Below are 122,819 nucleotides of genomic sequence, written 5' to 3' on the forward strand. Positions count from 1 at the left end.
CTGACACGTTCATATTTTTTTAAGTTATTTTATTCTTTTTGAGATAGGTAGGGTCACATTATGTTACCTAGGGTGCCCTGGAACTCACTGTATAGCCTAGGGTGGCTTCAAACTCAATACTTTTTTGCCTCTTGCTCGACTGTTATTCCAGACAGCATGGGCAGTCCCGCTAATGTTTGTTTTTTTAATATGACAAAAGATTGTGCATGTTTATAAGATACGCGTGATGTTCTGATGTTTATTCTTCATTAGCTTTACTGAAAATGCGTATGAGCCCCCAACACTGAGGCCCATTCTCAGAAACTTCTCTTGGTTCCTGTCCGCTCTGTTTCTTACAGATTCCTACATAATCAAGATAGTTAGGAATGCACAACTCCTCCCTTCTAGAGCACTCCCTAGTCCCAAGTCACGAGAAAAAGACACACTTGGAAGAGTGTTTGCCAGACGTGCTGAGCACAGCAAACCAGTCACTTTAACCAACGCAGACACTTCGCTTGTTTTTGTCTCCTTTTCTTTCTTTTCCTCTTTTGCTTTTTTTTTTCCTCCCTTGACATGGTTTTATGTAGCTCATGCTAGTCTAAAATCCAGTGTAGCTGAGGATGACCTTGAACTTCTGATCCTTTTGTGTTTACCTCCCAAGTAGGAGGCCTTTAGATCCACACCGTCTACCGCTCTTGCTGACCGCCCTGAGTGTGAGATAGGAGAGCCCACCACATTCCAGAAGGGCTATTTTTGTTTTTAAACATTGCACAGTTGAAGTGACAGCCTGCCTACATACCTTCCCTTGAAAAACCATAGGGGTTGGGGAAGAGCTCCGGGACAGAACGCTTGCCTAGTGTGTACAAGGCCCTGAATTCAATCTCCAGTGTTGGAAAACAGAACAAACAAAACAAAACCGTCCTTTACCCAAGCTTGGAGATGCAGTACGTCTGTAGGCTCAGGGTTTGGGAGTTAGAAGGATCTGGATTATCCTCAAAAGCAGTGAAGTTTGAGGATAACACGGGTTAAAAGAAATGTCTTTAAAAAGAAAAGGAGAAGAACAAAAGCCACGAGACTTCCCCTGGCAGGTTGTCATGTGGATTCACAGGGAGCCTGCCATTTTGCTGCTAGAAGCTCTTTCCTTCTCTATCGCTGGGTATTTCATTCATGGACTCCACATTTCCTACAGAAGCAGTAGTTCCACCAACACACATTACCCAACCCCCACCCCTCATCATCATAACCTGCCCCCCAAAGGGCACAGGTGACAGAGCATCTCCCTGAAGTGTCCTAAATGCCTACCAGTGTCCCTGAAGTGAACTGAACTGGAGATGCTGTGAGGGTGACGGGGAGATGCTGGCGCTCGTGTCTGAGAAGGGAGGCTGCCCTTGGATCAGGTGTCTAGAAAAGTTGTAGTAGTCCTGGCTGGGTCCAGGAGAGGGGCCCAACCTCAGAAACAACCCTGAAAATTCCTGAATGCTTTAGAGCTGGGGGGGGGGGGGAATGAATGAATGAGTGACTGAATGAAGTGGACTTAGACATCTGAGATAACAGGAGAATACATCTTCACTGGAGAACCAAAGGAAGCATGGATATGCAAAGGGATATGCAAAGATCCCAAATATGGGAAAAGTTTGGCTGGCCTAGGAAGTGAGGCCTAGGTGGCTGGCTGATTAGTGGGCAGGGCAGATGGCAGGCCCGTGGGGGCGGAGTCTGGGGCACTTAAACAAGGAGAAGTGGTCAATGCATGGTCAGCCTGCTGTGAGATGAGGCTGCCAGAAGCCTGAAGACTGGTGAGCAGGCGGTGACCCAGGGCAGAAACATCTGCGGAGTCTGGGTGAGAGCTCCTACAGGGCGGCCGAGGTTACTGCTGTCCCCACTCCGGTCACCAAGCCGGCCAGCTCCTACAGCTACCCTTTGTCCGGCCCAGTTGATGACGCCTTGGCGCTCTCTAGCGCCTCCTGTGACGTCAAGAGTCCAACCGTGCATTCTCAGGGTCTGCGAACAAGCCTAAGGAAGCCGCTTGCGGTGCGGGGGGCGCGTCCTGATGAAGAAGGCTAATGACAGGCAGTCCCCGCCCAAGTTGTTCGGTGGGTGCGCGCCCCCCGCCGCGCGGGGCGCTGGTTGCTATGGACGCTACGGCGGCCGCTTGAGGGCGGGATCGCGGGGGGTCTGCCGCGCTGCGCAGTCATCTTGGGGGCGGGGAGCGCAGGGCCAAGCTGGTAACCCGGGGCCGGCACCATGAAGGCCCTCAAGAAGGAATCCCGTGTCAAAATGCCAACCAGCAAGTTAATGGAGGCCGCAGAGAGCGTCAAAGGTTGGCCCTGGAGGCCGTGGGTGCTCAGAAAAAAAAAAAAAAAACGCTACAGGGATGCTTGGGCTGGGATTAGGATGCTACAGATGCCAGGGAGGGTCACTGGAGCCTTGGAGGACAAAACATGGGCAGAAATCTCAGAAGGGGGACACAGTGCCCTGGTATTTGGTGTTGGTAATATGGCAAGTTGGGTACTAACAGAGGAGCTTTCGGCGGGGTCAGTGGTAGGGGACAGCCTTGAACAGGAGGAGTAAGAGACCTCTAACTCAAATCATATATTAGGTTGGTGCAGGTGGCAGACTCCCTGGATGAGATGCCCAAGGACCAGGAAATACCCGATGAGGGTCTTGGGAATTGAAGCAGGGGTCACCTAAAAGCCGAGCGGGGGCGGGGGGGGGTGGTAAATCCACAAGTAAAAATAACACCAAAAACTCTAACTCCATTGTTTTCAGAGTGCTATTTATTTCTTTCCACTTGGCCTTTCTTGCCTCGTGATAGATAACCAGTTTAACATGGACTACCACCGTGATTGTTTCCATTGGTAACCAAAAAGGGAACTTTTTTGAAAATGTCCTGCTGGGGATGGAACCCAGGGGCCCTGTGTATGCTAAGCAAGCATTCTAGTACTGAGCTATCCCCCACTCTGTTTTTATTTACGGAGATCTGTCATGCATGGACACTGGTAGACACAAGGGTATCAGTATTGTGATTCCAATCCTCAAGAAACACAAAGCCCGGAGGAATACCAAAAAACTTAGAAAAGCAAATATGGACACCTATGGAAGTTATGGGCCCTCAGAGCTTCTGAGTTAGGCCTTGGTTGGTTGACTTAGAGGGAAGGAATTTCTGAAGTAGATGGCATTAAAGAAAAAAGATAAATAAAAAAGAAAGGGCTTGCTTCTCTGGGCTCAGGGATCAGTGTGAATTCACAGATGGATGGACATAGGATCCAGAGAACTTGGTGCAGGTAGGCAGGGGCCAGACCATGAAAGGGCTTGGTGTGTGACCTTGCAGGCCCCGAGGGGACCCAGCCTCCTAGGCCTGGTGCAGCACACTTAGAATCCCCTGGGTGGATTCTAAGCCCAGAGACCTAACAAGACTCTAGTGGGGTTTTTTTCCTCTCTTTTATGTCTCTTCATAGTATAAAAAGCTGGTGCTGTTTCATGACATACTTTTAATAGTTAAGAGAGAAGGAGAGAGAGAAAGAAAAAAGATCGGTTCCCTTTGCCAAGGGCAGCCAAGGGCTCTCCTGGCCACTGCCACGTGCTCACCTACTTTCAGGGCGATCTTAATCAGATTTGAACTTTCTGCTGTAAACAGATCAAGGAAGGATTTTTTTGCTGAGTGTTTGCTTTTAATAAGGCAAGGATTCTGTTTGTTAAATAGGCTTTGAGTTAAGAGCTTACACCAGAGTGAGGAGGGGAAAGAAAAATTAACCTGTTTAACATGCTAGGTTCCTTAAACTTTTTAGAAGCTTCTGGTGTAGGGCACCTGCCTCCCCAATGTCACGTGTCCTGTCCACAAGCACGATCTTGTAGCTTTTTGTGCTGTGTGTGTCTCTGAGTCTCTTGATTTGGGAGCTGTTTAAAGGCAAGCAGACATGTCTAGGAACTTGTTTAAGAGGCCCGAGCTCCCCACTGAGTCCTATGGTGCTCCTTGGCCTTGTTGCTAAGCAACAAGAAACATCAGATGCCCCTGGACTCCAGGACTCCAAGACTCCAAGGATGGCTCTGCTCTTCCCACCTTGGTTCCCACAGCTCAGCCCTGAAGTTGGTTTCCCAAAGATTTTCAGCAACACTGAGGAACATTTGTGTAAGAAGTAGAAAAAAAAATCAGATCCCATCTCTACCCTGTGTGTGGATCCCCTCTTCCTGATCCCCTTAACAACACTTACCTTAGCTCTAACAGAAACATTGCCTGACTGTCCCACTCAGAGGGGCTGTGTCTGACCCCTCAGCTGTCAGGACAGAGAAATGCCAGTTCTGTGGCTCACCAACAGCCTGGCTCAGCTTGGGTTTCTAGAACAAAGCACGTGGCCTCAGGTTCAGGGTGGGTCTCTTTTACCCTGTGTGGTCCTCCAGGACACCGGAACGGCCCATGGCCTGAGCCCTGGTCATTTCTGGCTGGTCTGCTTCCAGTCTGTCTATCTCAGTCACTGGATAGGTCATTCTCAAATGCCACTGTGAACACACCACTCTCCTGTACTAGGGGTCAGATGCCTGATCTGGACTTCATTTCATATACCTTGTGAAGATTATACATATATATGGTACTCAGTGAATTATCATCTCTGGCATAAACTTAACAATTATATACATATATACATATATATACTTATTGCTTGAAAATGAAACCTTTTGTATATATTTGTATATTTTATATATATATGTATATATACATACACAAAAATGGTGCTCAGTGAATTATCTCTGGCATAAACTTGATACACACACACACACACACACACACACACACATATATATATATACATTAAGAATACATATACACACACTTTTTGTTCTTGTAGTTTTGTTTGGGACAAAGTCTCAAAGCCACATGCTCTGTTTTTTCTCCTCTGGGTCAGCAGCCCTGCGCCCCCAGCAAGCTTTCCGGGTCATTATCCTACACACCTTCCATATTCAGTCTTGCTCATGCGACAGCTTTTCCTGGAATACCATTGTTTGCAGGTCCAAGTCTGCAGAGCATTTGTCTCCTTCCAACTCCCCCAGGCTGGAAAGCTCTCACTGGCTCTCCTGAGACCTTTCTCTAAGGTCTTCAACTCTGCTGCCTGGCATGGTTGTTCTTTGAACGTCCAATCTGACCTATTGTGATTTTCAGATGGTATTAACATTACCACTGTGTGTGTGTGTGTTTCCTTCAAGAAGAACCATATTGCAACCTTCTGTACTATCTGTCTTTTACAACATTGTAGAAGGTGCTTGGTGAGCTGGGCTTAAGTAGCTCACAGCTGAGAAAAACAGAACTAAAAAACTGAGAAAGCTGAGGCAGGAGACTTGCCGTAAGTATGAGGCAAGCCTGGTCTAGACAGAGTTCCAAGGAAGCCTGGGCTAGAAGGAGACCTTGTCTGAAAATAAAGCAAAACAAAAGAAGGAACTTGGGGGGGTGGGCAGTCTTGATGGACCTCACTTTAAAACCGCATGTGTTCGTTTAAGGGATATTTAGTTAATCAAACACATACCATCCCTGACTGCGCAGAGAGATGACATTTATAGTGATGCACTCAAGGTAGTTCAAACTGGAGGCCAGAGCTATCAAGGGCTCCTTTAGTCTCAACCAATCAGGGTCTGTGTTGCTCCCTGAGCGTGGTGGGAGCTTTGGCCCCAGGAATCTTCAGCAGCGTTGAAAGTGTTTATGTGTATCTTCCAGTAATTCTAAACCCATCAGTGGAAAGCACATCTGGAGATGTTTAGTCCCTAGGGAAGATGTAGACCAACCAAGGGGATTGGGGTAAATGTCCTGGAAAGCATAAACACACACACACTCTCTCTCTGTGTCTGCCCTCCCTCCCTCCCTTCCCCCTTCTTCCCCTTTCATTTTCTTTCTTCCTCCTTCCTTCCTTCCCTCTTTCTCTTTCTCCTTCTCCTTCCTCCCTCTCCTTCTCTCTCCCCCTCTCCCTCTCCCTCCCCCCCTCCCCTCTCTCCTTTCTCTGTGCAGCCAGCCGTCCTGGAACTTGCTCTGTACACTGGGTTGGCTTTAAACTCACAAAGATCTGTCTGGCCCTGTCTCCTGAATGCAGAGATTAAAGGCATGCACCACCACCACTACCCTGCATGAAAACATGTTTAAAAGCAGATCTTCGCCTGGGCTGCCACCTGCTTTGATGTTTGTATAGGAGGGGAGAGAAGTCAAAATCGGAACCCATGCCTGTCTAGATGGGGCCAATAATGGTAGCACTGAAGAGGCTGAGGCAGGAGGATGGCAAATTCCAGGCCAGTCTGGGCTTCAATAGGAAGAAAGAAAGCTAAATCAAAACCCACGGCTGCCAGGTGTGGCAGAAGATCAGACCGAAATGGGGTCAGACTTCTCAGCTCTGTGTGTCTCTCTGTGTGTGTGCACTTTGTGCAGAGACGCCCTGAGCTGCTTCTGTGGAGGAGATGGATTTAGAGTTATGTTTGGAACGATTCTTTTTTTTTTTAAAACCACCTGCAATGTAGACATTTCCTTTAAAAAAAAATAGTTTGATTGTGTAAACCAAAGCCCCTGCCTTGATGTTGCAGTGGTATGTTCTCTTAAAGATTATAGTACTTTGAGAAGCACTAGGTAAAACCAGCACGTTGTTCGAAGCACCTAGCGGCTGTGATTAGGTTCTCCTTTGATTGTTTTGTATAGATGTTTACATCAAACCCTTCTCGACCAGAGGAGGAAAAGATGATATTACTAACCAGAGAAATGAAGTGTACGTCTGAAAGAGTTGGGCCACCTCTCCGGAGGCAGACTGACTGTGCCCTGGTGGAAGGCCTCATGGCTGCTGCTTGCATAGCATAAACTCTCATAAAGAAGTGACTTTTTCTGCAAGGCACTTCTGGCATCCCCGGCTGCAGGAGACCCTTAAATAATTTTGTCCTCAATCTTGGCCCCCTAAGCTGTCCCCCAAGCCCTGATAATGCCCCAGGGATAGGCTGAGACCTCCTGAATGGATCACTAAGCTCTCCCTTGGTGACTTGACTCCTTCCTTCTGCCTTTCTGCTCCCCACCCCCACCTCACTCCACTCCAGTGATTTCACAGTGCATGCTTTGAGTTCCAGAGGCAATCTCTTCTCTGACGACTCCCGGCCTCTCCACGCTGTTCCCTCTGGAAAGTGGGGTTCCTTGTGGGGCCTCTCTCTTCCTCTTCCACTCCCAGGAATATCACCTCTTTAAGGAATCTCCCACCACCACCCCTTAGCCCAACTATTGTCCCAAACTCAGTGGACCTGGCCTTTTGGTCTCCTGTGGCTGTTTTTTTGGGACCTCACTTGGGAAGACCCGGTTGGCCTGATTTCACTGTATAGACCAGGCTGGCCTGAAAGAGAAATTCTCCTGTCTCTGCTTCCCGAGTGTTAGGATTAAAAGTTTATTTTCAAAAAGATTTATATATATATATGAATGTAGAGGGCATCAGATTCCCTGGGATTGGTGTTATAAATGGTTTTGAGCTGACACGAAGGTGTTAGGAATCGAAACCCAGCTCTTCTACAAGACTAACAAGTGCCAAAAATCAGGTTTTGAAGCATTGGTTAAAACTGGCTTAATGGCAGAGGCAAGTGGATTTCTATGAGTTCAAGGCCATCCCGGTCTATACAGCAAGTTTTAGGTGAGCCTGGATGACAAAGTGAGCTCAGAATCTGTCTCAAAAAGATTTATAAAAGCCCAATCCTAAGCCATTGTGTGTAGTGGGAACACCTGTAACCTCAGTACTTGAGAGATGGAGTTAGGAGGGTTGTCAGGGTTATCCTGGGCCACATAGTGAATCTGAGGCCAGCCTGGTCTACATGAAAACCTTATCTCAGGAAAAAAATTAAAATTAGTCAGGTGGTGGTGGCAGCACACAACTTTAAATCCAGCCCTTGGGAGGCAGAGGCAGGAAGATCTCTCAATTTGAGATCTACAGCCTGTTCTACAGAGTGAGCCCCAGGACAGCCTGCGCTACACAGAGAAACCCTATTTTTAGTCAAAAACAAAATAAAGCAGGACTAGATATGGTGGTGCACACCTTTAAGCCTAACATTCAGAGGCAAGTGGATCTCTATGAGTTCATGGGAGCATAGTCTGCATTGTGGGTTCAAGGCCAGCCAGGACGATGTGGGAGGCTTTGTCTCAATTTCCTTGTCTACCTCCAAAACCACAAAAGTAACAATTAGATGAAAGAAATCTTATGTCATCATCAGGAAGGTAAGGAGACATGCCGTGTAGTTGCCCTGATGCATTGGGCACCACAGTCTCAGGTCTTGGGTGTTTTGTTCGTTTTCTACATTTCCTAGTTCAACCCAGTGATAAGGATGCTGGACAGCATTGGCTAGTTGGGAGCAATTCTTTTAGCCCAGCTTCTTTTTGTTAAGTGGAAGGCAGGGCCAGAGACGTGAAGCAATGAATGCAAGGTCATCTGACTTGAAAATACCGCGGCGTGAAATGGAGCCCGTTTCTATTTCAGCTCGGACTATAGACATTCAATCACTATGGAAATCGAGGGGCAGTCAGTAAGAGAGAACTCCCATCACTTTGGACTACTGTGACAGCCTCTGCTGTCCTGTCCTGTCCAGACTCCTCATGTCCTGCTGTCTTGACTCCTCATCCCCCACCCCCACCATGCAGTTTAATCTAGATTTATTTACTTGAACCAAGGTCTCACTATTGTTTGTTGTGTTGCTAGGAATTGCACCCAGGGTATCACTAACCTCATGTGCTTACCAGGCAAACACTCTACCTCTGAGTTGCATCCTGAGCGCTCAACCTATCTTGTTTATGTGTTAAGATATGCAGAGAGCTCTTGGGACACATCTCTCTGCTTCTTTCCAGAAAAAAAGCGGACAAAGGCGCCAGAACAACCCACTCCCCCCATTCAGGAAGAGCCCGAACCTGTCAGCAATGTCTTACAAGGAGATGACATCCTTGCCTTGGCCATTAAAAAGGAAGACTTGAAGAAGGTAAGGCCAAGGGCCAAGGCTCTCAGAGCACCCAGCCATGTTCATGGTATACCCCTCCATTGGCTTCCTGATTCCAAGGAGTCACAAATGCCATGCCTAAAAAAAATCCACCAAATATCAATTCTTTCACTTTAGCATCTGAAGGAATTTTATGGGAAGTTGGGTTTTCACATTTCTGAGATTCTACGAGAGCCACCAAATAGTGAGATACCTTGGGACAAGTGCCCCCAAGCCCATTCCACAGATGGGCAAGTAAGTTCAAGCATCGTGGATAGAAATGAGCACGAGGCTGCTCACCTGTGACCCTTCCTGTTACCTGTCAGTTGCTCTTACTTAATCTGTCTAGACATGCCAGGTGTTATTTTTTCCCCCTCCAGGTTACTCCTAAATCTCAGGCCTGTCACACAGGCATTTCCAGGACAGGATGTATGGATAGATCTGGGGAAGCAGACTAGTCAGCCCTTAGGAATCCTACCAAGAACAGAGATGTGTGTGTATGTGTGCGTGTATGCGTGCGTGCATGCGTGTATGCGTGCGTGTGTGTGTGTGTGTGTGTGTGTGTGTGTCCTTCCTCTTCCCCCAGATAGCATTCTCCTCAGCTTTGTTTCGTTTTAGCAACATGTTGCTCAGTTTGAAGAAAGAGGAGAAAAGCCTGTGGTCACACAGAAATTCATCATCCGTAAGCTCAAACCGAAAGATTCCAGCAAAAGGGTCTACCACTTGGTAGCACATCCCGCCAATGCTGATGCCGCCACAAAGCCTCTGGACTACTCTGGTACGGGTTCTGTTGTGGGCTTTGCCTCCCTGGACGGGTCTTGAAAGAAAGCCCCGTCCATCAAACAGTTGCTCTGTGTGTGTCTCACAGCTTCCGTGTGTCTGTCCTTCTTCCCCCTGCCCCTCAGGTCCTCATGACAGCTTCTTAAGCAGTGGCCAGATCCTCCCTCACCAGATCTTGGGGAGTCTCCAGGACTTTAAAAGAATTGCAGTTGCTCGGGGGAACACCCAGGTTGGTTTGTACAGAGCTACAAGGCTGAGAGAAGTTGCTGAAGCCATTTACTCTCTGTAGACTCAAAGGGGTGTGTGTGTGTGTGTGTGTGTGTGGAGACAGGGGTACAGGGATAGGGTTCTAGACCTAGGTCAGTCTCTGGGCCTAGTTGATGAGACGCCCTTTGGGAGACAGTTGCAAGTCATAGAAGCCAGATGCTAATAGACAGCTCTAGCTGAAGTGGGGATTTACTAGAAGGAGCTCAGAGCCTGCCTTCTGAAAGTCTGGGCAGACTGAGCCCCACAACGAAGCAGAGCTCTGGCCTCAGCTTCTCACTCCTCTTTTTGGGGGGGGGGGACTGGATTGCTGAGGTACAGGCTGGAGGGCGATGTCCCCCGCTGTTACTCAGGAGGAAGTCATCAATTGTGGAGAAGCCAGCTACCCTAAAGGATGCTGCGCTTTCTGGGTGGAGGGGACTGGACTGCCAGCGTTCCTCAGGCCCTGGTTTGTTTTCTGTCACTTGCCACCCTGTGGTCCCTAAGAGGAGGACAGAAACCAGGACCTGGGTCAGCACCTCCTCCTCTCCCTTCTTCTCTCCAGCTGGCTAAGCTGATACAGATCCAGCCCTGCCTGATGACCCTCATCTCAGCTAAAGAAGAGCCCAAGCCGAGGGCCCCAAAGGAGGAGAAGAGACCTCCGTGGGCTCCACCTCCTCAGCACAACTTCCTAAAGAACTGGAAACGGCACATTGCCCTGCGGAAGAAGCAACAGGAAGCTCTCAGCGGTGAGCTGAGCTGGCGAAGGGACCTGCCAGGGTCCCTCCATCGGGGCACAAAAGGTCTTCTGTATCTTCTCTCTTACCCGCCTAGCCTTGGCTCCATGAAAGCTTCTGACTCTCAGGCCAGTTGAGAGTGCTAGCGCCTGTTTTCTTCTGTGTGCTCTGTTTTCAGGGCAGGGATCACACACAGCCTTCCTTCTCTCCCTCTCTAGAGCACCTGAAGAAGCCAGCAAGCGAGCTCTTGATGCACACTGGGGAGAGCTACAGGAAGATCCAGGAGGAGCGGGAGCTCATTGACCGTGCACTTCCTACCCAGCATGACGGAAAAGTGAGGACAAGTTCAGAGAGAGGAAGAGAGGGAGAGAGGAGAGGAGGGTGGGGGGAGCACAGAATGCACGCGGTGGGTGAGCAGTGTCAACTTGTCTCCGCTTACACAGTTGGGGAGAAAATAGCTTGTCCATTACCAAACATTGTTAGGCCCCCGGGATCTTAACTATTATTTCATGTTCCAGGACTGCTCACTTTAATAATTCAGGCCGTTGCAGTCTCTGGTAGTCAGTTTATCATAAGGGTCTTAACGTTTGTCTCCTAAAGACTTACACTCCGATCTTTGTTCTAACCAAGGCCAAAGAACTGCGCTGTCTTTTGGTACATCAGTGAGGGCCTGGGCTGGGACCGGCTTCCCCCATCTCTCTGGCATCTTGAGAATAAACACACTGTCGAATGCCTACTCTTCTGCCAGTGGGTCCCAGTGGATGCCCCAGTGAGCCTCTGACTGTGGTACTGAGAGGGTGACCTCACTGCTCTGTCCTTCCTCGTCTTGGCTTTAAGGCGACCAGTTGGTTCTGGAGTCCACTGGAATACCTGGGTGATGAGATGACAGGTCTTCTCATGACCAAAAGGAAAACTCAGCGTGGTCTGGTGGAGCCCATCACACACATCAGGAAGCCCCTCTCCATCCAAGTGGAGACTGGTGAGAAGCAGGGCCTATAGGCTTATAGTTTTCAAAACCTACTTTAAGAAGTGTACTTAAATGCTTTAACCTCCCCACCACCCACCAGAGGAAGTGGAAAGGAAAGGTTAATAGGGCAAAGGAGGTTGTGGACCTGTTTAGAAATAGTTCTTTGGAGCAAATACAATCGGCCTTGTCAGGATATCAGCAGTTCAGTTCCCACAAATCCGCAGTGGTAGCTTCATTCACTCAAAAACACCATTCACAAAACAGCAATGACAGTTTGATCTAGAGGAAACAGCAAGGCTCTTTGGAAAGAAGCCACTAGAACACCACCAGAAGTTCTTTGGTGGCATGACCAGCAAAGAGTGGTAAAGTGAACCAGTACCACACAGCATCGTCCACTGTCTGCTGGGCTGTATGTATACCCTTTCCAAACACCACCTGTTCTCTCAAGCATCCACTCTAGCAAAATATCACATGTCCTTTTTCCAGGCTGCTTCCAGAAAAAAACCACAATACATGTCTGTTCTCAACAAAACATCCTCACATGTGTCTGCTTCAGCAAAACCATCCTCTCAGAAGACAGTTTCCAGAAAAACATCACACAACACAACTGTCTCCAGAGAAACTAGAAATTTCCTCTTCAAGGGCCCAAATCTATTTGCTTCTTGTGCCTGGTGCTGGAGGCAGGGTAACATGGTGGTCAGCATGACTCTGGCCCAAATCCTGGTTCACTTGACTTTGAACAAGTCTCAGAAACCGTATCTATTCCCCAATCCTTCTCAGAAGTGCCGCTGGGATTGGTGTTCTCAGGACCCTTGGGCAAGCATGGAGGCAGCCTGTGCTGAGGCCCTTCTCACTCCACTCTAGGATTACCAGCCCAGAAGAATGCTTGGTACCGTTACACCTGGGACCGGAGTCTGTTTCTGATCTACCGACGCAAGGAGCTACGGAGTATCATGGCGGAACTGGATTTCAGCCAGCAGGTTGCTGACGCCTTCATACCCTATCCTGAGGTGCCTTGGGTGATACCTGCCAGCCAGCTCATATTCCCTCTCTCTACTCCTCTTAGGATATCGATGGCCTGGAGGTGGTGGGCCATGGGAAGCCCTTCTCATCTGTCACAGTGGAAGAGCATTTGCTACCTGAAAAGGGCCAGAAGAGCTCCTCGGAAGACACGGTATTTCTGTGAGTCTGAGCCCCAGGGGGAGAGGCTGGAGAACAGGCAGCCCTTATTCCCACTGATGTCAGAGGGCGGGCTTTCCTCTCTGAAATCATAAACAGGGTGGTTTCATCCCAGCCTGGCCAGAAGCTGTCCCCCCATCCCCTAGCCCATTCCTATGTCTCTACCAGCTGTCTGCTGTCATATTCTTCGTCCCCACAATTGGATTACCCAGACATTACCATGCTTCTTAATGTCCTCTCCCCCAGAGCCCTCCACAGCTATACCTAGAGAAGAGCCCCGGAGGGAGACTTTGAGGAGACCCAGAAAGTCTGACTGAGTCTGTGTGTCCACCATCCCAAGTGGTGTGGCTGCTCAGCGTCCAGGAAAAATAAATACCCGGCTTTTCTTACAGAGACTCACTGACCAATCTCTCTGACATGGTCCCTATGCCTATTCTCGGCCCTTCGCTGCTGTTCTGTGGGAAGCCAGCTTGCTGGATCAGAGGCAGTAACCCGGAGGACAAGGTAAAGTGCCTTTTCAGCCTTACACACTTGCATGGGTGCGGCCCCAAGGTGACCGAGATTGTCACAAGGAGTCCACAGCTTCTGATTTGTGTTTTTATCTGATTGCACTTTCCGCATGCCAGAAAATAGTAACTGCAGTGCTAACTCAAGCAGAAGTGAGATCACCGCCTGGGGGGGGGGTTGCACATGCCTTTAATTCCAGCACTTGGGAGGCAGAGGCAGGCGGATCTCTGAGTTCGAGGCTAGCCTGGTCTACAGAGTGAGTTCCAGGACAGCCAGGGCTAGACAGAGAAACCCTGTCTCGAAAAAACCAAAAAAAAAAAAAAAAAAGTGAGATCACCAGGCTCAAAAGATCATTGACTGGGCAGTAGTGGTGCACACCTTGAATCCCAACACTAGGGAGGCAGAGGCAGGAGGGTCTCTATGAGTTCGAAGCCAGAGCCAGCCTGATCTACAGAATGAGTTCCAGGATAGCCAGGGCCACACATACAACCCACCCACCCCATCTTGAAAAACCATGTATATGTATGTAATGTTATGTGTACAGTCATATATGGGCATGTCTAAATATGTGTGAGCACGTGAGGGTACCCGTGCACATGCACTCCTGTGAACATGTATGTATAGGCCTAAGGTTGAATGGAGAGTCTTCCTCTTTCATTTTCCACCTGAGTAGAGTCTTTTACTGAACCTAGAGCTAATGTTTGGGCAAGTCTAGGTAGCCAGCTTGCTCCAGGGATGCGATCTCCACCTCCTGTGTACAGGGGTTACAGCAGGCTGTCACACTCAACTGGCTTCTGGAGATCAGCAATCCATCCAGTCTTTGGGCTCAAAAACTAACCTCATTGCTCCAATACCAGTTCTAGAACATTCTTCAGATGCTAAGGAGCAGAAATGCCTACCAGGTCTAAAATATTTCTCTTCTTAGTATTGATGATAACCTCACAGACAGTTATCAGGAGAGTCTGGCACTACTCAAGGTGGCTAAGCTCAGGACTTTCAGAGAGGTCATAGGAAATGGGGGTGAGTTGGTCACCCCAGGGCAAGACCTCTAGCCAAGACACTGCTTAGACCCTCTTCCTTCCACAGAAAAACATTGGAATTGGTGTCCGCCTGACATTTGAAACCGTTGAAGGAGAGAGAACGTCTTCAGAACTGACTGTGGTCAATAATGGCACTGTAGCCATTTGGTATGACTGGCGAAGGCGGCCTCAGCAGGATTTTTTCCAAGACCTAAAGCAGAACAGGACGCAGAGGTTTTACTTTAACAACCGGGAAGGTACCCTGAAGCTATCCTCCTCACAGGCTCAGTGACTGGGCACCCCCATGTTTAGTTAGTACCTTCCGACCTATCCCTCCTCCTCTCATTATGTGTGGTCCACTATGTCTGCTGAACTCTCGAGAGTGCTGGGAGGGAATGACCTTAGGGAGCACAGACCTGGGCTTAGGATGACCAGCCATCCCTTGATTGACCTGAGCTTCTCTAGCTCTACACTCAGAAGTCACACATTCCTGGAAACCTTATGGCCCCAAGAAGCCAGGACTGGTCACCAGATGTGGGCCACTGTGGTGCTTTGTTCCATAATCAGGCCTTCGGCTCAGCTAGCTCCTGCCTCACAGCAGCCTCCGCCTCTGTCTCTCCCAGGTGTGATTCTGCCTGGGGAAACCAAACACTTTACCTTCTTCTTCAAGTCTCTGAGTGCTGGCATCTTCAGGGAATCTTGGGAATTTGGGACCCATCCTACGCTCCTGGGAGGTGCCGTCCTTCAGGTCACCCTCCATGCCATCTCATTGACCCAGGACATTTTTATGGATGAGAGGAAGTTGTTGGAGGTAAGAGACTCAGAACCTCCGCCACATGGACAGAGGAACCCAGTGCATGAGTTCTTCTGGGGTAGATGATGTGTGCTCTGGAGTGGAGTCTTCTATCTTAAGAGGTGACTTTTCTCACCACACAAACAGATAACTACTCTTGCTTAGCAAATACCACCCAGGCCTTTATGATGTAGAAGGTTGGGTGGGCAGAACAGCAAGTGACCATACCTAGTAACTCCCACTTGGAAGGGAAGGGGACAAAGCCCTAGGTGTCCCAAGTGGAGTTTTCACCCCGGGGCTAGGAGTCCCAGGGGAAACCAGACACTTTGCAGTAGGGCTGGGTCTTGTTCCCTGCTGTCTGCTACTGTGCAGTGGTGTAGGACTGACCTACAAGACTTCCAAGCCAGAGACAATGATTTAAATGACTACTCTCACTACCCTTCACCATAGCAGCTTCTGGGAGAGTGTGAGGTGAGACCCGGGGGCTCTTTGTCCCTGTTGAGTCTCAGTGTGGCCTTCTCGAGCCATGCTTTGTGGGACTCTGTGCAAAGCTGCCTGTCTCAGGCTGGGGACTTGACCAATGCCGATTCAGATTGTAACTTTGATTAAGGTGGGGTTCACTGTATTCACCGACCCTAGGAACTGTGTATGGAAGGTCTGGGTTTCTACGACACTCACTATGTGACCTGGCCAGAGAAAATTCTTAACAGTTCCCAAACTACGTACTCTGTCTCCTTCCCTTCTTCCAGTTGGGGGTGTTGGAGGCTCCAAATCCAGCGTAGGAGTGGCTCTTCTCTGGGACTGGCCTCTGCCGGATGCCTTTGCCTTTTTGAGGGGAACACAGAAGTTTGGAGAGACCTGGAGATTTTTGAGTCTTGAACCGTTAGGTGTCTGTGTAAAGCAGAGGAACTAACATCCAGGCAGGAACCCAGACCCTACATGATAGTGTTCTGACTCTCTCCTTGAGAGTCCATGGGCAGTGGAGAGACTAGGCTGCCATCTTGCACCATCTTTCTTTCCCAGAGTAAGCTGGCTGCCCACGAGGCCGTCACCATTGCTCAGAGCGTGCTGCAGGAGTTACTGAGGGGCATTTCCACTCCAGAGCGCGCCCCGTCCCCGGTGGATGCCTATCTCACCGAGGAGGACTTGTTCCACTACAGGAATCCTAAGGTATAGGCTTCCCCACCCCCACCATGCACTCTGGGTACCTGGTAGTAACAAACCCTTAGTCACTGGAGGCTGCGCTAAGCATCTTCCACGAGTGGTTCACCTCCTCGCAGCCACCCTAAGAGATAAAGAGTGTGATTTACATACATATTTATTTCCAAATAAAGGCCCAGAGAAGTTAAGGAACGTGCCCAAGATAGTTTATAAGTGGGTGGTTGCTTAGGGGAGCCAGAGTACCACATATTTCTTCATTTAAACCTAGCCTTTCTTAGAAGGCCCAGACACTCGTGTAAGCACGCTGATGAACACACACACGGCCTCGTGCATGTGCGCACACTCACACACAGAGGGGGCAGAGGCAGGGAGGGAGGGAGGGAAACAGAGACAGAGGGAGCAAGAGAGACAGAGAGACAGAGAGACAGAGCGAGAGAGCTGTATATTGAAGATGCAAGTTGAAGAGGATGTAGGAGCTCCTCTGTCCTCCGCTGGCGCCGGTGACTTCTTCTCTGCCTCTTAGTGTCCTTAAGGCAAATGGAGAAATCACAGCGACTGACATGGGGTTTGGGATGCTCTCTCTCACTTGTGTCCCCCTCACCTTGGCTGCAGTTGCATTACCAGCATCAAATAGTGCAAAACTTGCACCAGCTGTGGCAACAGTATACGGAGGCCAGGGCAGCCCAGGAGGAAGCCCTCAACCTCAGAGCAACTCCAGTGCCATTACTGTTCGTTGAGAAGGCCCCAGATGTGATGAGCTCCAGGACCCTGGTCCCAGACTTCCCACAACTGCAACCTCGTCTGGACATGGACACCCTCAGGGATCCTCGGGACTCCTTTCTGTCTCAGAAGTCTGCCATCGGCATCAAGAGTGTGTCACGGAAGAGCATCATGGAGGAGCTCCTGGTGGAGGAGGGGCTGGACAGGGAGAAGGCCAGGAGCCCCCGGGATCTGGAAAAACTTCCGCCTAAATGGAACCTGTGCCTAGAGGACTTCAGACAGGTGCCCCTGCAACCCAGGGGTTGGTAGAGAAGGTCCCTGAACACGCTGCTTCTGCCCGGAGCCAGTCAGGGTGTCTTCAGCAACTTACCTCCTTGTCCCATGGGCATAGAGATAAAACCTGAGGGCCCAGAAAAAGCAGTCTCTTGATTCAAAACCCTTTAAAAATTTTTTTTTTAAAACAGGCTTCTGTGAAATCATGGGAAAAGATTTCTTGGGGAGGTCACAGGCTCCCATAGAAGGCATCTTCTGTAGACTCCGTTGCTTCTGGTTCCTGGCCCTGTGCCACGTAACCAGGCCCACTGATTGCTTAGAGAACACAGGGCTCCTTGGAGTTCTGGTGCAGAATGGTTGACCATGGTGCCCCGTGACCCCTAACTAGGCAGTGATGACCTTCCCTGAGGAGCTCCAGAGAGAAGATGCTCTTATCCAGCTCAACAAGGCAGCAATGGAGCTATGCCAGGAGCAGATGCCACTGCAGTCTGACCTCCTATACCAGATGTGGTAGGTACTTTCTGGGAGACCACCCCAGATCTCCTTCCCTTGGTAGCACCCGGCTAGGGGGTTCCAGGACTCCTGAGGCTCTGAAACCCTTGAACTCAGGATGCTAAGAAACATTGTAAACATCTCATACTCTAGAAGCTGCCCCAGCAGCCGGACAGCTAGCTGCCAATTGCTTCTCTAGGGAGGCAGCCACAACAGTGCAAATAGTTTTTGTCATTTTTTTTTCACCTCTTCCCCTGATCTTGTTCTTTCTCAATGAGCAGAAGAATGGGAGGGGTGGGGCAGAGAAAGCAGGACACTTGAGGGGAGGGCAAGCCTCACAGAAAGCTTCGCTTCTCTGTTGTCATATGCCCATTGCCTGTTTGGGACTTGTGTGGATACATTTTCACAAGGCCCAGAGCAGTCTCAGCAGCCATGTGCCAGGAATCCTGTGCAAGGTTCAGATCTTCCCCATGGAGCTGAGCCCAAGTCTAACCATTACTCCAAGCTGGAATTTAGACTCTGAAGCAAGACTGAGTTCATCCTGGCCGTTTTACCATAGTCCTAGATCTCGTCTCTTCACCACAGGGAAACCAGATTCCAACTCAAACGCTTGTATAGCATCAGGGAGGGCTGGCTGCTCGTGACGTGGCGTTCTCGTGGTAGTTCCTGGCACTAGAGTCTTTAAAGGGAGGCACCCGAGCTTCTGACAGTTCAAGAACAAAGAGCGACAGCTTTTCTCCAGTGTGTCTTTTCCTCTAGTTTGCAGCTGTGGCGAGATGTGATTGACAACCTAGTAAACCAGTCCCTGTGGCTAAGAAATCTTCTGGGCCTGCCTGAGAAGGAGACAGTTTATTTAGATCTTCCAGACGAGCAAGGTCAGACACTGGGCGGGAGGTCTCACCTCTGTGTAGTCTTTCCCAGGCTCTGCTCTGAGGGCAGTAGTACTTTGACTGTTTGTCCGCTTGGGATAGGTTCTTGACTAAGCTCATGGTGGTGGGGGTCATCCATCCTTCTGTGTGGCCAGGATTTGAGACTCGGATTGGACCTTGGTGCAGTCCCCTTGGTTAGCAGGTTGAGTCCCAGAGACTTTAAATATAGCGGGAGCTGGGACTGGGCTGTCTCGGACCCTTGTCTCAAGTCTTGTTCCATAAAATCCAGAAGTTGAGAAAGTTCTCCTCTTCCTCTTAGCTCTTTCTGCTCTCAGAGAACCCTCTGCAGGGATTCTCTTAAATCCTCTGAGAACAAATTTTCCTCACACCCCGCCCCACCCCCAGCTGACCTTTGCATAGGCCTGTGGTGTAGGCCAGGCCATAGGCCTTGTGCATGTCTTCCCTTTCCCCCTCTTAGGTCAAAAATCCCCTCCAGTCACAGAGGCGAAGGTGACAGGAGGGAAAGTTGGGAAGGAGGATCGGAAAGGGGGCGCCCAGGAGAAGAGACAACTGGGTACCCGAGATGATAAAAGGGGTTCCAAGACACCAGGGAAAGAGGTTATGTAGGGGTGTGGTCTGCACCCTGCATGGGGCTGGGGGGGAGCATCATGGGAAGGGGGCGGTTGCTCCAGCACCACACATAGCTAGCTCTCCAGGAGAGCCGCTGGGGAGAGTGTCAGACCTCCCCTAGGAGCCAGGGAGCTCATATGTGTCCCCATTTCTCCAAGCAGGACCGACTGAATAGCAAAAAACAGAAGACAAAAGATGACAAGAAAGTGGTGAAGTCTGCAAGCCGGGACAGGCTGCTGTCAGAAGATCCTCCTCCTGATAGCGCGGCACCCTCACAGGAGCCCATCGACCCCCTGGTCATGGAGAAATATACCCAGAGGTTGCATGCTGAGGTGAAAGGAAGGGGGCAGCCATACAGTCCCTCCCTCTCTCACCCCTGCATTAATCATTCCTCTATACTACACCAGAGAGAGAGAGAGAGAGAGAGAGAGAGAGAGAGAGAGAGAGAGAGGAGGGTTGGCCAAAGAATGGCTCCTCAAACCTTAAACAGAGGAAGCAGCTGAGGTGGAAGAGGGAGCGGGTCAGCAGAGTGGCAAGGAGGAGCAGCAGCAGACAGGGCCTGCGAGTGAGTGATCAGAAGAGATTTTGCTGGCCCATGGAGTTTTTCTTGGTCACTCAGAAGTCACACAAAACTCTGCATTGAGGGCGATAGGGTCTGACTTAGGCTCTTGAGGGTGTTTCTAGCTGTCCTTTGGGAAACAGACTCCTGGGAAGAGAACAGGGGTGAAGTCCTTCCCTTTCTAAAGCTGCTTGTGCCTCACCTCAGGCACACACTGTCAGACGCACTTTTGGGGAGAATAGCAAGGAGGATTGTCTTAGTCCTCTTTCTGTTGCTGTAACAAAATACAACAGCCCAGGTGATTTGTAAGAAAAGTTTATTTTGGCTCACAGTTCTGCAAGCCAGAAAGCCCAGGAGTAGGGCTTCAGGGAGAGCCTTGTGTTGTTGCTTCACCTCATGGTAGAAAGACACTGAAGGGCAACGGGGCATGCGTGGAAGGTGCGCGCAAGGAAGAGTCATGATTTCTGACAACCGCTAGGACTAGACATTAAGTGACTTGTGAGGGTGGGGCCCTCATGAATGACTCAAACACCTCTCAAAGGTCCCCAGACTTGTCAACACTCACGTTGGGAGCAGATTTTACCATGAGCTCTGGAAGCTCCCAGAGGATAGCAAGTGTGAATCTGCCGAGAAGTCCTGATCTGGTCCTAAGCATTGGGTCCTTAGCAACGCCCGCAAGCCATCTTGGTCTTTTGTTACTATGGGTTTTTGTTTGTTTGCTTGCTTTTGAGGTGTGGGGGAGGTCTAACAGAAGCATGTTCAGTATGTCAGCATATCTAACAGGGTTGTCCCATCTTTCCCTGATAAGACATTTGTGAGTCTGGGCTTACATTACTGTACATTGTGGGACCGCCATACCCCCAAGTCTCATTTGACCAGAAGTTCTGTTTGATGCTGCTGGTGACATCCTTGATCTGATGGCTGACAGGGCCTAGAAAGGGCTCTGGGGACTCTGGAGTATAAACCCCTCCTTCAGTCTATGATACTAAGAGTCAATTTTCTTAGGCTGTGTGGTCTAGTTGTAGTAGAGGGCTCAGTCTTGGAAGCTTCAGCATGTTGATCTATGATCTTACAGGAAGGAGGGTTGGCTTCCGGAAAACCAATACAGAGCTGGGACTGAGCCCAGGCCCACTCCAGACCTGAAAGCAATTACATGCAGCAGGACACGGAACAACTTTGGCGCTTCTCTCTCCATCTCTTCTCTCTTAGCGATTCTGATGCACTGGTGCCTGCTACAGAGCAAACTCTGGCCTCTGATGTCTGTCCTGCTCTTCCAGGTCTATGGGTTGCTGGACAACCTGGTGACAGATGTGATGGCCCTGTCTGATGAGCTGAGCTCCTTAAAGACTGTGGAAGAGCCTTTACGTTTTTGCAGCTGAATTTTGGACCCAAGTTTCCTCTTGGAAAGGCAGTTTGGGGAAAAAAAAAGTCAATAAAGAATCTTTAGGTTCCTAGCATTTCTGTTGTGCTGCCTCTGGGAATGCTGGATCTCGACTGCATCGGGTGACGGCCTAGGTCCTCCTGTATCCCACCTGCCCACATGTACGGTTCTCAGCCACCCACACTAGAGAGGTGACGATTAAGGGACAAGCAGAAGAGCAAATGGGTGACAGTGCAAGGAATGAAGTCAGGTGACAGGACAGATGGCCTTTGTAGCAGTTCCCTGCCTCAGGCCTACACTTTCAGGGCTGTGCTTCCCGGAGTCAACTCAAGAGAGAGACAAGGGAGAAGCAGAGCTGGTGGCACCTGGCTGTCTGAGGCCTTCTACTTCAGCACCCTCCTCATCCTTCAGGATAGCAAAGATGACACTTGCCAAGCTTTTTAAAGCCACAAGGAACTGGGGCTGAGCTCACCCCCACCCCCACCCCAGGTCTGAAGAAAACCAAACTGAAACACAACATTTTGCAATGCTCCAAGAAACTCTCACAAAATACAATTTCCCTGTCCCCATTCATTCTCTTTTGGGACCCTTGTCCTAAGCCAGAAGTTAACATTTGAGGCTCTGGTCTGCTAGCGAGATCCTTCCCTCCAGTCAACTCATCTGGCCCTGAGCCATTTATTTATGTATTTGTTTATTAGCAAATTTATGGATTCAAAATCAACCTGAGCTATATAATGACTTTGAGGCCAGCCTGCCCAATGAGGGTTGGGAGGGGGGGGGGGAAACAAAACATTTTCAAAACAACAAAAACAGCTTGAAGAATTCCTACTCCTTCCTGGAACAAAGGAATGCAGGACTGTGGAGTAGGTGAAGGGTAACAGCTGGGAAGGAACGCGCCACAGGCTCAGATCATCCTGGGGTTTCTGTTGTAACGACTGCAAACTGGGAGGCTGGGGGTCTCTGGGAGCAATGGCCAGGAGTAAGGGTAGCCAGAAGTTAGAATTCATACCCGCTCCTGAGCCTTCAGCACTTTGCAGGTAAGTTAGGGAAAGAGGTTCAGGGCAGGCAGGAGTTGGAGAGGCTGGAAAAGCCAGCTGGGAGTAGGTAAAGACCAGCCCCAGGGAATGTCCTGTCTTCTGCTTTAATGTCCCCCTGGTTAAGAGGGTTAGGACATGGTGCGGGTACTGGAGTAGCCTGCATTCCCACCCTCATCCACTTCTAGCAGAGGAGGAGGTAGGGGAAAGGTTAACTCACTGCAGGGTGGGAGTGGATGAGCGCCAGCTCTGTAACCCCTGGGGTCATCGGCTGACAAAACGGCCAGCCTCCTCCCCTGAAGGCACCGCCCGGCAGACAGCAGGAAGGGGTTAAACACGCCCGCCGCCCGCCCGCCCGGCATCCTGTGTCCTGTTACTGCTGAGGCAGACCTGCCTGGCCAGCTGAACAACTTTCCTCCCGAGAGTGCCGGCCGGCAGAAGTGGAAGAGGCAGCCGCCCGAGCCCGAGCTGCAACCCGCTGGGGGACCCTTGCGGTCCTTCAGAGAGCTCTGAGCCTCTCGGTCGAGGGTGGGGCTCACGCGACCAGAGTCTATGGTGGATGGCTCTGGAGCTGCTCCTGAAGCTGTGCCATCCCCCTACAAGTCAGAGGGTCACTGCTGAGGCTGCGGGGGCTGGGGCGAGGGAGCCCACTCTGGAGGTAAGCTCCCTCCCCGCGCCGCGGTGGCGCCCTACATGAAGGCGGGGGCTCGAGTGGGCTCAGGACCTAGTCTCTTTCCCAACCTCTAAAGAGAGTAAGGCAGGGCTGTGGAGATCCCCGGAGGCTTCTAACCTGCAACTTCTCTACCTTCCTCTTACCCCCACCCCCACCCCCACCCCGCCCCAGAAAGGGGACACGGGGCCATCTGGAGATTCCTGGTAGTGTTTCTCCCAGATCCTGGCCCATCTCTGTATCTGCACCTTTAACCTCAGACTGACCCTTTAGTCCAAGTGCTCCCGGGACACAGCCAACTCAGGTCTGATGAAGCCCAACAGCCTAGAGGTAGCTAATATCCAGTCCCCCATTCCCTCTAGCAGGAAGGACAATGCCACTCCTCCATTGCTTACTCTGGATCTGATGGGGACAGAAGATGGGGAGGGGTGCCGGCTGATGGGGTGCACACATACTTTGGCAAATTCGTGCATGTGATTGGTTCTTTCCGTCTCTCTGAACCTCCACCCTGGGGATGCCATCTGCTTCCTCAGTGCTGACTTTTAGGAATCTCTCTGGCACCCTTCTGGATGTGTGTCCTGAGAAATCCCACTGCTCCGAATCTCTTTGGGAACCCGTGTGTAGGCAGGAGTCTATACTCTAGCCCCGACCCCCACTTCCAGACCAGCCCTGTGCACTCCACTGCCGGTCCCCTCCTGCCCTCTTTCCATCTCTGAAGTAGCCTCCCTTGGTCCCAGCTTCTCAGCGTCCTTCCCTCCACCTGGCAGGGTCTGGCTCAAGGTCACTGCAGTAATTCCATACCGGCTGCCCAGGGCTGCCGCTGCTTGCCGCACTGCCTTATCGGCAGCTGGGTTTGTGTTTCACTCCCTTTTATTCCTGGGCATATTGTGTTCAATAAAACCTTCTGCTTGTAACACGGCTGGCAGGGTTCCCGGCCGCGCCTCCTGCCTCCTGCCTCCTGCCTCCTGCCTCCTGCCTCCAAACTTTGGCTTCATGCATGTGCTGGGACCTCACCCTGGCTTTCTTCTTCCTCCTTACGGTGTCCGTATTGGGTTAAACACCATGAGAGTCCATGCAATGCTAGGGTGGGGGCTCAGGCGTCACTTTGTGTCTCTGATCCATTGCTTCCCCCAGCTCCAGCAAAGGTGTGCCTACAATGTCCACCTTGCTCCTAGGAGAAAAATCCAGGTAGGGCCATGGAGCCTACACAAAGGGTCTCTTTTCCATGGAGACTGGTTGTATCCACCCTGGCAAAGGCAGGCCTAGGAAGCCAGGCTCAGGTAGGGCTCTGGTGGAGTCAGGATGTCTGATCTGACTGGTTCTGCCAATTCCAGCAGCCAGCAGGGAGGAACATGTACACCGGGGAGGGCGGGCTTCGTGCACAATTATTCCCCATCTTGACTCTGCCACTGCCAGCCCGCCCTCCCACTGGGGAGGTGAGCGCAGGCCTGAGTCATTAGTGAGGGGGAGGGCAGGAGTTTAACAAGTTGTGGCTGTGGCATTCCCACAGAAGGCCAGCTGGACAGAAGGACGTAAGGTAGGCAACACTATGGGCCGGTGGGGATCCAATTTCCACACAATCCCATCCTTTGGCTCAAGGTTGGGACCTGTGAAGACTTGTGGGTGCTTTGAACTGAGTTGATCTTTCACTTGTGGGTGCTGTTAGGGCAAACTTCCTATATCCTCTCCTCCTGCTCAGGAGGCTGGGACGGCTAAGGCCCAACAAGGTAGGGGCTGGAAGGTGATCTGGAGAGGGTATGATATCTATCTATGGCTGACTGGAAGTGGGGAAGTTACAGAGAAAGGGAAATCTTTGCTGATCCAACTTCTGTGTGTGTGTGTGTGTGTGTGTGTTTGTGTGTGTGTGTACATGTATTCATGTGCAAACCTAAATTAGTGCCATGTGATGGCAGAGGGTTCCCACTTTGGGTTTCTGGTAAGCCCTCACCTCTGGGGGTGTACTCTTCTTTCTGAGGCTGTGGAAAGACATGTGGCTGATTGTCCTGAGTCGGCCTCTATTAGGCTATCAGAGGCCTTCTGTATGCCTTAGGTCTTGGTAGTTCACTTGGACTGACCCTGCCCTCAGGGAACTTCCATTCTGCCCGAAAAGGCGGCTCTGAGACAAGCAATTACATTAATTAATTAGCAAACTAGGTGACACTGACAATAAGTATTGAATTAGTCTCAAAGAGACCTAGGTGTTGTCAAGTCTCAGCCCTGCCACCTACATGGCCTGTAACATAGGCGGGTCACAGCAGTCCTGTGGTATGCCAGTGGGGTGGTGGCTGAGTCTCTGGAGAGAAGCAGCCTTCCCTCCTGCTCCTTCCCCTGGCGACAGATTCTGGCCTTGCTGTTCCTCTCATCTTCATTTTCCCCATCGTGCCTTCCCCTGAGTGCCACCTCCTTTAGGAGGTCTCCCAGGATGTCCCTGGCTTGTGTTCATTACTCCTGAGTGTCTATGTCCTTTCTCTTGGATGTTGTACGCTACAGATGGTGGGGGACAGAAAGGACTCCCAGGAAATGGGTGTTGAATTAATTCAATTATGAAAGTTGGCCTTCTGAGTGAAAAGGACGAAGGGCTAACCTGGAGAAGCTGTAGCACACATGGGGGAGGGAGCACGAGGGGGAAGGACATGGACAGTCCTAATGCTCACTCCATGCCCCTCGAAGCCACACATTCAGGTGGGGGGGAGGAGTGTCCCCACTTAGCAGTTCTCTGGTCTCAGAGGCATCATTGACCGGTTGTTTGAGTCTCACTGTCCCCGTATGTGACTAGAGAGAGGGGTTTCAGCGTCTTGGTCTGGTGGTTGTATATGATGAGTGTGCCGAGCAGCGTGCATTGGATAGTGAGTGCAATAAGAGAAACAAGTGTTGGCCAAAAGCTGTCCCCGGTAGCAGGGACACTCTGGCCATGCCATCCTTGACTGAGTGGACTGTGTGGAGGCCGCTGTTCCTGAATTCCAGATCCTCTTTTTCACAGCCCCATGTGGAACCCAAGGACACAGCCGCCCTGCTGAAAGCAAGGCGGCCCATCCTTCGAGACCGTGACCTCGAGGCGGTGGCGCTCGGCCCTCTACCTCCGACGGGGGCGGGGGCCGCCCACCTCCAAGTCCCCAACCATGACCACCTCTGCGCTCCGACGCCAGGTGAAGAACATTGTTCACAACTACTCTGAGGCGGAGATCAAGGTGCGTGAGGCCACCAGCAATGACCCCTGGGGCCCGCCCAGTTCGCTCATGTCCGAGATTGCTGACCTGACCTTCAACACAGTGGCCTTTGCGGAGGTTATGGGTATGGTGTGGCGGCGACTCAATGACAGCGGTAAGAACTGGCGACACGTATACAAGGCTCTGACATTGTTGGACTACCTGCTCAAGACGGGCTCGGAGCGTGTGGCCCACCAATGCCGTGAGAACCTCTACACCATCCAGACTCTCAAGGACTTCCAGTATATTGACAGAGACGGCAAGGACCAGGGTGTCAATGTCCGTGAGAAGGTCAAACAGGTGATGGCCCTTCTCAAGGACGAGGAGCGCCTGCGACAAGAGCGAACCCATGCTCTCAAGACCAAAGAGCGAATGGCTCTGGAAGGCATGGGTATTGGCAGCGGGCAGCTGGGCTTCAGCCGCAGATCTCGGGGCTCCCCCTCTTCTTACACGTGTGAGTAGGCCCTGACGGTATGGCTTGGAGAGGGGGTGGTGGTGGTGGTGGCAGGCCAGCCACAGTCCTAGCTCTGCAACCGGGAGCCATGAGATAGTTCCAACCTCAGAAGGTGACTGGGAGGATCTATTCAGATAAGCAATGTAATGTGAAAAGCACAATGCCTGCATGTAGCAGGTGCTCGTGATTGAGGTGAAGTGATGATGTCATCGATGGCTTGCCCTTGTTATTAATTAAGCTCTTGAGAGGGTGGCTTGGAGGTCAAAATGCAGGCTCTGGAGTTGCATACCATTCATTCTGTTCCTTCCAAGCGGAGTGACTTGGGCAACCAGCTCTGTAAAACAGAGGTACAGCTCCTCCCTATATTGTTTGATCTGAGGAATGAATGAGAGACAGCCCGAGTGCCCTTGACCTTTTTACCCAGACACCTGACATTCTGTAAACCCCTGCCACTCGAGAGTATTGTCCTTGAAAACGAGGGTGGCCAATGTCGAAACATCCGTCCTGATGCCTCCCCAAAGTGGTAGAGGCCTTTGTGACCCGAGGAACAACAGAACGGCCCTCCTTCCATAAAGCTCCTGATGGACTGCTTGAGGCTCCGAGGCTGTGATTTTGTTTGATTGCTAGATCCCTTCCTCCTAATCCTTGTGACCCCAAACAGGCTAGGGTCCTATTGGAAGAGTTCAAAAGCTGAAGTCATGGACCTGCCTGAAGTCCTGACTTAGGACGATTGTCAGACCCCCCCTTGGATGATGTCTACTCCTTGTCAAGGTGGCCCTGGCATCTGGCAGTGCAGTGGAAAATACACAAAGGGGTGTCCAGGGTACTGCCTGGCTCACAAGTGCCTGACCAGCCAACCTCCTGGGGCTCACTCTGCAAGCCCCAGCGTCCTGGCAGGCAGAGGAACGTGGGGACTATGGGAACCGCTGTGCTCACAGACCCCACACTTGTTACAGCTGCTTCTTCGTCCCCGCGCTATGCTTCAGACCTGGAGCAGGCACGGCCGCAGACTTCTGGAGAAGAAGAATTGCAGCTGCAGCTGGCCTTGGCCATGAGCCGCGAAGAGGCCGAAAAGGTGAGACCTAAGACTGTACAGGGCGCCTGTGGAGGAAGGAAAGGGGTCTGGTGTCCACTAGCCTCCATTTGGGCCTTCCGCCCTGGACCTGGAGACCTACTCTCACTCCCAAGACAGCACAGAGCCTGTTGGTGTTCCTGGCTAGGTCCAGTCATGGACCCCACTCCCACAACCTTTGGTATTCTCAAGCAGGTCCCAGAAAGGGCGGCGTGTAGTTGGGGGTCTGTGGTGTATCTTAGGCGCCTGCTCTGTCTTTGTTAGGGAGAGAAGTGGGCTGACAGAAAACACTGGGTCTTTTGCTCCCCTCCCCCGAGTTGTCCTTTTGGAAGGATAAGCACAACACCTATGATACCTCCCGATTGTTGCAATTACCTCTGTGGATCCAGATAGAGCAGGCAGGAAACATTTATGCCTCTTATGTGGATGGCCTGTGGAAATTCTCAGGGCATCCAGAAGAAAAAGATGGGTGAGACCTGAGTCCGTACAGCGTGGCTGTTGGAGAAAGGAAAGGGCTTTGGCGCTCACTAGCTCCACTTGGGAGGCTGATTCTTTTGTTGTTGTTGTTGTTGTTGTTGTTGTTTTGTTTTGTTTTTTGTTTTTTTTTTTTTGTTTTTTTGTTTTTGTTTTTTTTTTGAGACAGGGTTTCTCTGTGTAGCCCTGGCTGTCCTGGAACTCACTCTGTAGACCAGGCTGGCCTCGAACTCAGAAATCCACTTGCCTCTGCCTCCCAAGTGCTGGCATTAAAGGTGTGTGCCACCACCGCCTGGCTGGGAGGCTGATTCTTAAGCTGCATTTCAGACCCAGGCAGGGAGACAGCCACCCTTTCAAAGCCCACGCCCTCGAGCAAGGGGGCATCACCATGCCATGCCTGGGCAAGACTGCGCTGGCCCTCTGGTGCGACCGCTGGGCCAAGTTCACTCCTCTCTTCCTCCCTCGCAGCCAGTCCCCCCAGCCTCCCGCAGGGACGAGGACCTGCAGCTACAGCTGGCTCTGAGCCTAAGCCGGCAAGAACATGAGAAGGTAGTATAGGGGTCACGGCCACCTCGGCCATAGGTGCTGACCGTGATTTGGTGCTGGTGAAGGCATTGGTGGCAGCTCTAGGGGGGCACTAATCGCTTCTCTGCTACGCTAACCTAGGTGCCTCCCACCTGCTCGCTGCTGACCCCAGGCAAGCTGCTCATGCCCTACCTGTTATTCTGCAGGGGGTGAGATCCTGGAAGGGAGAGGACTCTCCAGTGGCCAATGGCGCAGAAGCTGCTGGCCAACGTCGACGGGACAGAGAGCCCGAGAGAGAAGAGAGAAAGAATGAGGAGAAGCTGAAAACTAGTCAGGTAGAGAGTGGGCTGGCGAGTGCGGGCTGACCAGGATGGGGTGTGACTGAGTTGGCATCTGCGCAGTGTGCAGAGCAGAACGCAATACAAGCACTAGATGGGAAATGAAGGTGGCGGGAGCACAGCAGAGGCTGGGGACTGAGCTGAAGCAAAGTCACGATGGAGACTCCTTGGTCCTCCTGCCACTTAGTGACTTGGTATACTAGTGGCCTCAGTTTCCCTTTCTGCACAGTAGGTGTTCTGGACAGTTCCAGCTCTCAGCTTGTAGAATCATATATGCTGTGGGTCTGGCCTAGGAGCCGGTTCAAGCCCACAGTGCTGAAAATATCTCGTTCTCTCAGATTTATTTATTTATTTTATGTATATGAGTTCTGTAGCTATCTTCAGACACCCCGGAAGACCACTTCTGATCCCATTACAGATGGCTGTGAGCCACCATGTGGGCTGGGAATCAAACTCAAAACCTCTGGAAGAATAGTCAGTGCTCTTAACCATTCAGCCGTCTCTCCAGCCCCCATCTCGTTCTCTCAGAAGGGGCGCAGGTGGCCACTGGAAACAAGATGACCTTACATGCTATTCATATTGTCCCTGGGGCACCTCTCCATCCGTCCTCTCCATGTCTGTGGTGGCCATTTTCTCTTGGGCACTAGCTAGGGAAGCAGAGTCATTGAAAAAAAAAATTCTGTCTTGACTACCCCTTTCTGTTGGCCTGGGATCTACCCCAGCTCGGTCATTTCCTGGCTATATATAACTTCAGGCAAATGGCCTCCCCTCTCTGGGCTTCAACTAGTTGGTTCATCTGTAAAATAGGTACATTACCTACCTCACAGGGATGTTATGAAATGGGGCACTAGACAGATGAGGAAATGTTTTATAAATAGGAAATGCTGATCAGAGGTGAGGGGTCATTATAAGATGCTTGTAGAATGAAGAAAGGAGGGGGCTGAGCTGACTTCTGGCTACGGGTCAGGCCTCCCCTCCCTCCGGGCCCCACCCACTTCTGAGCCAAGGCTGCCTCTCCCCTCCACAGTCCTCCATCCTGGACTTGGCTGACATCTTCGCACCTGCCCCGGCCCTGCCTTCCACACACTGCTCTGCTGACCCATGGGACATCCCAGGTGGGCATGCAGGGCTTCAAGAGGCTCCCAGATTGGCCCCTAAGAGCCCTGCTTTCTTCCAGCCACTTGCTGGCAAAATAGCTCCTCTCCATAACTGAGGATCACTGTACTGCCTCTCGGATGGGACTTTAGGAATAAGGGCCAGGGGAGCACCCCTGCAGATCTTAGCCGAGCTGCCCTCACTGGGTATGCAAGCCCTGCCTGAAGCCTGCAGATCCAGGCTCCTGGGCTCGGTAAACATGGGCTTGGGAGTGCTGCTTGCTCCAAGTTAGCATCCTACTTGTGAAGCGGGTACCACACCACCCAACCTGGGCTGGGCAACCAACCGGGAAGGACCTTGAACAGAGGGTGGGGAGTGTTGGGATAACACGTGTGCTATCTCCTTCTCCTTTCCAGGTTTCAGGCTGAACACAGAGCCAAGTGGCTCCTCTTGGGGACCTTCTGCAGACCCGTGGTCTCCAGTTCCCTCTGGAAATGCCCTGTCCCGAAGCCAGCCTTGGGATTTGCTTCCTTCTCTTTCTTCCTCTGAGCCCTGGGGCAGGACCCCAGTGCTGCCTTCTGGACCTCCCCTCGCAGACCCCTGGGCACCAAGCTCCCCTACCCGCAAACTCCCCAGCACTGGCGCAGACCCATGGGGGGCCTCTGTGGAGACCTCTGACACCTCTGGTAAGTGGAGGGCATTGGGGTAAGAAGCTCAGGACTTCTAGGTCCCCTTCCTTTCAACCTGATAACAGTCTATGGACAGACCATTTCCCGCACCCATCCTTACACTTTCTTCTAGCTCACTCCATTTCCCTCTTTCTTCTGGCTAGCTCTAGGTGGTGCCTCGCCCTTCGACCCATTTGCCAAACCTCTAGAATCCACAGAACCCAAGGAAAGCCGGGACAGTGCCCAGGCCCTGCCCACGGGGAAGTCCTCCAGCCCTGTGGGTGAGCAAGAGGCCAGGGGATACAGCTGCTTGGTCTTGGAGAGACTCCAGGGGCGCCTCTGCCCTCTTCCTTCCCCACCACTAAAATGATCACCTCTCTTCTAGAGCTAGACCCATTTGGAGACCCCAGCCCCAGTTGCAAACAAAATGGCATGAAGGATCCTGAAGCCCTTGACCTGGGTGTGCTAGGAGAGGCGCTTACACCACAGCCAGAAAAGGAAGCGCGCCCCTGCCGGACTCCGGAGTCCTTCCTGGGCCCCTCTGCCTCTTCTTTGGTCAACTTGGACTCACTAGTCAAGGCACCACTGGCTGCAAGGACCCGGAATCCCTTCCTGACAGGTAGAACACTCTGGCCTGGTGTCTGGGACCCCACGGGACCGCCCCTCTCCCGCCATTGCCAAGTCCCTATCCTCTGTCCTCTCGTCCGCAGGTCTGGGTGCTCCGTCCCCCACTAACCCGTTTGGCGAGCAGGGCAGGCCGACCCTGAACCAGATGCGCACTGGCTCCCCTGCGCTGGGCCTGCCGCCTGGGGGACCCATCGGGGCGCCCTTGGGCTCTATGACCTACAGCACCTCCCTGCCCCTCCCGCTCAGCAGCGTGCCGGTCGGCGCGACTCTCCCCGCCTCGGTCAGCGTCTTCCCGCAAGCGGGAGCCTTTGCCCCGCCGCCAGCGAGCCTGCCTCAGCCACTGCTGCCCACGTCGGGCCCGATGGGGCCGCTGCCCCCGCAGGCTGGTACGAATCCCTTCCTCTGAGACGCTTCGGCGCCTGCGCGCGAGGCCCCGCCTCCTCGAGGGCGGATCCTGCCGGTTGAGCACTGATCTGTGGACCCCTGACACAGCTTGAAACCGAGCTAGGGACTGATCACATCTTGGGGACGAAGACTACACCCGTCTAATAAAGACTGGAATCTACGTCCTCAGCTCTTACCAAGTGGACTTTTTGAGGGGTGTGGCAACTGGATCAGGACCCCAGCACGTATTACCTGCAGAAGCAGAAACTCCTTGTCAATCTGAATTCCCTCATAGCCCTCTCAAGCCCCATTCCCCTTCCCTTTCGGCCTGGTGCCTCCCTTCCATGCTCTCTCACCCATTCAGACATTCGTCTGTCACACACAGGCTACTCCTAAAGGAAGGGGTGACAGCATTTGCTCATTCTTCGATGCGCTATGCACCCTAGGCAGAGAATTATACTTAATCATATTGCAGGGAGCCTTGGCGTTACTTCAGAGTTTGTAAGGCCCTACCGAAGCTGAATATGCAGTGCGCTCTGTCCAAAACTGGGTTAAGAATTTCAAAACAGAGTTGATGGACATGGTGACGCATACGAGTAATCCCAGCACTTAAGGGGGTGGAGGTAAGAGGCTCCTGAGTTCGAGACCAGCCTGGGCTCAACATTTTTTTTTTTAAGACAAGGCAGGAGAACAATAAACTAAAGATCCAAACCATCCTATAAGAGGTAGCACAGGCCTTCCTTACTATTCCTGTTTAATAGGCAACAGAAGCTTCCGAGAGGTACAGTGACATGCTCTAACTCACAAGGCTGGAGTAATATGGGGCTGGGACTCAGAGTCAGACAGTCTGGCTCCCTGGGGAAGATCAAGTTTAATTCAGCAAACACTGACTGACTGTCTTGGACAAAATGCAGGGCTCACCCAGGAGGAACCCATGGCTGAAACCCACATTTTCCAGGAGCTAGGAGGACAGAAAGGTAGTAGACAAGCCAGGAGCACTGGATATAGGTGCAGCACAGCCAGCCACAGCAAACCATCTTCTATCTGACTTGATCATCTTAAATCCAACTCTGCCCCAGCCCCTTTCACCAGGGCTGAAGAGAGCCACCTTGACCATCGGAGGTCTGGACCTCTGGAGGGTTGTTGCAGGGTTTAGGAAACCAAACACAGACAGCACCTGGACTTCTGCCTTGTGGGTTACCATGGTTACTCATGTGTGCCCAGGACCCAGGGTCTGACCTGGCGGGCAGTCTGGGTCTGGCTTTGCTCTCTTTGGGGTCACCAAGAGCATGTGGCCTTCCTCAGCCTGAAATGCCATAGTTAGAGGTGGCCCAATGTCACCGTCCTTCCTAGGTACATGGGCAGGAGCTGCTCTGATTGTAAGGGAAGGCAGCCACGGGGATGCTGCAGGTAGGAGGGGCAAGAGCAGCTACTTAAAAAATCCCGAGCCCAGCAAACTCTGCTCCAGGGCTGAACTTAATGATAATCGCTTGGTAATGAGTGGTTAGTGGCTCTTGAGTAAATGACGTCACCTCTCTGTCTATGCCTCTGCTTCCTTCTTTGCAAGAGCTCCTTCCTTGTGGGGTTGCTACGTGGTGCCCCCTGGCAGGTGACCATTCATCCCTGTCTGTCTTCTGCTTCACCAAAACTCAGAAGGTTCAATGCTCCTTGCCCGCTCCCTCCCCCCGCCACCCCCGCCCCACCCCGCTCTGCTGCCCACACCTCTGCCCCTCCTCCCCCGAGCCCCGAAGAACAGGTTGGTGGCCTTGCTTCCTGGAGTTATGAGGCTCACCTTCCTCCCCAAGGCTGGCACTGTGCTCTGCCCTGTCTGGGGCACTCCCCATTCCCAGCATGCCTTCCTCATGACTCAGCTCACACCCCAGTTCCATATTAACTCCCTGATCCCGGACCTCTCGCCCATGTTCATCCATGTCTCTACCATCACCCCAAATCCTTGGCACTCAAGACAGAGCTCCCTGTCTCCCCTGGGAACTGGAGCACTGGAGCATGTCTTATAGGGCAACCCCACCCCCCCAAGCCTGTTACCCCTATCCTCAGACTCAGGGTCAGGAATGCCATCTCTCCTCTAGACCTTCAATTCGCTTTCTTCCAGACTATGCCCGCGATGTACAGCCTCCTTGGCTTCATCTGTCTTGAAATCAAAGCCACTGTTTCGTTCTTTCCCATTTTTAGTTGGTGGGTTGCCTGCTCTCAGCCTGATGTCACTAGGACAGCACTTGCCAGGTCCAGCCCAAGGTCCAGCTTGCTAAAGCCAAAGGACCATTGACTTCTCTGTAGGTGCAGTCATTCTGTTTTTCTGCTCTCTCTCTTCCTCTCCCTCTTCCTGCCCCTCCCTGCCCCTCTTTCTCTGTGTGTGTGGGGGGTGGGGGTGGAGCTCAAGGAGAACCTCACATGTCATTTCTCAGGAACCTCTCACATTTTGAGGCAGGATTCCTTTTTACGTTTTAAAATTTTATTTTATGCGCATTGGTGTTGTGTCTGCATATGTTTGCACACCACATCCATGAGTCACAGTTGTAAGCCACCATCGAACAGGGGGTAGGGGGATTTAATGAGTCCTCTAGAAGGACAATCAGAGCTCTCAACTATCAGGCCATCTCTGCAGCCATGGACAGGGCTTCCTCTTAGCCTGGAACTTTGCCAAGTAGACCAGGCGAGGCGGCCATTGAGCTCCAGGCATCTGGTCTACCTCTGCCTCCTGTCTCATCATTTCTGAGGTCATGTTGTTGCTTTTGTGTTCTGTGAAATGAGCACTTTTATTGACTGAGCTAGCCTCCTGCCCCTCCCCCACCTTATTTTAGATGACGTCTTTCTTTGCAGCTCAAGTTGGCCTTGAACCCATGCTCTTTCAGTCTCTGTCTTCAGCCTCATCTCTCTCCTTAGCTTCCTAGGTACTGAGATGTAAAGGTGCGTCTCACCATGCCTAGCTGCGCTTAAGATCCCCAAGGCTCTGCTTCCAGGATGCTACAGTGTCTGAATGTGTGCATGGGTCCTGCTTGCCTATGTTGTCAAGATTCAAGGTGTATGGGCCTGAGCTCTCTGCTCTCAGTGGGCTGTTTTCTCAAAAGCGTTCCACATAGAAACTCCTTTCCTCTTTCCCAAGAGCCTTCCTTCTGATCATCAAGCCCCTACTCCCTCCATTCTACATGCACATCTCAAAGGTATTCAGAGCAACAGGTCCAAAAAAGACCTCAACCTCTTACGGTTCCACCCTCTTCAGAGCAAGGGCTTACCTTCTTATGTTGACTCTGACACCCCTCTCCTCAAAGTCCCTTCCTCTGCAGTTCCCCGCCCCCAGCCCCTGTTAGCCTCCTGTCTCCCATGTGCTGCCATGACCCCCTCGCTAGCCCTGCTTCCATTCTTCCCCCCTTTCTAAGAGGCTGCTGTCCTGATTAAAATAGGCTGGGCGGCATTAGCTCATTTCTTTGATCCCAGCACTCGGGGAGACAGAGACAGTGGATCTCTGGGGCCAACTTGGTCTACAGAACAGGTTCTAGGACAGCCAGGGCTACACAGAGAAACCTTGTCTTGGGGATGGGGTTGGGAAGCCAAAATATTAACTATTAAGCAAACAAACAAGCCAGGTGGTGGTGGCGGCGGCAGCGCACGCCTGTAATCCCAGAACTCTAGGAGGCAGAGGCAGGTGGATTTCTGAGTTTGAGGCCAGCCTGGTCTACAGAGTGAGTTCCAGGACAGCCAGGGCTACACAGAGAAACCCTGTCTCAAAAAAAGCCAAAAAACAAACAAACAAACAAACAAACAAACAATAAGACAGTCAAGTTCTTCAGCAGCGTTCTTCTTCCTTCATTAGGAACTCCCTTTCCCTGATGATTGCTACTGAGGCATGTGCACCGTGTATAAGGCCCTGGGTTCTATCCCCAGCAATGCCTCCTCCTCAGAGTTCACCTCCTGTCTCAGACCTAGTCCTGCCCGCTCCTCTAACTCCCCTTGCTGGCTAGCTTTATATCAACTTGACCCAAGCTAAACTGATTTGAGGAATCTCAACTGAGGAGATGTGTCCCCCCAGCTAGACGGGCTTGTGGACGAGCCTGTGGTGCATTTTCTTCGTGGATAGTTGATGTCTGAGGGCCCAGCTCACTGTCGTGAGCAGTGCCTGCCATCCCTGGGTTGGCGGTCCTGCGTGCTAGAAGGCGGCAGGCTGAGCAAGCCATGGAGAGCGAGCCTGTAAGTGGTGTTCCTCTGTGACTTCTGCTCCAGTTCCTGTCCCCAGATTCCTGCTTGAATTCCAGCCCTGACTTCCCTCTGATGATGGACACAGGATTGTGATGTGGAAGTATAAAATTAAATAAACCCCTTTCTCCTCAAGTTGCTTTTGGTCATGGTGTTTTGTCCCAGCAATGGCAAACTAAGCCAGCTCCTAGCCACATTCGTTACCTGTGTTTTTTCTCTGCCCTTCAGCTGTGCTAGCCTTCTGATGTTCTTCAGTACCAACACCCTCACCTGCCACAGGACCTTTACACATGCTTTTCCTGCTGCTACTTCTCTCACTCCCTGCATTCTCTCTCATTCTTTATAGCTACCACTCAAGTAGAATTTCCTCAGCAGAGCTTCCCTCCCTGTCCCTTCTACTGGATCGAGTAAGGACATATCCCCATGACAGTGTCATTCATTATTCAGGGAAGGCTTCCCAGAGTGGGTGGGTTCTGAGGAGGATAGGTAGCTTGAATCAAGCAAATTTGCTGGTCGATCAAATCCTTCGACGGGAGCCTTATCTCTTGCTTGTAAAGGGGGAAAGAGCTAGGCAAAAAAGTATTGGATGCTCTGAGGGTCACTCCTCCTGCCAGCACTTTAAATGGAACCCAGCTTATTTTACTCGAATTTTAGGCGCTGGGACGGTTGGATCTTCAAAGGCACGGAAGGTCTGTATTTCCGCGCTCTACCGCCGAGCGGCGCTCGGAGACCAGCCACAGGGCCGGAGACTTGGCGAGGACCGGGCTCCGGGTCCGCCCTTCCGCAGCCTACCGCCCGAATTGGAGCAGCTATACTGAGGAGTGTGGGACTGTCTGGACCCCAACTTCCGGTCGCCCCACTGTGGGGCTGGGCCCTGGCGCTAGCCGCAGGTATGAGCTAGTCTCTGTAATATGCCTGGCGCCTGCCGGGGTGTCCCTCAGTCCGCCTTTCAGGCATGGTCTGCGGTGTCTGCTCTGATCCCCCAGCAGGAAGGCTCCATCTCTACTACCCCCTCCCTTCTTATCTGCTGCAGGGTTAGTTCAGGCTAGCTCTTTGACTACCTTAACACCGCCGCTAGGAAGCCTTTCTAGAATGATGGGCTGTCCACAAATCCCTTTCTTGAAGCACCCTGCATCCTGTCACAGACTCATGTTGCTGCACTGGCTTATTATTTAGCTGCGTTTCCAGGCTGAACTCCCTAAGACAGGCCTATTTGATCCCTGAGTGGTTCCTCCAGCCCTCTCCCTCTCCTCCTCCCTCTCCTTCTTTCTCCTCTCTCTTCCCCTCTTTCCCTCTCCCTCCCTCTCCCTGCTCTGTGTGTGTGTGTGTATGTGTGTGTGTCGTGTGTGTGTGTGTGTGTGTGTGTGTGTGTCTAGTGTAAGACTTGGTCCTTCAGAATGTTCTGCTTGAAGCTCTTGGCTAAGTGGTCCCTGTCCACTTTCTGGATGTCCCTAACCCGGTCCAGACCCGGACCCAATTCCTCTTGACCTGTCTAGACACCGGCAGTAGCCACTTTCCAGGTCAACCACATGCATGCTAGAGATGCCTGCGGTGCAAGCACCCAGGGAGGGGCCCTCCATGGGCGATAGAACAGAGCAGGATGGACCATTCTACTCATTATGACCCTCTCTGACCTCACAGATACCCTTCCTACCACCAGGCCCGAGTAGCTGGGGGAGACTAACCTGGCAGGGAGCCCCCAATGAGCCACCATTCCCCACCACCCCCAAAACATAAGGGGGAGCACAAAGGCCACGGTCTCCCCCGTGGTTCAGAAAGGTGGGCTGGATCGGGAGTTGGGAGTCTTCGAGGCTGGGTGACCGTTGAGCTGATTTGGGTGGGAAAAGGGGAAAGGGGGGGTCTTCATTTGTGTGACCCATCTGCCCACATCAGGGGCAGCTCCTCCCGGGACAAGGACCGAAGTGCTGCGGTTAGTAGTTCAGTGCCCATGCCTGCTGGAGGCAAGTCAAGTCGGACTAACTGTCCCCCACCTGCGCCGCCGCAGAAGACTGCCAATCGCCTGATCAATGAGAAATCTCCGTACCTCTTACAGCATGCCTACAACCCGGTGGATTGGTGAGCGCTGTCCCCGGGTTTCCCTTGAAGCGTCTGGGGTCCCTGATCCTCCGAGACTCTAGGCTACTGAGTGATGTCTCTTCCTGTTGGGTCTAGGTACCCCTGGGGGCAGGAAGCCTTCGACAAGGCCAAAAAGGAAAACAAGCCGATTTTTCTCTCAGGTATACACCCATCGTTCGGGGAATGGGGTTCGGTGACAGACAGAGGGTTGGGGCGGGGTCCCGGGGGACCTCTCTGCCCTCCTGTCCTTCTTCTCTCCTAGTGGGGTACTCTACCTGTCACTGGTGCCACATGATGGAGGAGGAATCCTTCCAGAATGAAGAGATAGGGAACTTGCTGAACGAGAACTTTGTCTGTGTGATGGTGGACCGAGAGGAGCGGCCAGACATAGACAAAGTGTACATGACTTTTGTGCAGGTGAGCCACCTCGATGGCAGTCTTGTCACACCTGCGCACAGCAGCTCCCCTGACCCTGGTCCACCCTCTTTCAGGCCACCAGTAGTGGAGGAGGCTGGCCAATGAATGTGTGGCTGACCCCCAGCCTCCAGCCATTTGTTGGGGGCACCTACTTCCCGCCAGAGGATGGTTTGACTCGAGTTGGCTTCCGAACAGTGTTGACGAGAATCTGTGATCAGGTGGGTGGATGTCAGGGAGGGAAGGTGTCTCGGTGCCAGCTGAGGGGCCATAGCCCCGCCCCACGGCCCCCACCCATGTATACTGACTTCTACATGTGTGTGTGTGTCTGTGTGTGTGCTCACCTCCTGTAGTGGAAACAGAACAAGAACACCCTTCTGGAAAACAGTCAGCGTGTCACCACAGCCCTGCTGGCCCGATCTGAGATCAGCGTGGGTGACAGACAACTTCCGCCCTCTGCAGCCACCATGAACAGCCGCTGCTTCCAGCAGTTGGATGAGGGCTATGATGAGGAATACGGTGGCTTTGCTGAGGCCCCCAAGTTTCCCACACCTGGTCAGTGACCTCTGACCCTGACCTATATAATGACCATCTAACTTAGTTAAGCCACCCAGTGCCTTTAGTCTCTCTTGTCGTCTGTGTAACTTTCCGGTCCCCTGTGGGCTAATGATATTCTGTGTCCTCTAAGTGGATGGTAGAAGTTCCAGTCTTCCAGCCTGACAGACAGAGACTGATTGGGCAGAGTCTGCCTGGCCTTCTCACCCTCTCCTTCCTGCTCCACAGTGATCCTGAACTTCCTGTTCTCCTATTGGCTCAGTCACCGGCTCACCCAGGACGGCTCCCGAGCCCAGCAGATGGCTTTGCACACCCTGAAGATGATGGCCAACGGAGGCATCCGGGATCATGTGGGGCAGGTGAGGGCAGGCCAGCTTCCCTGGAGGGGCAGCAGGCCTAGTGACAGAGGCTGAGATCCGTCTGGCCTAACCCCCTGCCTGACACAGGGCTTTCACCGCTACTCCACGGACCGACAGTGGCACATTCCTCACTTTGAGAAGATGCTCTACGACCAGGCTCAGCTCTCGGTGGTCTACTGCCAGGCCTTCCAGGTGACTTTTGCCTCTTACCCCAATCCTGGCTGCCAGGCCCAAGGCCTTCCAGGTAACTGTGGCTTCCTCTTAATTTCAACCCATAATTCCTCCTCACGCTCTGGATACCTGGGCTTCTCCTCCACTCCATCCCACCCACTTTCCTGGGAGAATATCCTCTAGGAACCTGAGCCCCCCTTCTCCCCCCACCCCTCCACCCCTCCAGGGACCTTTATTTACAACCTCCATCCCCCACAGATCTCTGGCGATGAATTCTACTCTGATGTCGCCAAAGGCATCCTGCAGTATGTGACCCGGAGTCTGAGCCATCGGGTGTGTGTCCATTGAGGCAGGCGTACCTGGGTGCACAAGGGCTTGAGGTCTCCATGGCCTTTGGGATGGTGACCAGCCAACTCTCCTATCCCCACAGTCTGGAGGCTTCTACAGTGCAGAGGATGCTGATTCTCCCCCAGAGCGAGGCATGAAGCCCCAAGAGGGTGCTTTCTATGTGTGGACAGTCAAAGAGGTCCAACAGTTGCTCCCAGAGCCTGTGGGAGGCGCCAGTGAGCCGCTGACCTCAGGCCAGCTTCTAATGAAGCATTATGGACTCAGTGAAGCAGGCAACATCAGTTCCGCTCAGGTGAGGACTTTTGCAGACACAGAGAAGGACCCCAAGCCCACCAAGTACATGGGCTCCTTGGGACCGAGACTGTTTTCCTCAGGATGTCAACGGGGAGCTGCAGGGCCGGAATGTCCTGACGGTGCGGTATTCACTCGAGCTGACTGCAGCCCGCTATGGCCTGGAGGTGGAGGCTGTGAGGGCGTTACTTAACACAGGGCTGGAGAAGCTCTTCCAGGCCCGGAAACATCGGCCCAAAGCACACCTGGACAACAAGATGCTGGCCGCCTGGAACGGTGGGGTGACCCTCTCTGAACATTCATTCCATTTGCTAAGCCCCTTCTTGTCTACCCATTCTTTCTTCATAGACCTTTTAAATTTTGATTTAGAAATGAATAAAGGGAGATTTGGAGAGTCTAAGTAATCTGCCCGGGCTTGGCACTTGGAGCCTCAGGGATGGGGTGGGGTAGGGTGGGGTGGGGTGGGGTAGGGTGGGGTGGGGTGGGGTGTCCCAGGAGAGCTCTGGTTGACCTCTTACCATCTCTGATCTCTCTTTTCTCCAGGTTTAATGGTGTCTGGCTTTGCTGTGACGGGGGCTGTCCTGGGTATGGAGAAGTTAGTCGCCCAGGCCACCAATGGTGCCAAATTTCTTAAGCGGCACATGTTTGATGTGTCCAGCGGCCGCCTGAAGAGGATGTGCTATGCTGGCTCGGGAGGAACTGTGGAGCAAAGGTGGGGGAGGGGGCTGGGCAGACCAAGAGGCCATTTCCTTGGGTGATTCTAGCCCTGCTCTGCCCCTTCAGTTGACTGATCTGTCACCACCCTGCACACTCAACACTCATGGGTTCATTGACTCTTTGGCCAAATGGGCTAATGTAGCCACAAGAGACATGGCTATGGAGGAGTAACCAAAAGGAAATTTCCTCTCTGCACTCCGGGGCCTGTCCTCAGACTTCCTTCTCTCCTGTACCCTTAGCAACCCGCCGTGCTGGGGTTTCCTGGAAGACTATGCCTTCGTGGTGCGGGGCCTGCTGGACCTGTACGAGGCCTCACAGGAGAGCTCTTGGCTTGAGTGGGCTCTGCGCTTGCAGGACATACAAGACAAGCTCTTCTGGGACCCCCGAGGCGGTGGCTACTTCTGCAGTGAGGCTGAGCTGGGGACAGACCTGCCTCTTCGCCTGAAGGATGGTCAGTGCTAGCCCTGGACCCTGGGTTTGGGCAGGACAGGGTATTCCAGAGGAAGCTACTGTGTACTTTTGCAGTAAACAGCTCGTGTGGGGCTGCTGGCTTCATGTCTTTATGTGACTTTGGAGGTCTCCTGAGACTCCTGAACCTGCTTCTTAATATGCGCATGCATGTTAGTGGCTCCCATAGTTCCTCAGAGTTGATGGCGAGGTCGTTCTAGCTTTCCTGTGAGCATGCAGGGGCATCTGGAATCCACTAATTTCAACTTGTGACAGGTGTCAACCAAGAGGATCTGAGTCGTCAGGGAGGCACTTGGGAGAGGATTTAGGCAGAGGAGACAGTTTGATGAGAGAGCCCTAGGGATTAGGCTGAGTGTGGATGACAGAGACCAGGAGTGGCGTGAGAGGAGGTGCGGATGCTGGGACAAGGAAATGAGGGCTCAGGGTGCTGAGAGGGTCTGGCCTGCTCTGGCTTGAATGTAAAGCAGCCGTTGTGACTGTTGTAGATATGAGTAGAAACAGGGAAATCAAGGTGACACATTAAGAGGAAGCTGGGTTTTTAGTCTTCGAAGTACTGTTGAAAGCAGCCAGAGGTAGCCCATGAGATGAGGGGACAGGGAAGGATTGCGGGCTGTTCAGGCAGTAGGCCAGCAGGATATGTAGGTGAATTAGAAGAGTTGAAGGACTTGAATGATGCCTCTCTGGCCCTGGCAGTCGATACCTAGACAAGGACATCAGCAGTGAGGCAGGTGACCTGAATACCCACAGCTCAGCAGGAAAGAGGGGCTTTAAAAAAAATCAGACCAGCACCACATGAACATCATGTTATTCCTGGTTCCCATTACCCAGCTTGAGTCTCAGAGCAGGGCCTGAAAGCCGATGGCCACCTCTCTCATACCTCCTCCTATCCCTTGCAGACCAGGATGGCGCAGAGCCCAGTGCCAACTCTGTGTCGGCCCACAACCTCCTTCGGTTGCATGGCTTCACTGGCCACAAGGATTGGATGGACAAGTGTGTGTGCCTGTTGACGGCCTTCTCTGAGCGCATGCGCCGTGTCCCCGTGGCCTTGCCCGAGATGGTCCGTACCCTCTCAGCTCAGCAGCAGACTCTGAAGCAGGTAGGGAGGTGGGAATATGTGGACTGAGACCCAGGCCAGGAGGGAAGCCGGTGATGTATCAGGGTGTGGTAGCCTGGTGTGGTGAATGGCGTTCCAGGGCTGCCCCCAAAGCTCACTTATACAAGCAGGGGTCTCTGCTCTGTGGAATGAAGGTGTCTGTGTGAATGAAGGTGGTATCAGAGGACACGGCCTGTGAAGGCTTGTCACTGGGCTGTTTGCATATAAATGCAAAATGAAAAAATGAAGAGGTGGGGTTCCTGGTGGTCTGATGGCTGGTGAAATGTTTCCCTGTAAGGTTCTGCATGTCAATCTGATTATGTCTGTTCCTTTGTGCTGTATTGCTGTGTCAACTCTTTTGAACACACACACACACACACACACACACACAGACACACACACACACACACACACACACTATTTTTCAGGATTGTATGCTGCTGTGGGCCAGAGTATTTGCCTCAGGGTTTGCCTGTAAATATCTGTGTGTGCCTCTGTGGGTGTATGTTTGTGTGTATTTTTGTGTGTCACCTACTTCTATGGGCATCTACTATGTGTGTATGTAATTATGCTTCTTTGTGTGTTGTGTGCCATCCAGTCTCTCAAGTCTCCTGGACACCCCGCCCTGTATTTGTATGTATGTCCACCACAATGTATGGCATTGCATACTAATGTGCATTCCTGGTGTGTGTGTGTGTGTGTGTGTGTGTGTGTGTGTGTTTGTACTTGCGGAACATTAAGTCTGATGAATCCTCCTGATGGATGAGGTGAGTCCCTTCTGGGCCGGTGGAGGGAGGATGAGGAAGCTCTGGGAGGTTCGGGGCTTAGATTCTCCCTTCCTGACATGGAGTGATTTTTCCTGTACTGGCCAGATCGTGATCTGTGGAGACCCCCAGGCTAAGGACACCAAGGCCCTGCTGCAGTGTGTCCACTCCATCTACGTCCCTAACAAGGTGCACATCCCTGAAGACCTGCGTTCACACTCTACCTCTCTCACCTTGCCTCTCCCTACTCAGCTCCCAACATCCGTCCTTTTGGAAAATTTGGGGGAAGAGGTCATTTCCCACTGGGCTCTGCAAAGACCAGTACCCTCTCCCAGGTGACACTTTGTGCTCTGCCACTGTCCCAGGTGCTCATTCTGGCTGATGGAGACCCATCGAGCTTCGTGTCCCGTCAGCTTCCCTTCCTGAGCAGCCTCCGACGAGTAGAAGACAGGGCCACAGTCTACATATTTGAGAACCAAGCCTGCTCCATGCCTATCACCGATCCCTGTGAATTACGAAAGCTCCTACACCAATGACTGCCCAGAACTCTTTGAGCTGGGCCAGAAGGCAGAATTTTCCAACTGAGCAGAGACTCAGGCCTTGAGAGGCTAATGCCAAACCTGTAGCCACCCCTGGGTACCCTACCTCCAGGTGATCACAGCCATCTTTGTGGCTCCCCCATGGGCACCTACTCACCATGAAATAAACCTAAAAGTGTCCCGTGGTGATTTTGGGATCTTAGCCTCTTTTGTAAGGGAGGGCCTGGTTCTAGCCTGGGAACAGTAGCCTGGGAACAACAGCCTTTCCTCTGAGAGTCCGCAGATGACTCTTTTCTCTTCTCTTCTTGCTCTGTCACCTCCATTGATCGGGTCACTAGACTGATCTTGCCTCTGTCCACAATTAGTAAGCTTGAATAAAACAGAATCAGTGGACCAAAACCAAGTGTAAGAACCAGGGTGAGGACAAGGTGTATACTAACTCTGGATTGGGAAGCCCCTGCCAGGAAATGGCCTGCGATTTTTCTCCTTGTCCCTTTATTTAAAGCTAGGAAAGGGACTGGGACTCAGTATAGACTTTATTATTTAACAGAAAGATATTGAATTAACATTAATTAATATTTGCATGCAATGTAGTGTGCTGTGGAAACTGCAAGTCTCAGGGCTAAGACTTTTCTCTGAGGGTACCCATCCAAGCCCAGCATCACTGCAGGAGGTCCTGTTCTGCCTCTTCCTGCAGGACACCCTGGGAACAGGCTCTCTTGCATGTGCAACATCTGTTGTGTTGTAAGCCCTTCCCCAATTCGATCTGACTCCTGCTACAGAGGAAGCTGGCACCTGTCCTCTGAATGTCGAGAGATGATCTTAAATCTCACCCTTGGCAAACAAATCTTCACAGAAGGCCCCACATAGCCACCATCCAGGAAGGAGGCGTGGAGACACGCTCAGAACAAGAAGGTGTAGACCACTAATAGGTTTGTGAGATTGCTTAGAAACAGTCCTTTTGAGGTCTACTGAGTTTGAGTATCATCCTAACCTCCAAGCCAAACATCACAGATAGCCAGAAGAAGCTGTCAGAGAGACTAAGAAGAATGGATGGGGATGGGGGGCTGTTAGGGGGATGTCACTAGCAGGGAGCAGGTAAGAAACTAGAGGCACAGGATTGTCACATATGCATACCTACCCATGGTCACTGGGACCAGAGTTGTCTCAGTCTGGGCAGAGGGCCCTTGGTGCAAGCCACCAGCCCATCTGGAGGGGATTAGTACTCTGGCCAATGAGGTCAGCTGGCGTCTTTCTTACTGGAGCCCACTCGGCCTTGCCAACAAGTCAAAGACTGGACACGTGGAGCCTGGCTTGAGGGCAGCAGGAAGGGAAAAGTACGACATGGTGAGACACAGGTGGCCTTTTTGGCAACCCTAACACTGGATTTGGAACCGTCTGGGCAGTTCGTGTAGCCCGCTTGCCTCTGTGGTCCCACCGACTCTCGTGAATGAAGCGGCGAAGCGGGGACCTTCTAGGGATGGCTGTTGAAGGGCCAGAGTTGGTGGGAGTCTAGCCTGACACCCCTGAGCATGCCAGCTTCTCCCTGGGATCTTCAGAAGGACAACAAAGATCACTGGGGCTGCTGCTTGCCAGGAGGTGGAGACACAGCTATGGAGGAGTATGCATTTGGTGTTTTCTTCCACCTGCCTGCCTTTCGCATCTCTCATTTCCCCTCTGCTATAGAGAAGGAACAGGGCTGTGACATCTTGTAAATAGATTCGGAGGAAGGAATTCTCCCAGGAAGGCTGGGCTTTCCAACATGCAGGCTTAATATGACCCTTACTGGATGTGGAGCTGATTTAAAAGTCCCACAACATCTCTTCCTCTTGGCAGGTGTCATCTTACCCTCCTCCTCTAGGTCCCTCTTCTGTCAGCAGGACCACATTGGGGCAGCTAGGGCCTAGGCTCACAGTACTCATGACTTCTTGACTTGGGAATTATCATTTCATTTCCCTGAGCCCCAGATTCTGTAACTGAGAAATGGCAGTTTCAGTTCCCAGAGATATGGGGTGACCAAATGGGATGGTTGAAGCACCTCAAGTAAAGAGTACCACAGATGGGTGATTTAGTTTGTTCTTAAGGGAACCAGCATGGGAGGGGCAAGGGCCAGAAAGCTGCTGGAGCCTGGAGAGGCTTGCTGAGCAAGGCACACAGGAGACACTCTAGCAAACTCGGAAGAAAGTTTGGACCATATAGGTCTAACTTGGTGGATAAATAGGGGCACAAATAAAGGATTTTTTTTCCTTCATCTCCCTCTTACTGGTCTGAAATCATTCATTGAAAAAAATTTTAATAAGTGTCCATTATGTATCAAAGGCTAGGCTAGGATGTGTGACAGGGAACACAGCCGAGGGAGAGAGAGAGAGACATCTCCAGTCACCCATCATCCCTGCCCAGGCTCTGCGCTGCGCTGCGTGGTTTCCCACCTTTGACTGGGTCAGTACTAAAGACCTGCAGACAGGAAGGAGTGGTGCCAGAACTGAGCCCTGGAGCAGTGGAGTGCAAAACTTCCTATCTTTTGCCTTTGTCCTCCCTTCCCCCACCCAGGCAGCAGCAGATAGGGTCCCCTGATGCTCTAGGCTGTCCTAGATGGCAAATCTTCCTCAGGTTGCAAACCCAGGGAAGTAGGTCTTGATTTCTCCAGCTGGTGCCTGCTTGTCTCTTTTCTTGGTATGTTCCAGAACAGGGTAGCCCTGAGATGAAGAGGTAGAGCCTCTGACCACTGGAGAACTGTGAGACTGGCTAAGCCTCTGGCCTCCCATAGCCCCCTGCTTTAGAGATTGAGCTATGAGACTCCCCACCTCGGAGGCCAATTGGAAGGCTTCAAGATGGTGGTCAGAAGGGCAAGCCCATGGGCTGGAGAGATGGCTCAGTGGTTAAGAGCACTGACTGCTCTTCTAGAGGTCCTGAGTTCAATTCCCAGCAACCACATGGTGGTTCACAACCATCTGTAATAAGATCTGACTCCCTCGTCTGGTGCTGTCTGAAGATAGTGACAGTGTACTCATAGAAACAAAATAAATAAATATTTAAAAAAAAAAAAAAGAAGGGCAAGCCCATCTGCTAGACTGAGGATACACAGGAGGGAGGAAAGGTGTCAGTCAGACTCTAAAAGCAAGCCATAAATAGTTCCTCTATCCCAGAAGAGGCCCGAGTTCAAGACTGGCGCCTCACACACGGAATGAGAGCAGAGACTCCCTCCAGGAGAAACAGGCACTTAGGGGATATGCTCATTAGCATGAAATGCAAATAGGCCTGGCCTCATTTGCACAACTCGATGCTGGGATTTGGCAAAAGGGCAACCAGGAAGGTGACAGCGCGGCAGCAGCTCTGCCCTCTTCACCCGGTCTTGGCAACTGGCCGGAGTGGGAGCTGACACGGCCCCAAACCCATGTCAGGGTGCCAGGAGGCCTCTGGAGGATGTGTGGGTGGTGCAATGTTGTCAGGGAAGAACGCCTGGGAATCGGGGGCTGCAGGAGGTGATCCAGTCCATTCCTCAGCTTTTCCGCAGTGGCTTGTGCCATTCCTGAGTCTACCAGGATTACGGAACCTGTCGTTCCATCGTATACATCCTACGCAGATTGTAGAGACGTTTTCCCTGCGTCTAACATAAACGCTTCCCACCCCCCTCCCCATCACGTTCAGAATTCCGGTGGCGCTCGGTTCTCTGGCACCCACAGCCTTTTGGAGGCTGTGAGAATATGGATCGACTGAGCCCCCGAACCTAGGGAGATGAGGCTGGGCAAAAGCCGGGGTCTCCATTTGCAGTGTACGTGCCTGGGAAGGACACAAGCGTCAACACCACTCCCAGTACAGTGGTGAGGAAGAGTAACTCCAGGAAGCATTTATCTCTCAGAGACTTCTCTTAAGACATATTGGGAATCAAGGGGAGAAACTGAGGCACAGAGTGGAGTTTTGCAGGATGAAGTTGGTAAAGCTCAGCTCTAGGTGTCATTCCTTACAAACAACATTCGAGGCCCACGGTGGCCTTCGCAGGCTGTTCCCATTTTGGGGCTGCAGGTGATCCAGGCTCTGCAGTTTGGTGCCACGCCTGGAGGCTATGCTTTTCCAACATGAAGCCCCTGAAAGGAGTCTCCAGCCTTCAGAGATCTCTAGAAGAGGAGGTGCCGCTCAGAGCATCAGTGAGAAGACCCGTGGGTTAGGGTTAGGCCAGGTCAACATCTTAGAAGTGGACTAGGGATCCAGACCACGCCCACTTCTACCTTTCTAGCCACGCCCATTTCCCCCAAAACAGACCCCCTTCCAGCCTGAACACCAGACTCTTCTTCCCTTTCCCCAGTCTGACTCCCAGGTTCAAGCAGAGGGTGGGTTATCAACCAGGTGAAGAGTCGGATGTAGCTGTGGGATCCTACACACCCCTAACTCCTGTGAGTCCTGTCTCCCTTCTTTTCCAGTTCTGCTTAGACCTAAATTCTGACTTCTGGCGTCTGTCCAATTTGAGGGTCCTGGACAAAAGACGTCAGAGGCCCGTAGGGCTACCCCAGGACTCGATGCCAAATACTTTGATTTCTCGAGGCTCCCTCCCAGGGGAGTCCCAAAGACCCAAGAGGCCAATAGGAAAGTGGGTTCGGTCTGGACAGTCGTCTGATTGGCCCCAGCCTTCGGGAGCGAACCCAGGGGCAAGAGGAGGGTAGAAAGGCGGTCCTGGTTTTGGGGTGGGAACCGGATTCCAGCTGTAGTTCTCTTCCCCCGTCCCCCCTCCCGCACTGGCACGGCTGCTGACCAATGGAAGGGCGGCTCTGGACCGGTGACGCACGGCGATTGGCTGTGAGATTGGCTGGGGAAAGGCGGGGCCGAGGCTTGAAGTTGGAGTGAGGGATCCAGCTGTGGTGTGCGCCGGGCTCCTCGCCGCCGCTTTCGCTCGTTCTCTCGCTCCGCGTCTCGGCCGGAGGAGGAGGCAGTGGCGCCGGCGACAGCTACGGCAAACGGCAGCCAGGGCGGCCGCGGCGGCGGCGGCGACATCTCCGCCTCCACCCCCGCCCGGGACGGCCCCCCACGGTCTCCCCGCCCCTCCCGGTCCTCTAGCCCGCCGCGGGGCGGAGGAAGGAGCCGGCCCCCACCCCCTCCAAACCCACCCCCAAAGAGATCCCTCCTCCCCTCCCCCCCCCCCCGCCGTCTCTGGCGCGGAGCCGGGACGATGCTGACCCCTTAGATCCTGCTCCAGCTGCGCCGAGGGAAGAGGGGGCGTCCCTCCCCGGACCCCCGCCCTCCACCGGGTGGCCCCTTTTTTTCCTCCTCCTCTCGGGGGCTGCTTCACCGAAGGTAGCGCCTATTCGGGCAACCGGAGCCTGGGCGCGAAGCGAAGAAGCCGGAACAAAGTGAGGGGAAGCCGGCCGGCTAGTCGGGGAGACCCCGGGAACCCAGGGGAAGCGGGACTCTCGCCAGGCGGGGCTTCCCTGCGACCCGAAGCCCCGCGGGCAGCATGCCCCTGAGGGCAGGGGGAGCTGAGCTGAACTGGCCCTCCTGGGGGCTCAGCAAGCTCTCTAGAGCTCCCCATATGCTCCCCCACCGGGGTCCCCCGGTTGCGTGAGGACACCTCCTCTGAGGGGCTCCACTCGCCCCTCTTCGGACCCCCCGGGGCCCCGGCTGGCCAGAGGATGGACGAGGAGGAGGATGGAGCGGGCGCCGAGGAGTCGGGACAGCCCCGGAGCTTCACGCAGCTCAACGACCTGTCCGGGGCCGGGGGCCAGCAGGGGCCGGGGTCGACGGAAAAGGACCCAGGCAGCGCGGACTCCGAGGCGGAGGGGCTGCCGTACCCGGCGCTGGCCCCGGTGGTTTTCTTCTACTTGAGCCAGGACAGCCGCCCGCGGAGCTGGTGTCTCCGCACGGTCTGTAACCCATATCCTTCGGGGCACCGCGATGGGCCGGACTAGGGGGTCCACAGGGGGGCGGGCCGTGTTGCCAGAGGGGACGGAAAGCCAGGTGAGTTGGAGAAGTGAGCCTGGGCTGTGAACAGTTGAGTGGGGGACTGTTAAGGAGGGGAGGGGGCGTCCGAGTAGAAGCGGAGACTGGTGGGTACCCCAGACGAGCCCCACCTCCGAATACACACACCTCAGTCTTCCTTGGGCGGGGGTGAGGGATGGAGGGTTGAAATCCAAGCTAGGAAAAGAGAGGAGAGGTGACCCTCTGGTAAGCAGCTGGATGCTCTACAGATGTGGGCAGAGGAGGGTCGTCACCCTCCAGATGTGTGCAGCTTCGGGAGCCTGGGCTTTCTACTCCGTCAGCCCGCCCGCCGCGGGTTAGCGAGCTGGGTTTGGTTTTCGAGTTTGGGGGCAGGGGTGGAGAGGAAGCTGCGGGGACGGAGGAGGGGAGACCGCAATCTCCTGGGGTTTCCTTATGCCCCCGCCCCAAAGTTTGCGGCGGATTCTAGGGTCCAGTCCCCCGACCTAGTCCTTAAGGCTGAGGTTTTTACTGACCTAGCGGGAAACGGGGGTGGGGGCAGGTCCTGTCCCCCCAACACCCTCCCAATCCGCGGGTTGGAGGCACAACAAGGAGATTTCGGCGGCGGCTGATGTCAGGGGTGCAGAATGAGAACAAGATGTGGTGAAGGGGGAGCTGTCTGCCCCCAGAGCTGGACCGGAGCCCCTTTCAGAGAGAGCCCAATGCGGCCAGCGCCCTCCCCACCTCAATTCTTTATCTGATGTTGAGTGCTAAGGTTGGGTTGGGGAGTTTTGTGCTGGTTTTTTTCTAATGGGGGGGGGGGACTGACAAAAGCTCCGGCCAGTGGGGGATGGGATTAAGCTCGTCCACACTACGCCTCCCCTTTCACAAATCAGAGTGTTCCGGCTGATGGCAGACCAGGTATGGGAAACCGCAGTCGTCTGAAAGTGTTGGGGGGGGGGGGGACCAGGAGACTGCCAGTGTGTTCATTAAAGAGGTCTGAGGTCGAGCTCCCCAAGCCTACTCTGTGGATGCGTTTGGGGAGCGCATGCCCAGCATTCCAGGCAGATGAATTTTGATCCTCACCCTCACCTCTGCTTAGCCTGGCTTGGTCAGGGAACCCCTGGTCCTCTAAAACCCTTAGCACAAAGCACTCACTGGTTTGACTGACGCCCATCTCTGGGGTACCGCAAAGGTGGGGGCTGGCTGTACGGCTCTCCCAGTAACCGGCAGCCTCTTCTGATTCTCTTCTTCTAGCCCAGAGATTCTCTGGGAGTCAGACTGGGAGACCCCAGGTTTACCCTGTAGCTCCTGAGAGCCCAAGTCTGGCTCTGCGTTGGAGCACAGGGGCAGCAGAAAGCGTGATGCCGCCCTCTGCGGCCGCTGCCTCTAGTGCGCAAAGCAGGATATAAGCTGAGTCCCCCCACCCCTGCTCTATACTCCGAGAGCCTTTGAGAAGCTCCCCTCATAAGCCCTCTCAATCCCTTGCCCCTTCCTCCCTTTCTCTCTGAACCGAAGAAAGGAGAGGAGGGGCTCTGAGGACTGTGGTCTCCCTAACTGATATCTTGAGTGATGAGCCTCCATCCCAAGGTCTCCTTCTCTGTGGTAGAGATGGAGAGGAGTTAAGAAGCCCTCATCCCCACTCCTAACCACATTATGAATGGTAAACCCCCAGAAGTTCCTCTCTTCTCTTTCTCAGGAGTACCAGGGGTGACTGGAACATCTTGTTACCTCTCCCTTCAAATACCCCCAAAAAACCGACCTTTTGGCAAGCGTCTCTGCCCACCTGCCCAATCTCCAGGTGGAGGATCTGGAGGTACTTTCCTGGAAGGAAATAAGTGACCAGGCTTGCAAGAGGGAAAAGAGGTGACAGTTTAGTATTAATCTTGAGATTAGGGGAGCAGGCCCAATCTGGGGAGTCATATGTAGTCTTGGTGTGTAGCACCTATGTCCCTAGATCTAGACTAGCTGGCTGAATATGCTGAGAACAATTTCTTGGTAAAGGGGGCTGCCTGGACTTTTACCCCCATTTCCCTATCCGACCCAAGTCACAAGGACGAGTGTATTTCCACGGCTAGAGGAGGACTCTGAACTCTCCGCCTTAACCCTCTCCTTTCTCTCTTTTTGGTATCTGCAAGGAGTCCCCAATGTAGGTCATGAAGACATTGGTCCTGAGGGACCTGACAGGCTTCCCCTCTTCAGTTAACCGGAGCAAGTTAGCCTTTTTCTCGACCTACTCTTGGTCCCTTCCTCTTGCAGCCTCACTAAAAGACCAGATTTCCTAGAGTGGAGATCTAGGTGTAGGTAGGAAGTGTGTGTGTGATTTCCTAGAGTGGAGATGTAGGTGTAGGTAGGAAGTGTGTGTGTGTGTGTGTGTGTGTGTGTGTGTGGTGGAGGGAGGAAGGAGGAAGGACACAAAAGTATATGTTCCTGTACTGGGGACATGGGCCCAACCAACTCCCTGGCAGGCCACTGCTTCCCAGGTTACAGGGGAACACTGGCCTTTGCAGTGTGTTTCTTACAGTGTGAGGGCGTGCGTTTCCCCTCCCGGGAAGGAGTTCCTGAGCGTTCCCTCTCGGGCTGTTGTGTCACATCTGGAAGTTTGTGTAGGAGTTTCTCCAAGCTCAGAGTCCAGCACAGCTTTTTCTCATTTGGAAATCACAGGCTGGCATTTGGGATGGAGGAGTGGGAGGGGGGCCAGAGAAGGAGAGGGGAGGCTGCCAGGAGTTGAGGGGAGGGGGGGGGAGGCCTGAGAGACAGGAGTCCTAATGGCTTCCAGAAGTGAATGTGAGTGTGGAGCTGTGCGCCACTGTGTGTGTCCAAGTGTGTGTCTCTAGAAGGGAGGAGGCCCTAGGAATTTCTGTAGTCTTCCTTGCCATTGTCCCAGTGCCCCAAGGCTTCCGATTCATCCCAAGGGAGGATTCTCCATTGGGTCCTCAGGGGATGAGGGCGGGGAGACAGAGAGAGAGAGAGAGAGAGAGAGAGAGAGAGAGAGAGAGAGAGAGAGAGCACATAAGGGGGTTGCTTGAATCTCATATGTTCCCTCGTTCCATTTCCAAACCCTAGACCATCCAGAGAAGATTCTGGGGAGAAGAGCTGTGGCAGAGAACTGAGTGGAACTGGGGTGGGGGCAGAGGATCTTGGGTAATCTGTCCCAGATTCTCCTTTCTTCTGGGTCATATAGACTCCTCTGCATGTACTCTGTTCCACTGCTGGGGGACTCCCCATCACCCCTAGTGCCAGTTGGAGCCATTCCTGGGATTACCCCTCCACCCTGGCCCCCCTTCTGCTGCTCCCGCCCCAGCTCTCACCCCGCCCAGCCTGCTTTAGCTGGGATGGCGACAGACACACTGCTCACACACACTCGCACGCGCGCATACACACACACACACACACACCAGTCACAGAGTTTGAATCAGATTTCTGGCCTATTTCCCCTCCCAAAGATTCCAGTGGCCCTCTCTCATGTGTCTCTGTGTCTCCTGTCTCTGTCTCTGGGTGGGGCTGGCTGCCTTTCGGGCAGGCTTCAGTTTTCAGTTTAGTTGGAAACCTCTCTCCGCACACACCCACACACCGGAGCTGGGGGCTCATGGGGGAACAGGGTTGTTAGCAGGATGGGGCCATTGTTGGGGATTCCCCTTTTCCGAAGAAAAATAAATGAGCAAGGGCCATCAAACCGAATCCCTGAATTATCTTCCACCCTAGGAAGCATTGGCTCCCATAGACTGCCAACCTCTCGGTGGGATGGGTGAAGCAAGAACCTGTGTCCCATCCCCCAACTCTTACTAGAAGGCCAGAATTCCTGGTTCCAGGCCAATTTCCTCCTCAGTGTTCCTTAGTCTCACATTTCCAGACTTCTGGGAGGGAGAGAGGCAGCTAGAAATCCTGCTTGCTGTCTGGGTTCACACCCTGGGCCCAGGGCCTGAGATCTCTAGTTAGCAATAATCTAAGCAAAAGCCCTATCTAGATAAAAACCTATGAAGAACACCCATTTGTGGATATAACATGCTCTATTTCCCTCTCCCAGGAAAGAGAGGAGGGGGAGGGATGGTGGAGAGGTCTGCTTTTGCCATTCTCTTTCTCTGCTTTGGATGGTGGGTTGTGGGGAGGAGAAAGATCCTCCCCTCTCCTGCCCCCACCCTTTGGGATCCACTCCAGCCCGGACAGTCACCATAGCAACAGTAGGCATGTGACCGCACAGGTCTCTCATAGTCACTATGGCAACCAGTGTCCCCCGTTCCCTTGGTTACCATGGGGATCTGTCACATGGTTCCCCCCCCCAACCTGATAACCTGTGGGTCTCCCTGCTTCTCTTTCCTTGCATAAGGACAAGAGAGCAGTCTGGGCAAGGGGAGAGAATGTGTAAGGGGGTGGGGGGGTGTCTCTTCAGTTACCATGGCAACAAATCCACACCACCTGGTGACACATTCTCTTGTTGTTATGGCAACAGAAGAACATCACACAATGACATACTGCCATGTTGCCAAGGAAACAAGCCCTGCCCTGAGAAGGGTGAAAGACCCCCCCCCTTAGATATTCCTCTACTCAGATTGTTCTAGATTTGCCTGTCGTTTTATATTTATCTTCAGTGAAGGGAAGCCAGAGTGCAAGGGCTATGCCTGGGTGCAGGCTGGATTGCCAAGGGGCCCGGAGGAGGGGATTTTGGTTAAGAGCCTGATATGGGGTTGTCTGGGGGCAGATTCTAACTATCAGCGGCCCCAGACTGAGTCTGTCTGGGACAGAAGAGGAACCCATTCCTCCATAGGTCAAGTCTGTTCCTCCTTACGTCTCTTGTCATGAATTTGTCACCGTTCGGGGAACCATCAGGAAACCATGAATGGGGAGGCACATCTGGCTTCTAGTTAGGCAGATGACTGACTGATAGACACAGTGGCTCATTCATTCATTCTTGCTGGGCGCTGATCATTTGCTCTGAACTGCATATTGCAGTGGGCTTTGTGGTGTGGTGCTTTTAAGGATGTCGCAGAGCCAAGCACATGGATGACTTAATTAGATAGGGTCACTGCCATTGGATGTCCAAATAGATACCTGGAGCTCTTCTCCCTGACACTGTTCTCAAGGGTCCCTCCTAAGCCCAGTCTGTCCTGCAGAGGAGAATGAGCTAGCCTGGGGGAAAACATACCAGTTATTAAGGGTAATTGTGTCCTTTCCTTTCCAAGTGGTGGCTTCCTCCCTTTCCCCCTTTTCCAGAGTGACCCCTGGCTGACCCCCATTCTGGAGAGAGATCTATCCGCTATGCTCAGGGCTACAGTCAGGAAAACAGCCCCGTAGAAACACTTTCATTTACCCCTCTCACCTACTAAGCGACCTTAAACCTAGGATTTTATTTTATTTTTTGACTCCTTTTTTCCCCTTTTGGTTCTTTGAAGACAGCGTTGTGCCCTGGCTGTCCTGGAACTCGCTCTGTAGACCAGGATGGATTTGAACGCTGAGATCTGCCTGCCTCTCAGGTGCTGGGATTAAAGGTGTGCACCCACCATACTCTCTTTCTTTTAAGGGATGGATATTAGGAAAACTGAAACATCTTAGGACTTCTAGGGTGCTAGGCATGGGTGACAACAATGATGTGCACCCAAGAGAAAAGAGCCTGGCTAGAAAGAATGGGGGAGTCTGTCAGGGTTGGAGACTCAGCACAGAGGTGGGGTATGATGAAGGCCGGCTGGGAGGCTGAGTTTGATCCTCTGAACCTCTCTGATCATCTTCTCAGGCCTGATAAAAGCATTCCCACTCTAGAAGCAAGGCTAAGACAGGAAAGGCCCACGGGCTCCAGGCCCTGAGTAAGCCGGCAGGGAAGCCAACAGGCAGCCATAACCCCCCCCCCTTCCCCCTTCTTTTCTAGACTCTCCTTGTCTCTGATTTCTTTGCTCTTTCTGCCTCACTCCCCCCCACCCCACCCCACCCCACCCCCGTGAGAGGAAACTAGGCTGTCTGGTTGTATATCTGTGGGTCCAGAGTCCAGAGCCTTCTTTATCCAGAGGGGATCTTGTATATTCTCATGCCAATGGGCTGAAGGTCAGCCACTCAACAGGACTCATGTAGAAAGGCTCAGGATTTAGAAAGAATTCCCTCTACTCCTAGCTGCTTGGGTTGAGAAGGTACAAGAGATGTGGTGGCAGCCTGGCCTCATGCATGGCACTACTGCCCACTCTGCATAGCTGAAGCTTGTACCCAGCGTAGGCCCTGGCATGGGAAGTAGTTTTGATCCAAAAGGCATGGATGTGACTACAGGCTGAGGACTTTAAGAAGCCAGGGAGCGGGATGGGATGGGGAGGGGGGGTTGAAGGTGTCGGCTCTCTCTCCTGGTGCCAAGGCTCTCACGAGTCCCTGCCTGCCTGAGTATTTGTAGTGCAGGGAAGGCGACAGTAGGCCACGAGCTTGGAAGCCTCGGTCTCGTCCTGGCGTCTTGAGCAACTCTGGCACATGACTTGGCTTCAGCTCTCTGGGTCTTGCTGTCCTTGGGTTGCGGGGAACTAGAATGATCCACCCTGGATGCTTCACGGGGCTGTTGTGAGCAGCCTTCGGAGTCGTCGTGGCATTGTGCGAAAGTGCGTGGTAAACTGTAAGGCAGGCTTAATCCGACTGTAGGTTTGTGTAACACATTCGCATACATTATCTCGCTTGCTTCTCACATCTATCCGGTGAGTGAGGAGGATGAGATTCACAGCAAACTCACGGAGCCTGGCATTTCCACACGCACGATCGATGCTATTCCCTACACAGCTTGTGCAAATAGCCAGGGTAGTCATGCCTTTCTCTACCTTACAAATGAGGAAGACTGACCTGACCGGATCGGGGAGATGAAAGACCTTCCGTCTCACCTCTTGTGTTTCCAAAGTCTCTGGGGCCATTAATTGACAGGTAGCAAGCATTGGGTAAGCTGTGGGAGGCTCCTGTCAGCTCTGGATAGCTGTTTCCTTGACACCTGATAACGTGGTTCGAGCGGGTCAGCATGCTGGTAATTCTTCTCAACTGTGTGACTCTGGGTATGTTCAGGCCGTGTGAGGACATTGCCTGTGACTCCCAGCGCTGCCGGATTCTGCAGGTGAGTGTGTGTGTGTGTGTGTGTATTAGTGGTCTTTGTATCTTTTTTTTTAAAGATTTATTTATTTATTATATGTAAGTACACTGTAACTGTCTTCAGATACCAGAAGAGGATGTCAGATCTCTTTACAGATGGTTGTGAGCCACCATGTGGGTGCTGGGATTTGAACTCATGACCTTCAGAAGAGCAGTCAGTGCTCTTATCTACTGAGCCATCTCTCCAGCCCGGTCTTTGTATCTTAATACCCTGAACTCTGTTCTACCAGATCCAACTGGTGGGCTCTAGGTGGGGTGGGTGTGTCCCCCAATCTCCTCCATTTCTTCAGCCCCTCCTTTCCACCTTAGGCCTTCGATGACTTCATCTTTGCCTTCTTTGCTGTGGAAATGGTGGTGAAGATGGTGGCCTTGGGCATCTTTGGGAAGAAATGTTATCTGGGAGACACTTGGAACCGGCTTGACTTTTTCATCGTCATTGCGGGGTGAGGGCTTGGGCTAGGGCGGGAGAGTAATGGGCAGATCTCCTGCCTCTCTGGCTGTCCACTCAGCCAAGGCTGCATGCTTCCAGTGCTCTGGCCTGTCCTCTCAATCTCACAGTCTTCCTTTTGGGTCTGAGGAGACTGTCATTGCTTGGTGGGGGGTGTCCCTGCCCCCTAGACAGAGAGCTGATCTTCAGCCTCCTTTGGTAGAGAAGAGGGGAGAGCCCTAGGTCATTCTGTCACCTCACAGCAGGATTCCTCACTGGCCCCTTTCACATGGAGTTGGCCTCAGACTCAAAGGGCCTCCTTCCTGGCCCCTCCCCACAGGATGCTGGAGTATTCGCTGGACCTGCAGAACGTCAACTTCTCCGCAGTCAGGACAGTCCGTGTGCTGCGACCGCTCAGGGCCATTAACCGGGTGCCCAGTGAGTGACCCCTGAGCCCTCACCCCTGGACAGAGGGCCCTCAGAGGAAATGTGGCACAGGCATCATGACCTGACCATTTGAAGTTGAGACAGAGAAGGGCTCAGTAGGGACCCAGTCAGAGCCCCTAGCCCTGGTGGTATCACTAGCAAAGCTCCCTGGGAAAAATCTCCATTCCCACTCAATTCAGCCGGGCTTTAGACAGAATCTTAGAAACACCTCAGATGACCCCTTTCTGGGGGAATAAAAGAGGATGGGGACCAGTGGAGGACTGTCAGACCCACAGGAGGGGACACAAAGTGCTAGTGGTCCTCTCTCAAGACAAGGCCACTCCCCGCCTTTCCCTCCCTCCGGCCCTGGTTGCATTCCCCCACCCCCACCCCCCACCCCTTTCCAACTCTTGCAGTGACTGCTGGGACCATTATCTAAATTAAACCGCATTGGTTTCTGGAGCCAGCAAAGGTTTGGCAGCTCCAGTTCCCTTGCTGTTCTGCCCCTCCTCCTTCTCAGGCCCCCTTTGCAATTCCTCAACCTATACATGATGAGTCCCCACTGGGCCTCAGGAGGGGGCATTGTGCCTGACTTTATGCCTGACGCTGCAGTAGCTGTGTGTGTGTGTGTGTGTGTGTGTGTGTGTGTGTGGTGTTGCAGTTATCTCTGGGAGGGCAGAACTGCTGAGTGAGTCTGGGGTGGGGCATGAAGCTTGGTGCTAACCTAATAGATATCCCGGAAAGGGGCGTGGCTGGCCTCCTCTCCCAGGTGACAGCTACAGATTTATAGACCTCAGACTAACCACTGCTGTAATTCCCTTAATGCAAGGCCTGAGGACTTGATCTCAGTTGGAGCTCTGAGGAGCTGATGCGGGGTTGGTGGGGGAGAGAACTGAGGGAAGTGAGGACTGACTACAGCAAGGTAGCTGTAGCCATCAGGAAGGTTAATCAGTTGCCGGTTTGCTGTTGTTTAGAACCTTTGCTCTGGAGAGAGCAGGGCCCACCCAGGGTACTTTGGGGGTCAAGTGGGCCACTAGAGATCCATCAGTCTGACAAGGACTTGGGAGCTCTGAGTCTTCTGAAGGCTAGGTCAAGTATTTGGGCTGTTGGGTCCTAGACCTGGGGTGAGGAAGGTGAGTGGGTCTTTAACAGAGCTTTTTTGAGGGGTGGGGTGGGGTATGTAGTGGTTTTGACCCTGGAGGGAGGAAATACTTCCAAAAAGATAGATAGAGTTATGTCTCTTCAGACCCTGATTTCGAGATCAGGACCAGCAGGAAAAAAGACACAGAGAACACAGATGCAGGGCGAGGGGCTAGTGGTGGGCTGGCTCAGAGACCTGGTGAAGTCATCTTGTCGGCCTCAAGCCTGTCTCTAGGTCTGGCTTAGCTCCCCCAGTGACCCTCTGGGGCCACCATTTAGGAAGGTCAGGTGACTGTGTCTGGTGAAAGAAGGAAGTGGGAGGTGTGTGTGTGTGTGTGTGTGTGTGTGCCAGTGCCTTGGGGAGCAGGATTTGGAAGCACAAAAACCTAAATTTAAGTCCTGGCGCCTACATTTAGCAGCTCCCATCCCGAGCTACTCGCGTCACTTCTGTGAGCCTCAGACTTCTCATCTGTAAATTGGGGGCGATATCATCAGCCCCATGGTGACACGGGGAGAGTGAGATGGGACTCAGAACTTAGAAAGGGCTTTGGAAACCACCACAGTTTCTCCAGACAGGTGGTGGTACCACACAGCAATAAGTATGGATGGAACAGTATGGGCCTTCAAGGGCTGCCTGGGAGAGTTAGGGGAGACTTGCAGGCACCCCTAACTGCCAGTCTCCCCTCCAGCTTAAAATGGTCCTTCACATCATCCACAGTGGACCCTCCTGGGGAAGACTGCCAGCTTTTATCACTGGGCCTAGCTGGGTCGCACTGGAACCCCCAGCATGGCTCTTCTGCCCCACAGGCATGCGCATCCTGGTCACTTTACTGCTGGATACCTTGCCTATGCTGGGCAATGTCCTGCTGCTCTGTTTCTTCGTCTTTTTCATCTTTGGCATTGTCGGTGTCCAGCTGTGGGCAGGGCTGCTCCGAAACCGATGCTTCCTCCCGGAGAATTTCAGCCTGTGAGTGGTGGAGCTGGTGGGTGAGGGATTGGGGAGCTGTGGACCCCTCTTAGTCCCTGGCTTCCTGTTGTCATGGATATAGGTGGTCTCATATCTGATATTTGGCTCTCAACCTAGTTACACATTGGAACAACTTGGGGGCATTTTAAAACAGGTACCCCTTCCAGAGATTCCCATCGCATCAGACCTGGGTTCAATTCAGATTTAGGTATTTAAAAAGCTCTCCCAGAAGCCAGCCACAAGGTACACAGCTTTTATCTCAGAACTCTGGAGACAGAGTTGGGTGGATCTCTGTGGGTTATAGACTGGCTTAGTTTACATAGGTCAGGGCCAGCTAAGGATATATAGTGAGACCGAGAGAGAGAGAGAGAGAGAGAGAGAGAGAGAGAGAGAGAGAGAGAGAGAGAGAGAATCAGACTCTGTGAGGGCTGGGGATGTAGCTCAGTTGGTAAGGTGCTTACCTAGTACACATGAAGCCCTGAGTTTGACCCCTGCATGATATAAACTGGGCACTGTGGTTCTGGAGACCCAGAAGGCAAAGCCAGGAGGATCAGAAATTCACAATCATTTGGCTGTATAGAGTTTGAGGCCAGCCGGGAAATACATGAGACTACCTGGCCAAGATGAAAACGGGGGATGGAAAATCAAATTCTCCTGTGATTTTGACTTGCAACAAAGTTGGAAAACTACCTCCCTAGAATTGCGGACCACTGGACTCTGGAGCTCCTGAGCAAGCCCTCCTGTCCTCCCAGTGCTCCTATCCCTACCCACAAACCTCTGCTCTGCCTAATCCCTTCTCCCTTGGTAGGTCTGGCCTATTATCCTCTGTGTGCCTCGGTGCAGCCACAACAGCTTTTTCTTCCTTGGCTTCTCAGTGGAGGATCCTATTCCACGGCCTTCTCTCTGTCTCCCCCCCCCCTGCAGCCCCCTGAGTGTGGACTTGGAGCCTTATTACCAGACAGAGAATGAAGATGAGAGCCCCTTCATCTGCTCTCAGCCTCGGGAGAATGGCATGAGATCCTGCAGAAGTGTGCCCACACTGCGTGGGGAAGGCGGTGGTGGCCCACCCTGCGGTCTGGACTATGAGGCGTATAACAGTTCCAGCAACACCACCTGTGTCAACTGGAACCAGTACTATACCAACTGCTCTGCAGGCGAGCACAACCCTTTCAAAGGCGCCATCAACTTTGACAACATTGGCTATGCCTGGATCGCCATCTTCCAGGTGGGGCCACACGGGCCCTGGGACGTTGCCCAGAACAGACACAGGACACTGCACAACTTGGGAGTGCTCATCCTCGGGGTTAGGGTGGTGGCTAGGGTAGTGGAACAGACGGGGAGGAGGCTTCGGTGATGCCAGCCAGAGTCAGCCGTCTCTCTTGCCTCCACAGGTCATCACACTGGAGGGCTGGGTCGACATCATGTACTTTGTGATGGACGCTCATTCCTTCTACAACTTCATCTACTTCATTCTCCTCATCATCGTGAGTGACTCCTCCAGCCCTCATGGGAGTGGGGCAGTCATGGGGACATGGGTGGAGGCAGAGAATAGATGGGAAGTTCCTAGGTCACAAGTCCCCTAGGGGTGGCAGCATCTGCCACACTGTGGGAAGGACGACTGGTGAGTCAGGAGAAATGCAAGACCAAAAGCCAGACTCCACCACCTGCTACTGTTAGGACCTTAGGCAGGCCATCCTCTTTGAGGCCCCATTCCCACTCAAGGCCTCAGATTCTTCACCGGTAAAGTGAGGAGGAAGGGTTCTGAACCCCAATGCTATCCTCACCTTCCCTAGGGGTGCTCGGAAATGGCCAAATATAGTTCTGCCTTTGTGAGCCCCAGGGGAGCACTGCCAGCATTTGGTTGGAAAAGAGAAAGATGTTCGACATCCTGAAACGCTTACAAGCAAAAAATCATGTACCCCCAAATTCTAATCAGTATTGAGAAATACTGAGAGATCGCTCATTCCTTCCAGCTCTGAAATTCCAGGGCTTTGTGGAGGCAGAAGACAGGCCAAAGCAGCATCGTTTAATCATTTTAATCACTACCAGTCATAGTAGATGCTTTCATGGCTACCACTTACAGCTGATATTTATTGAGCACTTACTGTGTGCCAGCTGCTGCTCTCTGCACTTCCTGGGGGCGGGGCATTTCAGCCTCACCATGATCTGGTTGCCACCTTCGTTTATTTTTCAAGCAAAGAAAAGCACTTCTCTCATTTATCTGCCGCCACCATGTGCCTTGTCTAAGCTGTGCATCAGCCTTGCCAGGAAGGGTTGTCAACGCTGGCGTGGCTGTTCTTCCTTATACACTCCTGTGAGGTGGGGGCTTCAAGGACTCTGGCTGCTAAATGAGAACTCAGAGCTCCAGCGGGTTGGCCACTGGTCCAAGATTATGTAGGCGGTCGGGTTAGAGTTGAGATGTCAGCTCCAGGTTACCAACTCTAAATCCATATCACCAAGAGGCCAATGAAGAGCCAGGTGGAGGGTCAGATACGGAGAGAAAGAGATTAAGAATGAACTTAAGATCATGCAGGACCTGGGACAAGCTTCAGAGAGCTGAGGACAGAGTGAGGTTACTTCTGGGGACAGTGACAGCCTGTAGGCTCTGAGAAAAGGCAACTCCCTAGATGACCACAACTTTCCCTGGTATGAAAGCATGACCAGGCTTGAGCAAAGCTTGGCTGGGGACCTGTACCATCCCTGACCATTACCACAAGGGTGAAGCAGGTACTTCAGGCAAGCAAATTGTTCATCATCTGAAAGATTGTGGCTGTCCTCAGGAGTGCTTGTGTTGGGGAGGGGTAGACAGGGACATCAGGGGCCTAGTTTCCACCCTCCCACACACCTCCTGAAAATTCTTCCCAAACAGCTCTCTGGAATCACACTAGTGAAGCTAATTATCATAATTACTAGGACATGAACTCCGGGGGGGGGAGGGAGGAGGGGGCGTCCGCTTCGTTAGCACAAATATTTATTTCCATCATTTGGGCTTGCTGTCTAAACAATAGGTTACCCAGGGTCCTGGGGAAACTGAGGCATAGGGATGGAGACTGGGGAAGGATGGGCAAATCAGAACAACGGGTTTGTTAGTCTGGGGGGGGGTCCCTCTTTTCAGATGGGGATATTGGCATCCTGTGGTCAAGAGTCTGACAAAGTCATGAAACAAGAACGGATTCAAGTGGGAGGATTATAAGTAAACCTCAAAGGGTTAATCCAAGTTGAAGGTTATGTGTTCCCAGTATTGCATCCATTTCTATAGCATTCTCTCCTAATAGAAACTGGGGAGATGCTTCAGGATCTCCACGCATACACGTTTAAAGGCAGGGAACTGGAGGATATCGGCAAAGATCTCACCAGGAATAGTGGGATAAGGCCTGGGCTGTTACAAACCCCCACGCCTGGCCCCCAAGGACTCCATTGATTGTGGCAGCTAGCCTGGAGTTTCGCTTTTCTTCAGGACATCTCCTCTTTCTGTCCCCACCCCTGCAGGTGGGCTCCTTCTTCATGATCAACCTGTGCCTGGTGGTGATTGCCACGCAGTTCTCCGAGACCAAGCAGCGAGAGAGTCAGCTGATGCGGGAGCAGCGTGTACGCTTCCTGTCCAACGCTAGCACCCTGGCAAGCTTCTCCGAGCCCGGCAGCTGCTATGAGGAGCTTCTCAAGTACCTGGTGTACATCCTCCGCAAAGCAGCCCGCAGGCTGGCCCAGGTCTCTAGGGCTGTAGGCGTGCGGGCTGGGCTGCTCAGCAGCCCAGTGGCCCGTGGTGGGCAGGAGCCCCAGTCCAGTGGCAGCGGTTCTCGTTCACACCGTCGTCTGTCTGTCCACCACCTGGTACACCACCATCACCACCACCATCACCACTACCACCTGGGTAATGGGACGCTCAGAGTTCCCCGGGCCAGCCCAGAGATCCAGGACAGGGATGCCAATGGGTCCCGCCGGCTCATGCTACCACCACCCTCTACCCCCACTCCCTCTGGGGGCCCTCCGAGGGGTGCGGAGTCTGTACACAGCTTCTACCATGCTGACTGCCACTTGGAGCCAGCCCGTTGCCAGGCACCCCCTCCCAGGTCCCCATCGGAGGCATCTGGCAGGACTGTGGGTAGTGGGAAGGTATACCCCACTGTACATAACAGCCCTCCACCAGAGATGCTGAAGGATAAGGCACTAGTGGAGGTGGCCCCCAGCCCTGGGCCCCCCACCCTCACCAGCTTCAACATCCCACCTGGGCCCTTCAGCTCCATGCACAAGCTCCTGGAGACACAGAGTACGGGTGAGAGCGTGGGTGGGTGTGCTGGGACCCCACAGTTGGAGGCTGGGTGGTGATTTAGAAGACTAGGAGTCTGAGGACCCAGGGCCCAGGGCACGGTTTCCAGGTTCTTGCGCTGCCTCTTGTAGCCCCGACATCTTTTGACCAATCCCATGATTTCTTTTGAGCCCTGCTTATTTCATCCGTTCAAATGGGAATTGTAATTATTGTATATATTAGGAATGAGAGCGGTCACACATGCATACCTACCACAGGCTGTACTCTATGCCTCTGGGCCATAACATTTAACCACTGCTGCCCAATGGAGTGCCTGTCACATGCTTTGCAGGCACAATCTGCTTGAGTCCTCTGGACAGGTTGGTAATAAGATTACCAGCACCCTTGCTATATGCACAGGGAGGCACAAGGTGGCCAGGAGTGTTGGTGAGTGTGACCTTAAGGCCATCTGACTCTGCAGCCCACTCTGTGTCCTTTGTCCCAAGGCTCAGCAGGGGGTGGGAAATGGTGTGTGACTGTGGCCGTCTGGTGCCTCACAAGGTGACTGCTGTAAACAGAGGAGCAGGAGCAAGCCAGTGTTGAGAGCAGCCAGCCTGTGGGTAGAACTTCTGCGACCTGAGGGAGTGCTGATGCTTGCCTGCCGCTTGTGGGCGGGCTACCCATGCAGACACAGCCTGGGGCCTTGGGTTTCAGGGAGGATGTGGTGACAGAAAGCAATGGGATAAGTGAGATATCCCCTGGGACCAGAAAATGTCACCACAGAACACAGAGTGAAAGGTTCTTATGTTAGCTCTCCCACTGCTGCCCTGCCCTGGGTCGTGGGCCGGCCACATCCCACACACACAGGCTTCCACTTTCCACTGTAAAGTAGGTGGGATTTAGACCATCACTACTGTGGGAGCTTACTGATGTCCTGTGCTATACAGAGATGCATTCCGGAGGGGGATGTATCATTTTGTGCCTATTAGGGGTCAGGCCTCGGGCCAAGGACCTCTTCACACTTACTCTAATGGTGTGGTCTCAGAGATGCCACTCATTTCTCACATTCTGCAACCAAAAGAGGATTTAGATGGACAGGGAATGCCTTGGTGTGTGTCCCTGAGTGTATTCAGAACATACTTGGTATATGTATGTGTGCTAATGTGCATGAAGGAAGGAAGGGGGGAACTCCATGTGTGTATGTGTATATGAGGGTACAAGTGTCTGATTTACATGCATTTGGGAATGCTGTGCCTTCCTGGTGTGCCCATATGTGCGTGGGTCTGCTATAATAACATTGGATGGCACAAATGTGTTTGGTGTATGTTTATTGCGGTGTACAAAAAGCATGTGCCCACTATATGCGTGCACAGTATGTGCACGTAGTGTGTGCATATGTGTATCTGGTGTGTGTGATAAGATGTGTGCATGTGTGGGTGGGTCCCAAAGATCCCCTGGGAAATGCTACTCAGCACTGTGTGGGTGCAGACCTACACTGCAGGGAAGGGGAGATGGTCTAGGTTCCTGGCAGAAAGCTCCTAAGACATAGGAGCTGTACAGGACCACAGAGGACACATGGTGGCTATCTCTCTATCTCATTCTTAAGATCCTTAGAAGTGACCATCCATAGGGTGCTATTGACATTGGGGTATTTTGTTATTCAGAAACACCCCATTCATTACATGATTAGCACACCTATCTCTGGAACCCCAGGCTCCCTCCTGCAGGGTCTACATCCTCCTAGGTTGGGGAGCTCCCAATGAGCCTCTAACACCTACTCTTTTGTTCCAGGAGCCTGCCATAGCTCCTGCAAAATCTCCAGCCCTTGCTCCAAGGCAGACAGTGGAGCCTGTGGGCCGGACAGTTGTCCCTACTGTGCCCGGACAGGAGCAGGGGAGCCAGAGTCCGCTGACCATGAAATGCCTGACTCAGACAGTGAGGCTGTGTATGAGTTCACACAGGACGCTCAGCACAGTGATCTCCGGGATCCCCACAGCCGGCGACGGCGGAGCCTGGGCCCAGATGCAGAGCCTAGTTCTGTGCTGGCTTTCTGGAGGCTGATCTGTGACACATTCCGGAAGATCGTAGATAGCAAATACTTTGGCCGGGGAATCATGATCGCTATCTTGGTCAATACACTCAGCATGGGCATCGAATACCACGAGCAGGTAGGGATGCAGCCCAGGCTGGCTCTGAACAACTGCTTCTTCCCTAGGGTTGGTCTTCTTTGTGCCTGGGAGAAGGGGATGGAGAGATGAAGTGATGGGTGGGGTCTCTGGAGGGTAAACACAATGATGGCTACTTGCTTTCTGAATGTGGAGGTGACCCAGGCAGGCCCAGGTATGTCCTGCCTGGGAAGGCTTCTCAGAAGAGGGAAGCTTTATGTGTATACGTACGTAAAGCACCAGAAGGGTTGGCTCTCTTGTTCTCTTCTCTTGGACAAGACAAGGCAAGCAAGGGATGTGTTATCTCAGCAAGTACAGGGTGAGTGACAGGCAGGGGAGCCACGCAGCGTAGACGTGAGGAATGGATGGTATTGAGTGGCTGTGCATGGGAGAAGAACATCAGGGTGCAGCAGGCAAGGCAGTCTTGGCTTGGCCTCAGGATAGAACCTTGCTGTAAACCAGGGTGGCTCTAGCCAGGCAGCTGGAAATCAGTGAGTCTGCGGAGCTGCTCCATGGAGGAGGGTGTTTAGTCAGAAGAGGAGGCTCGGCAGGGACGGTGAGCTGTCTTCAAATATTTGGAGGACTGTTATGTGGAAGACGGAAGCTTGATCTGTGGGTTGATGGCTGCCAGCCTCAGAGCCTGGGCCAAGAGAGGAAGCTACCTCTCAGCTGCACTGGTGGAGTGTGTGGTCAAGTCAGGGGGACCCTATCGGCCCGCGCACAGACGCGGGGCTGTCTGAAGATGTGGGCCAGTAGTGCTGCCTGTGGGTCCTTGTGTGTTATTGTCTCTTAGGCTGTTTAGCTGGGAAGTCTTGCTACCCTGAGGTAGCAGGGGGGAAACTGACCATCAGAACCTCACCTTTTCTGGTTTGGAAGTGAGCATGTGCACCCCTCCTGCCAGATCCCCAGAGGCATTGAGAGCCTGTGACAGTGGCACAGGAGTGGAGGAGTATCTCAACCAGTATGCGCTGAGCTGGGATGGGGGTGGGGTGTGAAGCCAGCAAAATGTTCACTTTTCAGAGAGTTTTGAACCCCTGTACCCTCATCCCGCCGACCTCTGCCCTGCAAATGTTGTAAGCATCTGGCTCTTCCTTAAACTGCCCTGTCTGGCCAGTCTCACCCCTCATTTTTCGCATCCATTGGCTTCATTCTCTCTTGCTTGAATAACCCACTGTGGAACAGCTATGCCTTGCCCTGTTCTCCCTGCCCCCCTACCCCCTACACCCCCCCCCCCCGTGTCAGCGAGGTGTGTGTGGAATCACACACTGGCTGCAGTGCCAACGGGTGGCCGTGCATGGCACTGGGTGGGCGTGTTGTGTCTGGGCCGCGTGGGGCGTAGGCATCTATGCACACGCAGGCTCTGCCAGCCTCCCGCAGAGAGGCGCTCTACTCTGCCAGGTGGCTGGGGGAGGGTGGGGACAGCATTTTCCCCTTCTGTGACTCAAGAGATGGAAACCCCTAACCTCTACCTCCTTGGATTCCCTGGTCTGAACTGTCACCTCCTCTGTTTCACTCCCAACCGGTTTGGGAGTCTCTCTCTCCTAAGGGAACACATTTTTGATGCCCTCCCTTCCCCCTGGAGGGGATGCATCCAGCAGTCCCTGCCTGGCCAGATGCTGCTGGTGGAGGCTTTGATTGCTCTGGGAAGAAGCTGAGTCAGACAGACTGAAGGCAGATGAAACTGCAGCAAGAGGGCTTTCAGTTAGATGTCAAGAAGGATGCCCCTTTGAAAAGGAAAGAAAAGCCATTAGTTGAAGTGCTTCCAGCATCTCCTTAGCCACGTTTCCGAGGAAAGAGGAGACAACCCTAGCTCCCCCTTAGCCCTCAGTAACAGGAAGCCCTCATTCTGAGCCTGACAGCATCTGCTGTAGGGGCTAAGTTTGTCCTAGAACCTGGTTGCTGAAGGCCCCATGGGGGTGAGTGGGAGTCCCCAGCAGGCTGGGCAGATGACTGGTTGCCACCTGGCGAGCTCAGAGGATAGGGAGGGTGTCATAAAACTCCAGAAGCTGCCATGGTCCTGTGCTTTCAGGCACTGTGGCGTGAATGTCCCGCCATCTGGGCCCCTGAGCAGGCTGAAGGAGGTGCTGGGAAGGAGGGTGAGGATGGATGCAGGGCTGAGAGATGCAGAGGGGCTTAGAGGGAAACAGGAATGGGGCAGATGCAGAGAGGGCAAGCCGGGAGACCCAGGGAGAAGGGGACAGGTGTGGAAGGACAGAGAGACAGAGGAAGGACACTGAAGACAGAGACCGAGGTCCAGAGGCAAAGGAGGACAGGGGCAGGGAGGGGAGTGCAGGACTCAGATGGAGCTGACTGCAGGGGAAGCAGAGCTGATTGGAAGGAAGGCTTGCAGATGCTACTGCGGTGGCTCATGGGCCCCCAGCTCCTGCTTTCCCCACTGGGCTCTTAATGAAATGATTGTGTCCATCAAGTCTGGTATTGACCAGCTTGGGAAGCCCTGGAGAAGGGGTTGGTGAGCTCAGTCCCAGTCTCAGTCCTCCCCTCCCCAGGCTCCCACTGCTGATGTTCAGTTTTGTTGCTGGAGACAGTGCCTTTCCCCTTCACCCACCTCATGAGGGAACATCATCTTGCTACACCCTCAGACCCTCAAGGCTGGGACCTCGTTCCCCTCGACACTCTCTTCTGAGTGCTCTAGCTCTTAACCACTAGCCAGCAGGACTGGTACAAAAGCCAGAAAGATTAGTGAGAGGGACAAGGACACAAAAGGAAGCCGTGAGCAAGAAAATGACATTGTGGCTATAGGATGAGCCAAGGACTCTGTTCTCACCACCAGAGAGGTGGTAGAGGGAGTACAGAATGGTAAATTATTCCTCCCTCCCATTCTATTCTATCCATTCATCCATCCACCAACTCACTTATCCATCTATCCATCCATCCAACCATCCATCCACCCACCCACCCATCCATCCGTTCACCCATCCATCCTCCCACCCATCCATCCATCCGTCCATCCATCCATTCATCCATCCATTCATCCATCCATCCACCAACTCACTTATTCATCTATCCATCCATCCAACCATCCATCCACCCACCCACCCATCCATCTGTTCACCCATCCATCCATCCATCCATCCATCCATCCATTCATCCATCCATCCACCAACTCACACATTCATCCATCCAACCATATATTCTCCCACCTGCCCATCCATCCATCCATCCATCCATCCATCATCCATGCAGCAACTCACTCATCCATCCATCTACCTACCCACCCACCCATTCACCTATCCATCCATCCATCCATCCATCCCACATTCATATCCTTTGTGTCAGAGTTAGGTTTACACAGTGGAGCTAAGAAATGTTTAACAAGTCGACCTCAATAAAGCAAAATAAGCCAGGCCAAATAGTGCTGGCCATCCCAGCTGAAGCAGGAAGATGGAAAGTTCAAAACTAGCCTGATCTATTTACTGAGATTCTGCAACAACAACAAAATGAAACATTTAGTTATTTTATATTATTAAGTACATGTATGAGGTTGGGTGGATGTTTGTGTACCACGTATATTCAGGAGCTCATGGAGGTCAGAAGATCCTTGGAACTGGAGTTACAGATGATTTTGAGCTGCCATGTGGGGGCTGGGAACCAAACTTGTACCTTTGCAAGGGCAGCAAGTGCTCTTAACTGCTGAGATGCCTCTCTAGTCTTTAAAAAACTCCAGAGTTGAGTGCTTGCCTAGCATGCCCTAGATCCTAGGTTCGAACTCTGGCACTACAGAAATAAGCAAGTCCAACCTAATTGGTCCATTTTCATGGGGTAAATGCTCCCACCATAGCCACATGCAGTAGGGAAGGGATGGACTCTGAGCTGAGTGAGGACGCCCAGTGTAGTCATCTGAAGGTGCATCCAGGGTGAGGCCAGAGGTACAGACACTAGAGGCAGGCGTTCAGAAGGAGTGAGTCACAGATGAACAAGCAGCAAGACATTGGGTTGGGAAAAACTCAGGCCAGATCCTAAGAGGCACGGGAAGGAGTTTGGCTTATGTTGATATGTTCTTAGCAAAGATATTTTTAAAAAGCAGGTTTGTGTTTCATCAAAAGCTTCTGGGAAGTCATGATGGAGTAAAGGTGAAAAAGACTGGAGGCGCTGCTCCAAGCTCTCTTTTTGTTCCCGGAGAGAGAGAGGAAGGGGCTGGGGAGAGCCCACAGGTCTCTGAATCTTCAGACTCCATAGCAGGGAGCTAAGAGGAGAGGGGAGAGCAAGGGTGACCCCAGGCTTCCGAGGGGGAGCAGGGCCTTGAGAAGATGTACCTGGGGTACCACTCTTATCTTTCTAAAAAGACATGGCCCGTGCCCTGTTGTCCCACCTAGGGCCTCTCTGTGAGTTGGAGTCTTGCAGTCCTAGACTAATTGTTCCATCTTGGTTATGAGTTCCACTAAGGGCGGGTGCTAAGGAGCAAGATGGCAGCACAATAGGCTGGAAAAGTTGAAGAGCAAAAGTCTGGGGTAGTTGGCCTTTTAGGCCAAGAGAGGACAGGAGAGGCACAATCCTGCTTGTCACCAGTGTCTGGACCCATCTTGTCACTGAAGATGTATGTCCAGAGACGGTTTCTATTTATAAGTGATGGAGGTTGGCTCACGGTAAGGGAAGTGACGGTGAGGTGGGGGTGGGGCCCACATGTGGCATTCCTGGACTTTTGAAGGGAATCACACGTTCCTTGTCAGCTCTGTTGAAAGCAGGGGAACATTCTCTCTTCAGACACAGACATGCCACAGTTATTCCAAATGTGCCATCGGAGGTCAAAGCTTCGTGGATGCCTTCTACTTGGGCCTGGTCTTTGGTCTCCAGATAGTGGGCTAGAGACTGTCAGCCTAGCGAGATGTTGGGTGAAAGTTTGTTGATGGCTAACCTGCTCCCATTTTTTCAAGGGGTCTTGGATGAAGGCAGTAAGAAGGTATCATTCTGGAGCTACCAGGCTGCGGGGTGCTTGTATCTGCTCAGGGATCCCCTGGCTCTAGGCCTCCCCAGTTCCACATGAGTGCACATCGTGGGCACAGCCTACTGGGAGAATTCTAGAATGTCAGAGGGTGGGACAGAGCCACAAGGGTAGAGTATGCCCTTGTTCTGTTTCGATGTCAGTTCATGCCCAATACCAGGAGCTGAACTCCAGGGGACAACAGGTGAGGGAAGTGGTATCAGAAAGGGGTGGGATGAGGGGCCATCCAGCCGGTCTAGCTTGGAAATGTACTGGGTGGCATATAGGCGCAAGGTGATCAAGGAGAGAGTGGCAGGGATGTGACAAGGACTCTAAGGGAACCTGAGCTGCCTATAGGCAGGCGCAGGCCTGGTGGGGTGGGGGGAAGAGAGCTCTCTCTATCACCCAGATGACAGGGTCTGAGCCTCATGCCAAGGGTCTGAGTGAAAAAGAACAAAGGTAGACAGGTCTGCAATCCTACTGGCCCGGTCTTCAGCCCTGGCACCTGACTGGATGGATGACAGGCAAGCACTGCTCCCAGATAACTCTGAGGCTCCAAGGCAGAGTCTCCAGGCGCGGTGGAGTGCGAGAGGGGGAAGGAGCGTGTTCGAAGAGAAGGTGAAGGGTTTGTTTTGGACGTGTTGAGTTTGAGATGGCTGTGGGCCATGCGGAGAGGGATATCAGGCGGGCGCTGGCCGTCTGCATGAGGAGCCAGGGAGTTGGAGGGCACTTGGATAGTGTCCTCTACACTCTGGTGACAGCTGGAGGGTAGGGAGTGAGGCGATGGTGGAGGAAACATGGCAAGGGGAGGGGGTGGGCCTAGAGTGAACTCTATCATATGTTGGCTGAGGGAAAGGAGAACTGATGGAGAGGGCCCCCTAGAGAGACAGGAGATGGCTACTTAAGGCCAAGGAAGCTAGGTGCAGGGCGGGAGGGGGGCAGTCCTGTCTGGGTGCTGCCAGGCAGTTGCTACCAGAAGGACTAGAAAGATCCTTGAGAGGTGGGGCCAGGGCTTGTAGGGGAATGCACAGAGGGCTCCTGTACGTGGGCAGAGCAGGAGAGAGACCTGTGAGAAATGATGGGGCCCACTGATAGAGGCAATCCTAGTGCAGGCGGAGGAGGGAGGGAGACAAAGGTGCGGTCTGAGGGTAGGAAGGAACCTAAGGGTGGCCAAGTTTGGGACAGAAATGAAGACCCACGTGGAAACAGGAAAGCGTGGATCAGGCATGGCACAACCCTGGGGCCGCCCAGCAGGCATGGAGGGTTTGGTCAGCACAGCCTTGTTCATGACTCTGACTGCTCCACTCAGGATACGGCAGAGAGGCAGGAACACGGGAATCACCCAAACCAGGGACCTCAGCAGTGGGAGTCTTCTGAAGTCCGTAGCATGAGAGTGGCCTTTAATAGCCAGAGGTTGGCCGGGAGGATGAGGAGCAGAATGGAGTCTCCCTCCCTTCCTCCCTTCCTCCCCCTCCCCATTCCCTGCTTTCTTCCTTCCCATCCCCTTTCCCTTCTTGTTGAGAGTCTCAGTATGTAGCTCAGGCTGGCCTCACATTTGTGGCAGTACTCCCTGCCTCGGCCTCTTGAGGACTGGGGTTACAAGGGCACATCTCCATGTGTTGTGTGCTGGGGATCAACCCCACACTCCACACATGCTGGGCAGGTGCTCTCCACTCTCAGCCCTCCTACCCTCCCTCTTTTTCCTTTCTCTTTTGGTAAGATGTGGGTTTCCTTGTAGCCCGGGCTGGCATAGAACTAAACATGTAACTGTCGCTGCCGGTGACCTTGAGCTCCTTATCCCTGTGCTTCCTAAGTGCTGAGATTACAGGCGTGGGCCAGAGTGCCGGGCTCGAGGCTCCAGAAGGTGAAGTGGCAGGGGCCTGAGCTGTCGGTCTTGAAGCCGAGCCAGCACTGGCAAGGCTAAACCTACCTGGCTTGTAGTCTCTTGGGAAACCTCTAGTAGCTGGGGAGACGGTAGAGAGGATAAGGCTAACTGCTGGCTCCATTGATAGTTAAGGGGCACAGGGGGAAATACAGTGAGGGTGATTGGGGGTGAGGGGTGCCGAGAGGTGCTATCAGAGAGGCTGAGCAGGGAGGGGCCAAGCCATAATCTGTATGCTGCCTACAAGATTGCTCTAGAATTCCTTGTCACTCTACCGTCCCCCTGGCGCCTCACACCCTCCAGAATACTTAACTCAGGCACCCTGCAACCTGCTTAGACCCCAGCTCCTGGGAGTGTGAGTTGGGAACAGGGTTGAGGTTTGCTGAGGAGTCCAGATTGGTGAGCGGACTCTTTTAGGATTGGCGGAGCTGCCAGGTGCTGAGGAGATGGGGCATGGGGCTCCGGAAGCCTGGGGCTGACCCAGCCTCCTCTTAGCTCTGCTCTGGCTTCTCCACCTTTTCCTGGGAAAAGCACATCACTGTCTGTCAGAACCGGCTCTCAGGCCTCCTGCCGGGACAGCTGCAGTGTCTCTTAATTGGTCTGCATCTCCCTCCAAGCCATCTGCATGCCGCCACCCCTGCAGCCAGATTAATCTCCTTAATACACAGCCCTGCACATCTCCTCCCTCCCCTCAGAAGCATCAATGGCAGTGCTGTGGGCCAAGCCGGGTCCAGCTTGGGTTGGGGTGGCTGCCCTTCTTCCTGGGGGGGCTTCACAGCACTCATCTTTTACTATCTCACTAGGTATTGGGTTTCGAGTATGGTCTCACACACACACACACACACACACACACACACTCCTTCCTCTGCCCCCTTGTGCTACAGCTGCACGCAGATGGGGGTGTTTTCCTTGACTACTTTTCCCCAGTGCCCCCGCCTGCACTGCACTGGCCCATTGACTGAAGCTGGCTTGGAGCTCCATGTTGATCCTAGCTTTTTCTCCTGCTGAGCCGTGGCTTGCAGATGGTCTGCGCTGTCATGTTTTCAGAGCTGTCTGTACCCACAGGGCCGCCTGATCCTGGGCCTGAACTCCCAGTCTTTAGGGGCTTGAACTCTCTGGTTCCGTAAAGTCGTCTCATCACAGGGTGGTAGCTCTCTGTCTAACACAAGAGACCCGTGTGGCCCAAGCTGCTGAGGTACGTGCCCAAGGTCACATAGATAGACAGACTCAGAGTTGGCACGCCTACTGTCTTCAGATTGAGTCCCACTTTTAGATCAAGAGTGTTCTGTCCACAGAGGGCACTTTAAGGCAGTCAAGGGAGATGCTATAGTAGAAGCAGCTGGTTATAGTTGCTACAAAGTGATGATCAAGAGGAGGGCAGGCTGGGAGATGACGAAGGAAGGATTACAGCCAGTGTCAGTGCAGAGCAGAGGCCTGGGCCTCAGAGGCAGAGGCTCAGGCTGCCAGCCGCCTCTCACACATGCATCTACTGGGTCCTGACATCTAGGAGTGGCAGTGAGTACCTAGCCAGAGACCTGAGAAAAGGGATTTGAAGCCAGGAAGTCAATGGGGAATGGGGGGCAGGGCGTCTGCAATGTGGAACCCTGCCACAGGGGCTGTGTTTGTTCTGTGTGGGCTTTCTCTCAGTGTAGCAGGAGTGGTACCATGAGACCTGTGCTCAAAGCCTTCTCCAAAGAAGCCATGCACCCTCCATCAAGTTCCCACACGTCTCTAAGCCTCAGTTTCTCCAGGCCATCTCCTGTCCCTCCATCCCTTGTTTGGTTGAATAAGGGTTGAGTAGAGAGGTTTTGAGTAGAGAAGAAATGACCTCTGGGAGGTCCCTAGTCCACTGGCACACTGCTGGGTTGTAGTAAAACATGTCTCCACCTCTGCCCATCTGAGTGGTGAGAACTGCGGCTGCAGTCCCTGGGGCAACCTTGTTACTAAGATTGTGTCCGTGTGTTGTCTGTCCTGTGTTGGCAAAACATTCCCAGCCTCCGATTTAGTAACTTGGACAGATCTGACTTTCTGAGGAAAAAAAAAAGAAGCTATTTCTTCTTTTCTTCTTCTTCTTCTTCTTCTTCTTCTTCTTCTTCTTCTTCTTCTTCTTCTTCTTCTTCTTCTTCTTCTTCTTCCTCCTCCTCCTCCTCCTCCTCTCCCTCCTCCCCTCCTCTTCCCCCTCCTCTTCCCCCCCCTCCTCCTCCTCCTCCTCTTCTTCTTCTTCTTCTTCTTCTTCTTCTTCTTCTTCTTCTTCTTCTTCTTCTTCTTCTTCTTCTTCCTCTTCTTCTTCTTCTTCTTTTTCTTCCTCCTCCTCCTCCTCCTCCTCCTCCTTCTTCTTCCTATTCTTCCATGGTCACCAGGTTATGGAATATTGGGTTCTAGAAGAAATAGAGCCCCTGACTTTAGTGTGGGCAGGAGAATGGCAAGGCTGAGACAACGTGCTTCGTCCACAGTCTCCCTACACCAGACACCCTAGCTTCTCCAAAGCTGCTGGGCAGAGTGGGGTGGGGTCTTCAGCCTTTTCTACCTCTCCCTCTGGTGAAGATGAGTGGGACGGCCCTCCAGGGGTCCCCTGCACCTGCCTTCTCCCTGAGCCCTTTGCTATGTACTGAGGAGCTGCTTTTCTTTGTATGTGCCCCTAGACTACTGCCTATGCAGATTGACTAGGGCTCCGAGGATTCCTTCAGGCTGAATGGAACCTGTGCACACAACTCAGTAGCTGTTCTGTTAGGGACCACTGTTGATGCAAATCCATATCAGTAGTAGGGCATGATGGACCAGGTTTCTCAGTTCAAAGCCAACCTGGGCTACATACAGAGACCCACCCACCCCATTTTTTTGTTAATTCTCAAAAAAGCTCTTGAAAGCTACTATGCTTTCAGCTGCTTGAAAAAAGATTTGTACATTTAGATTCTTAGTATTACAAATTGAATTATCTTTATTTTTTGAAGTACAGATCGAATTGTCTTATATTCACTTAAAATGTTTGAGACAAGAAATATTTTAGATTTGGGAGTATTTCTATGTACATAATAAGATACTTTAGGCAGGGGTCTATATCTGAGTTCATTGATGGTTCATATATATTCCTTATACACACTGCCTGGTTTAGAAATTATGTAACATTTTTAGTATACTTATGCTTTGGTTTTGTCTCATTTTGTTGTTTAGTTTTCATAACAGGAGCTTATTATACAGCCCTGGCTAGCCTGAAACAGACTATGTGGCTTTGAATCTACCTGCCTCTGCCTCTGCCTCTGCCTCTGCCTCTGCGCACTAGGATTGAAGGCATATACCACCGTGCCTAGCTAGTACACTTGTTTTGACTATGACCTATCACATGGGTCAGGCAGGAATGCCCACTCTAGGTAGCATGCTGCTCCTTAGGAAGTTGCAGATTTTGGATTTGGGGTTTTTGATTGGAGATGCCCAATTTGTATACTTGCTGTGACATACAATCCACCCATTGTAAGTACGCCTCACATTGCTTTCATGTGGGCTTCTGTTTACACTCACGTCCACAAGTCTCTAGGAGATGTGTCACATGCTCTGTCCATCAGATGTCTGGATTTACGGGTCCCTTACTGTCTCGATGGTTTGATCTGAGTCCTCATTGCTTAGTGTTATTGGGGTCGCGGTGATGTGAAATTGGGCTCCTTCTCTGGTTCTTCCTGCCCTCTTAGAACACATTCTTACTATTTCTTAGCTTTCTCTGCTCCCCTGCAGCATAGGCAGAGGAAGGTTTTTAGGTGAATGGTAGGAGGCTCCTACCAAGAGCCAGTGACCTGTGAGGCACAGTAGCTGTGTGTTCAGAGTCAGGGCAGAAGGCTGGGTAAGGGAGCTGTGTAAGTGGGGCAGGCTCACCGACAATGGCTCCTTGGTAACTGGATTTTGGAGTGCAGAGGAGGGTCAGAGGAGGTCTGAGCCCTGGGCTTTATCTGCACTTACAGCAGCCTCTTCCCTGCCTTCTGCACTGTGCCAATACTGGAGGGGCTAAAGGTCCTGCCTCAGCGTGGCCCTCTTAACTAGATCTGGGAGTAGCATCCTCTTGTGCCTCTGCTCTGAGCTTGTGAATCAAATACTTGCTCAAGATCTGCCAGAGTAACAGAGGACCTAAAGAATTCCCCTAACAGCTGCTTAGCTGGCTCTCAGACCCCTAGACCCGCCTTTAGAAAGAACCCCATCATGAGCTGAGAGCGTATCTACTACAATTCCCTGACTCCCAGTGTCCCAGCCCACTAGGGAGAGGCCCTTTCCTTCCAGCTCTCTAACCCCCCCTCCCCTCTCCCCCCTCAACCTGGTCACACAGATCGGGGCCATTAAGATACATTTGATTGCTCCCAGGACCTGGCTCTGTGCTTGGACAGCCAGACGAGTCATCTGGGTAAACAGGAGGAGGTGTCTGTCTGATGGAACAAACAGCTTATCTGGCTGTTTCTTTTAAGTCAAGCTTCTTGGGCAGCTACTGTGCACTTTGGACTTCCAGGTTGTAGTTCACCTGTCAGGTGGGCAGGGACTCCATTGAGCTGATCACATCCGTACCTGCACTGTAGCCCTCAGAGAGGCCATGCATCTCCCTTCTCCCCCAGCTAGACTCATAGCTCCTCTTTCTTATCCATCCCTCCTTCCCCAAGGCTCTCCTGGGAGACGCACTCACCCTTCAGAGTTCATTGCAAGTGCTCTCTCCTCTCTCTCTACAGCCTTTCTCTGCATCATGGTCCCCCTCCCCATCATCTTCTAAACTTCCACACTTTCTGTCTGGATCATTTATTTTGGCACCAAGGCAGGTTCTAAGGTCCCTTGTGGTTATTCAGCTGTTTAGTGAGTATACAACTTGTTTCTAGCTAGACACAAGGCTCTTGGGATGCGTGTTTTTACAGCTCTTTCAATGCCTGGCACATTGCTAGGCATACAGCGGGCACTTCGTACTGGAGGGAGGAGACTAGTGTGCTGGAACAGATGAGCTGGCTTTTGTCATCTGTTCTTCCCAGGGCCTCGCTAGGATGCATCCCTGCTCCCATCTCAGACCTTGGGTAGGAACATAAAAGGAATTACCTCCGGTGGTTTACAGTTGGCCAGAGAAGTTGGGAATCTTCCTGAAGGTCACAGACTGGCAGAGTGATAGGACGGGCTGAGGACTGGTCCAGATACCACCAGACACCAGCTGCAGATGCATCCTCAATCTGGGTCTCGCTCTCCTGATTATTAACACATATGTGCCCAGGAGCGTGCACATTTGCAATGTGTCTGGGAAGAAACAAGCATAGCCTTTGATATTTGGAGCGGGTTGTCAGGTGCATGGAATAGCTGTAGTGTCTGTATGGTATGTGGAGCTACAGGACTGGGTGTGCACATAAAGCCTTGGCCATAACCTCCAATGTCATTTAGCGTTACCTTGGTGGCCTGAGCCTTAGTACGGGGACTGGAAAGTCTTAGACCTCAAAGGAGAAACAGCAGAATTTACACAGCAATCCCTAAAGAAATCCATAGTCTCAGGAGCTGAGAGCCAGCCTTGGGGTCCATTCTGTCCCTTCCCCAGGATGGCTGTCTTTGAGTGCCTTTCTTCCTAGATACTCCCTAAGGTTGCCATTTCTGCACCTCCTCTCCCTGGGGCCCCATGTTCAGGATGACTGGGGATGTGGGGCTTGGGGGTGAGTCTGCTGCTACAAACCCTGCTGCCCTCCAGCCCGAGGAGCTCACGAACGCCCTGGAAATCAGCAACATCGTCTTCACCAGCCTCTTCGCCTTGGAGATGCTGCTAAAGCTGCTCGTATATGGTCCCTTTGGCTACATTAAGAATCCCTACAACATCTTTGATGGTGTCATTGTGGTTATCAGGTATGACTGCCCCTCCCTGCTTTTGTCTGAAAGAGTGCCGGCAGGGATGGCTTTGAGTGAAAGCTATGGCTTCCATCCTTTTATCTTCTTGTTGGTCCTCACCTTGCTCTCCTAGAGCCTGGGCCTCCTTTCCATCCACTTTCCCTGCATCTCCCTCTTGTCCTCAACCCTACCCAGGTCTGGGATAGATGAGAGTTGGAGAGTTGGCTCTCAAGTGGAGTTAGAGGAAGAGGTACAGCCTCCCCTCTTGCAAAGTGCTTGGAAACCAACTCAGACGCCCAGCAACTAACTTTAGAGTTTCCAAGACCTGGAAAGAATTCCATCCCCCACCCCACTCCGGCCCAGGGCCAGAACTCCTTTATTGGTTTCTGGAATTGACTTTAGATTTCATTTGAAGAGAACAAAGCAAATATTCCATAACTTGAGATGCTCTAGCTAGGGCAGGATTTAGGGAGAAGATGCGATGATCTCTGGTCAAGTGAACCAGAGCTGTCTGTCACCTGGATTCTCAACCCCTTTGAAGCCAGAAGGGCTGTGCATGACCCTTCTCCAAGCTGGGCTGGGCAGCTGGGTCTCAGATGTCGCCAGTTCATCCTCAGAAAGGGACGTTGGGGATAACGGGTGCACGGACTCACGCTGCCTGCCTCCCACAGTGTGTGGGAGATTGTGGGCCAGCAGGGAGGTGGCCTGTCGGTGCTGCGGACCTTCCGCCTGATGCGGGTGCTGAAGCTGGTGCGCTTCCTGCCTGCGCTGCAGCGGCAGCTCGTGGTGCTCATGAAGACCATGGACAACGTGGCCACCTTCTGCATGCTGCTCATGCTTTTCATCTTCATCTTCAGGTGAGCACACGGCGGGCCAGCAGGAGTCAGGTGGGGCGGGGGGGGGGGCAGCCTCCCAAGACCCTGACCCTGTCCGGGCCTCCCTCTGTCTCCAGCATCCTGGGCATGCATCTCTTTGGTTGCAAGTTTGCATCCGAACGGGATGGGGACACGTTGCCAGACCGGAAGAATTTTGACTCCCTGCTCTGGGCCATCGTCACTGTCTTTCAGGTTCGAGGGTCACAGGGCAGGGGTGAGTCGGGGACGTTGGGTGTCCAGTCGAGTCCTGACTCCTGTCCCCTGCCCGCAGATTCTGACTCAGGAAGACTGGAATAAAGTTCTCTACAACGGCATGGCCTCCACATCGTCTTGGGCCGCCCTTTACTTCATTGCCCTCATGACGTTTGGCAACTACGTGCTCTTTAACCTGCTTGTCGCCATTCTTGTGGAGGGCTTCCAGGCAGAGGTAACCCCCTGCCCTGTCTATGTCACCCTGCTGAGGGATGCCTGTCTCTTCCTCCCTCCTGCTGCTGACTGCGAGGCCTGAAAGATCTTGCAGGCAGTAACCATTGGATGAAGCCAGGGTGGGCCTCGGGTGGGAGAGGCTCGGTCTCGTGAAACCCGTCATCAGGGCTGAGAAAGCTGTGGGGGCTATAAGTGGGCAGCTTATAAGATTCTCTGGCTGTCAGCTAGATGCTTTCCCAGAAAGACAAGCCAGATATTTGAGAACCTATGTCGCTGGACCCTAGAGTATGGGCTTTTTATGGGACATCTGGGGAGGACCCATCTGGGCTGAGGGGTGTGGGAGGTTTGTGCGCAAGTCATCTGAGAGCAGGCAGAGCGGATGAAGATGCCACCAGGGCCCCAGGCAGGGCTGAGCTGCCCAGGGTGAGAAATGAGCCCAATTAGCTGCAAGCATGGCAGAGATGAGAGTCCTATTTCCAGCCCAGACTCCATCACCTCCGTCACACGCAGCGTCATCAATTAATATTGATTCACATTGATCCTGCCCCGGCTGTGCCAGGGCAGACTTTCTGTCCCCAAATCCTACCTTCTTCGCCTTCAGCTCTGCCTGCCTTCCATCCCAAGCTCCCGTCATCCCAGAACCTCAAACAGGGCAGGTTGACCCAACCTAGAAATGTGCCAGGTTGGGCCCAGAGAAGCTCTTGGTCCAGTTCTCGCTGGGTGACCCGGATGGAAACTCCCGCTGCGGCCTTGTCTATAAATACCCAGCACACGGTGGAAAAACAAAAATCTATTTTCCGACTCTTTCCCAGCCTTGCGAGGGAGGGCTGTTTCCCCTGGGCCGGGTTGGGCTGAGGGGGGAGGTTGTTGGGCACTAGTGGCTGCAGAAGAATCTGCCCCTCGCTGGCCTTTCCCGGCTTCCAGTTTCATTGTATAGTTTATCCATTATCACATTTCCTCCCTGCTGGGCGGCAAGCAAGGACAGCCTGGAGTGTATGTGTGCCAGGGAAGCTTAAGGGATGGGTGGGTCTCTCAGTGGCAGAGGGTTGTTGGCACTCGTCTTGCAATAGGACACCTTTTATTGAGGTTTCCCTTGGACCTGAAGAGTTGAGAGGTACCAGAGGATTTTCCCAAGAACCTCATGATTGGCACTCAGTTGCTAGCTGCCTGCTGAAGTGAAGAGTTGAGTGGGGATGGGTCTCTTCAGACCCTTCCAAAGGCAATTTGTGATAGCCGAGTTTACTCTCAGGCAAAAATAAATAATAAATACGTTCCTGAGGGAAGTGGAAACCTCCTGAACCTATAATCCCTCCTTTAGCTACCATGGCCGACCTAGGAGTATCCAGTGTAGAAAGCCCCTTCCCCACTAAGCAGCTCTCCCAAACACCTTGTTAAATTGAGTGCTGCCTGAGCTGTCCTGGTTGCTAGGCAGCAGCAATATCTGAGTGTGGGAACGGAGCTGCCGGGCCCTTATGTCTGGCCTGGTCACCCTGGCCCTGCTGGGGGCCTGAGAGCTTTTCTAGCATGGGAAGGATTGACAAGGACCTCACAGGAGATCCCTTTCTAACCCTTTATAGTGTAAGTGTCCTTGCTGCAGAGCGTCACATAGGGCCTGGTGCCTTCAAGGGCTGGATTGCTTTAGGTGTGGTGTGCAATAGAGAAAGGATTTTAAGGTTAAAACCTCCTCCGTGGGCTCAGCTGAAGCTGTGGCCCTGAGGGGCTGGACAAGCTGTTCCACTGTCCCGTGTGGGGTGTCATTAGCCACCTGTCCTTACCACTGTGGGGTTTCAGTAAGCCCCACGGTCCAGTTTGGGGGTTGTGATGGTCTAAAATACTGTTTTGTTTCTATGAATAAGGTCTTATTCTATACCCACCTTGGTAGAAGTAGCTGCCCCATTTTGGTGGACTTCAGCAGGAGACCTCAAGGGATAGCTCTCCTGCTGGTCTCAACCTCCTATCAAGAGTGGGTAGGGGGTGGCTTTGGGGCAGAACCTGCTTGGCTGATGATTTCCTGATTCCCAGGGGGTAGTGCCCTGAATTCCTGTATATTTGTCATCCATGCACTTAATTAGATGAGCAGGCAGCAGGCCCTGTGTGTAGCCATTAATTGATACTAAACAACATCACGGCCGCTATCCTACTGTTGCGTGTCACATGGCATCCGACTCTGGGCCTGTGCATCCACTCTGATTCGAAAGGACTTGGGCGGAAAGGATTAGAATTGATGATGAGGCCTGACTTTGTTCCTAATCGGGGCCCTGTCCCCAGCATTTGTCCACTTCTCCTTAGTTCCCTCTCTACCATTCCTTACCCTTGCTGCTCATTCCCTTACTAATGCCTCAGAGCAGAGAGAGGGACCTATGTTCTCAGCTGGAGATGTAGGGCGCAACCCACCATCTCTCACTCTGCACTGTGTGGGACGGTGGCTTTAACTTCTCTGACCTCAGGTGCCTGCCCTGGAGGATGCTTATAATGATGCCACCTCCCACCCTGCAAGGAGCTATGTCCATAAGCTGTCTAAGGCTGGGTATGGCGGCGGCACACGCCTGTAATCCAGTGCTTAGAGGGCAGAGGCAAGAGGCCCATGAGTTCCATTCCAGTCTGAGCTACATAGTGAGACCCTGTCTCAAAAAGGCAAGAGCTCTGGATGTAATTCAGTAGTAGGACACTTGCCTGGCACAGTCAAGGCTATGGTTGCGATTCCTAGCTTGGCAGAGGAGCACAGTGGCCACTCTTACAAGGACGACTGGCGGACTCACCCTCCCTGACCTGGTCTTATCTTTATGGCCTTTGCCTTCACCCTTCAGATTCATTCGGGCCTGGGGCCTGAGGCTGAATTCTGGAAGGCTGTCCTGTCCCGCTCCCCACCCCGTGTCTCTCATCTCCTTTTCTTGGTCTTCTTGGGACGCTGCTGATCTTTGAAGGCGTGAGAGCCTGTGAAGAGCAGCCCTCCCCTGCCTCCCCCTCTCCCTGTAGGAAATCGGCAAACGGGAAGATACGAGTGGACAGTTAAGCTGTATTCAGCTGCCTGTCAACTCCCAGGGGGTAGGTATGCGATCACGAGTCGGCATGCCCCTGTGCCCAGTGCCCCTCCACGCTCCCCGTGTCTCTGTGTTCCTGTTCATGCTCAGCTGTTGTGCAGCCTGTAGTCTCGGTGGTGGCCATTGGTGTTGTGAGGTTTGCTTCGATTTTAAGTCCCTTCCCCCCCCACTTGAGGACACGGAAGGGAGGGGCTTCTTTGCCTCCACCCACATCAACCCGCAGAGGGCACGTTCCCATCTCTGCCAGGCCTGCGGATGGGCCAGAGAAGGAAGGGACTTAGAATCTCTATGTGCACATGTATATGGGCACCGCATGCGTGCCTGCCTGCATCCGGGTCCCAAAGGAGTCTGAAACATCCAGCCTCGGTGGAGTTAAGACCTGTGGTCGTAGAACACGCTTCCTTACTCTTAGGCCTCACACTCCTTGCCCTGCGCCCCCACTGGAGACCACACAGACACCGCAGCTCAGTACAAGTCCTTGGAGGATGGAAGGATGGGGTATAGCTCTTGCCACAATGTAACCAAATTTTAAGTGCACCTGAGTGTCTGACCACCAGACCTTGAATTAAACCCCACCAGCCATCTCAGAGCATGTCCCTCCTCTTGGCCCCTCATGCCAAACCTGTCCTCTGATGTTTCCTGCACTGACACTAGAATTTGGGGCGAAGCCAGGCTCCCCATGGGACCCCAGAGTACTGTGCATCCCTAGCAGTCCCCTGGAGATCCCACTTGATAATTAAAGGCCTCGTTAGGGATGTAAACTGAGTTAATGAAAGTGATCCCCTGAGATGCCAATTATCCAATATTTATGCCCTTATCAAAAGTAGCAATCAAGTATTTTTTAATAACTTCTTAAGGAGAAGTGTATAATTACTGGGAAACCTACTGACCTGCTAAGAAGGAAGTAAAAAAAAAAAAAATCTATCCCAGAGACAAGAGAGAGAAGTAGAAATGGGGCCAGAAAGGAAAGCTGGGGCTTGAGGAAGGTGGAGGTCAGAGGTCAGAGGTCAAGGGACTAAAGTGGCATCTTTGTGCTAAGTTACTCTGGCTTGGGTCTTCCTGTTTCCTTCACAGATCCATAAGTTTGAGGTTCAGGGAGGGATAACCTGAGAAGGGAAAGGGCCTTGAGTGGGCTTTTAAACCTGAGGCTGTAGTGGCCTCCTCACCCTGGTTTCACCCCCTCCAGCCACCCCGTCTCTCCTGAGCTAGTCTTGGTGCCAGTCCAGCCAGGCTGCTTGTACTGTGGGCTTGGGTTCTTCCTGGCCTTTCCTAAGGTTTGGCTGGTGGGAGGTAGAGGCGTCGGCCATGGGAAGCCCCAGGCCCCCAGCCTGGGTGGTCTGGCCTGTCCCCATGCATGCCTCGTATTGTGGTTGTTGGTTCTTGTGGTCTGTGTGTGGTGTGTTCATGTGAAGAGAGGAAGACCTTGGTCCATGCTGATGACACCTACCTGGTCAGGGTCCTAATGGCCCACTGTTCCCTGGCCCTAGGGAGATGCCACCAAGTCTGAGTCAGAGCCTGACTTCTTTTCACCCAGCGTGGATGGTGATGGGGACAGGAAGAAGCGCTTGGCCCGTGAGTAGTGGTCCTGAGGGTGCAGCCTCTGGCCTTTGGACCAGTCCGGATGGACTCAGAATCCCCTCCCCTCTTGCAGTGGTGGCCTTGGGAGACCACTCGGAACTACAAAAGAGCCTTTTGCCACCTCTCATCATCCACACAGCGGCTACACCAATGTCACTGCCCAAGAGCTCCAGCACAGGTGTGGGGGAAGCCCTGGGCTCTGGCTCTCGTCGTACCAGTAGCAGTGGGTCCGCTGAGCCTGGAGCCGCCCATCATGAGATGAAATCACCGGTAAGAGGGATGCATGCCTGCGGGGGGCGGGGGGGGTGGGCATTGTGGGAGATTAGCAGGACAGCAGGATGAGGGGCTGAAGGCAGGCAGGTCCAAGGAGACAGCCGCTAGGACATTGGCTGGACAGAGCAGTCAGTGCTGGTGAAGCAGATATGTGACAGAAAGTCTTAGCTGTGGAGGTTTTAAGAAAAAAAACCATCATTCTAAATCAGCCTCTACGGTTCTCTTGTGACCTTGGGCAGGATTTAGCCTTTCTAGACCTCTTCTGCAGAGCAAGGGTGGGGTACACATTTCTCCTTTATATTTAATCAGACCCTAGATTCTGCTGCAGGTGTGGTGAATGTAACTGGTCTTTACTGCCCCACTACTGTGCAAGAGGAGCCGCCATTGCGTCCATTTTACAGATGAGGACTTCAGTCTCAGATGACCGAAATGAACAGCAGAGCTGACAGAGAGAGCAGCGTCTCCTGTGGAGACTGGCGTCAGCCTGTGCTTGCACTGTCCTTTCATTACTGCCTATTTCTAATCTGATCTTTCATTCGTTACAACTTTATTTGGCATTTTGAAAGAGTCTCACTACATAGGCCATGCTGGTTTTGAACACATGATACTCCTGCTGTAGTCTCCCAGAATACTGGGATAAGAGACGTACACCATGAGCCAAGGCTTTATTTATTTAGGTTTTCTGAGACAGAGTCTCACTATGTTGCTCTGGCTGTCTGGAACTAAGGAGACCAGGTTGGCCTTGAAGTCACAGGACTTGACCTGTCTCTGCCTCCAGAGTGCTGGGATTAAAGTTGTGTGCCACCACCACCACATTGGCTGGCTAAGACTTTGCTTTTAGTGAACAAATTATTGTATATATCTATGTAGTAAAATGTGGCATTTAATGCATGCAAATATGGAATGACATTATTAAGTTAATTAACTCATATAGCAACTCATGTACTTTTTTATGTCATAACATTTAAACTCTACTCTGTTTGCAAATTCAAAAAACACGTTAGGTGGGGTGGTGGTGGTGCACGCCTTTAATCCCAGCATTCAGGGAGGCAGAGGCAGGTGGATCTCTGAGTTTGAGGCCAGCATGGACTACAGAGTGAGTTCCAGGAAAGTCAGGGCTACACAGAGAAACCCTGTCTTGAAAAATCAACCAAATAAACAAACAAAACCCAAACAAAAAAACCAAACCAACCAAAAAAGAAGAACAAAACCAAACAAACAAAAACCCACTACCACCCCCAACTGCCGTCTGTCTGTCACCACCATGATCCTACAGGTGTGTCCCTGTGCTCTGGTTGACATTTTGTACCCTTGGATCAATAGCTCCCCGTTCCAAGCCTTCCAAGCTCCATGAGCCACAATTCAGCTCTTCTATACATTTGGCACCTCTAGAATCCAAGTGGTGGTCGTGGGGGACCCCGTTTCTCTGTGGCTGGCTTATTTTATTTAGTCTCCTTTTCTTCAAGGTCATTCAAGGTCATTCATGTTGTTGGCAGAGACAGGATTTCCTTTTTTCCATTTTTTACTATTTGTATTTAAGTGTGTGTGTGTGTACATGTGAGTGGTGTACATGTGTAATACATGTACACGTATGTGTGTGTATGTATACCCGCATGCCTGCCTGTGTGTGTGTGTGTGTGTGTGTGTGTGTGTGTGCGTGCGTGTAGGCCAGAGGTCAGTGTTGGATGCCTTTTTCTATTGTTTACCACCTTATCTTTTGATACAGGGTCTCTGGCTGAAACTGGGGCTTACTGATGGTCTAGACTGGCTTGTCAGCCAACTTGGGGGATATGTTTGTCTCCACCCCTGACCTCGGGCTAGTTACAGGTATACACGGGTATACAGATTGCTGGCTTTTGTACATGAGGGCTGGCTATCCAAACTCAGGCCCTCATACCTGTGTGGTAAGGTTTTTACCACCAAGACGTCTCCTAACCTCCCTCTTTTTTTTTTGTTTGTTTGTTTGTTTGTTTTTTCGAGACAGGGTTTCTCTGTGTAGCCCTGGCTGTCCTGGAACTCACTCTGTAGACCAGGCTGGCCTCGAACTCAGAAATCCACCTGCCTCTGCCTCCCAGAGTGCTGGGATTACAGGCGTGCGCCACCACGCCCGGCTTTTTTTTTAAACCTCCCTCTTTTTAAAGGGTGAGTGCGTTATGTATGCTGCATGTGTTCTGTTTCTTTAAAAATTATTTTATTTCTATTTTACTTATAAATATATGCATGCATGTGTGCACAGACATATGTGAGAAAGACAGAGATGTAGAGAGACAGACAGAGAGAGCACAAGAGAGAGATGGAGTGAGAAAGAGGAGAGAGAGAGAGAGAAACAGAGAGAGAGAGAGAGAGAGAAACACAGAGAGAAACACAGAGAGAGAGAGAGAGAGAGAAACACAGAGAGAAACAGAGAGAGAGAGAGAGAGAGAGAGAGAACAGTGCCCTTAAGAGTTCAGAAGAGCTGGGTGGTGGTGGTGGCGGCGGCGCACGCCTTTAATCCCAGTACTTGGGAGGCAGAGGCAGGTGGATCTCTGAGTTCAAGGCCAGCCTGGTCTACAGAGTGAGTTCCAGGACATCCAGAGCTATACAGAGAAACCCTGTCTCAAAACACAAAAAAAAAAAAAAAAAAAAAAAAAAAAAAAAAAAAAAAAAGAGTTCAGAAGAGGGACTGGCTGGATGGCTCAGTGGTTAAGATCATTAGCTGCTTGCTCCTCCAGAGATCCTGAATTCAATTCCCAGCAACCGCATGGTGGCTCACACAACCATCTATAATGGGATCAGATCCCCTCTTTCTGTTGTGTGAAGACAACTACAGTGTACTCATATAAATGAAATAAATAAATCTTAAAAAAAAAAAAAGAGTTCAGAAGAACATGTAATAATATCCCCCCTGGAACCAGTTACAGGCAGTTGTGAGCCACCTGATGTGGATACTGAACACTGAGCTAGGGTTCTTTAAAGGAATATTGTATGCTGTTAACCACCGAGCCATCTGTATAGCCCCATTTTAAAAGTCCGTTTGGTTGCTGGATACTTTGCTATTGTGCACAGTGATGCAATGAGCGTCAGAGTACATCTGTTTCTTTTGCATACTAATTTCAAGCCTAGTCTGTGTGTACCTAGTAGTAGAATTGCTGGATTAGACAGTCATTCTATTTTTAGATTTCTCTGAATATCCTCCATATAGTTTTCCATGGTAGCTGTACTAATTTATATTCACGCCAACAGTATGCAAATGTTCCCTTTTCTTCACATTGACTTGGACAATAGTTATTCTCACAGGTGTGAGGGACTTACTGTTTAAGTGGTATTTCGGGGGTTTGGAGATGGTTCGGTAGGCAAAGCACATGCCACACAAATATGAGAACCTGACTTTGAACCCATGACACACATACAACTGGGCATTTGTCTGTAATATCCCAGGGTTCCTGTGGTGAGACAGGAGGCAGGAGAATCATGGAAGTTCATAGGCTAGCTTCCTGCCCCAGCTTCCCTCCAAAGTGCTGGGACCCCAGGCTGACACCATCACACCCCGCTTGCAATTGGATTACTTTATTCTGAGGTTCACGGCCTTCCTAATGCTGCAGCCCTTTAATTCAGCTCATGTTGTGGTGACCCCCACATGAAGATTATTCTCACTGATACTTCATCAGCATATTTCTGCTACTGTTATGAATCATAATGTAAACATCTATATTTTCCTATGGCTTCAGGTGACCCCTGTGAAAGGGTCATTTGAAAGGGTCACAGGTTGAGAACCACTGGCTTTCTTGCTATAAGTTGAGTTCTTTCTTGTTGTTATTTTATATTGCCTGTCAGTGATAACAAGACTTATCTCACCAGCTAAATGAAGAACACATGGTATTGCTTAATCTGCTTTGGAGATGAGAAAATGGAGGCTCAGAGAGGCTTAGTAACTGACCTCTGGCTACACAGTTCAATAGACTGAAATCGGATCCGAACCCAGGCACTGGATTCCAGATTCCTCCAGTTAACATCTCTTCTCCCAATGTCCATTCCAGGGAGGCTCAGAGAATAAGGGCACCCATGAGAAATGAAGGCCCTTGCAGCCTCTGCTGAGATCATTTCTCCTCTGCTCACCCTGCAGCCAAGTGCCCGCAGCTCCCCACACAGTCCCTGGAGTGCAGCAAGCAGCTGGACCAGCAGGCGCTCCAGCCGGAACAGTCTGGGCCGGGCCCCCAGCCTAAAGCGGAGGAGCCCGAGCGGGGAGCGGAGGTCCCTGCTGTCTGGAGAGGGTCAAGAGAGCCAGGATGAGGAGGAAAGTTCAGAAGAGGACCGGGCCAGCCCAGCAGGCAGTGATCCTCGCCACAGGGGTTCCTTGGAACGTGAGGCCAAGAGTTCCTTTGACCTGCCTGACACCCTGCAGGTGCCGGGGCTGCACCGCACAGCCAGTGGCCGGAGCTCTGCCTCTGAACACCAAGACTGTAATGGCAAGTCGGCTTCAGGGCGTTTGGCCCGCACCCTGCGGGCTGATGACCCCCCACTGGATGGGGATGATGGCGATGATGAGGGCAACCTGGTAAGATTCTCGTGGGGCCCTGTGACCCCTTACCCCGGATGCAGCCTTGGCCAGGCAGCAGTATAAGGGAGTTGTCTTAAGGGATGTCCATACTGTAAGCTGTCCTGTGAGAGCAGCCCCCACACTCTCTCACAATCTCTCACAATCTCTCACAATCTCTCTCTCTCTCTCTCTCTCTCTCTCTCTCTCTCTCTCTCTCTCTCTCTCTGCCACCCTGCAGAGCCTCGAGCCCTGGTGCTTGTGTCCTGGGCTGTGCTCTGCTGTCCTTGGTGGATATGAATGGGTTCAGGCAGATGTGTATGAATCTTTCATGGCCCTCCCCCTGTGACTCAGGAAGACCCATCACTCATCTTTCTAAAATGATGTCTCCCCTCCCCTCCTGTCCCCCTTTCTCATCTGAACCTCATCTCAAGCCTTGACTTACAGCATGTCCTCAGCCACTTTCTCCTCCCCCACCTGCTCCTCCACCCCCTTTGCCCTGAAGGCGAGCACAAGGACAGGACACAGGATGCAGGGTTAGCACAGGAGCAGGGTCCGGTCCCCGTCTCCTCTGCCCAGGTGTATCTGAGCAGACAGCTGTGATGAGTACAATGTTTGATTATTGATGCAGTTTCCAAACCCAGCAGGGAGAGAAGGGAAGAAAGGCAGGGAGCTGGGCTGGAGGCCGGATGGGAAGAACACAGAGGAGGGTAGAGACAAGAGGCTGGGGACGCAGGGCAGGGCGGGAAGGAGGAGATGAAGGAGCGGAGATGCTGGGGGCTTGGCCTCTAGGGAGCCAAGAGGTAACTTTAAAGATAAAGGAAGAAGGCAGAGGGCTGGTCCTGAGCTTGGGAAGGATGCTGCTCAGAAAGAGCCAGACTTTGATGGCTCGGGAGCAGGGGGGCCTGGTCCCACTAACACCGCAGTGTTCCTTTCATAGAGCAAAGGGGAACGCATACGAGCCTGGGTCAGAGCCCGGCTCCCTGCCTGCTGCCGAGAGCGAGATTCCTGGTCTGCCTATATCTTCCCTCCTCAGTCAAGGTCTGTTATGGTGCTGTCTGGGCATGCTGGCAATGGGCTCCTAGCACAAGGGAGCAGGGGTAGTCTGCAGGAGCTTCTCCTTCCCAGCCTTTCCCTCTATTTCTGGGGCAGGTTTCGTCTCCTGTGTCACCGGATCATCACCCACAAGATGTTTGACCATGTGGTCCTCGTCATCATCTTCCTCAACTGTATCACCATCGCCATGGAGCGCCCCAAAATTGACCCCCACAGCGCTGTGAGTCACCAGAATATAAACACTTCTGTTGAGTTCTGCTGAGAGCCAGGTTCCTCCTGGGTTAGCACTCAGGTCTAGCGAAGGAGGTGAGAAGGCTCACATGGTCTCCAGTCTGTGCAAGGTCACACACACAGACAAGGCAAAGGGACAAACCAGAGCTCCCTTTAGGTCTCCTGGACCCCAGCCCTTGCTCCTGCCCTGTCTCTACTTCATAACCCTCTTAGCTACACATAGATTCTTCTGAGCCTTCCTGAGGTGAGGTGATACCTAAGATTGATCCTGTGTGGATTGAACAGTACTGTTTTCCCTGCATCTGGCCAGGAGTCTCAGTATCACTGTGACTGATACATTGCCAGGATACATCTTGTTCATGCTTGTGTGTGTGTGTGTGTGTGTGTGTGTGTACACGCGCACATGCACAGGAACACAAGGGTAATGCAGAGCTGGGTAGAAGAACTGTTTTTTCCTCCTTGAGATCCTTCCAAGTCACAAACAGCTAGGCTTTATGGGGGCCTAGGCGGTTGGGAGGTAGGATGGTCACATCTGCTTGGCTGTGAATCTTTCAGTATAAGAACAGTATAGGCCAGAGGTGTTATAATTGGGCATTATTATTTAGTATTAGTATTCTTCCCAAGGGCCTCAGTTCTTTGGATGGACTCAATGGTTCTAGGTACTGTCTCTCCCAGCCTGACATCAGAGCCCCTCCTACTGATAACAGCTCAGATTCTAGAAGGATGGCAGAGACGGCCCTGTTTTCTCTCTTGGCACTCTGTGCCAATTGCATAGAGGTGGTCAGAGGTCCCTCCGCCCCCGCTTGCTTTCCCCATTATTATTTGGATTTCAGAGCTGCTGGGGCTTCTGTTTTCTATTAGAGTGGGCTCCAGACAGGCCAGAAGAAGTTGGAGAAAGTCTGACAATTGGAGGGACCTACCTACCAGGACTTGGTGGGTGGATGAGAGACAGCACTGGGTACCTCCTTCCTGGGCTGGTGCACCCCCTGACTACCTGCTGTCCACCCCATACACCCTGACATCATCTCTCCACCTTCCCACTCAGGTTCTGTCTCCCACTTTGTCCTTCCACGCTCCTTCCCACATACATGTTTACTACTGCAGGCCACCCTTCAAGCTCTCCGCCCTCAGCCCTCAGGGATAAGCTCAACCCATAAGTCCCGGGGCACTGGATCACCAACACTCAGCGTAAATATGGTACCCGAGGAGGCACAGCCTGTCCCCATGTCCCTCAGCCTGCCTGCTGCACCTTTTCTGGGGCTCACAGCAGGGAGGCAAGTGAGCTGGGTAGAATGGCAGGTAGGTTAGAGATCAAGTTAAATCCTGCTCCAGTTTCAAGAAAGAAATCAAGGAACTGGGGACTCAGACAGCAACATCCCTCTACAGCACACAGCAGAGGTTCTTTTCTTCAGGGTCAGGGCAAAACTTTCCAAGTGAGGCTGGAGATGGCGCTGTGAGTCGGGCACTGGGGAGGGGTGGGGAACAACAACTGTTCTGTGTCAAATATCTGAAGCTATTTTGACGTCATGCAGAGAGCAGGTCTGGCCGGTGGTTGGGCCTCTTTCCCACTCTCTCTCCTCTCTCTCTCTCTCTCTCTCTCTCTCTCTCTCTCTCTCTCTCTCTCTCTCTCAGGAGCGCATCTTCCTGACCCTCTCCAACTACATCTTCACAGCAGTCTTTCTGGCTGAAATGACAGTGAAGGTAATGGGTGGGGTGGGGGATGGGGGGAGCACTGATCTATGATGGGGGTGGGGAGATGGAACTGGTAGAGGGTAGGGAGGTTGGCCAGGATGGAAGGCAAGCCTGGGGACTGCCCAGAGAGCGGCTAGTGCCAACACGCGGTGGTGGTCCCCAGGTGGTGGCCCTGGGCTGGTGCTTTGGGGAGCAGGCCTACCTGCGCAGCAGCTGGAATGTCCTGGATGGTTTGCTGGTGCTCATCTCCGTCATCGACATCCTGGTATCCATGGTGTCTGACAGCGGCACCAAGATCCTCGGCATGCTGCGGGTGCTGCGGCTGCTGCGGACCCTACGACCACTCAGGTGAACCCCCACACACAAGGGAACAAAAATCCCTTGCGCACCCTACCTCCTGGCTATGACCTCATAGGTGATTCTGTAATGCACTCCAGACAACATTTAAGCTCCTGCTCTGGTTATTTCCTCCCAAGTGCCCAGCCACTGCCAGCTCGTACACCCCTTTCCAGTGTGAAGCACTTTCCAGTTCAGCCCTGCTGTGACTAGCTCTGTTGGGAGCACAATATAACGGCTCATAGGGCCCTCATGGCTTCCAGCTGAAGCTCTCCCATAGAGTCCCCTCAGGGTGATGTTCTTGGCCTCCCTGTGAGTGACACATCCTCCTACCGTCTCTCCTCACCTTCTGCACCCCTCGGAGATCACCCACTGCTATAACGCTTCTCCTAGCAGGGCCTTCGCCAGCCAGGCAGTCCCAACCTCTTAACTCAGAATTTCTCCCGAGTGAGGCTGATACCAAAATAATAGAGCTGCTTCTGGGTCTGTAATGATCCATCTCTTGCTTGTTCCTCCCTACTACTGTCTCCTGGTTGTCACCACCCCCACCCTGTCACACTGCGTCCCTGGGTGATGCCTCCCTTGTGTCGAGCCCTCTCTACTCCAAGCCTGATCAGGAAATACACTTGCTAGCCAGAGAGTGGAGGCAGAGATGTAAGAGCTGCGAGTGCCTGTTTGGAGACTACAGAACGGGGGTTGGGGGGAATCCTTGTGATGGGGGCTCTGTGAAAGGGGGACTTATCCACAGTATGCCCTGGAAGGACAGCAAGCTAAGGTGGTGGGGGAAGGGCCTTGTAGGACAAAGGCTATGAGCATGTCTGAGTTCTCTCTGCTCTCCAGGGTCATCAGCCGGGCCCAGGGGCTGAAGCTGGTGGTAGAGACTCTGATGTCATCCCTCAAACCCATCGGCAACATTGTGGTCATCTGCTGTGCCTTCTTCATCATTTTTGGAATTCTCGGGGTGCAGGTGTGTCAGGGAGGGGAGATTGGTGGCTGGGTGTGCCTGAGAAAGACCCAGGAGTCTCCTCTCTTACCTTAGCTCCCTGGTCATGCTACTGCCACTGTTGTTCCAACTGAAAATAAACAGTGTCCCTTCCCTCCAAGGCCTAGGCTTCAGACCCCTTTGCCTGACTGGTGTTTTACAGAAAACTGGGAACCTTTTTTTTTGGGGGGGGACCCTTCTCTAAGGGACGCAGCTTCACAGGCCCATCAGGTCCATTAGGAACTGCAGCTTGTTGTCCCTACACCGTGGCGTACTTAATCACATATTGGTCTGCTTGCTCCGGGATCTCCTCCCTTCTCTGCTTCTCTGAGCTGCATGGGCTGAGCGCCAGGCCTGGGGATGCAGAGCCCAGACAGCTGGGCCAGGTTAACAGAGTGCTGGCAGGCAGGCGGGTGCAGACCCCAGACAAGGCAGGAAGTGGGGGCTGCCGGGGAAACCTGGCTTCTGGCCCAGAGAAGAAACTTGGCTTTGGAGGGAAAAGAGCCGCAGCAGCCTGCAGGATTCAGCAGACATCTCAAGGGACTGGGGAGCCCCTCGGGCCCATCCTCGGCTTCTAGTGTCCCCACTCCAGCTGCAGGGTAGGCAGCTGGCGGCTGGGCAGTGTGGGAACTCCTGGGTGGTTACGCCCTCCCTCCTTCCTCCTCCCGCTTCTAGAATGCCCACTATGCCCTGGAGAGGGGCTGTTCCCTGGTTTCCTAGAAATTCTCTAGCCTCAAGGACCAGGCTACATTTGCCAAAGCTGGGCAGAGCCTCTCTGCCCCACCCCCATCCCACATGTGGTCTGCTGCCCACCCCTTCCCCACTTCCCTTGGCTTGGGAGAGTGAGCCATTGTTGAATCCAGTCCCATGGGTTTAGGTTTGTCCTCAATGGATCCCTCACCCCTGTCCCCAGTCCTTCTGTCCTTCAGATCCCTTCCGTACCACCCCCCAGCAGTCACAGCCTGGGCTATTCTGGAACAAGAGTAACGATCTACACAGACCCATATTTAAAGCTTTTCTGCCGACTATGGCCTTAGTGAGTGATTAACAGCCTCTGAGCCTCAGTTTTCCTTTCTCTAAAGTGGGGCTTCTCATCTATGTACCTCACAGTTACTGTGAGAGTTAAATGCCTAGCTTGGAGTGGCCCTCCGATCATCCATCGGAACCACTCCGGCTCCTTGTTAAAGGACTGTAGAGCCCACTCTAGCACATCTAACTGGTCCAGGAAGTCGGGAGGGCTAAGGGAGCGTTGCTCTCCGGTGATGTTTTCAGACTTCTCTCCCCCACATCTGGAGCCCCACATCTGGAACTTCACTGACTCTACTCTTGGTAGAAAGGGGGAATGGCCAATTCCCTCTTCCACCTTGTTCTTCCTCTCTGGGAACAGGAAGAGGGTACCTATAGGGGAGGCTCCTGTCAGGGTTTCTGGCTGACACCAGAGGTGAGCATCCCAGTCACCCACGGGTCACCGACGGTGTGCTACGCCCTTGGACTCAGAGCCTGGGTGGAATTGGGAGCCCTGGGCTTACGTTCTGCCTCCCACCTGTATGTGTCCAGCTCTTCAAAGGGAAGTTCTTCGTGTGTCAGGGTGAGGACACCAGGAACATCACTAACAAATCCGACTGTGCCGAGGCCAGTTACCGGTGGGTCCGGCACAAGTACAACTTTGACAACCTGGGCCAGGTGAGTGACAGGCTTGGGATGGGGAGGAGCTTAAAGGTGGGAACACACATCCATCCCCAGTAATGTGGACTAAGACAGGTGGGCAACCACAGAGGTTGGCCTTCCGCCTGCTCACTGTCACCGTGTCCCAGAGCTAGTGTATCTGCTCACCCCAGTGAACAGACCCCAGAGGCCCGTAGCTCTCCAAAGAGGAAGGAATGGAGGATCACAGAGGGGACTGGGGCTGGCCCAGGGCCACAGTGTCACATACTAGAGCGCATGTGGATATAAACCCTGTCACTATCACTGTCAGTTCAGTGACTTTGGGCAGCTGAGCTGCAGGGGGGGGGGGGCTCCATTTTCTCATCCGGAGAATAGGTTCATGCTACCATTTCCTTAGGGTTTGTAAGCGTGTAATGTATGAAATATGTATTTGCTTACATGTGGGGGTTCATATTTTTCCTCTCGATCTGTGGAAAGGCTGTGCAGAGAATAAGATAGCTGAGCTGGAACACTACAGACCGGTGCATTTACTTACCTACCATTCACGGGGACTTGAGGTCTTCAATTCCCATTACTGCAAAAGAAAAAAAAACTAGATGCTTCTTGCTGGTTTGTTTCGGTTTCTAGACTCCTAGGGCCTTAGAATCTTCCCACCTTAGATGAGGTCAGAGACTTACTTAGTCATCTCTCCTAGCATCTGACCAACCATGGGGTCCTGAGACAGAGTGTTCCCTGGGGACCTAGAGAAGGGACCCCAAGTTGTTGTCAGGGGGTGCTTCGATGGAATGTGGTGGGTAGTTTGGCCACACACTCTAGGTTTCAAACAGTCATTATCTCCTCTCATTTCCTACCCCATCCCCACCCCCACCCCACCCCACCCCCACCCCAGGCTCTGATGTCCCTGTTTGTGCTGGCCTCCAAGGATGGCTGGGTTGACATCATGTATGACGGGCTGGACGCTGTAGGTGTGGACCAGCAGGTAAGGTGCTGAGGAGGACCGGTTCTGGGCTCAGGTCATTCAGCTCAGGCTGGTTACCAAGTGTAACCAGGAAAGCATGGGTCAGAAGAACATGCCGCAGCTTACTTGTAGACCTACAATCAATTTTTAAAACCAATTTTTCTTTTCGAGACAGGGTTTCTCTGTGTAGCCCTGGCTGTCCTAGAACTCACTCTGTAGACCAGGCTAGCCTTGAACTCAGAAATCTTCCTGCCTCTGCCTCCCAAGTGCTGGGATTAAAGGCATGCACCACCACTGCCCGGCCCAATTATTTTTTTTTTCCAAATGATGGGCAGTTAAAAATTGTCAAACGTGGCATGAAAAGTCTTAGAGACTGAGAACACTGGGCTCCCATTCCTTCAGGGCAGGACTCAGCCGGAACAAAGAAACAGCTACTAGACAGAGAGTAGCCGTTCTTGTCTGATGCTAACTCATTCCAGCTCATTCCAGCCGCTAGCCTGTCAGATCCCTGGGGGCGGTTCCCCATCGGGCTAATATGACCCCGTGGCCTTCCTGTTCCCCACCAGCCCATCATGAACCACAACCCCTGGATGCTGCTGTACTTCATCTCCTTCCTCCTCATCGTGGCCTTCTTTGTCCTGAACATGTTTGTGGGCGTGGTGGTGGAGAATTTCCATAAATGCAGGCAGCACCAGGAGGAGGAGGAGGCGCGGCGGCGCGAGGAGAAGCGGCTCCGCAGGCTGGAGAAAAAGAGAAGGAGTAAGGAGAAGCAGATAGCCGGTCGGTAGTCTTTCCACATCTCTCTGGGTCACGCTCGACCTTGGCCTTGCGACTGCAGCGGGTTAGGAGCTGGGGCCGGGGGCTGGCAGAAGTACTCCTGCCCTCCCCCCATCTCCTTTCCTCAACAGCATGTCCGCCTTTAGAGCCTGCATGAAGCAGACCAGGTTAGCCCCCATGGGGAAGGAACTGTCCCCCCAGGGGGCTCCCTAGGTCTCAGCCTCATAATCCCCAGAGGATACCAGGTAGAAACTGACACTCAGCATCTCAGCATCCCTCGAAGGAGGGGACGGAGGGGACGCAACCTGACCTGACATCACACCTCCCAGTACTGGCCTGTCCCCGTGACCTAGGGATTAGCCTAGGTGCTAACTCAGATCAGCCCAGGTTGTATTCTAACCTCTGGAACTTGCTCAGAGGCCAGGGCTCAGGTGGACTTACAAAGAGGCGATAATTGAGATAGAACTTCAGGACCACACCCCTTTCTCTTTCTCCAACAAAAATTCCTGGCTCCCTGATGCCTGATGGTTTTCTTGCTGGAGAGAGAGAGAGAGAGAGAGAGAGAGAACCCAGGTGTGGTAGCACAAGTCTAAATATGATCAGAGCTCACAGAAAGCAGAAACAGCGGGATCGCAGGTTTAAAGCCAACCTGGACTACATGGTGAGTTTTAGGCCAGCTTGGGCTAAACAGTGAGACCCTGTCTCAAAAAGCTAAAACCGGAATGGAGAAAGGCCTCTGGAAAGATTTAGGCTCACAGGAGAGCTAAATCATCACTGTGTGGCCCAGGACCCCTCCTGGCCCTCACCTACGCTGCTGCCAGCATCTCTTGCACACAGTGCACGCGGTGTCATGCCTCTCACCTTCATGCTTTGCCAGGGACAGACTGAGACACACAGGAAAGACCCAGAGCTGGGAAGAGAGAGCAGCGCAGTAGCTGCTTTGGTTCTGGCGTGTGTGCAGGTGTGTGTGCACCTGGCTCCCGCCCGCTCGCCTGCCGCGTGCTCGCTCGCTCGCTCGCTCGGGGCTCCTGTCTGTCTGGTGTTCTGTCATCTCCGCGCCTCTCTCAGTCACAGCCCACGTCCCTCCACGTGTCTGTCTGTGTGGGTTTGAAAGCCTCCGTGTGTGTCTCCCTGTGTCTCTCCCTGTTTGGTCTGTGGGTTTCCCTCCTCTCCACCTGCTCACAAACCATGCCGAGCGAGCACGGATGTGAGCCATGCTCTGAGTTTCCCCTTGGCGTGTGGAAATGTGAGTGCCACCAAATGAGGTCGGGGTGGGGGGGCTCTGTGCCTCCCTTGGGCTGCATCTCCCGCTTGCCCGGGGCAGGTGCTTGGAGGATGGGGAGAGTGTGGAGGAGTCACAGACAGGATGCGAGTGGGACTGGGCTAGAGCCGCTCCAGGAGGCTGTGGAGGGGGACTCGGGCCCCCAGGTGGCTATGAGCAGGTACAGCTCCCTGCCTCTCACAAGCACCCATTACCCTCCATAGGCCCCGCCTCTTCCCTGCTCTGGGTAGGGGTTTGGTCTTGGCTTCCTTTAGACTCTCCGGCTGAGCAGGTACCCTGTCCCCAGGGCCACGCTCCCCACTTCTGCTCCAATCACCCTTGCGGTGAGCTGTCTCAACAAGGCATCTGCACATGCCCTTTTTATTGGCAGGAGGCACTGTGGCCCCTGCCCGACCAGCTGGCTCCTCTGCTGGGGTCTGGAGCTATTGAGGTGCAGCTGAAGCCACAGCAGGGGTAGGAATGGACATCTGTTCTGATGACAGTCTGCCTGTCCCCCGCCCCCTTCCAGTACCTTCCTACCCCTGTGTCCCTGGCGAGTTGCTGAAACATTTGTCTTCTTCCGGTGCCCTGAGTCTGGGCCTAGGCATTGAGAACCAGCTGCTAATAATGCCCAGCACACCCATGTGTAGGCAGAGTGAGGGTTGGAGCTGAGGGGGAGCGAGCTGCTGAGGGGCCCTGCCCAGCGCACCTGGTCCGGTCAATGACCAATGTCGTGTTTCGTTCTTTTAGATCTAATGTTGGACGATGTAATTGCCCCCGGCAGCTCAGCCAGCGCTGCGTCAGGTACTGCGTCTGGGGTGTGGGTTTGTGGTTTTCGCTCACTCTCCATGGTTTATTGCTTCATCCTCTAGGGGTGAAGGGCTGAGGGTCCTTGGGGCCCCCAAGAAGGCAGGGCCTGAAGTGTTGCGTCGTACCCCTTCCCCTCCCCCCATAGGCCCATGATAAATTGGATGGAGGTGAGGTGGGCCTGGCGTCCTCTGCCTCAACAGTTCTCCTAGGACCCGGGTCTTCTACAAAGGGGCTTCTGCTGTCTTGGCACCGCCTCCCTGTTCCCCCACCACCACCTCCCTCACCATTTGATTAAGCTGCAAATCTCTCTGTCTTCTCTAGTCTGAAAGGGAGTCTTTGATCCAAGGGGAAAAGGATGAGAGGAACAGGAGGGGAAGGATTTGTTTTAACAATGTAGCGATGAATAATTGAACCAACTCATTAATAGTTATCACGGAGGGGGCGGGGCAGCGCATCATCACTACAAACAGCAGAACAGCAGAAATTGGGAATTGAAAGACTGAGTTAGCTATGAGCTTCTCTCCCCCAAAAGCCAGAGGCTTGAGGACAAGTTGAGTCCTTACCTCCCAAAGCTATTTGTCTCTGGGAAGACTTCCCAGTGCCTGCCCCTCGCCCTGTACCTCACTCTGTCCCTTATACTGCTCCCCAGATGGAGTCTGGGAGGATCAAAGTCTATAGCAGGGCTGTGGATCCCCATCCCATTCCCTGACATCTTCATCTGGTAGTTCCCAGGCTGTTTATCCCAGGATCCCCTGTCTGGCCTCCTCCTGCAGTTTGGAAGACTTGAAGTGGAGGCATGTGGGGAACGGCTGCGCTTCCCTAATGTTTTACTAATCAAAGGCACATTTAATTGCTGATCAGAGCTTCTGAGCTGCAGAAGGTCACACTCTAACTGATGCTGAAGAGAAACTGTGTTGCCATTTGTCTACCGGGTCTTCTCGTGAGCAGATGCTTACTTTCTTGAAGATCTGTATTAAGAATGAAAGGCCTTCCACACAGCTGCTTTCTCCAGTGTGGAGGAGGGCTTGGGGTTTCAGCCTGGGAACCTCTGAGTGAACCATTCCTCACTGCCCAATTCAGGCAGGCACCATCCTGGGGGATGGACTGCCGGGTCTGTGAGGGCTCAGAGACCTACTCAAGAGGCACCCTGAGCCTTGACAGATCCTCATCTGTGGCCGTGGTCCCGAGTATGGTATTTGATCTTAAATGGCATCTCTCTGGGGTCTCAGGAGTCTCTGGCTGGTTTGTGTCTCTGTTGCTAGGATCCCCATGTCTCTGTGTCAGACTGTTTTCCAAATCTCTTACACGGTAGGGGATGAGGGAAAGGTGGGGTAGAGTTGTCTTCAGCTTAGCCTTTCTGAGGTATTGAGCAGCAGATTCCAGTGGAGACTATAGAATACACACACTCAAACACGTGGCTGGTCCACCGAGGCTTCTCCACTCAGGGCACTGTCTCCTTAATCAGCAGAGCCGCCAAGGCACACCATACCTACGCCACCGCACACACTGGCCATCTCATGCTGCACGTTTACCCAGGGACCCTGGCCTGCTCCTGCTTGCATGCATATTATTCTCTTAGGTTGTAACAATGACCCAGACTCTAAACAAGTCCTCAAAACATCTTAGATCCTTCCTCTCAGAGCCTGGGGTTCTTCAGGGTCTATACCAGAGCTTGCTAAACTTCACTGTGAGTAAGACTTACATGGAGAGGCAGGACAAGATACCCTAAAAGTCTCCCACAGGGGTCTTGGTCCTGAATTTCTAAGACTCCCAGATGCTGGGTTACTCGTGTGCCAGTCTACCTACCACAGTGACAGGCACGAAGCCAATCTCTCATCCGGGTTTTCTAGGAGTCAAATGTGTAAACCCCACTTCTTGCTAACACACCTTTCATCCACCCTTCTGTGGCTAGCAGGAGGTATCACCTGGGCCAGGGAAAAGGAAAAGGAAAAAGTTGGATTAGCGAGAGAAACCTGGGCCTAAACGCTTAGGTCTGAAGGGAGAGATTGGGGCTGCTAGGTGACACCACCAGTCCTGTGACACTTGACCTCCAATACCAGCCTCTCATCCTCAGCCAGCTCTGGCCTCCATCTCCACTAACCCCCTCTTTGCCCTCCCACCAGGAGGATCCCCTGGCAGCATGGGGAATCTGTGGGGGCCTGTAACCCTGCTAAAAGCCTATTTCCTGCCACTGTCTCTTGCAAACTGTCTGCCCTGGCTGTGCCTTGGGCTCCCTGGGACCTCTACTAACTCACTGTGTCTGTTGCTGTCACCCAAAGGCCCTTCCAGTTCTCCTCATTTGCTCCTGGGCCTCGCTAGAAGCCCAGGACCTTTCCCCCACTGTTTCGCTCTGCGCTCTACTCTACCAAAGGCAGTTGATTACTAGTAGAAAGGACGCGGGAGGCTGGAGTCTTGCTGTCTCATTCCCGTGCTGGGGCGTGGGCTCTCTGAGTCTTTCTGGGTCTCTCTGGGCAGCAGAGGGGCCACTGGAGGACAGGCCACTCTAGTTGGTTTGGTGTTTTTTGGACCTGTGTTTCTAGTGGAGGGGCTCCTGGATGCCTTTTGATCTGGGCTGGGGGATGCAGTCAGAAAGGTATTTCGGATCTGGAGCTATGAACAGATGCCCTGCCTCAGTTCTGCCTCCGTCCCTCCCCCAGTAGCCTGGAGGGTCCCTGACTGAATGTGGCCCAACCACCATCACCCCAAACTCCTGATGCAAGGCTGGAAGGCAGAGTTGTTGTTGGTGATACCCCTATTTGGCCCTGATGTGCCTACAATAGTCAGGTTGGGATAAGGGGGCGGGGGGGGGGGTGGGGGCCCGAGGGGACTTCTCCCTTCCAGCCTCCCCTCAACATTGTCTCGACTAATAACGGGGCTAATAAGGAGCCGCTTCGTCTAACCTAATTGTATTCAAACATTTTAGTTAATTCTCCATTCATATTTTAGCATAATGGGATCGGGTGTTCTCGGCATTTATGGAGATTAATGCAGAGAAAGAGTTCCGGCTGCTGAGGCAAAACAGAGCGACTAGCGCCCTCTGGTTCTCGTGGCACTGAAGGAAGGAAGGAAGGAAGAGGCCCTGGCTAGCCTAGCCACCCTCCACCATCGGGTGTGGATGACCTGTGGGCTCACGGCATCCCTTGCCTCTGGCCTCTCCATTCCCCATAATCTTGGGTGTCAGGAAGACCACCTGATCAAACAAGGCCACACTCGGCTGGCCCACTCTGAAAACAAAGAGATGACCTCAGGCACCTCTGACATGCCTGACCTTGTTGGGTCTGCGCCCTGGTTATCCACACCTCAAGGCCGATGTGGAGAGGGGTCAGGCGGGCTTGCAGATAAGTTGCAAAGCCAAACCTGACACTTCTGGGCACTCTTCTTCCTTTGGCTTTTGGTGGGGACTAACCCCCCCACCCCCGCCAGTCCCTTCCCTCGTTTACCTCTCTGTGAAGGAATCCTCTGCATGGGAAAAGATAGTTGTATTTGAGCTGGCCTGGGCCCAGAGCTTTCTGCCACCCCTGGACCAGTTGGTCCCTGGCATGGTCCTCAGAGGCTGTAGGCCTCCCTGGCTGGCTTCTGCCAAGACCTCCTGAGAGGAAAGGGCTGTCTGGGACCTGAGGCTGCCCATGTTTTCCCTCTGTGTGGCTTTCTGTGAGACCAATCTGTTGGCATATTTCCAGATAGCATATCCCTCACCTTGGCCTGGCCCTTACTCCAGCATCTAAAGAAGGGTCCCCTGAAATTTGCCCCCAGATTTCTCTTGCCTGCTTGGCAGGATTACCTTCTGGTTCTGTGACTTTCCTAAGTGGTCAGCTAACTACAAGAAAAACACTATGGCCTGTGACAGATCTCAGACAGCGCTTCCAGCCCAGCCTGCAGTATCAGGCTGCCCCAATACCCAGGGTAGGCTGGGTACTCATTAGAAACTGGGTGAGCCTGTGGGTGCCACCTTCCTAGCTTGAGTCTGGGACAGGGCAGAGGCCTGAGCCTCCGCCTCTACCCTCCCCCACATGAAGGGGTGGGAAGTCTGGGGCACTGTCCTCTGCAGACTCTGTGGTAGGTCAACAGGCAGCCAAGATGTCCAATTTCCAATCTCCGGTCCTATCACAAATCCCAGCTCTGTGTAATCCCTTCGGCGGCCCTAGGGGCTGAGCTTGGAGAAGGCATTGGAGTCTTCGCCTCAGTGACTGGAGCTCCCTCTGAGCCCGATCAGATGGGAGTCTTTCATCTTATTGATCCATCTTGCTGCTGAACATGGAATCAAAGGTTATAAGGAGCTGGTGTAATTTAGAGGCTGCCCTAGGATACGGGCTCACCCAGTGTCTAATGTAGAGGAGGGGCTTTGCATGTCTCTAGTCCATTCCACCCTGACTTGCAGGCAGTAGAACAGACGCTTGTGACAGGAGACAGGCCAAAACAGCCGGCTCCTGCATAGGGCAGCGGGGTGGGGGTGGGGATAGGACGGGCATCAGGAGGCTGGTGAGCCGGAATGTCTCAGCACTGGTGTAGAGGCTGGCGGCAGGGAGGGGCTGTGGGTGGAGGGCTGTGGGGGACAGTGCCTGATGCTGGCTCTGCTCTCTTTCCTGCCCCCCACCAGAAGCCCAGTGCAAGCCCTACTACTCTGACTACTCGCGCTTCCGGCTCCTGGTCCACCACCTGTGCACCAGCCACTACCTGGACCTTTTCATCACTGGCGTCATCGGGCTGAACGTGGTCACTATGGCCATGGAACACTACCAGCAGCCCCAGGTGAGAGCCAGAGATGGGCCAGCAGCCTCGGGACTTTCCCAGGCCGAAATACAGCCTCTGGGTGCCAGGCAAGTGTCGGGGGCGCTACATGGGTCCTCATACCTGCCGCAGTCTCATTAGAGGTGGGCGGCACCTTTGTTTTATACAGAAGGATACTAAGTCTCGGTAGGTTAGTTGGCTTGACCAAGATCACACAGCTAGGAAGTAGGGAATGAGTACATTTTTATTGAGCATCTAGTATGTGTGACTCTGGGCCTTGGAAGGGGAAGAAGACAGACTGATGCTTGTTTGCCCTTCAAGACTCAGATTCTAGTAAGTTCTCAGCCCCAGACTCATCTGCTCCCAGTCCTCCCTCTCATCCACCTTCCCTGTCAGTTTCTCCATCTGAGCAGGGCAGAGGTTGAACTGATAATGGACCAGCCTCCTTCCTGTCTTAGCCTTCTGTGCCTTCTGGCATATTCTCATGTGTGTCTCAAGGTGAAATTAGATGCCAGGTTTCAACAGTCATGGAATAGTGGCCAGTGGTCAGCCACTGTGGTAGGAAAGGGGGAAATGGGCTCCCTTAGCTCCACCTTACTCCCCAGCTCTGGGAGGTATTGTGATGGAGGGGAGGGGCAGGCTTCGCCTTGGGCCTAAGGGAACCCCGCATCTGCCCCACCCCTCCTCCAGATCCTGGATGAGGCTCTGAAGATCTGCAATTACATCTTCACTGTCATCTTTGTCTTGGAGTCAGTGTTCAAACTTGTGGCTTTTGGCTTCCGCCGGTTCTTCCAGGACAGGTAACAGCAGAGAGAGAAGTCTGGGAGAGCAGAGAGTAAGTAGAGATGTGTCTGGGGGTGGGGGTGGGGGCATGGAGGTGAGGGTGGATATCCAGGAGGCTTTCAACCTACAGATCTATCTAACCCTGGGAGGCCAGCTCCCTCCCTAGAGCGGATGGTGATGGTGGTCCCAGAGCCAGGGTTTAAGGGATGGGAGGGATTTGGGGTTTGACACGGCAAAGCTCAGAGGGCTTTGGCAGCAAGAAATCACTGTAGCCTCAGATGGCACGAATGCCACAGAGCTTGGAGCTGGACTGCCTGTCGGATTGGAATCCTAGTCACTTAGTGACCGGGTGACTTTGGGTATGCCTCAGTTCCCTCATCTGTGAAGTGAAAGCTAACACTGTCCGTGTCAGAGTTGTGATATGGATATAGATCTCTTAAAACAGCACTCTGCTCAAATCGAATATATAAATACTGAAAGCCAAGGCAGACGAGGCCAGGTGCTGCGGCGCGGGATTGGAGTCTCTTGATGTTGCAAGGCTCAGACAGGAGGAGAGTTTGAGTTCAGTTTGAGAAAAATAGCAAAACACCATATGGGGGGAGGCAGGGATAATGATTAAAATGAAAAGCACAGGCCCTTTCCAGATCTAATTTTCTGTGCCACCGTGGCACCCTCCCCCATGCCCCTTCCCCCACTCAGGGAGCTGCATTCCCGATTTTCCAGGTGGAATCAACTAGACCTGGCTATTGTGCTTCTGTCCATCATGGGCATCACTCTGGAGGAGATTGAGGTCAATGCTTCGCTGCCCATCAACCCCACCATCATCCGTATCATGAGGGTGCTCCGTATTGCTCGAGGTAGGTCCGGTGCTTGTACCTGCCTTCCCCAGAGGGAGATGGAAAGAGTTGGTTAGAGGATGGCTCTGGGTTTCCAGGGACTTTCTCCCAGCCTCTGTCTTAAAGGCTTGTCGAGCATGAGTGGGCTGGGGTATGGGTGGACCATCCTACCAACTCCAGCCCAGCCTGGCTCTCCCAGTTATGTGATGGGAGACCCGGTGGAGGGGTGGGGGGTGGGCAGCTCATGACACTGTCCTGTTCTGCAGTTCTGAAGCTGTTGAAGATGGCTGTGGGCATGCGGGCACTGCTGGACACGGTGATGCAGGCCCTGCCCCAGGTAGCTGGGAGGTGGGGTGGGCAGAAGGGAAGGGTCCTCCTGGGGAGGAAGAGGTGCCCTCCAAAAGGGCAGGGGCCTCAGGGAAGCTGGCTGGAGAGCCAGCAGCGTCTTTTCCGTTTCTTTTCCTCTCCTCCAGGTGGGGAACCTGGGACTTCTCTTCATGCTATTATTTTTCATCTTTGCAGCTCTGGGAGTGGAGCTCTTTGGAGACCTGGGTGAGTTGAGGGTCGGGGATGGTAGAGGAGCCAGGGACAGAGACGGAGAGGAATCATGAGACTAACATGGTTTTCCCGCCTTTTCCCTCTTCCCTCTCAGAGTGTGATGAGACACACCCTTGTGAGGGCTTGGGCCGGCATGCCACCTTTAGGAACTTTGGTATGGCCTTTCTGACCCTCTTCCGAGTCTCCACTGGCGACAACTGGAATGGTATTATGAAGGTGAGAACCCAGAGGATGTGGACTCCTTGACAGGACTGCTGGAGCCACGGGGGAGGAGGGGGGACACCTGGCCTCCGATGTAAGGAGCTAGGAGAGGATATATCAGCCATGAGTAAAGGCATGTCCCATCGTTGCCCTGTCAGAACACTCTGGAGTCTCCTCAGGACATGCTCTGATTCACTCATCCGTCTCAGCACCAGGACGCTGGTGTTCCTTCTTACCCAGGGTCTTCTCCCTCAGCACTCTGATATCCCATGATGGCTCCGTGGGCTGGGCTGGGCTGGGCTGGGCTGGGCTGGGCTGGGCTGCCCTCCCCACTCTCACGCCTCTGCCCTCCACGCCTCCCGCAGGACACCCTCCGGGACTGCGACCAGGAGTCCACCTGCTACAACACGGTCATCTCACCCATCTACTTTGTGTCCTTCGTGCTGACGGCCCAGTTTGTGCTGGTCAACGTGGTCATAGCCGTGCTGATGAAGCACCTGGAGGAGAGCAACAAAGAGGCCAAGGAGGAGGCGGAGCTGGAGGCGGAGCTGGAGCTGGAGCTGAAGACCCTCAGCCCGCAGCCCCACTCCCCGCTGGGCAGCCCTTTCCTCTGGCCTGGGGTGGAGGGTGTCAATAGCCCTGACAGCCCTAAGCCTGGGGCGCCACATACAACCGCCCACATTGGCGCGGCCTCGGGCTTCTCCCTGGAGCACTCCACGGTGAGCAACAGCGCCACCTTCTGAAGGGCTACGGGGCAGGCGAGGGGCAGGGAGGGCAGGGCCAACAGCAGCTCAGTGGGGACACACAGGAGCCCAGCAGGCCTGGGGCTTCTCCGTCCTCCTGCCCCTCCTCTTACCGCGATGTTGAAGGGGCTCGCCGCCGAGTGCCCCTCCCAGAACGACTGCCCAGATTCTCTGTATATGGCCGGCAACGCGATGGCAGTCTTCCGAGCTCCTCTAGCTTGGTGTGGCTTTGCCCCTCGAGGCTCCTAGGTTCAAGGCTAAGTTCTCTGTTTCCTTCCTGTTTCTTTTTTTTTTTTCCTTACCCGATTGTCAAACCTCTTTCCTTCATGCGCTCCTACCTTCCTGACTCCCTTCCATCTCCCTATCCTTCCCTGTCTCTTTATCTCTCCCTCTCCCCTGTGGTCCCTGACTATTCTCATCCCCCAACTCTCCGTCCTCCTGCACCTTTCCCACGCTCCTCTCTCATCTTTCTGTTGCTGTGTGTGTGTGTGTGTGTGTGTGTTTGCGTGTATGTGTGTGTGTGTGGTATGTTTGTGTACCTGTGTCACATGAGTTCTACTTCCACTCTTTCTACCCTTTCCAATCCCCCGGCCCTGATACTTTTCATCGCTACCCCTACAACCCCTACTCCCCTGGCTCTCCTGGCTCCCCTTCTGGCTGGTCCTCCCAGGACAGACAGCTGTTTGACACCATCTCCCTGCTGATCCAGGGCTCCCTGGAGGGGGAGTTGAAGCTGATGGACGAGCTGGCAGGCCCAGGGGGCCAGCCCTCTGCCTTCCCTTCCGCCCCCAGCCCGGGCGACTCCGACCCACAGGTTACTGCACCCTGTCATGTGCTCCTTCTCCTGACCCTGCCGAGTCGTGCCACGCTGTGCTGTGCTTCTGGGGTGGCTGGGGTGTGTGTGTGTGGCTTGCCCACTAAGTACCTAGAGAGATGAACACTGCACCTGGCAGGAGGCAGTGGGGAGGGTAGTCCAGGCTCTGGGAAGTAGGGAAATCACCCAATCAAGGGAGAGTGAGGGATGGAGGAGGGGTTTGGAGAGATTCATAAGAAAGATGGTGGAACAGAGCTGAGATGGGACAGTGGGACTTGAGGGGTAAAGGAGGCTGGGTATCGGGTCCAGACGAGATCCTCAGAGGTTAGTGCGAGTGACCATGGGACCCATAGAGGGACCTGTTTTAGCTAGTCTGATTCTTCTGTAGTGTCCAGTACCTACCCACAGTCCTCTGGTAGCCTTTTAAGTACATGGACATGATGAGGATTGACATAGGTAGTTTTCTATCCCGAGGGAATAGAAGTGAATTCTGGGGCATAAACGTGAAGGAGGACTTGGTTTCCTCACCAACTGCAGTCCCTTCCCAGGGTACCCAGGGTGCTCTCCCTTCTGCTGGCACCACTTATCCTGTTGATTCCTTGGTCCCTCCAGTCCTGCTTTCCTCCCATTGGCTCCTTCAACACCCCACCCCCACCCCAGGTCAGGAGCCGGGTATGGACTACAGCTGAAGTCTAGTGACACACAGCCTGCTGGGAGAAAGGGTAGGCTCACAGGTTCCTAGGCAGTCCTTAGCCTGGTAGGCAATCAGCAGTGATTTTCGCATGGTAAGAGCCCCGTGCCTCTTGTTAGAATCCAATCTCAGACCTGGCAATGACCTAGAAAGGGAATCTAGCCAGTCTCTTCCCCACGCTCCCCCAGTCTAAGCTAAGCCCACCCACAGGAAAGGTGGAGGGAGGTGGGATGGGATTGGACAGTGATCAGAACAGCCCACTCACCCAAACACCACTCACCACCCCAGCCCCCAATATCTTGCTGAAGCTCCTAGGTGACTTGGTGGCCCAAGTGTGTCCCCTTCACATTAGCCGGAGCACACTCCTCAAGGCCCACACTGGAGAAGGGGGAGCAGGTTGCAGGCAGGCGGAGGAGGGCCCATGAGGGGAGAAGCCAGAATCTGGGGGCAGGCCAAGTCCTGCTAGGCTTTTGGAAGCGAAGAGAATAGGCAGAAAACAGCCGTCAGACTGGTGGCATTGTCCCCGGTGTGCCCCCCATCCCCCCACTGCCATGCTGCTCTGCTTGCAGAGGGGAGACGGGGCTTTGCTGGCCTTTCTTCTTTTCATTTTGTTTGTTTGGTATCATCTTTATGAGAGTGGAAGCCCTCTCCTCCGCTCTCTCCCTGGGTGCTGGTGGTGTGGGAGGGGGCTGCTGAGATGAGATGCCTGGGGTAGCTTTAGAATGTGTTTCTGCGTCTCTTGGTCTCTCTGCTTTGCCAATGTTTGCTCTGTCTCTTTCGTGCCTACTGCAGACTCTCTGATCAGCACAGGGGGTTGAAGTGGGAGAGGGGAGGGGCCGTGGGTCTATTGGGAGAGGGGTGGGGAGTGAAACGGGATGCCTTCCTCCCCGCGTTGTGGAGAGGGGAAGTGGGGGCTGTGAGTGTGCCGGGTGTGCCTGCGTGTGTGCGTCCTGGTTTCTCATGCGTGCTCATCTCTCTCCCGTCTAGATCCCTCTAGCTGAGATGGAGGCTCTGTCTCTGACGTCAGAGATTGTGTCTGAACCGTCCTGCTCTCTAGCTCTGACGGATGACTCTTTGCCTGATGACACTCACACACTCTTACTTAGTGCCCTGGACAGCAATGTACATGCACACACCCCTAGCCGCTCCCCCAGCCTGGGCTCGGCTGGCCGCAGGGCTCCAGATCTTCCTCCCACTCTGTGCCCAGATCCTGCCCAGAGGCGTTCACGTGTGGGCACAAAGTGCCCCAGCCTTTGCTGGCATGAATTTTTCCTTGTACCCCCTGGGGGTAATAAAGGAATTAGATAAGATAAAACCAAGACCCTGCTCAGAGGGGGGGGGGTCACATGAGCCACCGTGGTGACAGGGTTATTCCAGGAACTACAGCCCAAAACAGAAGTGGCTTGGGAGCCAGCTTCTGTGTTTGGAGCCCTGTGCCAGCCAACCCTCCCTCCCTGCTCCCTCCTCCTGCCTCTCTTTCATGAGACTCACTAGTGTCCTGGGTGAGGCCCATATCTTTGCTGTCACCACCATACCTTTCTCCCTGGGGACTGTTCCTGTTTCCTTTTGCTGTCCCTGTGTGTCTTTGTGTCCTGTCCTCAACAAGCTCTGGGGGCTTTGGTACTTTGACCTTCCTACCCTTCCTCAGTTTCCCTCTGCCCCACCCTACCCCACCCCCGACAGTGAGCAGCCCCCCCCCTCCTCTCACCCATTGCCTTCCTGTGTGAGAGCTGGACCAGCTAAGGCAGGCTCTTGATCAAAGTCTGGGAGGGGCTCTAGAGGGTGTGGCCGGCTGGAAGGAGTGGGTCCTGGGATTGAGAATAGAAGGGAAAGGCTCAGACTCTACTCAGCAGAGCCATCTTCCACAGCTGAGCCCATGGATGGGTAGGGGCTTTGCAGCCTCCCTGAGAACCAGTAGCCTAGTGGAAGGAATTCTGAAGAGGGAGAGAGACTCTTGGGATCTGGCCTGATTACTGCCTTTCTTTGAAACAGCTTTCCCAGACCCACTCCCACCTCAGTCTGTCCCCCGAGGGAGTACTGAGTTCCCAGTGCCCAGGACTTGCTACCTACCTCCACCTCCAGAGTCTCTGTGTGGTTAAAGTAGATCCACAGACTAGGACGGGACATGCCGCTTGGGTTTACCTGTTATTTAACCTGTGTGGATCTAGCTCAGGCTGGTTCCCTGTTGATCCCTGGAGTAACTTCCGGACTCTAAGAGGACCACGTGCTGGGGGCTGCTCTCTCTTCTCTCACCCCTCCTCATCCTCCACCATCCCCAGCCCAGAGACTCACGGGAGATCCTGCGGGCATGCTCTGGGGGTGGGGCCGGTCCACTCCTTCCTCCCTGTATGTAGAGGCTCATTGTATGTCTTCCTATGTCCTACCATGCTCATGCTCCTTACCTTGGCCTAGGAGGGTGTGGAGGTGGGTGTGGGTCGGTGGGGGGGAGACAGCGGGTCTGGCGGGAAAGGGCTTAGTTCCTGCTGTCTAGCTTTTCCTCGGCTACCGAACCCCATCTGCACGCTCCTTACCCCATCCCCTGATCCTTTTGCAGATGGTGCCCCGCCCTGAGGAGGTGTCAGTCCCCCTAGGACCAGACCTGCTGACTGTGAGGAAGTCTGGTGTCAGCCGGACACACTCTCTGCCCAATGACAGCTACATGTGCCGCAATGGGAGCACTGCAGAGAGATCTTTAGGACACAGGGGCTGGGGGCTCCCCAAAGCCCAGTCAGGTACCAAGGTTGGGGTGAGGCAGCTTAGTTCATTCAAGGAGAGCCAACCTGGCCTAAGGCCAACAAAAGTAGTGTTGAAGAAACCCTAAGCTGAAGGGAAATACCCAGACTAGAGGAAGTAGCTTTCATCCCAGGGCAGTGAGGGGTAAAGGCCCTGATGGGGAGGAGGGCCTGGAGGGAAGTGTCAGAGACTGTCCCTACTCACCCCTCCCTGTCCCTCCCCCACAGGCTCCATCTTGTCAGTTCACTCCCAACCAGCAGACACCAGCTGCATCCTACAGCTTCCCAAAGATGCACACTATCTGCTCCAGCCTCATGGGGCCCCGACCTGGGGCGCCATCCCTAAACTACCCCCACCTGGCCGCTCCCCTCTAGCCCAGAGGCCTCTCAGGCGCCAGGTAAGCAAGTGTATAGGGCTGGACCTAGGTCCTGGGGTGGGGCTGTCTAATCGGAATGCCTGTGCTGTTGGTCATGACCAGAGTTGACACTTATCCTGTGTGCCAAGGATAGAGCAGCTCTAGGTACTAGGGATGAGGCACTGGGTAAGAGAGAAGTAGTTGGAGTTTGCACACACACACACACACACACACACACACACACCGCAACCTCATGCACACACCTGGTTTCACTGAGGAGGCCTAGAGTCCAAGGTCCAGTTGTTGCCAGGGCAACCGGCATCCACTGGAGATGGTACCCAGGTATCAAGGCTCCCAATCCCAGGCCCAGAATTTCTACCAATTCTTCACACTTTGGGCTAAACTGAAGGACACAAGGCAGGGTTTAAGTGTCTCTACTTCTGGCCTAGCCTGGGGTCCGCTGTCCATGAACCAGAGAGTGACTGTGTGCCTTGTGTTGATGTCTGTGTCTCCTGATCACAGAAGTCAGCGTCATGCTCTTGGGGATCAGGCACGGTCCCTCTTCCCTCCCCCACTCCCCAAGCAGGTTCCTGCTGTTAGGCACTGGGACACAGTTCCTCCTCTCTGAGCTCAGTAAGAATAGAGACACGCGTGCTATCGGATTACAGCAGCCACAGGTTAGAGCTGCCACACGGTGCTTGTGTGAGTTGTATCAGGGAGTCCAGAGGAGACAAGAGTTAGTTTTATTTGAAGTGGATTGCCAGGTACTCATCCGGGAAAACCCATGCTCAGCAGAGCAAGGCATACTTGTTGTTGGGAAGGGTATTCAAGGCCAAGGGAACGGTTGCCTTGCTCTCTGTCCCTAAAGGCTAGAGGCACAAAGAGGCCAGTCTGGGAAGCAGAGCTGGCAGGAGTTCTTTCTGGCCTCCCAGGGCCCAAAGACTGCAGAGTGTTCCTCCTGCAGGATTTGGGAAAGTGGGACAGGGAGGACAGAAGAAAGGTTTGGTGGTTGAAAGGGAGGTGTGGTCCACAGAGCTCAGAGGACTCCTAACCCCCCAATAAGAGAAGCTAATAGGATAGTCCTGCAGCTTTGTGGGGGGTTAGGGACAGCCAGCGTGACAGAAACATGACATAAAGGATAATCTGCTTCCACTCCCTGCAGGCAGCAATAAGGACCGACTCCCTGGATGTGCAGGGCCTGGGTAGCCGGGAGGACCTGTTGTCAGAGGTGAGTGGGCCCTCATGCCCTCTGACCCGGTCCTCATCTTTCTGGGGAGGGTCGAGCATCCAGGTGCAGCAGCGCTCAGGCAGCCAGAGCAAAGTCTCCAAGCACATCTGCCCGCCGGCCCCTTGCCCAGGCCTGGAACCCGGCTGGGCCAAGGACCCTCCAGAGACCAGAAGCAGCTTAGAGCTGGACACGGAGCTGAGCTGGATTTCAGGAGACCTCCTGCCCAGCAGCCAGGAAGAACCCCTGTCCCCACGGGACCTAAAGAAGTGCTACAGTGTAGAGGCCCAGAGCTGCCGGCGCAGGCCTGGGTCCTGGCTAGACGAACAGAGGAGACACTCCATTGCTGTCAGCTGCCTGGACAGCGGCTCCCAGCCCCGCCTATGTCCGAGCCCCTCAAACCTCGGGGGCCAACCTCTTGGGGGCTCTGGGAGCCGGCCTAAGAAAAAACTCAGCCCACCCAGTATCTCTATAGACCCCCCGGAGAGCCAGGGCCCTCGGCCCCCATGCAGTCCTGGCGTCTGCCTCAGGAGGAGGGCACCGGCCAGTGACTCCAAGGATCCCTCGGCCTCCAGCCCCCTCGACAGCACGGCTGCCTCACCCTCCCCAAAGAAAGACGCACTGGGTCTCTCTGGTTTATCTTCTGACCCAACAGACCTGGACCCCTGAGTCCTACCTACTCTCCCCATCAATCACCCTTCTCCACTGGGTGCAGATCCTAGCTCCGCCTCCTGGGCAGTACTTCTGAAAAGTCCCGGGTAAGCGGCCACGAGGCACCTCGCCTGCCTCCTTCAGTGGCTGGGGGGATGACAAGCAGGACTTCTGGAGAGTCAGTCTGAAGAGAGCACAGCCCTGGAGCCCCACCGCCTCCGGGAAGGAGAAGGAGAAACCCAGTGTGGCCAAGGCTCCCGACACAGGAGCTGTTGGGAGAAAGCAATACGTTTGTGCAGAATCTCTATGTATATTCTATTTTATTAAATTAATTGAATCTAGTATATGCTGGATGTACGACATTTTGTGACTGAAGAGACTTGGTTCCTTCTACTTTTATGTGTCTCAGAATATTTTTGAGGCGAAAGCGTCTGTCTCTTGGCTATTTTAACCGAAAATAACCAGTCTAGTTATATTCCCTCTTCTTGTAAAGCACAAGCCGGAGACCGTGAGTGTATTACAACCCAGCAGCGGCCCATCTTCAGCGGAAAGCGAGAACCATTTTGGAAACTGTCGTGTAACTTATTTTCTCCTTTAACCTCGTCATCGTTTTCTGTAGGGGGAAAAACAGAGAAAAAGAGAAAAAAAATGAGATTTTACAAATGAAATGGAACCTTTTTATATATACATACATACATATCTATATATCTATATATCTATATAAAATAAAGTAATTTTCCAAAATAAAAAGTTAATCACAGTTCAGAGTAAAAGCAGAGGGGATGGAGAGGTAGGTGTGTTTAGAGGACGGGGAGAGTCCTGGAGATGGGAAGTGGGCAGTGGGAGGGAAGGTTCGGGTTGCCTCTCTCTCTCTCTCTCTCTCTCTCTCTCTCTCTCTCTCTCTCTCTCTCTCTCTCTCTCTGTGTGTGTGTGTGTGTGTGTGTGTGTTTGCGCGCGCGCACGCGCATTGGTATGTATAAGCTTTGTGTTTGAGAGAAGAAGAGCTCAAATGCCCGACCCTGGAGGGCTCCATCCTTGCACGCCCCCTGCAAGCTTGGGAGAGAGACCCCTGTGCCTGGGAGGGCTGGGAGACAGGGGCTTCTGTTTTTCCGTCAGAGCGTTAGCGCATCCTCTGAGCCAAGCAGCTCAGAGAATGTGAGTAATTCCAGATTAATTCTTATTTCTCTGACAGCGATCAGCCGTGCGCATTGAAAGGTAGAAATTGGCATAATGAAGCTGTTTTGGTTAATGGGGCCAGTGGAGGCTGAGAGGCAGCCTCAGCTGCGGCAGATCTAAATCAAGGGGCGAGTGGGGGGAGGGACAAATGCTTCTGGGTTTTCCCTGCCCTATTCTTCCACCCCAGCATTTACCTCACTCTGACTGGGTGGTGACCTGAGGTGTCTGGGCTAAAGCCTCTTGCCTTGAACTTCATCTATCTGCCTGCTGATATTGAGATTAATCTGTGTAAACAGAGCAGATCGCCGTCCCCCTCCCCCTAAAAGATGAGACTGCAGGGACCCCGACTGGAGTCCAGAGGAGACCTCCTGATGAGGTTGAGGGGTTTGGTGGTAGCCAGGACACTGAGCCAGGGAACTGGCTCCCTGAGGGGTGATAAATGATACAATCAAGGTACTTACATGGTCTGCTGCTGCTTGCCCAGTGGGAGGGAGCCAGAGGAGAGGAAAGAGGGGGGAAATGCAGGGGGGCCAGGAGTCCGGAGAGCCACCTGACCTAGAACCACCTGACCCCGAGCCACCTTTCTGGTGCCATGGCTGGCAATAGTCTGTTGGTTGAAGTCCTCGTGCCACAGAGGAGTAACCAAAGACTCAGCCAGCCCGTTCATCCAGCAGCCATTGCAAACATCTGCCCTGTCCCATTTCTATTCCCTTGAATATCCCCGCCCCTTCAAGCCAGGTTGTGTGTGTGTGCATGTGTGTGTGCATGTGTGTGCATGTGTGTGTGCATGTATATGAGTGTGTGCATGTGTGTGCATGTGTGTGTTGTGTGTGTGCACATGTGTGTGTGCATGTGTTTGTGTGCATGAGTGTGCATGTGCACGTGTGTGTGTGTGCACGTGTGTGTGCATGAGTGTGTGTGTGTGTGTGTGTGTCAGTACTCTACCACTAAGCTGCATTCCCACCCCTGGACTGGTTTCTTGAAACCTCAGTAACCTCACTCACTCACAACCCCCACCCGCACAGGCAGCTGGGAGCCCGCAGTGCCAGGCTGCTGGTTGCTGGGAGCTGGACTTGCAGGCGTCCATCCTTTGGCCTATTTCCTAAGCCGAGAGAGCTTTTCTGATTGCACTTCGGGGCAGAAATGACACCACTCGTGGAAGCAAACACCTGGTTTGATCTCCCTGGGATGTTTGATGGTACCCAGCTCTGATCCTTGTAGCCCTCTCAGCTGGAGAAAGGGGTGCTTGTGCAAGCTGGCTTTTCTTTCTTTGCTTGCTTTCTTTTTTTTTTTTAAGGGAAGCTGTACAAAATTCCTAGAGTTTTGCCACCTGGATTGAGAGATTAAGCTTTTATATTTTTGTAAAATTCCATCACTGTCTGTCCCTTATGGGTGGGAGGCTTGGGAAGGGGGAGTCTGGGAGATTCCCCCCTTCTTCTTCTAGTGGTTAGAAGATTCTGTGTCAGGGTGAAGCAGAAGGCTGAACCCTCTCCTTCACCCAGATTTTCCTCATTACCATCCCTGTCTCTGTAAACACACAGCAGTGCAGTAATATTGTAGTGTCACTTGAGGTAGTGCATAGCATGCCTAAGTCTTCTACAATCCCGTTAACGACTGAAGAGGTTTGATGAGGGCCACACTGAATCTGCTTTAGGATTGCTTGACAGGGAGCTACTATGATCCACCCAGTGAGAAGGCAAAGCCCGTTCTCCCGCTGCTCCCCATCCCACATCATCTTATGGACTTCTCTGGCAGGAAGCAGTGCCTGCACAGGGACCTCTGGGTGGCACTTTAGACATATTAATAGCGGAACAAAGATGGATAATTCGGGGAGGGGGGTGCATTGTGGTTAACGCTTCCAACATTGTAAAGTCTTTGTCACCAGGCTCAGTGATGCATCTCTGTAATCTCAGCCCTTGGGAGATGGAAGTAGGGGGTGTGGGATTTGGAGGTCATCCTCTACCACATAGTGAGTTGGAGACCAGCCTGGGCTATGAGATGATACTCCCTGTCAAAACCAACCAACCAACCAAAAACCTACCAACAAAACAATAACATCGGTGATGGAAACTGGCGTGTCTCATTGCACAGGCTTGAACGTAGAGAAACAGCGGTTGATGAGTCTGAACAAGTGCATGGGGATCGTGGGGAAGTGGGGTTGGGGGACAGCAGGTCTTTGGTTAGGGCCTCCAACATGGGGGTACAAGGGTAGTGGGGTGTGCCTTTGGAAGTGAGAGCCTCTCTCTCTCTCTCTCTCTCTCTCTCTCTCTCTCTCTCTCTCTCTCTCTCTCTCTCTCTGTGCATCACCTTCATTCAGTCTTCTTCCTGGGGTTCAAAGAAGAAACTGTGTCAAGAGCACCAGGCCTCCACCTAGGGCTTGGCTGCTTTGGTTTCCTCCACCCCCAAGGCTCCAGGAAAAGGCCTGTCTGGGGGTGGGGAACTGGGAAAAAGGAGTGATCTGAGCTGCTGCTAAAAACAAACCTTAGGCTCACACGCAGTCTCTCGCTCGCTCCTCTGAGTGCTGAAGCTGGGGAAGCACCCGCCAGGCTAGCGTTTCTTTTTTTTTCCTCTGCAGGGGCGGGTTCATAGAGGTTACGATACAGAGAGGTTAAGGCTGGCTGAGGTCACACAGCCAGAATCTGGCCGAGTTAGGATTTGACTCTAGGGCTGACCTTCTGCAGCCCACCTCAGTCTGTTCTCCATTGAAGAGGGAACGGGAAGGGATGGGAAGAACCACGCTTACAAAATGAAAAGAATTTGAAAGGAGGCGAGGGGAGCCTTTCTTGAATCAGTCACACTGGGTTTGTAGAAACATACCTGTGTTCTCTGTGTGGCATAGTCCGTGGGCTAGAGGGGGTCCACAGCCTCTCAGCTGGTGGGATTCTAACCTCTAACACCACAATCCCAAACACAGGGATTGTGGTGGCGTCCTTTGACTCTGGGTGATTTCCAGGAACACCAAGCTGATGCAGGCTCTGCAGTCGCTCCAGGTATCCAGGCAACACCCTTCCCTAGAATGGCTCTGCCCTTTGAAACCCTGGCACCTGCTTGCCTCAATCACCACTGTCCCCACCCTTCTTGCCTGTTCCCACCTGGGACTCTGCCCACTTTCCAAATAGGTTTCAGCCTCACCTTCAAATGCTCTCCCAGCAGGCTCTCACGTGCTGAGCGGCCCACCTGCCCCACCTCTGTGCCAGCCATGTAGTGAGGACATTAGACACCAGGTGGCAGCACAGAGCACTTTCAGTTGGTGCCACTGGGGGTGGGGGGTAGGGGGGTGAGGGGGTAGGGGGGGTGTTTCTTTTGAAGAGGATTAAATCCAGGAAGAAGATACCAACCCTGGTGGATCCTTCCACAGACAGAAGCACTGTGTAGCCCCAAAGAGGAAGCAGCTCCCAGTGAAGAACTTGTCTGTGTGGAACCTCTGACTAGAATACACCACCTGAGCACTGAGGAGCCACAGCCGGGTAGAAGGGGGGGGGGGGGTGGTAAGCCCCTGGTGCCAACGATGCCTCCTAAGGCCACTGGACTAATCCCAGACAGAGGTGGCATGTTGGATAGGGGACTTAACTCTCAAAGCAAATTTAGTTGTTGACTTACTCCACCTATAGGGCAGGATAAAGTGCATCAAGGAAAGAGCTGCCCAGTAAACCCCAGGAGGGAAGAGTGCTACAAACCACACTCTGCATGCCTTAGCCCCTATCCCTGAGCTTGGCTGAGGCCCACAGATCCTATTAATTATTACTTTGAAAACTCTGGAATCAGGCGCAGTAGCCAAGCCAAGCCTGCATGCCAATTAGATAGGGAGCAGGCTGGGGCAGAGAGCACCCTTGCTGAGACCGGGAGGGGATCAGGCCGCCCAGCTGGGCTGAAGTCTGGAGGAAATAGACCTGCTGCTTGGGAAGCCAGCCATGGGAGGCAGGGTGTGCGCCAGAGCATAATTTAGGGGTGTTCCCAAACTTCAAGGGTCTGTAAAGGAGCCGTTCAGTGAGGTGGGGGCACGGGGGGTTCACATTGCTGGTTCTACACTGTCCCCTTTGTTAGCTCAAACCTGCCCTGCCCACGGGCAGCATTTCCTGTGCCTAGGGCGCCCTGTCTTCTTCACTCTTCTTCTAGTTCCTGCTGCTCCGCCCACTCTGGATTTGCAGTGATCTTCTTGCCAGATGTCTTAGTCAGGGTTTCTGTGCCTGCACAAACACTGTGACCAAGAAGCAAGTTGGGGAGGAAAGGGTTTATTCAGCTATCACTTCCATGATGTTGTTCATCACTAAAGCAGGTCAGGAAGCAGGAGCTGATGCAGAGGCCATGGAGGGATGTTTCTTACTGGCTTGCTTCCCCTGGCTTGCTCAGCCTGCTCTCCTATAGAGTCCAGAGATGGTACCACCCACGAGGGGCCCTCTCCCCTTGATCACTAAGTGAGAAAATGCCCCACAGCTGGATCTCATGGAGGCACTTCCGCAACTGAAGCTCCTTTCTCTGTGATAACTCCAGCCTGTGTCAAGTTGACACACAGACCAGCCAGTACACCATGAAAGTCCCTGACGCGGGACTGCCTTGAGGTGCTCACTGGCGGTGGGGGTGAGATGTAGCGCATGCGTCGCACATCTGGTTTGGCATCTCTTTCATGCCTCTGACTCAGAACAACCAACGTATGTATATGGAAGATGTGGTAAACAGGTCTAAGACCACGTTGGAAGCATCCAGGTACTGAAAGCAACGTCACTTCCTTCTTCTCCCACAGAAATTTGTAGGTATGGATTCGTAATATCTGATTGTGGCTTTGTGTGCTGTTCTGAATCAGCAGGGCCAGAAAGACAATTTTCTCCATATGAGAATCCTGTAAACGCTGATGACAAAGGTTCCTCGCTCTTCTTCACTGGGTTTATTGTGCTGTTCAATGAGAGGATGGCCTTGGTTCCGAATCTCCTTTTTAGACTCTCTTAGATTAGGTTACTCTCTTTTGGATAAGGCTTCTTTTAGATTAGACTAAATTAAATTAGGACAGAAGAGGCATGAGGCCCCCTCTTGGGTAAAGGGCACCAAGCACCAGTCTTTAGTCTTTTATATGGCATAGACACAGTTGGAAGCCTTGCAGGAGAGAGCATTCTTTCTATTGCTGGGAGAGTCTGGAGGCAAAGGTGAAAGTTGGTAATCCCAGCCTCCCACTTGAGTTGGTGAGCAAGTGACAAGTGCCGGGCCTTTCCGATAGATAGATAAGATAGGTACGATAGATACCATAAGTACAATAGATATGATAGGTACGATAGATATGATAGGTACGATAGATACGATAGGTACGATAGATACAATAGGTACGATAGGTAGTGGAGTAAATCAAGTAAATTGGGCTCCTTTTCACCCGCCTGATTTAGTCTGGGGAAAGCGTTTGCTTTCACTCTGGGGAACTCTCTGTCCCCTGAATTTTGAACTCATGCCCAACAGTTAATGACTCTGCTTGTAAGAATCAGAGCTAAGATGCCTTTAGAAGAAATTTATGAGCTTTTTTTTCTTTCTTTCATGGGACGATCAATTTATTTCTCTGACTCCAAGCTGAGCCATGCGTGTCCAGATTCCGCACCAGAACCCTCCTCTTTCCCGTCACCCATTTGCAATCAATGTATGAGCTTTTAAGCATTATTCAGAAGTGTTGCCCCTGGTATCCTGATAGAGACTTCGGCAGGGCAGGGTGGGATTGGTAACTGATTGTGCTGTGCATAGGACGGGTTCAATGGAAGCACCTAATTCTTTGGAACCAAATTAAGTGGGCTGTAAAGTATTAACAACAGAAGAGAGGGGAACTTCTGGGGAAATCATTACCTACTCAAATTCTTGCATTCCCTCAGCCTAATTTTCTGCCAGTTGGTAACCCGTATCCACAAAATGACTTCCAAAAATGTCTTGAAGAGGCTTCTCAAACAGAGGGATTTTTAACCTCATTCCCTATCTTTAGAGAAGACAATTCCCAGTCATGAAGGGTTCTTGTTTTCCTGCTTAAAAATAAAATAAAATAAAATAAAATAAAATAAGCATTAACCACTGCTCAATATAGTTTATAGTTCGAGGGATGGATGGATCCAAGCCGGCCTGTTACTGCTTACAATCAAAGGCAGCAACCCTCCTGGAATATTATTTAGGATCAATTAATCAGATTCAAGGAAACTTTGAAACTGTAGCTCTGCAACTCTGCCAAGACAGTTAATAAAAAGATCAGTAGAGGCACTGCAAGGGCTGGGGATAATTCTCTGATCATAACAGGACTTTGGAGCCTATTTCTACTGTCGGACAAAAAACCTACAGAGTCATGAAATGAGAATGGTCTAAAAAAAAGCTATAGAGTGACAGACAGAGGTGGCTGTTGACATCGCATCTCTTTCATTAATTTATGAAATTCAAATTCTGACTTCGGGGAGAAAAACAAAACAACAACAACAACAGCAAAAACCTTCTTTATTCCATAGTAGCTGCAGCCAGTGCTTACTTAACCTGGCAAGTTTTATGTCCGTTTGACACAAGCTAGAGGCATCAGAAAGGAAGGAGCCGCAATTGAGAAAATGTCTCCATATGGTTGGACTGTCACCAAGCCTGTTTCTCAATTAGTGATTGATAGGGAAAGTGCCAGCCATCATGGGTGGGACCACACCCTGAGCTGGTGTTCCAGATTCTATGAGAAAGGAGGCTAAGCAAGTCATTAGGACAAGCCAGTAAGCAGCACTCTTCCGGTGACCTCTGGACCGACTCCTGCCCTCCAGGTTTCTATCTTGTTTAAGTTCTTTCTTATCCCCGACTTCCTTCTATGACAAATAGTGACGTGGAAGTGTAAGCTAAATAAATCTTTTCTTCTCCAAGTTGGTTTTGGTCATGGTGTTTCATCACCAGAATAGTGACCCTGACTAAGGCAGCATGCCGATGTGGTTAAAGCATGCCAGAACGTTGGCGCCAAGGAGCACAAAGCCCAAGTTCTAGAAGCAACCCTGCCACCTCCTGCATGGAATTAAAAAGGCTATTTGCAAAAGCAATGCAGACAAACAGATACAAATAAATCTCAGCTGGGTAATCTCAGTCATTATGGGTTTTTTGTTGTTGTTTTGTTTTGTTTTGTTTTGTTTCATTTTTGGATTTATTTAGGGTTTCTCTGTATAGCCCTGGTTGTCCTGGAACTCACTCTGTAGACCAGGCTGGCCTCGAACTCAGAAATCCACCTGCCTCTAAACCCACCTTTAAAATACGTCTAACGTATAATGGGAAGCTTCTCTAGGCCAATCAGTATCGTTCTAAATTTGATAAAGAAGGTGATCCAATTTTGGAAATGGGACAATGAATACATAAACCAGCCTTCCTGCACCCTGAGTGTGGAAGCCTAGAGCCTCCTCCCCTGCACTGTCCCCCAGGAGGCTGTAGCCACTGCTGCTCTTACCCCTTTAGACCTTTTGAAGCACTCTCTCTGGTTCCACCCTAACCCTGAGACTTTAAGAGATTTACTCACCGGTGTTAAAAATAATTCAACATTAGGTTTCACTTTAGTTAAAAATAATAACAACTATATTATATATAATGCAATATATAATATATAATATTATATTACATATTATACAATAATTATAATATAATCATTATTATTGGTAATAAGTATTATTATTGGCTTTAAGGTTTTTAATTGTCCCTTTAAACCTGATGCTAAAGATTTGCTTTTTCTTTCTTTTTTTTCTTTTTCTTTTCTTTCTTTCTTTCTTTTTTTTTTTTATTTTTTTTTTTTATTTATTTATTTTTTTTTCGAGACAGGGTTTCTTTGTATAGCCCTGGCTGTCCTGGAACTCATTCTGTAGACCAGGCTGGCCTTGAATTCAGAAATCCACCTGCCTCTGCCTCCCAGAGTGCTGGGATTACAGGCGTGCGCCACCACTACCTGGTAAATATTTGCTTTTTCCATACTTACTCTTTATACTGAAGCATCTATGTCTTGCTTTCAATGGGATGACCAGTAGCTCCACCTTCTGCCAATGGTGGATTAACAAGGCAATATACCCTATTAGAACAAGCGT

The 122,819-nt window shown here is 52.7% G+C and overlaps 4 protein-coding genes across 8 annotated transcripts; all 4 read left to right on the top strand.

Annotated features, from left to right (window-relative positions):
* Positions 1-2,026: 2,026 nt before the first annotated feature.
* On the top strand, positions 2,027-21,242 carry Mycbpap (MYCBP associated protein). The gene is made up of 19 exons (XM_052196030.1): positions 2,027-2,069; positions 8,810-8,937; positions 9,553-9,712; positions 9,840-9,943; positions 10,523-10,706; positions 10,913-11,028; positions 11,532-11,673; positions 12,526-12,641; positions 12,728-12,843; positions 13,233-13,344; positions 14,434-14,623; positions 14,990-15,177; positions 16,183-16,329; positions 16,933-17,322; positions 17,702-17,823; positions 18,565-18,680; positions 19,153-19,292; positions 19,466-19,636; positions 21,141-21,242. The coding sequence occupies exons 1-19, from the start codon at positions 2,027-2,029 to the stop codon at positions 21,240-21,242; spliced, it is 2,787 nt and encodes a 928-aa protein (XP_052051990.1).
* Positions 21,243-26,067: 4,825 nt separating this feature from the next.
* Positions 26,068-31,972, top strand: Epn3 (epsin 3). Of its 3 annotated transcripts, none has more exons than XM_052196379.1 (9): positions 26,068-26,608; positions 27,565-27,683; positions 28,623-28,703; positions 28,886-29,014; positions 30,045-30,132; positions 30,529-30,798; positions 30,945-31,061; positions 31,166-31,399; positions 31,491-31,972. In XM_052196379.1, the coding sequence occupies exons 1-9, from the start codon at positions 26,068-26,070 to the stop codon at positions 31,811-31,813; spliced, it is 1,902 nt and encodes a 633-aa protein (XP_052052339.1). In that variant the 3' UTR covers positions 31,814-31,972. The 3 variants fall into 3 exon arrangements, with proteins under 3 accessions (XP_052052339.1, XP_052052340.1, XP_052052341.1); XM_052196380.1 differs by having other exon boundaries at positions 30,951-31,061; XM_052196381.1 differs by lacking the exon at positions 28,623-28,703.
* A 4,831-nt stretch (positions 31,973-36,803) lies between these two features.
* On the top strand, positions 36,804-43,972 carry Spata20 (spermatogenesis associated 20). The gene is made up of 16 exons (XM_052195453.1): positions 36,804-36,893; positions 37,897-38,079; positions 38,176-38,240; positions 38,342-38,496; positions 38,571-38,714; positions 38,847-39,048; positions 39,277-39,407; positions 39,495-39,599; positions 39,837-39,911; positions 40,009-40,218; positions 40,301-40,493; positions 40,761-40,929; positions 41,174-41,385; positions 42,299-42,498; positions 43,368-43,448; positions 43,625-43,972. Exons 2-16 carry the CDS (start codon positions 37,952-37,954, stop codon positions 43,793-43,795), a joined length of 2,241 nt encoding a protein of 746 aa, XP_052051413.1. The 5' UTR covers positions 36,804-36,893; positions 37,897-37,951; the 3' UTR covers positions 43,796-43,972.
* Positions 43,973-49,009: 5,037 nt separating this feature from the next.
* Cacna1g (calcium voltage-gated channel subunit alpha1 G) lies at positions 49,010-113,942 on the top strand. Of its 3 annotated transcripts, XM_052194907.1 has the most exons (37): positions 49,010-49,661; positions 56,654-56,765; positions 57,110-57,243; positions 57,568-57,665; positions 59,601-59,760; positions 60,685-60,985; positions 61,152-61,244; positions 63,250-64,033; positions 65,798-66,174; positions 78,679-78,830; positions 79,484-79,669; positions 79,765-79,879; positions 79,959-80,114; positions 84,642-84,726; positions 84,806-85,002; positions 89,108-89,539; positions 90,459-90,559; positions 90,671-90,794; positions 92,438-92,506; positions 92,661-92,845; positions 93,674-93,800; positions 95,373-95,498; positions 96,370-96,459; positions 97,005-97,197; positions 99,227-99,280; positions 103,884-104,035; positions 104,705-104,814; positions 105,521-105,654; positions 105,900-105,970; positions 106,107-106,185; positions 106,286-106,407; positions 106,758-107,111; positions 107,806-107,949; positions 109,628-109,762; positions 111,195-111,372; positions 111,601-111,770; positions 112,891-113,942. In XM_052194907.1, exons 1-37 carry the CDS (start codon positions 49,420-49,422, stop codon positions 113,620-113,622), a joined length of 7,074 nt encoding a protein of 2,357 aa, XP_052050867.1. In that variant the 5' UTR covers positions 49,010-49,419; the 3' UTR covers positions 113,623-113,942. The 3 variants fall into 3 exon arrangements, with proteins under 3 accessions (XP_052050867.1, XP_052050866.1, XP_052050864.1); XM_052194906.1 differs by lacking the exons at positions 107,806-107,949; positions 109,628-109,762 and having other exon boundaries at positions 97,005-97,218; XM_052194904.1 differs by lacking the exons at positions 99,227-99,280; positions 109,628-109,762 and having other exon boundaries at positions 97,005-97,218.
* Positions 113,943-122,819: the final 8,877 nt, after the last annotated feature.

This window comes from Apodemus sylvaticus, chromosome 10 (genome assembly GCF_947179515.1).
Source record: "Apodemus sylvaticus chromosome 10, mApoSyl1.1, whole genome shotgun sequence".
Classification (NCBI taxonomy): Eukaryota; Metazoa; Chordata; class Mammalia; order Rodentia; family Muridae; genus Apodemus; species Apodemus sylvaticus.

Excerpts from the sequence above, each read along its gene's own strand:
- Mycbpap (XM_052196030.1), top strand. The coding sequence starts at position 2,027 with ATGAAGAAGGCTAATGACAGGCAGTCCCCGCCCAAGTTGTTCG. Across the intron at positions 2,070-8,809 it reads GTCCCCGCCCAAGTTGTTCG|AAAAAAAGCGGACAAAGGCG; the intron begins GTGGGTGCGCGC and ends GCTTCTTTCCAG. Across the intron at positions 14,624-14,989 it reads TTACTTTAACAACCGGGAAG|GTGTGATTCTGCCTGGGGAA; the intron begins GTACCCTGAAGC and ends TGTCTCTCCCAG.
- Epn3 (XM_052196379.1), top strand. The coding sequence starts at position 26,068 with ATGACCACCTCTGCGCTCCGACGCCAGGTGAAGAACATTGTTCACAAC. Across the intron at positions 29,015-30,044 it reads AGAAGCTGAAAACTAGTCAG|TCCTCCATCCTGGACTTGGC; the intron begins GTAGAGAGTGGG and ends TCCCCTCCACAG. Across the intron at positions 31,400-31,490 it reads CCGGAATCCCTTCCTGACAG|GTCTGGGTGCTCCGTCCCCC; the intron begins GTAGAACACTCT and ends TCTCGTCCGCAG.
- Spata20 (XM_052195453.1), top strand. The coding sequence starts at position 37,952 with ATGCCTGCTGGAGGCAAGTCAAGTCGGACTAACTGTCCCCCACCTGCG. Across the intron at positions 38,241-38,341 it reads CAAGCCGATTTTTCTCTCAG|TGGGGTACTCTACCTGTCAC; the intron begins GTATACACCCAT and ends CTTCTCTCCTAG. Across the intron at positions 39,049-39,276 it reads CCCCAAGTTTCCCACACCTG|TGATCCTGAACTTCCTGTTC; the intron begins GTCAGTGACCTC and ends CCTGCTCCACAG.
- Cacna1g (XM_052194907.1), top strand. The coding sequence starts at position 49,420 with ATGGACGAGGAGGAGGATGGAGCGGGCGCCGAGGAGTCGGGACAGCCC. Across the intron at positions 59,761-60,684 it reads CTCCCGGAGAATTTCAGCCT|CCCCCTGAGTGTGGACTTGG; the intron begins GTGAGTGGTGGA and ends CCCCCCCTGCAG. Across the intron at positions 106,408-106,757 it reads ACTGGAATGGTATTATGAAG|GACACCCTCCGGGACTGCGA; the intron begins GTGAGAACCCAG and ends CGCCTCCCGCAG.